Source organism: Mesoplodon mirus (assembly GCF_964341445.2).
Source record: "Mesoplodon mirus genome assembly, chromosome: 3".
Taxonomy (NCBI): domain Eukaryota; kingdom Metazoa; phylum Chordata; class Mammalia; order Artiodactyla; family Ziphiidae; genus Mesoplodon; species Mesoplodon mirus.
The window spans coordinates 124,315,161-124,459,339 of record NC_138978.1 but is presented as its reverse complement, the minus strand read 5'-3'; the positions used below and the strand labels follow the sequence as shown (position 1 = coordinate 124,459,339).

Here is a 144,179-nt window from a genome sequence, read left to right as displayed (position 1 = left end):
CCTAGTGCGTCCTGGTCTTGTGCGGGCCCTGGGAGCAGAGAGGAGGACCAAGGCACCCGGGGCGCAGAGATGTGAAAATGAATCTGGACACGTGCCAGTAGTTACACCACCGGGCAGCGGAAGTGAGAGAGCAGGCAGATACCGCAGGCCATTCGGGCAAACTTAGCCACGCTGGTGGGAGGCTGTGGAGGCAGATGTCTGACAGGGTGGGCTACGAGCCATCATCTTGTTCCAGTTGCATGACTGGAATAAGTCATGCTTATTCCTATTCAGTGCTCTCAATCCTATCACAGGGAGTCAGAATATTACCGAGAATACCTCCCTCCCCCACCCCCAACCAAACACACATATGCCTCTCACGTACATATGACTTCTAATAATTTCCCATTCCGCCTTACCATCCGTGTACCCAGGATACACCATCCTTCTCTCCACCCCATACCTGTCTTCTGATGATGCTCTCATAGTAAATCGCAGACCTCATTTTTTTTAGGCCAGATGGCTGCACCATTGTGGTAATTTCATTTGTTAAGGATACGTTCACATAACCTCCTTTTACACTCTGGCCTTGACTTTTGTTCTCCTCTTTTCCACCCGGCCTCTCTTTCCAGGACAACTCCCCACCTTTTTCACACCACTATGTCTTTTCTTTGTCACCATCCTTCCTTACCAGGAAATGGCATTCTCCTTGGTGCTGAGATTTATCTATTTATCAGTTTCCAGCTCCTGTCATTTCTGTTTAATATTTTCCTTGGCAGTTACCTTTCTATTCATGTGGAAGTTTTTGCGTTCAGTTCTTCTTCTAGACTCTTTAACTGCTATTTTTTTCCTTTTTTTTTTTTTAAATAGGACTTTGATCATCTGACTCTTGTTAAAATTTTTTAAGAAAAAAGAAAAAGAAAAAGAAGCCTCTCCACTCTGTGGACCCAGACTTTCTCTATGCCTCTTACACTTCTAGCAAAACTTGTCTATGGAATTTTTACAAAAGCCTTTTTAATCAAATCAACTTTTTCCCTGGAGGAAGTGGTGTCTTCCATTTGTATCTGCTTTACCTCCTAGCTAGGAAATGACATCGTATTATTTTTCATTTTATGAATATCATTTCTGATCTGGTTTTACACATAGCAGCATCAAAATTGTTTTCTAGAAAAACTAACCATATGATTATATAGGTAAATTAACACCCAATTAATAATTAATTGATATTAATATAATATTAATTACATTAATAGTAATATATTAAGTACTTTTTTCATTATATAATTAATTATATAATAAATGTGATAATACTAATACATTAATATTATAACACTAATGATTATTAAGTAATTAATAATCAATAAGTAGGCTTTTTCAGACCTTAAGTAAGTGTAATTGTCACTCTGGTTTTCCCAGTTGAGGAATTTCTGAATGGCAGGATCCACCAGTAGAAATGTCAGAGCGTTTGGTAAAATTGCCCAGTCTGCACAGAACTCTGAATAGTTAACTGCTTTTAGAATTCCAAAGAATCCGGGGTAACTACATTCATCACTAAAACTGATTTTCTTTTTTTTTTTGCGGTATGCAGGCCTCATCACTGTTGTGGCCTCTCCCGTTGCGGAGCACAGGCTCCGGACGCACAGGCTCAGCGGCCATGGCTCACGGGCCCAGCCGCTCCGTGGCACGTGGGATCTTCCCGGACCGGGTCAGGAACCGGTGTCCGCTGCATCGGCAGGCGGACTCTCAACCACTGCGCCACCAGGGAAGCCCTAAAACTGATTTTCTTGATTCAAAGTAACTTGCAGGTGAGTTTCATGTTTCAGAATAAAAAATTATAGTGATACTCATTAAAAGCTAGTGATTCTCTATGGCGAGCCATGGCCCATCAGCAATACTTTTGTATCACTACGTGTTAATAGGAGTAGTATTGGTGGGGGGGAGTATTCAACCTACAGTCTCTCAGGTCCCCAGATGTTGCCCTGCCTCCAGTTGGTATATTTGGTACTCCTTGAGAATCATTCAGGGAGAGCTTCGGAGCTCACTGCCATATTGAACTTATGTCTTTGAATAAACCCAGCATCTGGGTTTAAAATTCAGAAAGAGGCAATGAAACTGGGCTTCAAAGACGTTTACTGTAATTAGGACATCAGGCTGACTTCCCAGGATCATTAGTTCAAATTAGCAGCGAACTATTTGCCCAAAACCCACTCCCGCTCCATTCTCCGTTCCCTCAAGCCATTCTCACTTCCCTCAAGTAGTGAATTCAGTTTTACTCGTGTCTCTGTCTCAACTTCGGGAGAAAGAGGCAGTCGCTTCCTGCTGGAATTGGGAAGAAAGGAAGTAAGGATCCTAGTGTCACATGCAGGGATGATTTCTTGTTTTAGTTTTTAGAATCACACAAGTCAGACCTACTTGCAATGTGAAAGTGAAGAAGTGGAAATCTTAGCGGAGGAACGTGGTGTTTGATTAAAGGTCTGTGAAGATAATCTGCAAGTATGAATATGCTGCCTTGGCTTCTGTGGTGCAAGTGGTTAGTGTGTTAGGCTATTAGGTGTAAAGGTCATTGGTTCTAATCCCACTCCTGGACGTTTGTAACTTTTTAAATTTTTTGAGGTAACGTTGGTTTCTGGGAGGAGAGAGTATTAGGGAATACTTGCTTAATGGATATGGAGTTTTATTTTGGATGATGAAAATGTTTTGGACTAGATAGAGGTGGTGGTTGTGTAACCTTGAGAATGTATTAAATGCCACTGAATTGTTCACTTTAAAATGGTTAATTTTATGTTATGTGAATTTCACTTAAAAAAAATTCAATGTGGTCCCTGATGTCCAATGCTCAGCAGGTTTAACTGTAAATCAATATATTGTTGGTTCAAGCGCTTCCAGGGAAGTGTGTTTTAGCCTACTATTGCCCAGCCCTGCTGTTTCTCTGCCAGAAGGGACTTTTTCTTTCTTAATTCATCCTTCTTATGCAACCAGATGAAAGCATCTTTGCACTACATCCAGATAGGGCAGAAGCAAAAATGCTCTGAAAAAGCAGTTATCCTAAACTAAAGCCCATCCAAAGCAACTCCCTCTGTGTGCTTAGTATAATGGTGTCACCATCTGATGGTTAGTTTTATGTGTCAACTTGACTGAGCCATGGGTTGCCCAGATATTTGGTCAAATGTTATTTCAAGTGTTTCTGTGAGGATGTTTTTGCATGGGATTAACGTTTCAATCAGAAGACTGAGTAAAGCAGATTGCTCTCCCTAATGTGGGTGGGCCTCATCCAATCTGCTGGATGACCAAATAGAACAAAAAGACTGTCCTCCCCCTAGTAAGAAAGAACTCATCCTGCCTAACTGCCTTCAAACTGGGAATTGGGGTTTTCCTGCCTTCAGACTTGGACTGGAACATCAGCTCTTCCTTGGTCTGGAGCCTGCTGGCCTTGAACCAGCTCTCCTGGTTCTCAGGCCTTCAGACTCCACCTAGAACCAAACCATCAGCTTTCCTGGGTGTCTAGCTTGCCAACTCACACTGCAGATCCATAACCACATGAGCTAATTCTTTATAATCTCTCTCTCTAGATATAGATAGATAGAGATAGAGATATAAATATAGATGATATAGATATAGATAGATACAGATCCCCTAATGGTTCTGTTTCTAGGAGATCCTGACTAACACACCATCCATCCAGTCTAATATCCAAGAAACTTTACAGGCCCCCTTTTCTCCCTCCTCTCATTAACTTCTAGTAGGGAATCTGAGTGTTCCTCAAGTTAAAGGAATCTTTTTACAAAATTGGAAACATGATACTGAATACAATTTTAAGAGGGAAATGCATACCCATTAGCCCCGTACCTTCAAACTACCTGGCAACTGCTTGAGCTAGTGAGGTGAAAACACTCCCCAAAGAACTTGACATTGTTCTCACTGGAGGGGAAGCCACAGAGGATGAAACAGAAAGGACTTGATGCTTAATGGATACAGTGGGTAGGAAAGGTTCTGAGCTTATTTCCAAGGGTGCTGTGATTCACTAGGGGTGGGGCCTGGGAAAAGGTTCCTGGTGGGGGGAGTGGAGAAAGATGACTCAATTTAGGAAAGAAGGACCTTAGATCCAAGTGGTCAGGGCAAGGAGCTGATAGCTTGATACATGGGTAGGCCTGGAAAGTCAGAGAAGTCAGTGTGCCCTAATATCTGCAGCTGTGGGAATGAGTACAAATGGAGGCCCACATACCATATGTTTAAATATTTTAAACTTATAAATTAAGTTAATAAAGAGTAAAATAAAATAAGATCTTTCTTCCTACCTTGAGAAAATTACCTTCTGAAGGATCTGTGAGGCCAGTTTTACATTTAGAATCATGGGACTCCTCACACTTCTGTGCCTAAGCATGGTGGCACAGGGAGGGCCCTCTATCAACTCTAGCTCCTTTCTGCACTGAAAGGGCACCTCACCTCCCATGTCCAAGCTCTGTTCAAACCCCTGCAAACAGCCTTCCTTTGGCCACCTGTGGATCCTTGCCTGCATGCACTGGAGGCCTAATCCACCTCAGCAGTACTGATGGGAGAAGAAGCCTAATCAGAATTCAGGCATTTGTGCAGGTCATTCCCAGGTCACAAATAACAGCACAGCCAAGAAGAAGGATGCAGCTCCAGGTGGGCATTTCCCATTGGCCCTGAATGTTTCTCCCTCTGCACTGGGGAGAGGTAAATTTGGAGAAGATCAGGAATATTGTCCTTTTAGGGGAAGGGTGGGCAAAAAGGGACATGTTTTCCTCAGTCAAACATGGGGAAACTACAGAAGGGAGAGAGGCACACAAATTTTAGGAATGGAAGGAAGGAAGGTAGTACGGGAGGGAGGGAAGGAAGAAGAAAGAAAGAAAGAAGGAAGGAAAGAAGAGAAACCCTTGTGGTCAGAGAGTCAGTGACAAAAATGTTGTAGGAAAAATTATCCTCTTCCTGCCTGGCTTGACTTGTCACAATCTTTCTTCCAACTTTTCTGCCACTAAAGTTCCCTTCCACCCTTTGACCCAGGTGGCGATCACTGCACCACCACCACACACTCCGCTTCAAAACATTCTTCAGACATCTCTGAGAGTTTTCTAATACATATCGGAATCAGTCCTAAGATCTTCTTCCACAAGGTGCTGACTGCAGCCTCCTGACCCTGTTTCCTGGTAGTCTAGTGCCTAGGATTTGACCACCACAGCCCAAGTTCGATTTCCAGTCTGGGAAAGCTGTTTTTTCTTTCTGGTCACCTATATTCTATTGCTGTTGAGACTCCCACCGCCTCTGTTATAGCAAAGGCTTGCTTGCGTGAAATCTTTGAGATACACAAGTGACTGCATGGCTCCTGATTTTTGCCCACCAGTGCTGAACTTGGAGATCCTCAGATTAAGGGGTGGCAGGCGAAGTCTTCATGCCTCTCAAACTTCTCCAGGTTATCCTGAAGTCAACTTTGAGAATTGCGGAACGATGTCTCTTGAGAGCCAAGGAAGGACTGTTGTCATGTAACTTGCCATTTTAATAATATCATCCTTGATCTTTTTTTTTTTTAATTTATTTTTGGCTGCGTTGGGTCTTGGTTGCTGCACGCGGGCTTTCTCTAGTTGCAGCGAGCGGGGGCTACTCCTCATTGCAGTGTGCGGGCTTCTCACTGCGGTGGCTTCTCTTGTTGCGGAGCACGGGCTCTAGGCGCGCGGGCTTCAGTAGTTGTGCCTCGTGGGCTCAGTAGTTGTGGCTCGTGGGCTCTAGAGCACAGGCTCAGTAGTTGTGGCGCACGGGCTTTGTTGCTCCGCGGCATTGGGATCTTCCCGGACCAGGGCTTGAACCCGTGTCCTCTGCATTGGCAGGCGGATTCTTAACCACTGCACCACCAGGGAAGCCCATCCTTGATCTTTTTATTACAGTTCCTGCCTTACAGGTAAAGTTAACTAACCGATTATCATGTAGAAATGTGTTCTTATTTTTACAAAAGATCAAATGGATGAAGTGTGGTTTTCTATGACTAAAATACGTAAAGAAGCATAATAGATGGTTTCAACTTCCTAATGGGGCAACTGGGAATATCCGGCTGCAGCCACCAGCAGAAACAGCAGTGGATCTGGTAAAATTACCTGGGTTGTCTACATTTCTGAATGTAACTGCTCTTAGGGTTTCAATGAATTGGTGGGGGGGGGGGATTACATCCATTACTAAAACTGTGCCTATGCCAATCAAGCCTTAATAGATTTATAAACCATTTGCAATAACTCACTCGTTTCACGTAGAAATTACTTATATTGCACGGTGAGGGTGGGGGACGACAAGCTACAGAAATCAGTAATTCCCAGTGTGGTGAGGCACATGTAAGCAAGTTCGAATCTGCACAGAGGAATTTTTCATTTTTCACAGTCACCTTGTTCCATTCGTAAATATATACCTCAAGACCGGATGACTTGGGGTGCGGGCAAGCAAGCCTCAGTAAAGACTCAGGCATTGAAGCCGCAGCAGCCATAGCAACAATAGACTGTGGGTGATCAGAAACAAAACTAGCATCCCTGACCTGGAATCGAGTCTGGGCCGTGGCAGTAAAAGTGCCAAGTCCTAACCACTAGACCACCAGGGAAGGGCACTAAAAAGGACAGACAGCACCTTCTAGAAAAAGATCTTGGGAATGATTCAAACAAATATTAGAAACTTTTAGGGATGCCTGAAAAATGTCCCTGAAATTTTAAATAATTTTATCTTTGACTGAGCGTTTTGTAACTGGAGTCCGATGGAACAATGGAGCCTGCTGGATACACAGATACCAGCAACATTCTTATATGCCTTCCTTGTCATCCATTTGTATATAGCACTTGCTATGCTTGATGAGCACAGAATTCCGGATGGACCCACTATGCAGTGGGAATTCAAAAACCTAAGATGAGTAGTATAAGGTAAGTACATTGCCTCTATGACTGAATAAGCTGACCTGCTTGCCCCAGAGGCCACACTTTCCCTTCAAAGCAGAACTTTCTTCAGACGCAAAAAGGTAGTGACATTCTAAGAAAAACAAACGACCAGGGAATCCTATCATGTCACGTCCCTGAATTAGCCAACCACTTATGCTGAAAACGATGACCTAGAAGGAAAGAGAAAGACAGAACAACCCATAGTTCCTTTTCCTTTCAGTCCTTACTTATCAGCAAGCCAAAGATAGAAAATGTTGGTAGTATTTGTGTATCAAGAAGTAAAATAAAAGCAGCTGAGTTAGTCCTGTGCAGCATTTCCACTGTTCTGGTAGGGACAAAAATTCATGTGCACATAGGAGCTATGAAATATGGATTGTGTCATTTCAGTGATTCAGCAAATGAATTAAATGCTTTTATATTTTCATTGTCAAATAAAAACAAATCTAGACTTAGATAATGAAAGACTTTTCAAAAAGACTATTGCGATAGGGAGAATGTTCCAATCTCAGAAATCTGCAAGCATCTCAAAATCAAACAGAAAAAGGTGTTTCTTTCAGAGGGAGGGGTAAGCAGAGCTTACCCAAAACTTTTAAGGGGAAGTTGAGGAATCAATGGAAAGTGAATAGATGGCATGATCAGAGCAGTTTCCCAGGAAATGTGTCTCCCTTTGGCCAGCCGATTCTCAGGATAAGCTGGTGAAAGGGACATATTCTGCATTTTAGTGCTTGTTCAATCTCAGGGGCAATCCAAAATTTAAGGGCCTGTGGGGAGTAGAGAAGCCTGACTAAAGTTAGGTCAAGATAAAGCAGAGGATAAGAAATGGGCAATAGTGAGAACTTGGTCAACATTTAAAACTGGCATTGTACAATACAAAGATAACAAGTAAAATTCATGCTATTTAAATTCTTAATTTTTCTTTACATAGAATGACATTAAATAGCAAATAAAAAACAGCTTAACAAGTCAAGAGAGAGAGACCACAGAAAAAAGAGGGAAAAGTGTTATATTTCACTACCTTGAACAGCACTTTTCTTGCTGTTTTCTGAAGAGGGGGCTCACATTTTCATTTTACACTGGGCCCCATAATTTTGATCCTGGTACCAGAAGGTAAGATGGGTTTCCTGGTATACATTTGTATTTTAGTTATTAAGACTTTCTTTCTCAAACTTCCCAGCTGGAGTTTGTCTTGCTTTTGTTATCCATTTTGTTTCCTTCTTAATACTAAGCTTCTGATACTGTGCCATCAACATTTCCATTGTTCTGGGCCTTGATCAAGCAGCCAAAGAACTCCAGAATGCCCACGCTGCACCTCCCGTTCAAGCGTCCAGCTGGCCCCTATGCCCAATTGATTGCTTTTTTATTTTCTTTGCATTTCGGATAGAAGTCCACGGCTTCTTCCTAGTCTGTTCTTTGCGATCACCTCATATCCCTTTGCTCAGGCAGGAGCTGAACAGGGCGTGCATCTCGCCAGAGCATGTGGTTAGATTTTCCTGACCCGTTGCTTCCACTAGGCCAAACCTAGCCTCTGCTCCTCCCAGACCACAGCAGTGCAGCCTCCTCATTCTATGACCACCTACCATAACCCTGCGGGGAGCAAATGGGTTTGGGTGGGGGAGGGGTGGAGAGCCGACAGTGTTTCTGGCATTTCCACCATGTGCCACTTCTATGTTGGTCTCTCACTCTCTCCTTTCTGGAGGGGACTGGCTGCTGCTGGTAGCCTGGGAGCTAACTGGACCACGGCAATCAATGTCTGTAGCTAGCTGGACCCAGGATAGACCCAGGCAGTTGAAGGAGGTAACCAACTTTGATGAAACGCCCCATATCCTTCCTCATTAGTATAATAGTGATTATTATCACTATTAATCCTAATGGAGATTAGGATTTGATTTCCCAAATATTTAATTAATTTTGTTACCACATCACATTTGTTTATTCATTTTATTTCCTGGCCTACAAGTAAAATTAACCAGTTAGTTACTATACAGAAATACATTCTTATTTTACAAGAAATACAAATGGATGACATCCCTGATTTTGCAAGCTCAGTAAGTGTATTGAGTGGCTCTGGATTTCCCTATGAGGCACCTGGTGACAGCCACCAGTGGAAAGACCAAAAAGGTAAAATTACTGGGCTTCCTAGAACTCTAATTTTAACGATTTTTAGTATTTCAAAGTGGGAGAAAGTGTCATCATTATTAATGCTGTGCCTATGCTAATAGAACCTTTCAAGATTTAGAAGATATCTGAAATATTGTGCACGTTTCAGTGTGAAAATTAATTTTTTTTAAGTATAAATCAGGGAATTCCTTGGTGGTCCAGTGATTAGGACTCAGTGCTTTCACTGCTGGGGCTGGATTCCATCCCTGGTCTGGGAACTAAGATCCTGCAAGCTGCGAGGCAATAAATAAATAAATAAATAAATAAATAAATAAATAAATAAGTAAGTAAGTAAGTAAGTAAGTAAGTAAGTGATTCTCAATGGGGGTGGGCATTTTGGAATTACCTGAAGGATATCTTCAACCTTCACAGCCTCTGCTCGGGTGCTGATCAGCCTAGCAACTGGGTGTTCGACACTGCCCTTTGTTTCTCTTGAGAATTATGGCTGTGTGGGCCCTTTCTCCTCCCTTCCTCCAAAAGTGGGAGAAGGGGCTGGTGTCTGTCTGGCTTAATAATTAGTGCTAGGACTTGTAAAATAATGGTGCCCAGTGTTGTTATGCCACGTGTCTGAGAGACCCCCATATAGGTACTGTGATATTTTGTTATAATAAGAAATATATATATGTCTTTATTCCAGGCTCCTGGCCAGAGCTACTAAAACCTTTGTAATTTCCTAAGAGATAAAAGTGCTAGGAGCATCTTTTTTTTTTTTTTTTTTGCGATACGCGGGCCTCTCACTGTTGTGGCCTCTCCCGTTGCGGAGCATAGGCTCCGGATGCGCAGGCTCAGCAGCCATGGCTCACGGGCCCAGCCGCCCCGTGGCATGTGGGATCTTCCCGCACCAGGGCACAAACCCGTGTCCCCTGCATCGGCAGGCGGACGCTCAACCACTGCGCCACCAGGGAAGCCCTGCTAGGAGCATCTTTTGTTCTAGTATTTGGTCTTTGACCTGGTTCCTGTCACAGAGCTCCTAAATCCCTTGGAATTTCCTGGATGATAGGAGCATCTTATGTTCTATTGAGGGAACTTTTGGTGGGCTCCTGGATAGCTTCACAATGGGGCCTGGTCACCAGAAAGAACGTTATGATTAGAAGCTTGGAAATTTCAGCCCCCCAGCTACTCCCATACTTTCATCCTTTGGAGAAGTGCTGGAGATTGAGTTAATAACCAAGCATGCCTAACTATTTACAATAGCCAATACATGGAAGCAACCTAAATATCCATCAACAGATGAATGAATAAAGAAGATGCGGTGTCTGTACACAATGGAACACTTCTAAGCCATTAAAAAGAATGAAATAATGCCATATGCAGCAACATGGATGAACCTAGAGATTATCATACTAAGTGAAGTAAGTCAGAAAGAGATAAGTACCATATGATATCACTTATATATGGAATCTAAAATATGACACAAATGAACTTATTTATGAAACAGAAACAGACTCACAGACACAGAAAACAAACTTTTGGCTACCAAAGGGGAAAGGGGGTGGAGGAAGGATAAATTAGGAGTTTGGGATTAGCAGATACAAACTACTATATATAAAATAAACCACAAGTTCCTACTGTATAGCACAGGGAACTATATTCAATATTCTGTAATAAATCTTAATGGAAAAGAGTATGAAAAAGAATATGTACATATATGTATAAATTAATTACTTTGCTATACACCAGAAACTAACACAACAGAAACTATAGTAAATCAACTATACTTCAATAAAAAAAAATAACCAAACATGCCTATTAGATGAGGCCTCCATAAAAATCCCTTAACTAGGGCTTCCCTGGTGGCACAGTGGTTGAGAGTCCGCCTGCCGATGCAGGGGACACGGGTTCGTGCCCTGGTCCGGGAAGATCCCACATGCCGCAGAGCGGCTGGGCCCGTGAGCCATGGCTGCTGAGCCTGTGCGGGAGATGCCACAACAGTGAGAGGCCCGCGTACCACAAAAAACAAACAAACAAACAAAATCCCTTAACTAGGGGGTTCAGAAAGCTTTCAAGCTGGTGAACACAAGGAGGTGCTAGGAGGGTGGTCCACCTGGAGAGGACATCAAAGCTCTGAGCTCCTCCCCACATACCTTACTCTATGCACCTCTTCCATCTGGCTGTTTCTGAGTTGCATCCTTTTATAATAAACTGATAATCTAGTAAGTAATCTGTTTTCCTGAATTCAGGGAGTCATTCTAGCAAATTATCAAACCTGAGAAGGGAGTTATGGGAGCCTCCAATTTATAACTGGTTGATCAGATGCACAAGTGACAACCTGAACTTTAGATAGGTATCTGAAATGGGGGGTGACAGTCTTGTGGGACTGAGCCCTTAACCTGTGGAGTCTGTGCTAACCACAGGTAGACAGTATCAGAATTCAATTGAATTTAGGACACCCAGCTGGTATCAGAGAACTGGTCAGTGGGGAAAAACCCACACATCTCTGTGTAGAGGAATAGAGGTTTTTGTGTTCAAATACTCTTATCCCAGCAGCTCAGAAACCATCCTTGCACATTTTAAAAATTGATTACCAACTTGCATAACATATTGCCTTTTGTTCTAGGGTATTTCAATGTCCCATCCTGTAGACTTGCCATCCTGGATTAACTGATTATATAGTGCCAGACAAGATAGTTCAGTTACAGTCAAACTAAAATAATCTACAAACAGGTGTAGTTCCCATTTTATTCAGCCCTTTGGGTCTGTGAAAGATATAAATTATCAAAACAAATAAATTAAAAAGACAAATGTTGCATTGTATTAGGGCTTTAGAGAAAACAAACTATTATGAATCATTCTATTTCTATTGTAGATGACAGATGAATCTTAAATCATTCATATACATACTAAGGTTAACCAGCCTTTTAAATGAGTTGAGTAAAGTCTGCCTGTTGTCACTGTTTGCAGATGACATGATACTATACAAAGAGAATCCTAAAGATGCTACCAGAAAACTACTAGAGCTAATCAATGAATTTGGTAAAGTAGCAGGATACAAAATTAATGCACAGAAATCTCTGGCATTCCTGTACACTAATGATGAAAAATCTGAAAGTGAAATCAAGAAAACACTCCCATTTACCATTGCAACAAAAAGAATAAAATATCTAGGAATAAACCTACCTAAGGAGACAAAAGACCTGTATGCAGAAAATTATAAGACACTGATGAAAGAAATTAAAGATGATACAAATAGATGGAGAGATATACCATGCTCCTGGATTGGAAGAATCAATATTGTGAAAATGACTCTACTACCCAAAGCAATCTACAGATTCAATGCAATCCCTATCAAACTACCACTGGCATTTTTCACAGAACTAGAACAAAAAATTTCAAAATTTGTTTGGAAAAACAAAAGACCCCAAATAGCCAAAGCAATCTTGAGAACGAAAAACGGAGCTGGAGGAATCAGGCTCCCTGACTTCAGACTATACCACAAAGCTACAGTAATCAAGACAGTGTGGTACTGGCACAAAAACAGAAAGATCAATGGAACAGGATAGAAAGCCCAGAGATAAACCCACGCACATATGGTCAACTTATCTTTGATAAAGGAGGCAGGAATGTACAGTGGAGAAAGGACAACCTCTTCAATAAGTGGTGCTGGAAAAACTGGACAGGGACATGTAAAAGTATGAGATTAGATCATTCCCTAACACCATACACAAAAATAAGCTCCAAATGGATTAAAGACCTAAATGTAAGGCCAGAAACTATCAAACTCTTAGAGGAAAACATAGGCAGAACACTCTATGACATAAATCACAGCAAGATCCTTTTGGACCCACCTCCTAGAGAAATGGAAATAAAAACAAAGATAAACAAATGGGACCTAACGAAACTTCAAAGCTTTTGCACAGCAAAGGATACCATCAACAAGACCAAAAGACAACCCTCAGAATGGGAGAAAATATTTGCAAATGAAGCAACTGACAAAGGATTAATCTCCAAAATTTATAAGCAGCTCATGCAGCTCAATAGCAAAAAAACAAACAACCCAATCCAAAAATGGGCAGAAGACTTAAATAGGCATTTCTCCAAAGAAGATATACAGACTGCCAACAAACACATGAAAGAATGCTCAACATCATTAATCATTAGAGAAATGCAAATCAAAACTACAATGAGATATCATCTCACACCAGTCAGAATGGCCATCGTCAAGAAATCTAGAAACAATAAATGCTGGTGAGGGTGTGGAGAAAAGGGAACACTCTTGCACTGCTGGTGGGAATGTGAGTTGGTACAGCCACTATGGAGAACAGTATGGAGGTTCCTTAAAAAACTACAAATAGAACTACCATATGACCCAGCAATCCCACTACTGGGCATATACCCTGAGAAAACCATAATTCAAAAAGAGACATGTACCAAAATGTTCATTGCAGCTCTATTCACAATAGCCCGGAGCTGGAAGCAACCTAAGTGTCCATCATCGGATGAATGGATAAAGAAGATGTGGCACATATATACAATGGAATATTACTCAGCCATAAAAAGAAACGAAACTGAGCTATTTGTAATGAGGTGGATAGACCTAGAGTCTGTCATACAGAGTGAAGTAAGTCAGAAAGAGAAAGACAAATACCGTATGCTAACACATATATATGGAATTTAAGAAAAAAAATGTCATGAAGAACCTAGGGGTAAAACAGGAATAAAGACACAGACCTACCTGAGAACGGACTTGAGGATATGGGGAGGGGGAAGGGTAAGCTGTGACAAAGCGAAAGAGAGGCATGGACATATATACAGTACCAAGGTAGATAGATAGTGGGAAGCAGCCGCATAGCACAGGGAGATCAGCTGGGTGCTTTGTGACCGCCTGGAGGGGTGGGATAGGGAGGGTGGGAGGGAGGGAGACGCAAGAGGGAAGGGATGGGGGAACAGATGTATATGTATGACTGATTCACTTTGTTATAAAGCAGAAACTAATAAAAAAAAAAAGAAAAGCTTACAGGAGATCCTTTACCATTATCTGATACAATTGTTTCAAACATCCCACTCCCACAGAGAGGCTGCTACCTGTTCAGACTTCCCCAGACAGTGGCTTAAAAGGTCATGGTTGCACACACTGCAGATTTTGTGGCTTCACACAAAAGGAGTCAGGGGCCATGATAAGAAGTGAGGGATAATGAGAACCAACTAGGAATAGGAAAAGCCTAAACACCCCTATTCACCTAATGTCTATACTCCTCCTTTTATACAAATGATATTATACTATATATATTTTTCTACACCTGCCTTATTCATTTAAATGATCTTCCTCGTTTCTTTTTTGTGGCTGTATAGTATGCCACTGTGTAGATGTTCATAATTTATTTCACCAATCCTCTATTAATGGACATTTAGGTTGTTTCCAATCTTTTACAATTACAAAGAATGCTGCTTGAATAACCTGTACATGTATCATTTTGAAAATGTGCAGCTATATCTGGAGAATAAATTCATAGAAGAATTGCTAAGTGAAAAGAAATTGCATTTGTAATTTTTTTTAATTAATTAATTTTTTTATTTTGGCTGTGCCGGGTCTTCGTTGTGGCATGCGGACTCTTAGTTGCGGCATGCATGTGGGATCTAGTTCCCTGACCAGGGATTGAACCCAGGCCCCCTGTATTGGGAGCATGGAGTCTTACCCATTGGACCACCAGGGAAGTCCCACATTTGTAATTTTTAAGGAATTGTATTTTGTTCATTTTTCCTTTTTACTGAGATTTAAAGTGCACTAACATTAAACTTACAGTTTGATGAGTTTTTACATATGTATACACCCGTGCAATCACCACTCAAGTTAAGATATAGTACATTTCCAGCATCCTAGGTGGTTCTCTCCTACTCCTTCTCAATCTGTACTCCCCACCAGAGGGAGCCACTATTCTGACATTTATCACAATTAGTTCTTGAAATTTCATATACATGAAAACACAGGGTAAGTTCTCTTTTGTGTATAGTTTCTTTCACTCACATAATGATTATTAAATACATTCATATTGTTGAAATATCAGTATATAGTTATTTTGTTGCTGTGAGTATTCCATTATATAAATATATCACAATTTATTTACCCAGTCTCCCAATAATGGACATTTGGGTATTTTTCCCAGTTTTAGATGATATTGGCACACCAGCCTTCTTTTGGTTAATGTCTGCATGGTATATTATTTTCTGTCCTTTTGCTTTCAACCAATCTGTGTTTTAATATTTAAAGTGTATTTTGTGTATTGTAAACACCACATAGTTGTGTTGTAGGTTTATTTATCCAGTCTAACAATCTTTCTTTTCTAACTGGACTATATAGTCTATTTACATTTAACGTGATTACTCATATAGTTAAGTTTATCTTACTTTTTGCTTTCTACTTTCTCCATATGTTCTTTATTTCCTTATTATTCTTTCCTGTCTTCTCTTGTGTTAATTGTATGTTTTGTTATTCAACTTTATTTCCTCTATTAACTTTGTAGTTATATCTTTTTGTATTATTCTTTTAGTGGTTATCCTAGAGATTACAAAAGGCACCCTTGATTTCTTTTAGCCTAACTTAAATTAGTATATTTACAACTTCATGAGCAATGCAGGAGTCTTTCAACGGTTCAATTCTATTTACCTTCCTGACATTTCTGTTACTGTTGTCATATCTTTCACTTCCTCATAGGTTATAACCCCCATAAAACATGGTTATCATTGTTACTTAAAACAGGCAATATTATTTCATATTTACATGCATTAGTTTGCCAGTGCTCTTCATTTTTTCTTATATATACATGTTTCTATGTGGAGACATTTTCCTTCATCCTGAAAAACTCCCCTCAGTCAGCTGGAAATATATTGTTCAGCTTTTGTTTGTCTGAAAATGTCTTTATTTTGCTTTCATATTAAGGATATTTTCACTGTTTATATAATTCTAGTATGGTAGATGTTTCTTCTATTTTTCAGCATTTTAAACATGCTATTACATGCCTTCCATGGTTTCTGTTGGAAAAATCAGACATCATTGATATGATACCCTTTTAAAAGTAATATCTTGGAGCTTCCCTGGTGGCGCAGTGGTTGAGAGTCTGCCTGCCGATTCAGAGGACACGGGTTCATACCCGGTCTGGGAAGATCCCACATGCCACAGAGTGGCTGGGCCCATGAACCATGGCCGCTGAGCCTGTGCTCTGCAATGGGAGAGGCCACAACAATGAGAGGCCCGCGTTAAAAAAAAAAAAAAAAAAAAAAAAAGTAATATATATTTTTTCCTATCTACTTTTATGATTTTTATCTTTAACTTTTATTTTTAGTAATTTAACTTTGATTTTTTTTTTTAGAAATTTAGTAATTTAACTAAAGAAAAAACCAAGATGTGGTTTTCTTTGTATTTGTCCTGCTTGGGATTTGCTGAATTCCTTGAATCTGGAGATTGAGTCATTCATCAGTTTTGGAAAGTTCTCAGTCTCTATCTCTACAAATATCACTTCTGTCCATTATCTTTCTTCTCTCCTTCTGGAACCAATTAAATGTTTCTGGTATAGTCTCTTCTTTCCCATGTTTTGCATGGTGTGTGCTTCAATTTGGATATTTTCTACTGACCTGTCTTTGAGTTCAATAATCCCATCTTCTGTTGTGTTGTGTCCAATTTGATGTTAAAACCATCCAGAGCCATCAGTTATAGAAATCCATTTGCATCTCTGTATGGATTCTTATATCTCTATTGAAATTCTCCATCTTTTCATCTAATTTTTCATCTTTCCCTCTATTTTCTTTAAATAAACATAATTATTTTAAAGTTCTTATCTATAACCTTAAGAAATTGGCTTATCTTTTTTTTTTTTTTTTTTTTTTTTTGCGGTACACGGGCCTCTCACTGTTGCGGCCTCTCCCGTTGCGGAGCACAGGTTTTTCCAAATTATAGTTGGTGTCAGTGAAGTGGGATTTGCTAGAACCACCCTGACTCATGGAAACATGTGGTTTGGGAAGAGAAAGGATGAGAGGGTGGTGTATGAGGGACCTTTGATCCCTGGATGGCTACCTAGTCAACCATGGTATTAAACTTCAGTTGCACTTCAATCATTTACTAAAGGTAAAAGTTGCCAATGGAATTTAGAGATGGGGATAATCTGACTCCTGAAGAGCTGACTCATTGAATAAGCAAGGAAATGCATAATAATAAGAAGCACAGTAAACATACAATCCCTTGGTCACTGTTATCTGTAAAAGCTAAAATAAAGAAAGTGCTGGGTCAAAACTTGATGCTCATCCAAACTCGGAGTTGGGTTAGTCTGAACTTCAGCCACTAACCTCAAAGCTGCCCACAATGGGAAAAATTATGCCAGGACAACATAAAGTACCTCTAAAGCCTCTGGTTAACAAGAAGGTAGTCAATGTGGGGGGAGGGCAAAACAAGAAATTACTGAAACCAGAGGGTATAGTGTGAACAGGGCTGTCTCTTATCAGTATCATCAGCTTCCTGAGGAAGCTTTATTAAAATGGGTGGTGAGAAGGGTTAATTTAGGGGCTGTGTCTTTGGTTTTGAATGCTGCAGAGTGGAAAAGCATGTTTACATTGATACAGGACCCACAGTTCACTACTGAACAATCACAGGTGGCGTTACATGAGCCAGCCACACAGATTATTCCTGAGGGAACAGCAAGCCTAATGGACTGGATAAAAGCCACTGTAAAGTGTGTTTGTCCTGAGAAGGGAGACTGCCCAATTCCCCCTATAAATGCCAAATGGAGCACCCCAGATGAAGCAGTTGATATGCTTCGCATGTAAGCCATATGCAATTGGTTTTATGTTTATGGGATATTCAAATGCTGAATATGCCTGATTATGCAAGTTATGGTAAGTGCTGTAACTAAGGGTGCCCCTGTTGCATGGACACCCCATGTGACATTACTCTTACAAAACTGAATAAGAATCCAAGAAGCCTTATCAGATTTGCTGTCTCAGCTTCCTTGTGTGGGTCTTACTGAAACCAAGGGCATTAAAATAATTTAAAAGAAAATGGAGAAAGACAGTGAGGAGAGTCAAAGAACTCTCCAGCTCTCTCCAACAGGGTGGAAATCTTTAGATGGCTATTAAAAAATGGGATGAATATGGTAGACATTGGTGGTGTTGAAACAGAGGTGCTGATGCAGTACTATAGAAGGTTGGGAGGATCAAGGGAACCCCTTGCTGGTTCCCCAACATCAAAAGGCCCCAAACAACTCTGCTCCATTTACCCCAGTTTAGAGGAATTTTTAAAGCCAGAAGGCAAAGATTTTGATGAGAAACCCCACTCAGAATCGCCTGGGTCTGTGGTCAAGCAGATTAATCAAGTTAAAAACTGACAAAAAGGGCCAGGGTCCCTTGGCTCAACCCTTCACTGGGGACCCAAAGCCTTTTGCACAAAAGTGGGTAAAATGGTCAAGGGGTGGAAAAGAGAAGTTTCCAGGACCCCCTGATACAGGATCCCCACACACTATGGTACCAAAATCTATTGGTGAAACCCTGATATGGTCTACAGTTAGACTGAGAGAACATAAAAACGTGAGTGCTGATAAGACTATAAAAGTGGAAATGTTTAAATAAGATTCATGTAAAGTTGTGTCTCCTTTACGTGAATGTTTCCTGGAAATGGATATTATGTCTGGCTGGGGAACACTTCCACTACCTAGTATTATAAGACCAAAACCTGTTGATGAACTCCTACTGGAGGCTACAGTTAGGAATGTAGGGGTTAATGGAATTACAGGAAAAGTTTGTAGAATTGGCATGTTTGAACAGGTTTTATGTGAAGCGGTTGTGTGTCTTCTACCTGATTATTATTATTATTATTTTTGTGGTACACGGGCCTCTCACTGTTGTGGCCTCTCCCGTTGTGGAGCACAGGCTCCGGACGCGCAGGCTCAGTGGCCATGGCTCATGGGCGCAGCCGCTCCGCGGCATGTGGGATCTTCCCAGACCGGGGCATGAACCCGTGTCCCATGCATCGGCAGGCGGACGCTCAACCACTGCGCCACCAGGGAAGCCCTCTTCTACCTGATTGTACTATGGGGGTGGACACTGTATCTGACTGGGGAACATTTTCCCTACCTAATATTGTAAAACAGAAGGCATGTAAATCTGGGCTTCAATCAATGTTAAGTAGACACGCTAAATGGGAGTCAGAGTGTGCTTACACTCAAAATGAGAGAGACTAAAGGAGTGTCCCCCCTAGATAGATTTCTCTGTTTTACTGGTGGATCTGGGGGATGGGGGTGGGGAAGGATGGAGTATTCTTTCTTCCCCACATCATCTCAACTTTTTTGTCCCCCCTACCTGATGCAGTGGTCACAGGACCAGGGCTACAACTAGGGCTGAAAATAGGGATGATTCCTAAGCAAAAAGTGCAACTGCGTTTCTGATCCTTATGTCATAATTCCTAAGGGCCTGATGGGGCAGGATGTGCCTTCATCCCATCTGATAAAATTGGGGCTAACAGTGAATGCAGCTATATTGCCTGGTTGTTAAGATAGCCCACTAGTTCTGCAGCTATGTAACCTTACCTTATCTGAATAGAAGTGGACTGATGGGGAGGCACATGCTAGACTATTATTACTGCCTGCAATATAGACCAGCACAGGGGCTGAACCTAATCCCTTCCAAAGGTAAAAGAATTTGGGTATGAATGGAGAGAAGGAGGAATAGTAGGAGCTAACAGTAAAGTTATGAGTAAATGAATTATGTAATAAGGCAAAAATCCAATATTATATTAACACCTTGAAAGAGGCTCAGAGCAAGAAATGATATCACCTCAGCTCAATTATATCAGATGCCTGAAAGGGTGAAGCCACATGTTTGCTGAGACCACACCTGTTTTTGGAACTTGATGAGATGGAATGAAAGCCTGCAAACCTGAGTGGCCTTGTCCCAGCAGACATTCTCATACAATAGGATGATGGACAGGAATGATTATTAATGACTGCTTGGGATTCTAGTAATGTGTCAGTACCTTTGAACTTGTGTATCATTTTGCTGGAAGGGATCTGTGGCCAGAGACCCGGAGTGGTGGGATGTGAGAGAAAAGAAAATAGAAAAAAAAAATATATATATATATATATATATATATTGGTCTCTGCCCCTGACTCCTGGCACAGAATTCCTAAAACCCTTGTAATTTCCTAAGTGATAAGAGCAGTAGGAGAACCTTTTGTTCTAAGGAGGCAACTCTGGGTGGGCTCCTGCATGACTACTAAATGGGGGCTGGTCACAGGAAAGACTAACCATGATTAAAATCTTGGAATTTTCAGCCCCATCCATCAGAGAGGGAACAGAACTGAAATGGAGTTAATGATTGATCATGCCTATGTGATGAACCCTCCATAAAATTCCAAAAGCATGGGGGTCTGGAGAGCTTCCAGGTTAGTGAATATATCCACACCGAGAGGTTGATGCACCCCAACTCTACAGAGACAGAAGCTCCTGCACTAGGTGAACCTCCCAGACCTTGCCTATGTGTTTCTTTATCTGGCTGTCCATCTGTATCCTTTATCATATCCTTTAATAAATTGATGCAATTGATGCAAGTAAGTGTTTCCTTGAGTTCTGTGAGCTGCTCTAGCAAATTAATCCAACCTGATGAGGGGATCATTGGAACCCCCAATCTATAACTCGTGGGTCAGAAGACATGACACCACAAAACTCCTAGAAAGAACATAGCAAAATATTCTCTGACATAAATCGCAGCAATATTTTCTTAGGTCAGAATCCCAAAACAATAGAAATAAATGCAAAAATAAACAAATTGGACCTAATCAAACTTATAAACTTTTGCACAGCAAAGGAAACCATAAACAAAATGAAAAGAACCTATGGACTGGGAGAAAATATTTGCAAACAATGCAGATGACAAGGGCTTAATTTCCAAAATATACTAACAACTCATACAACTCAATAACAACAACAACAACAAGTAAAAAAAATGGGCAGAAGACCTAAATAAACATTTTTCCAAAGAAAACATACAGATGGCCAATAGGTACAAGAAAAGATGCTCATCATCACTAATTATTAGAGAAATGCAAATCAAAACTACAATAAGGTATCACCTCACACTGGTCAGAATGGCCATCATCAAAAAGTCTATAAATAATAAATGCTGGAGAGGGTGTGGAGAAAAGGGAACCCTCCTACACTGTTGGTGGGAATGTAAATTGGTGCAGCCACTATGAAAACAGTATGGAGTTTCCTTTAAAAATGAAAAATAGAGTTACAATATGATCCAGCAATCTCATTCCTGGGCATGTACTGGGAAAAGATGAAAGCTCTAATTCAAAAAGATACATGCACCTCCATGTTCATAGCAGCACTATTTGCAATAGCCAAGATGTGGAAAAAACCCAAGTGTCCCTTGACAGAGGTTTGACTTAAGATGTGGTATGTATGTACCATAGAATATTACTCAGCCATAACAGAATGAAATAATGCCATTTGCAGCAACATGGATAGACCTAGAGATTATCATAGTAAGTCAGAGAAAGACAAATATTATATGATATCACTTATATGTGGAATTTAAAAAATAGTACAAATGAACTTATTTACAAAACAGAAACAAACTCACAGACATTGAAAACAAACTTATGGTTACCAAAGGGGAAGGGGGTGTGGATATATTAGGAGTATGGGATTAACAGATGCACACTACCATATATAAAATAGATAAACAACTAGGATTTACCGTATAGCATAGGGACTATATTCAGTATCTTGTAATGGAAAAGAATCAGAAAAAAAATGAATATAGGTATATACATATATACGTAGAATCATATGTAGAATCACTTTGCTGTACACCTGAAATTAACACAATATTGTAAATCGACTATAATTTAAAAAGAGAGAGAGAGGGCAGAGAGCAGAAGCAAGAAGAACTACAATCCTGTGGCCTGTGGAAAAAAAACCACATTCACAGAAAGATAGACAAAATGAAAGGCAGAGGACTATGTACCAGAAGAAGGAACATGATAAAACCCCAGAAAAACAACTAAATGAAGTGGAGATAGGCAACCTTCCAGAAAAATAATTCAGAATAATGACAGTGAAGATGATCCAAGACCTCAGAAAAAGAAGGTAGGCAAAGATTGAGAAGATGAAAGAAATGTTTAACAAAGACCTAGAAGAATTAAAGAACAAACACCTAGAAGAGTTGAGGAACAAACAAACAGAGATGAACAATACAATAACTGAAATAAAAAATACACTAGAAGGAATCAATAGCAGAATAACTGAGGCAGAAGAACAGATAAGTGACCTGGAAGACAGAATGGTGGAATTCACTGCCACGGAACAGTAAAGAACAAAGAATGAGGGCTTCCCTGGTGGCACAGTGGTTAAGAATCCTCCTGCCAATGCAGGGAACATGGGTTTGAGCCCTGGTCAGGGAAGATCCCACATGCCGTGGAGCAAGTAAGCCCATGTGCCACAACTACAGAGCCTGCACTCTAAAGCCTGTGAGCCACAACTACTGAGCCTGCATTCTAGAGTCCCCGAGCCACAACTACTGAAGCCCACATACCTAGAGCCTGTGCTCCGCAACAAGAGAAGACATTGAGGTGAGAAGCCCATGCACCACAATGAAGAGTAGCCTCTGCTCGATGCAACTAAAGAAAGCCCACATGCAGCAATGAAGACCCAACGCAATCAAAATAAATAAATAAATAAATAAATAATAAATAAATTTATTTATTTAAAAAAAGAAAAGAAAAAAGAATGAAAAGAAGTGAAGACAGCCTAAGAGACCTCTGGGACAACATCAAACACAACAACATTCACATTATGGGCTCCCAGAAGGAGAATAGAGAGAAAAAGAACCCGAGAAAATATTTGAAGAGATTATAGTTGAAAACTTCCCTAACATGGGAAAGGAAATAGCCACCCAAGTCCAGGAAGCACAGAGAGTCCCATACAGGCTAAACCCAAGGTGAAACATGCTGAGACACATAGTAATCAAATTGGCAAAAATTAAAGACAAAGAAAAATTATTGGATGCAGAGAGGAAAAAACGACAAATAACATACAAGGGAGCTCTCATAATGTCAGCAGCTGATTTCTCAGTAGAAACTCTGCAAGCCAGAAAGGAGTGGCACAATATATTTAAAGTGATGAAAGGGAAGAACCTACAACCAAGATTACTCTACCCGGCAAGGATCTCATTCAGATTCGATGGAGAAATCAAAAGCTTTACAGACAAGCAAAAGCTCAGAGAATTCAGCAGCACCAAACCACCTCTACAACAAATGTTAAAGGAACTTCCCTAAGTGGGAAACACAGAAAAGAAAAGGACCTACAAAAACAAATGCAAAACAATTAAGAAAATGGTAATAGGAACATACATATTGATAATACCTTAAATGTGAATGGATTAAATGCTCCAGCCAAAAGACACAGGCTCACTGAATGTATACAAAAACAAGACCCATATATATGCTGTCTACAAGAGACCCACTTCAGACTTAGGGACACATACAGACTGAAAGTGAGGGGATGGAAAAAGATATTCCATGCAAATGGAAATCAAAAGAAAGCTGGAGTAACAATACTCATAGCAGATAAAATAGACTTTAAAATAAAGAATGTTACAAGAGACAAGGAAGGACACTACATAATGATCAAGGGATCAATCCAAGAAGAAGATATAACAATTATAAATATATATGCACCCAACATAAGAACACCTCAATACATAAGGCAAATGCTAACAGCTATAAAAGAAGAAATCAACAGTAACACAATAATAGTGGGAGACTTTAACACCTCACTTACACCAATGGACAGATCATCCAGACAGAAAATTAATAAGGAAACGCAAGCTTTAAATGACACAATAGACCAGATAGATTTAATTGATATTTATAGGATACTCCATCTGAAAACCGCGGATTACACTTTCTTCTCAAGTGCTCATGGAACAGTCTCCTGGATAGATCAAATCTTGGGTCACAGATTAAGTCTTGGTAAATTTAAGAAATTTGAAATCATATCAGGCATATTTTCTGGCTCAATGCCATGAGATTAGAAATAAATTACAGGGAAAAAAACGTAAAAAACACAAACACATGGAGGCTAAAGAATATGTTACTAACTAACCAAGAGATCATTGAAGAAATCAAAGACGAAATCAAAAAATACCTAGAGACAAATGACAATGAAAACATGATGATCCAAAATGTGCGGGAAGCAGCAAAAGCAGTTCTAAGAGGGACATTTATAGCAGTATGAGCCTACCTCAAGAAACAAGAAAAATCTCAAATAAACAATCTAACCTTAAACCTAAAGGAACTAGAGAAAGAAGAGCAAATAAACCCAAAATTAGTAGAAGGAAAGAAATCATAAAGATCAGAGCAGAAGTAAATGAAACAGAAACAAAGAAAACAATAGCAAAGATCAATAAAACTAAAAGCTGGTTCTTTGAGAAGATAAACAAAATTGATAAACCTTTAGCCAGACTCATCAGGAAAAAGAAGGAGAGGACTCAAATCAATAAAATTAGAAATGAAAAAGGAGAAGTTACAACGGACACTGCAGAAATACAAAGCAGCCTAAGAGACTACTACCATCAAATCTATGCCAATAAAATGGACAACCTGGAAGAAATGGACAAATTCTTAGAAAGGTATAATCTTCCAAGACTGAACCAGGAAGAAACAGAAAATACGAACAGACCAATCACAAGTAATGAAGTTGAAACTGTGATTAAAAATCTTCCAACAAACAAAAATCCAGGACCAGATGGCTTCACAGGTGAATTCTATCAACATTTAGAGAAGAGCTAACACCCATCCTTCTCAAACTCTTCCAAAAAATTGCAGGGAAGGAACACTCCCAAACTCATTCTACAAGGCTATCACCCTGATACCAAAACCAGCTTCTCAAACTCTGCCAAAAAATTGCAGGGAAGGAACACTCCCAAACTCATTCTACAAGGCTATCATCCTGATATCAAAACCAGACAAAGATACAGAAAAAGAAAATTACAGACCCATATCACTGATGAATATAGATGCAAAAATCCTCAACAAAATACTAGCAAACAGAATCCAACAACACGTTAAAAGGATCATACACCATGATCAAGTGGGATTTATCCCAGGGATGCAAGGATTCTTCAATATATGCAAATCAACCAATGTGATACACCATATTAACAAATTGAAGAATAAAAAGCATATGATCATCTCAATAGATGCAGAGAAAGCTTTTGACAAAATTCAATACCCATTTATGATAAAAACTCTCCAGAAAGTGGGCATAGAGGGAACCTACCTCAACATAATAAAGGCCATATATGACAAACCCACAGCAAACATCGTACTCAAGGGTGAAAACTGAAAGCATTTCCTCTAAGATCAGGAACAAGACAAGGATGTCCACTCTCACCACTATTATTCAACATAGTTTTGCAAGTCCTAGCCACGGCAGTCAGAGAAGAAAAAGAAATAAAAGGAATACAAATCGGAAAAGAAGAAGTAAAACTGTCACTCTTTGCAGGTGACATGATACTATACATAGATAATCCTAAAGATGCCACCAGAAAACTACTAGAGCTAATCAATGAATCTGGTAAAGTTGCAGGATACAAGATTAATGCACAGAAATCTCTTGCATTCCTATACACTAACAACAGAAGATCAGAAAGAGAAATCAAGGAAACAATCCCATTCACCATTGCAAAAAAAAAAAAGAATAAAATAGCTAGGAATAAACCTACCTAAGGAGGTAAAAGACCTGTACTCAGAAAACTATGACACTGATGAAAGAAATCAAAGATGACACAAACTGATGGAAAGATATACCACGTTCTTGGATTAGAAGAATCAATATTGTGAAAATGACTGTACTATCCAAAGCAATCTACAGATTCAATACAATCCGTATCAAATTACCAATGGCATTGTTTACAGAACTAGAACAAAAAGTCTTAAAATTTGTACGGAGACAAAAAAGACCCCGAATAACCAAAACAATCTTGAGGGGAAAAAAAATGGAGCTGGAGAAATCAGACGCCCTGACTTCAGACTATACTACAATGTTACAGTAATCAAGATAATATAGTACTGGCACAAAAACAGAAATATAGATCAATGGAACAGGATAGAAAGCCCAGAGATAAACCCACACACCTATGGTCAACTAATCTATGACAAAGGAGGCAAAGATATACAATCGAGAAAAGACAGTCTCTTCAATAAGTGGTGCTGGGAAAACTGGACAGCTACATGTAAAAGAATGAAATTAGAACACTCCCTAACACCATACACAAAAATAAACTCAAAATGGATTTGAGACCTAAATGTAAGACCGGACACTATTAAACTCTTAGAGGGAAACATAGGAAGAACACTCTTTGACATAAATCACAGCAAGATTTTTTTTGGACCAGCCTCCTAGAGTAAAAATAAAAAAATGAAAAAATAAAAATAAAAATAAACAAGTGGGACCTAATGAAACTTAAACACTTTTGCACAGCAAAGGAAACTATAAACAAGATAAAAAGACAACCCTCAGGATGGGAGAAAATATTTGCAAACAAATCAATGGACAAAGGATTAATCTCCAAAATATATAAACAGCTCATGCAGCTCACTATTAAAAAACAAGCAACCCAATCAAAAAATGGGCAGAAGACCTAAATAGACATTTGTCCAAAGAAGACATACAGATGGCCAAGAGGCACATGCAAAGCTGCTCAATTATTAAAGAAATGCAAATCAAACTACAATGAGGTATCACCTCACACCAGTTAGAATGGACATCATCAGAAAATCTACAAATAACAAATGCTGGAGAGGGTGTGGAGAAAAGGGAACCCTCCTGCACTGTTGGTGGAAAAGTAACTTGATACAGCCACTATGGAGAACAGTATGAAGGTTCCTTAAAAAACTAAAAATAGAATTACCATATGACCCAGCAACCCCACTACTGGGCATATACCCAGAGAAAACCATAATTCAAAGAGTCATGTACCAAAATGTTCATTGCAGCTCTATTTACAATAGCCCGGAGATGGAAACAACCTAAGTGTCCATCATCGGATGAATGGATAAAGAAGATGTGGCACATATATACAATGGAATATTACTCAGCCATAAAAAGAAACGAAATTGAGCTATTTGTAATGAGGTGGATAGACCTAGAGTCTGTCATACAGAGTGAAGTAAGTCAGAAAGAGAAAGACAAATACCGTATGCTAACACATATATATGGAATTTAAGAAAAAAAAATGTCATGAAGAACCTAGGGGTAAGACAGGAATAAAGACACAGACCTACTAGAGAATGGACTTGAGGATATGGGGAGGGGGAAGGGTAAGCTGTGACAAAGCGGGAGAGTGGCATGGACATATAGACACTACCAAACATAAGGTAGATAGCTAGTGGGAAGCAGCCGCATAGCACAGGGAGATCAGCTCAGTGCTTTGTGACCACCTAGAGGGGTGGGATAGGGAGGGTGGGAGGGAGGGAGACGCAAGAGGGAAGAGATATGGGAACATATGTATATGTATAACTGATTCAGTTTGTTATAAAGCAGAAACTAACACACCATGGTAAAGCAATTATACTCCAATAAAGATGTAAAAATAAAAAAAGAAAGAGAAAAACAAATATCGTGTGTTAACGCATATGTGTGAAATCTAGAAATATGGTACAGATGAACCAGTTTGCAAGGCAGAAATAAAGACACATGTAGAGAACAAATGTATGGAGACCAAGTGGCGGGGGCGGGGGGCGGTGTGTGTGTGAATTGGGAGATTGGCATTGACATATATTAATATGTGTAAAATAGATAATAAGAACCTGCTGTAAATAAAATAAAATTCAAAAAAAAAAAGTTCAGGTGATAACTTGGGCTTGAGACTGGCATATGAAGGGGGGGGCACTCTTGTAGGACTGAGCCTTTAATCTAATCTCCAAGTTGATAGTGTCAGAACTGAGTTAAACTGTGGAACACCTAGGTGGTGTCAGAGACGGAGAATTGCTTGGTGTGGGGCAAAAACCTCCACACACTTGGTGACCAGAAGTGAAGTGCTGGTGTGAGTAGTAAAGGGAAGAAAGACGTAAGAAGGAGAAAACAGTTTTTCCATTACAATTGCTTTCTAAAGTAAGTTCTGGGCAAACTTAAGGTGTATATTTGTTTCACATATGAGCTGGTTTTCCTTATCTTGGCCGAGTCTGTCACCTAAGTCTCTTCCTACCTGTAGTTACTGCACCATTTTTCTCCAGTCTCGGAACAGGGGACACGCGCTAAGTGCCAGAGGCTGACCTGACCCCAGGGTGGTCCGGCTCCCCGCCAAGCGTTCCTCCGGGACCTGCAGGATCCGGAAAACTGCACGACGAGCATTTGAGGAAGTCTGGAGCTTTGGCCCACAGACTCAGGCTTTCAACAGCAACGACACTGGCTGGAGCTCCACTTGTGCTGGAAGTTTCCTGATGAGGCACCATCGAGCTCACCTGGTGCTGTAACCATGATACCGGGCGCGCATCCGGGCCTTGCCTGCCACTTTCCAGGCCTCTGGGTGAGCTTAGGCTGCGGTCGACCCGCCCCGACACTTCTCTCACCGGCCGGGACACAGTGACGAGCTGCTACATTTCAAGACTAGTTTATGAAAGGATAACTGTCGGCTGTTTCCGTAGTGTAGTGGTTATCACGTTCGCCTCACACGCGAAAGGTCCCCGGTTCGAAACCGGGCGGAAACAAAACGCGTATTTTCTTTCTGTTCGTTGAGCACTGATCCCCGCGGCCGTCCTCCAGTTTTTCCTCTTATCTTTTCTGACACCAGAAAGGTAAAGCCTTTTTGGCCACTCGAATGAAGTCATCGGTTCCGATCCGGATCCCCAGAACCAAGTTCTGGTTCAGGGCGGTGTCCTGAAACTCAGGCTGGTCCCTTATTCAAACTCTGCTCAGGCTCCTTCTTCTTCAGCTGGGCCTGCAAGGGGCTGTCTCCTCCAGAGAATTTGCAAACCTGTAACAAGACCCAGCTGTGTGCCTGACATTATCTTGCTTTAAGCTGAAGGGCGGGTATCTTTATCCTGCAGTCCAGATAAATGAATGGAACATAGTTCCAGAGCCAGTGTTACAAGTCGGTCTGCTCTCCACCCCCAACAAACCTGCCTATTTCTTTTTTCGATTTAAGCTGTCCCCATGCATTCAGTTCTAAGTTCCCAGTCATGGAGATTCTTTCTCCCTCCCTCCTCTGAGTCTTTCCCCACAGGGAATGCTAAGGCCCTAAGCCCTTGGTTCTGATCAGGTGGAAACAATGTATATTTTCTTTTAATTAAGTTATTTTCGCTCACACACACACACACACAGTTTGCACAGACACTTCTCCAAAGAAGATAGACGGATAGCAAATAATCATATCTAAAGATGTTCTACATCATTAATCATTAGGGAAATGCAAAATTAAAACACGAGATATCATACACATGTACTAGAATGCCTATCATACCAGGTGTCCAGGATGTGGAAGAACTGGAACACTCATACACTGATGGGGGGTGGGGGGGATGTAAAATGTTATATCCACTTTAGAAAACAGTTTAACAGTTTCTTTGCAAGTTAAACTACTACTATAGACTCAGCCATTCTAATCCTAGGTATTTCCAAGAGAAAATTAAGTGTATGCTCATAGAAAGACTTGTACACAAATATTCATAGTAGCTTTATTTGTAACAGCCCAAAGCTGGAAACAACCCAAACATCACCCAACAGGTGAAGATAAATTATGGTTACATCCATACAGTGGAATGCTGCTCAGCAAAAAAAAAAAAAAAAAAAAAAATTATTATTACTATTATGCTGGGTGAAAGAAGCCCAGTCAAAAACAGTGTTATATGACTCCACTTATATAAAATTGTAGAAAATGAAAGCTATAATGACAGAAAGCAGATCAGTGATTGCTTGGTAAGTGGAAGGAGAATGGCAGGCAATAAGGATTAGGAAGGGAAAATTGGGGGGACAATGGATATGCTCACTATCTTAATTGTGACAGGGCTGCATTATGACTTTCATTGGCCCTAGACACTTTGACTTTCCTGGGACTCTTCATAAAAAATAATGTTTAAATGTTAAAAATCTTTTCTTTAATTTAAAATTTATATGTATTAATATAGTTCATTTATATATAACATATAATATATAAATGAATATAATATACTATTATATATATGACTTAAATATATAATTTATTAATATAAGATATTTTACAGCTGCATTGGTATAAAGATGAAGGTATTGATATTATATAAAATCATTTGTAAAATTTCATTATTTTGAATTTACATGATTTTTTTATAAAATTAAGGCATTTTGGAATTAAAATAAGTTGAAATATTTTTGTAGGCGTATGCCTACCATGCCTAATGGGCAAGTTGGCTCCCCATTGTGAGGATGATGTCATAGGGTGATACATTTGCCAAAACTTAACCTGTACATCTTGAATATGTCCAATTTACTGTATGTCAGTTATTCCCTAATACAGCTGTTAAAATTTGTTTTAATATTTCTCAGAAAAAAATAAATAAACATGTATTTGAAGTCTGTTCTGGATACTCATACAAATACATATTTTTAAGTTTCTTATTAAAATTTTTGTATGAAACTAAAATATGTATTCACAACATTAAATAATTTTGGGATGGACCTCAGGTACAGTGTTAATCTCAATTCATTGCCCTTGATCCACATGGATGGGTGCAAGACTCTTCTCTTGCTTTATTTATTTTTGTCTTAATTTATTACTTTCTTTTATCCCTATTCCCTACTTTCACCCCCTCTCTAATGTGTTTGATATGTATTTTGAATTTGTATGTATCCTTGTAGACTGCGTAGTTGTTTTGTGTGTAATTGTTTCCTAATTTTGTGTATGTTCTTCGCTTAGCATTGTGACTTTGGGTTCTACCCAAGTTTCTGTGTGTACATTTGGTCCTTTGCTTCTGACTGCTGTAAATAATTTCATAGTGGGCACCCACCCATTTTACTTTTCTTTCCCGCATGATAGATGCTAGGTTGTTACCCACTGCAAGATATGACAAACAATGCCATCATACATTTTATTAAACAAATATTTATAGAGTACCTACTAAGTTCCAGGTACTGTTCTAACCTCCAGGGATTCACTAACTACAAAAAAAGACAGAACCAAATCCCTGCCCACATGTAGTTTACATTCGAGTTGGTGAGGCAAATGATAACAAGATAAAGTATATAATAAGATATTTTGTTTGTTTGTTTGTTTTGCGGTACACGGGCCTCTCACTGTTGTGGCCTCTCCCGTTGAGCAGCACAGGCTCCGGACGCGCAGGCTCAGCGGCCATGGCTCACAGGCCTAGCCACTCCGCGGATTATGGAATGTTGCCGGACCGGGGAACGAACCCGTGTCTCCTGCATCTGCAGGCGGACTCTCAACCCTTGCGCCACCAGGGAAGCCCTATGATGAGTTTGATGATAATAAATACTAAGGAGAAATAAAGGGGGCAGCAGTATATTAAATGTCTGGTATGTGTGTGAAATTTGAGATAGTGTGGCCAAGAAAGGGCCCCTGAGAAAGTAAATTTGAGTTAAAACCTGAAAGAAGTTAGGGCACTGGCCATGTAGAAATCTGGGGAACAAGCTTCTAGGCTGAGGGGCAGCAAGTGCAAAGGTCCTACAGCAGGAGCTAGCTATTATATTCCAGAAATAGCAAGAAGACCAGTGTAGCTGGATCAGAATGAGCTAGGGGGAGGTAGAGTGCCTTGTGAGACATTGTAGGGAATTTCTTTTTCACTTCGCATAATATGGGAGCCTGGGAAATGCACTTCCCTGCATTGCAGAATAGGGCAGAGGTAGGGTAGAGAATGAATCTGAGAGCAAAAATACAAATAACCAGAACAACCTGTGGTTTCACTGGGGCTCACTGATGGTATGGAAGAGAGAAACTACAGCCAAATAGCAACATGGAAGGAATAACTACAGCTCCCTTGGTGGCCCTGCTTTCCTCTCTGTCCTGAGTCCAAAGTGGTTGATTCCTCTCCCTCACCCTTGTCCCGGACCAACTACTCTAGCACTGCTAGGTTATCCATTCCACTAGCTCCTTTCTGAGCATATGCCAGTAACCTGGGCAGCTGGAGAGGAAGAGAATGGGCAAATTCCTCAGAGCTCTCTGGACCTTGAAAAGAGTTCATCCTGGTTGGTCAGAAAATTTAGGGCTTTATGGAGGGCACAAAGAAATAGTAGGGTGATAGGTCTGCACCACCCAAACTGGCCAGGATCTTCCAGTCTGATCTTTGGTGGGACACAAAATGGAAATCCAGGGGCAGGGAGACAGGCCTTGTTTATGAGAGCAAACAAGACCATGGCTTTCCAGAGAGGTTGTGAGGTAAATTTCAGTAAGCATTGGCCCTGAGCTTAGTCAGCATTTCCCTAAGGTGGTCTTCTCACTGAACTCCCTTCTCTGCTGTCACCCCAGTTCTGAGGAAAGTATAATGAGCCTTCTGAAGAATTTCAGGATAGAATCAGTGAAGCTTATCTAAGAAATTTTAAAAAAATGGTTGGGTCACATGCACTTTGGGTCTGAAATGAGTAGTCTGCACAACTACTTCCTGTTTGGGGAGGCCCTGGGGATCTCCCATTGATATAAAAGCAGCCTTGGCTTTCAAAGAGGCCTCTGCACAGGCCAGTAGTTCTACCCAGGCTTAGGGACTTCGGGCGAATGCTACACACACTGCTGGGGAAACAGGGTCCATCTGGCTGAGTCAGGAATCTCAGGTATCACAACCTGCCGAACTTCAGTAAGAATACTGAGCAAACTTTTCCCTTTGTTTGGAAAGAAACAGCCAATGCATGTCAAGGGCCAGAAAAGTGTCCATAATTCCCATGGTTGGGCCATCTGCCTACACTGGCAAAGAGATGGAAATGATTTAGAGCCCAGCCATGGTAGGACAGTTTTTAATCACTCTTCATCTTGCATACCATCCTGCTTTTAGACTTGTTCAAAGTCTCCAAGATATATTAATTGAAAAGGACTCAGGTGCAGAGCAGTGTGTATAATATGTAGTATTGGGGTAAGGAAAAATTGAGGAAATATATTTATGCACATATAGATACATGTATACGTGTTTAGTTACCTAGGAAAGGCAGACAAGAAACTGATAGCCATTCTTGCTTCTGGGAAAAGGAATGGGGAATTGAGGGTAGAGCTGGAAAGGAAACTTACTTTTCTTTGTATATGTTGGGCTGGCCAAAAAGTTCGTTCGGTTTTTTGCATTAGATGACTCTAGTAGCACTTAGTTACCTTTAACTTCATTTGAAACAATTTTGTTAGATCGTATTGTGACAGCTGTCATATCAGCATGCATTTTTTTAAAAAGCTTATCAAAATTGGTGAATTTTTGTGTAGCCATTTTCATATTGAAGATGGAAGAAAAAAGCAACATTTTCAGCATATTATGCTTTATTATTTCAAGAAAGGTAAAAATGCAACTGAAATGCAAAAAAAGATTTGTGCAGTGTATGGAGAAGGTGCTATGACTGACCGAATGTGTCAAAAGTGGTTTGCGAAGTTTCATGCTGGAGATTTCTTGCTGGACTGTTCTCCACAGTCGGGTAGACCAGTTGAAGTTGATGGCAATCAGATCAAGACATTAATTGAGAACAATCAACGTTATAACACTCAGGAGATAGCCAACATACTCAAAATATCCAAAACAAGCACTGAAAATCATTTGCACCAGCTTGGTTATGTTCATCGCTTTGATGTTTGGGTTCCACATAAGTTAAGCGAAGAAAACCTTCTTGACCATATTTTTGCATGTGATTCTCTATTTAAATGTAATGAAAACATTCCGTTTTTAAAACAAATTGTAACAGGCGATGAAAAGTGGATACTGTACAATAACGTGGAACAGGGGACTTCCCTTGTGGTCCAGTGGTTAAGACTTCGTGCTCCCAAGGTAGGGGGCCCAGGTTCAATCCCTGAGCAGGGAACTAGATCCCACATGTCACAATGAAGATCCCGCATGCCGCAACTAAGACCTGGTGCAGCCATAATTAATTTAAAAATTTTTCTTTAAATAATGTGGAACAGAAGAGATTGTAGGGCAAGTGAAATGAGCCACCACCGACCACACCAAAGGCCGGTCTTCATCCAAAGAAAGTGATGTTGTGTATATGGTGGGATTGGAAGGGAGTACTCTATTATGAGCTCCTTCCGGAAAACCAAATGAATTAATTCCAACAAGTACTGCTCCCAATTAGACCAACTGAAAACAGCACTCGACAAAAAGTGTCCGGAATTAGTCAACAGAAAATGCATAACCTTCCATCAGGATACTGCAACACCACATTTCTTTCTTTTTCTTTTCTTTTTATACACTTTTATTGGAGTATAATTGCTTCACAATACTGTGTTAGTTTCTGTTGTACAACAAAGTGAATCAGCCATATGCATACATATATCCCCATATCCCCTCCCTCTTGAGCCTCCCTCCCACCCTCCCTATCCCACCCCTCTAGGTCACTGCAAAGCACAGAGCTGATCTCCCTGTGCTATGCTGCTGCCCCACTAGCTATCTATTTTTACATCCAGTAGTGTATATATGTCGATGCTACTTTCACTTTGCCCCAGCTTCCCCCTCCCCCGCCCCCATGTCCTCAAGTCCATTCTCTATGTCTACGTCTTTATCCCTGCCCTGCCACTAGGTTCATCAGTACCACTTATTTTTTTTTTAGATTCCATATATATGCATTAATATACGATATTTGTTTTTGTCTTTCTGACTTACTTTAGTCTGTATGACAGACTCTAGGTCCATCCACCTCACTACAAATAACTCAATTTCGTTTCTTTTTATGGCTGGGTAACATTCCATTGTATATATGTGTCACATCTTCTTTATCCATTCATCTGTCGATGGACATTTAGGTTGCTTCCATGTCCTGGCTATTGTAAATAGTGCTGCAATGTACCACATTGTGGTACATGTCTCTTTTTGAATTATGGTTATCTCAGGGTATATGCCCAGTAGTGGGATTGCTGGGTCATATGGTAGTTCTATTTTTAGTTTTTTAAGGAACCACCATACTGTTCTCCATAGTGGTTGTATCAATTTACAGTGCAGGAGGGTTCCCTTTTCATCACACCCTTTCCAGCATTTATTGTTTCTAGATTTTTTTGATAATGGCCATTTTGACTGGTGTGGGGTGATACCTCATTGGAGTTTTGAGTTGCATTTCTCTAATAATTAATGATGTTGAGCACCTTTTCATGTGCCTCTTGGCATCTGTATGTCTTCTTTGGTGAAATGTCTATTTAGGTCTTCCATCCATTTTTTAATTGGGCTGTTTGTTTTTTTGATATTGAGCTCCATGAGCTGTTTGTATATTTTGGAGATTAATCCTTTGTCTGTTGTTTCATTTGCAAATATTTTCTCCCATTCTGAGGGTTGTCTTCTTGTCTTGTTTATAGTTTCCTTTGCTGTGTAAAAGCTTTTAAGTTTCATTAGGTCCCATTTTTGTTTTTATTTTCACTACTCTAGGAGGCTGGTCTAAAAGATCTTGCTGTGATTTATGTCATAGAGTGTTCTTCCTATGTTTTCCTCTAAGAGCTTTATAGTGTCTGGTTTTACATTTAGGTCTTTAATCCATTTGCAGTTTATTTTTGTATAGTGTTAGGTAGTGTTCTAATTTCATTTTTACATGTAGCTGTCCAGATTTCCCAGCACCACTTATTAAAGAGGCTGTTTTTTCTCCATTGTTCTTGCCTCCTTTGTCATAAATTAAGACCACATGTTTCTTTGAGGACCAGGCAAAAACTGTTACAGCTTGGCTGGGAAGTTCTGATTCATGAGCCATATTCACCAGCCATTGCACCTTCGGATTTCCATTTATTTCAGTCCTTACAAAATTCTTTTAATAGGGCTTCCCTGGTGGCACAGTGGTTGAGAGTCCGCCTGCTGATGCAGGGAACACGGGTTCGTGCCCCGGTCTGGGAAGATCCCACATGCCGCAGAGCGGCTGGGCCCGTGAGCCATGGCCGCAGAGCCTGTGTGTCCGGAGACTGTGCTCCGCAACGGGAGAGGCCACAACAGTGAGAGGCCCACGTACTGCAAAAAAAAAAAAAAAAAAAAAATTCTTTTAATAGAAAAAATTTCAATTCCCTGGAAGACTGTAAAAGGCATTTGGAACAGTTCTTTGCTCAAAAAGATAAAAAATTTTGGGAAGATGAAATTATGAAGTTGCCTGAAAAATGGCAGAAGGTAGTGGAACAAAATGGTGTATACATTGATCAATAAAGTTCTTGGTAAAAATAAAAACTTTTTGGCCAACCCAATACTTCGTCAAAAGTTCAGAAACAGCAGAAGTAAAACCAATGAATCACTGAAGTAGTAAAAGTTTATTGTGCACACAACAAAAAGAAAGTTCACGAACCAGGAGCACTCCCTCCAAACATGGAGGAAAACTCAGGGGTATAGAGTCATCCCTCCATATCTGTGAGGGATTGGTTCCACAACCTCTACTCATACACCAAAATCCTTGAACACTGAAGTCCCGTATATAAAATGGTGTAGTATTTGCCTCTAACCTACTCAGGTCCTCCCATTTACTTTAAATCATCTCTAGATTACTTATGATACCTAATACAATGTAAATGCTATGTAAATAGCTGTAAATACAATATAAATTCCATGTAAATAGTTGCTGGCTTGCGAGAAATTCAAGTTTTGCTTTTTAGAAGTTTCTGGAATTTTTTTTTCCAAATATTTTTGATTATTGGCTGGTTGAGCCCAAGAATGTGGAAGCCAGGAATAGGAAGGGCCAACTGTATTGTTACAAAGCAGCTTGTATTAGTGAGGAGGCGGTGACTGCTTATTATTCACAGTGATTAGTTACAAAATTAGAATTTTCTTACATGATAGGGAATTGGTTAGTGGTTACCTCATATCGATTTTGGCGAAGAGCTTGTTGTGCCTATGATTTCCAGAGGCATGAGCAAGAAGTGACCAAGGTCAAATTAGTCTCCCTTGCTTTGCAAAATAAGCTAAATTAAGCTTTGCTGTATAACTAAACTGATTTTGTCTGTTCAGGGAATTTTCAAAGCCAGTCTTCATTTGTTTTTTGTTTTAACGATTTTTCTCCCCTTCCAGTTTTATTGAGATATAACTGACATACAGCACAGTATAAGTATAAGGGGTACAACATAATGATTTGACTTATATACATCATGAAATGATTACCGTAATTAGTTTAGTGAACATCCATTACCTCATATAGATACAAAATAAGATAACATTAAAAAAAGTTTTTCCCTTTTGATGGGAACTCTTAGAATTTAGTCTCTTAAATAACTTTGATATATAACATACAGCAGTATTAATTACATTTATCATATTGTACATTATGTCCCTAGTACTTATTTAACTTATAACTGGAAGTTTGTACCTTTTGACCACCTTCATCCAATTCTGCTTCTCCAGACCTTGCCTCTGGTAACCATAAATCTGATCTCTTTCTATTAGTATGTTTGTTTGTTTTTTAGGTATATTTGATCTATACAACACTATGTTAGTTCCTGATGCACAGCATAGTGATTCGATATTTCTATACATTTCAAAATGATTACCATCTATCACCATACAAAGATATTACATTATTATTGACTATATTCCCCATACTGTATATTTCATACTCCTAACTCATTTACTTTGTTACTGGAAGTTTGTACCACTTAACTTCCCTCACCTATTTCTCTCCTCTCCCACCCCTCCCCTCTGGCAACCACCTGTTTGTTCTCTGTATTAACTTTCTTAGTGTGTGGATTTATTTTTATTACTTTTATATATCACCTATTCAAAAACTATCGAATGTTTTTAAGATGAAAAAAATACCATTAAGACTAAATAGAAACGAGAAGTGTACGTGACCTAACTTTAAGTGAAAATGTCAGTGGACATTTTTCTGGAGTGGGCAGACGAATTCAAACACGGTAAAAAAAAAAAAGACGTAATATGAGAAAAGAGCAATCTAGTTAGGCAAAGACGAGATTATAAGTTTTCATTACAAAGACAAAGAAGATATGGACACATTAACTAAACAATAAAAACGCGAATATCTCTAAAAATTAATTCGTCGCGTGATTTCGCCTTCTTACTCCTGGGGGCGTCCAGGCTGCATCTAACCCCTCCTTCCTCGTTTTCCGCAGACTCCGAGGGCCAACAGCTGGGCAGCGCGCGAGTCAACCGAGACGCCCAGGGGTCCCCAGACACACCTGAAATCCGGGCTCCTGAGAGACCGTCTCCGGGACACGAACCCTACACAAAGGCCACCTTCGGCTTAACGGTACAACCCGAGAAACCTATTTCAAGGCCGGAAATCCGAGGCCTAGAGAAAAGGCGCGCCAGGGTTTCCCGGAAGTCTGAGAAGGCCGATTGGCCGCAGCCCTCGGACGTCCCCGCCCCCTGCCCGCCGTCACGCCCGCGGGCGGCCCCGCCCCCGCTCCTGCCAGTGCAACCGCGGTGGGGAGCCTTCCCGCAAGTCGGGCCTGAGTCAGGACCGGAAACCTGGGAAGTGTTGATCGGTTCCCGACAGTGGGAGCAACGTGACACGATCCCGGCCACACATCGGTGGAAGGGACGTGGAGCACAGCGCAGGCAGCCTCCTGTTGGCGTCCCCACTTCGGCCCCAGGAGCTGGAAATGACCGGGCCTCGTCATTGCTACGAGGAGAGTGGCGGTCCCATAGATCTGAACACTTCATAGTCACGTGCGTGTTCCAGCCGGGTCCCGTTCACTCCAGCTCCTCCATCTCCACCTAATCCCAATTATAGGTGTGCTATTTAAAAGTGTTCCTGTGGACGTATTAACCAGGAAAATTCTGGTTCAACAGAGTTCAGCAGTTCTCTAATTAAATAGCTTTCGGAGTTTTTAACATGCTAATATACACTTTCTAATCATAATGATTAACGTTTGTTTTACATTTACTTTGTATCACAGTAGTTTACAATGTCATTTAATCATTTTAACAATCTTATGAGATAATCATCAAAATGTTGAGGATGAGGAAATAAAGTTGTAAAGAGATATGCCTGAGTTCCCATTCTAGTGATGGAGTTAGACCCAAACGCAGGTCATTTGTACTGATTGTCCACAAATCCCTTTTAAAATCAGAGCATCACTTGAGACCAGGCCTATAAAGAGTGTACTTTGTCTTGGAGTCCTTGGAGGGAGCAGCTGTGAGGTCCAAGTCAAACAAGAGAATGTGAGCCCCGGCCCTACCATGGAAGAGGTGAATTGACTGGTTTCTGACAACAAGGTGAGGAGGCAGTGGGGAAACTGCAGGAAACTGAGTTTGGGGTGCCAGCAGTACTTCTTGCTACCTTAAACACAGCTGCTCCTGCCTACACCCCTTGCAGAACACTCCCAAATATTCTAATGAAACCCTGAAGGTGGGGCTAGTGCTGGAAGGGACTCTGAGCCTCCCACTCCTGAGGAATGGATTAAAAAAACAAAATAAACAAAAAACCCCTAAGAGTAGGAGGTGAGAACCTGACCCACCATCTGGTCTAATACAGTCACACTGGGAGTTGCTGGTGGGGGGTGGAGGAGAGAGGAATATATTCTGAATAGATTTAACTCCCATCTCCTTCCAAGGGAAGACACCTAGACTAGAACAAATGTCTTTTGTAGAAGTCTGGGAATGAGACAAAACAGCTTACTGGGCAGAGAATTTGCAGCTAGAAGCAAATGAATGGGATGGGTCAATGGACTTGAGCAATTAATGTCAGGATGGCAAAAGGCCCAACAGAAATAGCTGCAACTTAGAACATGGCACCCAGGGACAAGGCCAGCCCAACACATCTGAGAGCAGTAAGGTGCCAGCTGCCAGCCACAGGGTTGCCTCCCTTTTCTGCTACCTCTAGGTCATGGTAGGTCCACCTTCACCTAGATGCCACCTTGAGGAGAATAAGAGAGTGTTCTGGTTATCTACTGCTGTGTCACAAACGACTCCAGAGTCAAGAATTTGGAAAGGGTACGTTGGGGACAGTTTGTTTCTCCTTAAAATCTCTGGGACTTCAGCTGGGAAGACTTGGAGGCCAGAGGTGACTTGATGGCTGGGGGCTGGAATCATCTGGAGCTGCTCATTCAAATGTCTGGATGTTATGCTGACTGTCGGCTGGGATCTCAGCTGAGGCTGTCAGCAGCAGCACCTACAAGTGGACTCTCCATGAGGTCTCTCTGCTTCCTCAGATCCAAGGTGGCTGGACTCCAAGATGTGGCATCCCAAGAGGACCAAGCAGAAGCTGTTACCTTTGACTTTGCATCACTTTCACCTTAGTCATAGGCCCACCCAAATTCAAGAGGAGAGAATATAGACTCCTCAGTGGGAGGAGTGTCAGCATCACATTTAAGAGCATGTGGTATGGAATATCTAGCTGCAACCCTGTTGAAAAATTAAAAGGAATGATGAAAGACCAAGCATATTCCTATAGGGACTGAGTTAACCCCCAAATACCATGTTTTGTTATCTATTTCTGTATAACCACCTCAAAATTTAGTGCCTTAAAATAACAATTTATTATTTCTATGGTTCTGTTGGTTGGCAGGGGCTTAGATGGGAATTTGGCTGGAACTAGAATGATCAAGATAGCCTTAGGCCTTTCTCCACATGGCCTTTATCTCTGGCAAAGTAACTGGTCTTACATGGCACGGACTAGCAAGAGGGAATGTTCCAACCAAGGCAGGCAGAAGCTACAGATCTGTTAAGGCTCTACCCTGGAACTTACATATCAGCAGTTCCCAGATTCGTAGAGAGGGGAAATAGACTCTACCTCTTGAAGGGTAATTGTCCAGGTCACATTTCAAAAGAGCTTATGGGGTGGGACATATTGTTGTCATCTTTGGAAACACAATCACCACCACAATTTAAGCAAGAAAAAACTTAGAGATCTTTAACTGGGCAGTTAAATTTTCCCCCATTTCTCCACATCTTGTAGGATAGAGGCTTAAGAACAGGTTAGATCAATTATAAAATAGGCTACATTTTTTCCCATGCATATCTGAATGTAATGAGTAAATTGTGAGCCACTACTTATGTCAAAATATTGGTCTGCACTAGAAACAGTCTTAGTCCTAAGACATAAAACTGGAGAACAAATGTGAATCGGAATGGGAAATAGGAAGATTAATTTTGGTTTTGGGCCTACATCTGTCCATCATCTGAGTGCGTGCTGTGACTTAACAAACACCCAAGATGGGCCAAATGATCAACTGAGACTTTTAAGGCTAGCTCACTTGTTCTACATTTTCCTTTGCTCTCACCCTGGTTCAATCTACCATCACCCCTCACCTAAACAACTGCAGAAGGCTCCTAATCAGTTTCAGTGCATCCATAGTTGTCATCTTCCAATCCATTCTCCATTTATGTATCTTCAAGATACATATTTAAACACTTAATCCTAAGAATATCCTTTAATACCAAAAAAATTACATAACTTTCTTGTTAGGGATTTCGCTATAATATATTTAGATCCTTAAAGCTGGAAAGAAACTTAGAGACCAACACTTTCATTTTAAGGATGAGGAAACTGAATCTCATAGAAGCTAAACAAGTTGTGCAAAGGCATACTGGTTAGTAACTGGCATAAGATGGAACATGACTTCCTAATCTAGTGATCTCTTTACTCATCACATGACCTTTCAAGTAAAGAGGGAAAACATATAATAATAATAATACCTTATATTTTTATAACTCATATTTATACTTTTAAAAAATCTGATTTATCTTTACAACAACCCTGTGAAGTGGCAGGGTAGATGTTATTACCTTTCATTTGTAAAATTAAGACAATGAAATAGCAACTTGGTGACTTGTCCAAGGCCATATCTAGTTGGTAATAGAATTGGACCTAAGAATAAAAGTCTTCAGGCTACTCTTTCAAGGTTTTAAACTTCTTTTCCTTTTTTAAAAAATATTTTTATTACAAAAGAAATATGTGCTTATTATAACCAATCAACACATAAATGTACAATGAAAACTTCTTAAGCAAGAATAACCAAACAAATGGAGAAGCCATACAGGAAAAGACATATTTAACTATCTTTTAAAGGAAATTAAAACAAAAGACACCCTAAATAAAGTAAAAAAAAAGAAAAACAAAAACTAGAAACATGCTCTGAGAAATAATTCCAACACATATGACTGAAAAAGTGTATCTCTAACACACAAAGAGTGCCTACAAATTGATAAGAAAAAGAAACAAACTAATAGAAAAGTGAGTAAAGGATATGAATAGGCAATTCATAAAAATGAAATTCATTGTAGCCAATAAACATATGGAAAGGTGCTGGTAGTCAAAAAACCAAAAATTAAAAGAATAATATATCATTTTCACTCATCAGATTGATAAAAAGAAAAAGAGTAATAATATTCAGGGACTAAAAGGATGGGAGAAAACAGCACTTTTGTATCTTGCTGGTGGGAATATAAATTACTATATTTTTAAAAAAGTAACCTGGCAATATATACTAAAAATAAGAATACATGTTCACTTTTGTCCAGCAACTCTACTTTTAAGAATCTAGCCTACTGAAATAAAACCATCAGTATAGAAGGGCAAATGTATAAAGATGTTTATTACAATATTGTGGTAGCAAAAAGTGGAAATATCTTGAATGCCCATTAACAGGGGAATGACTGAATAAATGTCTCCACTATGGAATATTAGGCAACTGTTTAAGAAAATGAGATAAATTTATATATACTTTGTGGTTCTATTTTATTGATTCCTTTTGACTACTGAGCCGCTGAACCTACTTCCTATGTTTGGGGGATCCCTACCCAACCACCGCTGCCTCTGCCTTGTAAGATACAGCTTTCCTCCCACCATAAAATGCCAGCTATTCACTTTTCTAGCCTCCGTTGCAGCTAGAAAATCTGCAGATTAGACCACCAGTCCCACATCTTGAATTGGAAACAGGTGAGGGGAAGAAGCAGGGAAGGCAGTGAACGCAGCCTGGTGAGGGGTATGGCAACAGGGGCAGCTTCAGCCAGTTTCTAGAGGTGGTAGTCACAGTGATTCAAATAGTAGCACCCAATGTCCAGAACGCAGGACTGGCTACATGATTTGTGGGAGCAAGTGCAAAATAAAAATGTGGGGCCGCTTTTTCAAAAATTATTAAGAATTTCAAGATGGGAGCAACAGACAAACCGAGGGCACAGCCTTTCTCAGTGCAGGGCCCTATGGGACTGCATAGGTCGTATGCCCATGGAGCCAGGGCAGAGGGCAGAGTAAGTCAGATATGCAAGCCGCAGTGTTCGTGCCCAGTGGCAGTGGCAGCTCAGGGTACTAATTCGTCAGGACTAACAGGAATAACTTAAAATCCAAGTCTAATTTTCTATCTCCCTAGAAATCGTATGAACTACCCAATATCCTTTAATAAGTTATTTTTCCGCTGAATTAGCCAGAGTTGATGTGTGTTTCTTTTAGCTGAGGACTCTGATACCTCGGTGATATATTAAATGAAAAAGGCAAGTTGCAGAGTAATGTTATAGTACAAGAAAACAATCTGAAAGGATGCATAACAAGTGCTGACGATTATTTAGTTTCAGAAACAGTTCCCTGACATAATTTCTCCCATTTCATCTAGTAACGTAATTTTTAGTTGGACATATAACCTCTCAGAATAAAAACTGTATATTTCCTACCCTGCTATATTTGCAGCTAACTATGGTCAGTGACTAAGTTCAGGCCAATGAGATGAAAATGGAAATATCTTTGTGTGACAGCTTCAAGTATCATTCCTTAAAAGACAGCTTCTGTGGGCTTCCCTGGTGGCGCGGTGGTTGGGAGTCCGCCTGCCGATGCAGGGGATACGGGTTTGTGCCCCGGTCCGGGAAGATCCCACATGCCGTGGAGCGGCTGGGCCCGTGAGCCATGGTCGCTGAGCCTGGGCGTCCGGAGCCTGTGCTCCGCAACGGGAGAGGCCACAACAGTGAGGGGCCCGCGTACCGCAACTGCGTGCCCTTTGGAACTACTGCCATCTTGGATTATGAGAATCAGGGTTCCACCCGTGGGATGGAGAAATAATGAGCTGGAAGGAATCTAAGACCCTGAGGTCCTCAAGCAGCAGAGCTCCCCTAACAACCCAGGACTGCATACCTCTGGACATTTTCATGGGAGCAAAATAAACCTCTATATTTTTAAGCTACTCATTTAAAATTTTCTGTCACTTGCAGCCAAATCTACTTTAACGAGAATAGTTTTTTCCGCAAGGAAGATGAGGTTGGAATGCTGGGGGGTGGCGGAGGGGGAGTCTTTGCATATCTCTGTTTGATTTGTTTGATTTTCTACAATGTGAGTATATTCCTTCTATAATTAAAAAAAAAAAAAATCCCTGAAATTGTGGCCAGAAGACCTAGAGTCTAATTACAGCTCCAATATTAACTGGTTATGGCCTTAGGCAAATCATTAAGTTTCTCAATATCTCAATTAAAAAAATTTTCCAAATGAGAGAAAGTAATTCAAATATTCTCTTAAAGTAGTTGAAAAAGACAAAAGCAATATTCTGTATTACATGTAAAGTTTTGCAAAAGTTCAGCTAAGAAAATTCCTTGAGATGCTCCATGAAAAATAAGTCCAGTGGTCAAATAAGTTGAGGAAATGGTCTATATTATATCCCCTTTCCACTATTGAAGAGTTTTAATGTACGCTTGGAAGTTAAACATCTGAGACTTCCCACAGGAGAAACGTTTTGTTTCACTTACCCAATCAGATTAAATGAGGGCTCGAGATTTCAGATTTTAGGGTCTGGACTTTCAGGAACAGGTCAGTTTGGGAGTTTGAAAACTGGTTCTGCAACTTACTGGCTGTGCATCTTGGACAAATTATTTAACCTTCCTATGTTTCAGTTTTCTCATATATAAAATGCACTAATATTATTCTCATTTTACAAGGGGCTATTGCAAAAATAAGTTTAAAAACTTTGGCTTTACTTTAATTGCTCAAAAATTTTTGATAATTGTGAGAATAAAAACTCTGATCTAGAATTTTTAGGAAATTACTGACTCTGTGCCTTATTTCCGACAAACAAAGAAGGAGAGGGTAAAATTTGGGAGTGGTCTGAGGCGATATGTTCTCAGAGAAGAGGTATGAATGATGACTGAGTGATTTATGTATGTAACAAGGAGGGACACAGAACTCTGGAGAGCTCTGGTGTTCCTCTTGGTACTTGTTAAAATGAGACATGAGATCTTATCCTAGCATCATTCATTGGTACCTATTTTCATTACTTGGCAGTCTTCAGTGAAGTTCACATTACACAGTACGTAAAAAAATTTTTTTTCTTATTGTGGTAAAATACATACAAAATTTACCATCTTAACCCTTTTTAAGTGTACAGTTCAGTCGTATTAAGTACATTCATATTGTTGTATGACCAACACCCTTACCCATTTCCAGAATTTTTTTCATCTTGCAAAACTGAAACTCTGTACCTATTAAACAATAACTCCCCATCTCCCCCCCCAGTAGAATTCTACTTTCTGCCTTATGATGTTTGATCACTCTAAGTACAGGTACCTTATATAAATAAATCATTCAGTATTTGTCTTTTTGTGACAGGCTTATTTAGCATAATGTCTTCAAGGTTCATCCAAATGTTGTAGCATGTCAGAATTTCATGCTTTTTTAAGGCTGATAATATTTCATTGTGTAACATTCACATTACTTCTTGTTATATTAAGAACTTTGGCCTTTAGCAACATGTTTCTTATATTTTGCCCACAGGAAGTGTCACCACACCTAGTTAGGACAATTTTTTCCATCTAGGATTTCAATTCACCTTTTAAAGGGAGGAAGTGAAGGCAGAACAAAGAAAGGTGTGGGAATTGGCTGAAATAATCATTCAAATGAGTAATTTCCTGGACAGTATTCTTAGGCTAGATATGTAGAAGAGCAGGCCCCCAGAACTGAATTAAGGAGTTAGATTTGGTGGGGGTAGGGGGGGACATTTACTTATTTATTTGGTAAAAGATTTATTGAGATATAATTTATAGACCATACAATTCACTCATTTCAAGGGCACACTTCATTGACTTTTAGTATATTCACAGAGTTGTGCAAATATCACGACAACCTTAGAAAATTTTCCTTGTCCCTGAAAGAAATCCCGTAGCAAGTTGCCATCACCCTCAGGTCCCTCCTCAGCCTTATGCAACCACTAACCTACTTTCTGTCCATACAGAGTTGCCTATTCTGGAAATGTCATATAAATGGAATCATATAATATGTGGTCCTTTGTGACTGGCATCTTTCACTTAGTGTAATGTTTTCAAGGTTCATCCATGTTGTAGCGTGTACTGGTAATTCATTTCTTTGTTTGTTTACTAGATGAGAGAAATAATAGCATGAGTTCATTCTTTTTATTACTGAATAAAATTCCATTGTGTGATTATACCACATTTTATCTACTCATCAGTTTTTGGACATTAGAGTTGTGTCTATTTTTTGGCTATTATGAGTATTGCTGCTTTGAATACTCATGTATACGTTTTTGTGTGGACATATGATTTCATTTCTCTTGGGTATATACCAAGAAGTGGATTTTTAAAACATTTTTATTTTATATTGGAGTATAGTTGATTTACAATGTGTGTTAGTTTCAGGTACACAGCTATGTGATTCAGTTATACATATATCCATTCTTTTTCAGATTCTTTCCCATATAGGTTATTATAGAATATTGAGTAGAGTTCCCTGTGCTATACAGTAGGTCCTTGTTAATTATCTATTTTATCTATAGTAGTGTGTGTGTATTAACCCCAAACTCCTAATTTATCCCTCCCTACCAAGGAGTTAGATACTATAGGACCAGAAAATGAACTTAGGAAACTAGACTTTTTTTTTTTTTTTTTTTTGCAGTACGCGGGCCTCTCACTGCTGTGGCCTCTCCCGTTGCAGAGCACAGGCTCCGGACGCTCAGGCTCAGCGGCCATGGCTCATGGGCCCAGCCGCTCCGCGGCACGTGGGATCCTCCCGGACCGGGACACGAACCCGTGTCCCCTGCATAGGCAGGCGGACTCTCAACCACTGCGCCACCAGGGAAGCCCCTAGACTGTTTTAGGTGTTCATTTCTTTTTGTATTCTTATTTAAAACTGTAAAGGAGATTGGAGATACATGCTGAGGTGGCAAGCCTCAAACGTTCTCTACAGATGGTAAGACCACACTGTGACAGAGAGAGAGGGGAAGAATGGCATATACTTAAAACTAGAGTAGATGTTAGGAGAGGTTCTACTCTGAAGGAGTTTTCCTCTGAGTAGTTTTCATTGTGTGAGGTCAGATGAGACCTAGGACAGCCCAGAACACAAGGACCCTCCTCCCATCATATCCCCAGAGGCCATTGTCAATGTGGGCTAGTCTCTGACTCTCCTCTCCCTACCAGGAACTGAAGAGACCGTGCCAGTACCTTTCCCCCGATCAGTTTCCAAGGAGGCAAAGCTTTCATGCATCTGACCTCAAGGGTCAGTGGGACTCTGGGAGAGTCCTGAGGGATGGGAGAGATGCCTGGAATTGACTCCCATCACTCTTTACCTGGCTCAAGAGAATCACTCTTCATCTACTCATCACTATTTCTCACCCAGGTTTCTCCCTAAAGCAATGCCTTAGGGGGAGCTATTTCCCTGAGTACACAGCGACACTGACATATTAATCAAATCTTTCTGCGCAGAGGTGGTGGCAATCCTCCAACAACAGGAAGTTGAAGTTCCTTCCCCATTCTGGGTTGAATAACCAAATTTTCTTGGCTCTTAGAGTCTCTCCTCCCCCCCCACTTCTTTTTAAAACTTGACTCTGTCCCTGACTCTTTGCTATCCCATTGCTCAATATCTTCCAGCACATCCTCCTCCTCATGACTTTAACACTTATGTAATTTAAGGATTCGGTGGCAGGAGACAATGGGCAAAAGATTTCTTCCTTTGTAGTGTAGCGGGTAGGGGACTGGTTGTAAAACTGATCTCCACTAGAGGGAGACTTAGTCTTAAGAAAGAAAACTGGTTACAAAATTTGTGACGTGTAGAGGAAGTAGAGGTATTAACTCATTTATATAGCTGTTGTATTTAGCCAATTATCTCTGTAAAAAAAAAAACTGTTGTGAAAATAATGAGAATTCATTTGTTTTTTATTTTAGGAATTACTTTTTTATCTTAATTTTATAATTATATAAAATATTTACATGGTTCTAAAATCAATTCTGCAAACAAGGTATATTCAAAGAAGTTTATCTTCTACCCCTGTCTTTTCTGAATTATTTCTCCTCTCTACCTAAAGGTAATCATACCACTTATTTTTCCATCATTTTTCTATTAGAAACATATATAATTTATATCTCCTTTTTAATATAAACAATAGCACACTATTCACATGTCCTACACCTTGCTTTATTCACTTTAAAGTATTTCCTGGAGATCATTCCACAGCAGCATCTTCCTCACTGCTTTTCACAGCTGTGTAGTACTCCACTGTGTGGAGATACCGTATTACTGACAGTTGAGCTGTTTCCAGTCTGCAGTTATTACACATAATACTGCATATAATAGTTGACACTTTTCATATTTTTGCTAGAGTATCTTTGGGATAGATTTCTAAAAATGGAATTGCTTAATCAAAAGGCATTAATTGTGCTAGCTAGATACTGCCAAAGTCTCCATCGTGGAGGTTGTACTATTTTACATTTCCATACTCAACATATTAGAATGCCTGTTTCCTCATAGACTGACCAACAGAGTACGTTATCAAACTTTTGGATTTATTCAGTCTCGTGGGTAAAATGTGGTATCTCCATGCAGTTTTAATTGCAATATTTCTAAAATTATGAGCAATACTGAACAATTTTCATATGATTAACAGCAATTTGTATGTCTTTCTCTGTGACATGCCTCATTATAACCAGTTTTCTATAGGCTTATTAGTCTTTTTGTTCTGTATTTTTAGAAGTTTTGTTGTTGTTTGTTTGTTTTAATATTTATTTATTTTGTCTGTGCTGGGTCTTAGTTGTGGCATGCAGGATCTTCGTTGCAGTGTTTGGGCTTCTTAGTTGTGGCATGTGGGATCTAGTTCCCTGACCAGGGATCAAACCTGGGCCCCCTGCATTGGGAGCGTGGAGTCTTATGCACTGGACCACCAGGGAAGTCCCTGTTGTTGTTTTTATCTAAGATGCTAACTCTTTGCCTGTGGTATAACTTTTTCCTCCAGTTGTCTTTTTGGTGGTGTTGTTATGTATTAAAATACATAACAACATAACCACTTTTTGGTGGTGTTGTTATGTATTAAAATTTATCAACGCATCTGTGGAGAGGGGCATTTTTTTTTTACCTTGGATCAATTATTATGATAAACTATATTAATGGATTTCCTTTGCCTCGCCATCTTTGCATCCATAGAGTATTATCCACTTGGTCATGATACAATTTTTTTTAACATACTATTGGATTCTGCTTACTAATATTTTATATAAGATTTTTGTATCAATATTAATAAGTGAAGTTGATCTATAGTGTTTTTTGTTTAGTCTTTGTCATGGTTCCAAAATTCAAGTTTGGGAATCAATGTTACACCCACTTCATAAAGTGAATTTGTGAATTTTCCTTCTTTTGCCATGCTCTTAAAGAGCTTAAAAAGTTAAGGATTTATTTTTTAAAATTTGATAATATCTTCTGTGAAACTATCTGGATCTGTTTTGTTTTGTGGGGTAACTCTAACCAGTTTCTCTAATTCTTTTATATTAAATGGTATGTTTTTACTCTGTCTCCACAGGGGTCAATTCTGTTAAATTGAGGTTTTATACAACATTATACATTTAATGTAGATTTTCAAACATATTTACATAGAATATTTAAAATTTTTTCTTTTCTGTGTCTCTTTCTTTCTAACATTATCTGTTTGTGCTGCCACAGGGGTCAATTCTGTTAAATTGAGGTTTTATACAACATTATACATTTAATGTAGATTTTCAAACATATTTACATAGAATATTTTAAAATTTTTCTTTTCTGTGTCTCTTTCTTTCTAACATTATCTATTTGTGCTGTCTTCCCCCACCCCGTTTGAGTAGTTTAGTTAAGAAGTTATCAATTTAATTTTTTCAAAGAAACAGTTTTGGATTTATTTATTTTAAAAGAGAATTTTAATTTCCAGTTTTAAAAGTTCTACTTTTTGTTGTCGTAGTTTTCAAACCCATTACCACTGCCTTTCTTTTTACTAACTTCTTTCCTTTGCTGACATTGGTTTGCCTATTTTTTTTCATTTAAAAAAACACTTTATTATGAAAATTTTCAAACATACATAGAAGTTGAATAGTGTAAATGAATTTGTATATATCCCTGTCCAGATTGAATATTTATCAATATATTGCCACAGTTGCTTCATCTATCCTTTTAAAAAAATTTTCCTGAAGTACTTTAAAGCAAACCTCAGACATCACAATCCTGAACTCTTCACTGTACATCTCTAAAAATAAGATCATTATCCACCTGTATCATCCATCATTATCCATCAGTACCATCCAATAGCCACTCCATATTCAGATTTCCCTAAATGTCTTTATACATTTAGTTAGAATCAGGATCCAGCAATATTCATACTGTGGTTAGTTGTTATATCTCTTTTAATTAAAAACAGTCCTCCTTTTTTTCCCCATGCCATTGTCTTGCTGAAGAGACAATCATTTCTCTGTTATTTTCTAGTTCCTTCCTTTGGCCACGTTCAGTTTGATATGATTGATGTCTTTTTTTTTTTTTAACATCTTGATTGGAGTATAATTGCTTTACAATGCTGTGTTAGTTTGCCTTGTTTTTTTTTCTCCCTAGTTTTTTGAGTCATAATGTTCATTTATATTTGCTTTTTAACTTCTATTCATTTAATATTAAATCTCTGATAGCTGTTTTAACTATTTTCCATAGACTCTTGTTTTCATTATTAATATTTTCGATTTGTTTTGCATTTCTCCTTTGACCCAGTAGTGGTTAACAGCAAGTTTTTAAATTTCCCATTTGGAAATTTAAATTGGAATTTATTGAGATTTTTTCTGTGGCCTAAGATGTGAATGTGCCACATTTTTGTGATATTTGTGAATCCTTTATATGCATTTGGGGGGGAAGAAAGCCATATCTCTATTATCAAGGTTCAGAGTTTAAAATATATTAAATCTATCTTATTTATTATGTTGTTTAGGTTGTCTATATCTGTACTAATTTCTTGTTCACTTTATCTCTCTAGATCTGATTTGTTAAAGTCTCCTATTATTAATGTGCTTCTATTTCTCCCATATTAGGTGTAATTCTTTCTCTTTTTTTAATTGTGGTAAAAATTTCTTTATCTCAAATCCTACAGCCTGTGGAACAAAAACCACATTCACAGAAAGATAAACAAGATGAAAAGGCAGAGGGCTGTGTACCAGATGAAGGAACAAGATAAAACCCCAGAAAAACAACTAAATGAAGTGGAGATAGGCAACCTTCCAGAAAAAGAATTCAGAATAATGATAGTGAGGATGATCCAGAACCTCGGAAAAAGAATGGAGGCAAAGATAGAGAAGATGCAAGAAATGTTTAACAAAGACCTAGAAGAATTAAAGAACAAACAGACAGAAATGAACAATACAATAACTGAAATGAAAAATAAACTACAAGTAATCAATAGCAGAATAACTGAGGCAGAAGAAGGGATAAGTGACCTGGAAGACAGAGTGGTGGAATTCACTGCTGCGGAACAGAATAAAGAAAAAAGAATGAAAAGAAATGAAGACAGCCTAAGAGACCTCTGGGACAACATTAAACACAACACCATTCACATTATGGGCTCCCAGAAGGAGAATAGAGAGAAAAAGGACCAGAGAAAATATTTGAAGAGATTATATTCAAAAACTTCCCTAACATGGGAAAGTAAATAGCCACCCAAGTCCAGGAAGCACAGAGAGTGCCATACAGGCTAAACCCAAGGAGAAACATGCTGAGACACATAGTAATCAAATTGGCAAAAATTAAAGACACAGAAAAATTATTGAATGCAGCGAGGAAAAAACAACAAATAACATACAAGGGAACTCCCATAAGGTTAACAGCTGATTTCTCAGCAGAAACTCTACAAGCCAGAAGGGAGTGGCATGACATATTTAAAGTGATGAAAGGGAAGAACCTACAACAAAGATTACTCTACCCAGCAAGGATCTCATTCAGAGCCGATGGAGAAATCTAAAGCTTTACAGACAAGCAAAAGCTCAGAGAATTCAGCACCACCAAACCAGCTCTACAACAAATGCTAAAGGAACTTTTCTAAGTGAGAAACACAAGAGAAGAAAAGGACCTACAAAAACAAACCCATAACAATTAAGAAAATGGTAATAGTAACATACATATCGATAATTACCTTAAACATGAATGGATTAAATGCTCCAACCAAAAGGCACAGGCTCGCTGAATGGATACAAAAACAAGACCCATATATATGCTGTCTACAAGAGACCCACTTCAGACTTAGGGACACATACAGACTGAAAATGAGGGGATGGAAAAAGATATTCCATGCAAATGGAAATCAAAAGAAAGCTGGAGTAACGATACTCATAGCAAATAAAATAGACTTTAAAATAAAGAATGTTACAAGAGACAAGAAAGGACAGTACATAATGATCAAGGGATCAATCCAAGAAGAAGACATAACAATTATAAATATATATGCACCCAACATAGGAGCACCTCAAAACATAAGGCAACTGCTAACAGCTATAAAAGAGGAAATCGACAGTAACACAATAATAGTGGGAGACTTTAACACCTCACTTACACTAATGGACAAATCATCCAAACAGAAAATTAATAAGGAAACACAAGCTTTAAATGACACAATAGACCAGATAGATTTAATTGATATTTATAGGACATTCCATCCAAAAACAGCAGATTACACTTTCTTCTCAAGTGCGCATGGAACATTCTCCAGGTTGGGTCACATCATGGGTCGCAAATCCAGCCTCAGTAAATTTAAGAAAATTGAAATCATATCAAGCATCTTTTCTGACCACAATGCTGTAAGATTAGAAATCAATTACAGGGAAAAGACTGTAAAAAACACAAACACATAGAGGCTAAACAATACATTACTAAATAACCAAGAGATCACTGAAGAAATCAGAGGAAATCAAAAAATACCTAGAGACAAATGACAATGAAAACACAACGATCCAAAACCAATGGAATGCAGCAAAAGCAGTTCCAAGAGGGAAGTTTATAGCAATACAAGCCTACCTCAAGAAACAAGAAAAATCCCAAATAAACAATCTAACCTTACACCTAAAGGGACTAGAGGAAGAAGAACAAACAAAACCCAAAGTTAGCAGAAGGAAAGAAATCATAAGGATCAGAGCAGAGGGCTTCACTGGTGGTGCAGTGGTTGGGAGTCCGCCTGCCAGTGCAGGAGGTGTGGGTTCGAGCCTTGGTCTGGGAGGATGCCACATGCTGTGGAGCAACTAGGCCTGTGCACCATGGCTGCTGGGCCTGCACTCTGGAGCCTGCAGTCCACAACTACTGAGCCCATGTGCCACAACTGCTAAAGCCTGTGAGCCTGGAGCCCATGCTCTGCAGTTGGAGGGGCCACTGCAGTGAGAAGCCCGCACACCATCACAAAGAGTGGGCCCTGCTCAGAGCAGCGAGAGAGGGACTGCCTGCAGCAATGAAGACCTAACACAGCCAAAAATAAATAAATAAGTTAATTAATTAATTAATTAATTAATTAATTATTTTTAAAAAAGATCAGAGCAGAAATAAATGAAATAGAAACAAAGAAAACAATAGCAAAGATCAATAAAACTAAAAGCTGGTTCTTTGAAAAGATAAACAAAATTGATAAACCTTTAGCCAGACTCATCAGGAAAAAGAGGGAGAGGACTCAAATCAATAAAATTAGAAATGAAAAAGGAGAAGTTACAACAGACACTGCAGAAATTCAAAGCATCCTAAGAGACTACTACAAGCAACTCTATGCCAATAAAATGGACAACCTGGAAGAAATGGACAAATTCTTAGAAAAGTATAACCTTCCAAGACTGAACCAGGAAGAAATAGAAAATATGAACAATCACAAGTAACGAAATTGAAACTGTGATTAAAAATCTTCCAACAAACAAAAGTCCATGACCAGATGGATTCACAGGTGAATTCTATCAAACATTTAGAGAAGAGCTAACACCCATCCTTCTCAAACTCTTCCAAAAAATTGTAGAGGAAGGAACACTCCTAAACTCATTCTATGAGGCCACCATCACCCTGATACCAAAAACCAGACAAAGATACTACAAAAAGAGAAAATTACAGACCAATATCACTGATGAACATAGATGCAAAAATCCTCAACAAAATAGTAGCAAACAGAATCCAACAACACATTAAAAGGATCATACACCATGATCAAGTGGGATTTATCCCAGGGATGCAAGGATTCTTCAATATAGGCAAATCAATCAATGTGATACACCATATTAACAAATTGAAGAAAAAAAACATATGATCATCTCAATAGATGCGTAAAAAGCTTTTGACAAAATTCAACATCCGTTTATGATAAAAACTCTCCAGAAAGTGGGCATAGAGGGAACCTACCTCAACAAAATAAAGGCCATATATGACAAAACCCACAGCAAACATCATTCTCAATGGTGAAAAACTGAAAGCATTTCCTCTAAGATCAGGAACAAGACAAGGATGTCCACTCTCACCACTATTATTCAACACAGTTCTGCAAGTCCTAGCCACGGCAATCAGAGAAAAAAAAGAAATGAAAGGATTACAAATTGGAAAAGAAGAAGTAAAACTGTCACTCTTTGCAGATGACATGATACTATACATAGAGAATCCTAAAGATGCCACCAGAAAACCACTAGAGCTAATCAATGAATCTGGTAAAGTTGCAGGATACAAAATTAATGCACAGAAATCTCTTGCATTCCTATACACTAATGATGAAAAATCTGAAAGAAAAATTAAGGAAACACTCCCATTTACCGTTTCAACAAAAAGAATAAAATACCTAGGAATAAACCTACCTAGGGAGACAAAAGACCTGTATGCAGAATACTGTAAGACACTGATGAAAGAAATTAAAGATTATACAAACAGATGGAGAGATATACCACGTTCTTGGATTGGAAGAAGCAATATTGTGAAAATGACTATACTACCCAAAGCAATCTACAGATTCAATGCAATCCCTATCAAATTACCAATGGCATTTTTTACAGAACTAGAACAAAAAGTCTTAAAATTTGTATGGAAACACAAAAGACCCCGAATAGCCAAAGCAGTTTTGAGGGAAAAAAAGTTGGAACTGGAGGAATCAGACTCCCTGACTTCAGACTATACTACAAATCTACAGTAACCAAGACAATATGGTACTGGCACAAAAACAGAAATATAGATCAATGGAACAGGATAGAAAGCCCAGAGATAAACCCACACACTTATGGTCAACTAATCTATGACAAAGGAGGCAAGGATATACAATGGAGAAAAGACGGTCTCTTCAATAAGTGGTTCTGGGAAAACTGGACAGCTACATGTAAAAGAATGAAATTAGAACACTCCCTAACACCATACACAAAAATAAACTCAAAATGGATTAGAGACCTAAATGTTAAGACTGGACACTATAAAACTCTTGGAGGAAAATATAGGAAGAAAATTCTTTGACATAAATCACAGCAATATCTTTTTTGACCAGCCTCCTAGAGTAAAAACAAAAATAAACAAGTGACAAAATAAAAATAAACAAGTGGGACCTAATGAAAATTAAAAGCTTTTGCACAGCAAAGGAAACTATAAACAAGATAAAAAGACAACCCTCAGAATGGGAGAAAATATTTGCAAACGAATCAATGGACAAAGGATTAATCTCCAAAATATATAAACAGCTCACGCAGCTCAATATTAAAAAACAAACAACCCAATCCAAAAATGAGCAGAAGACCTAAACAGACATTTCTCGAAAGAAGACATACAGATGGACAAGAAGCACATGAAAAGCTGCTCAACATCACTAATTATTAGAGAAATGCAAATCAAAACTACAATGTGGCATCACCTCACACCTGTTAGAATGGGCTTCATCAGAAAATCTACAAACAACAAATGCTGGAGAGGGTGTGGAGAAAAGGGAACCCTCTTGCACTGTTGGTGGGAAGGTAAATTGATACAGCCACTATGGAGAACAGTATGGAGGTTCCTTAAAAAACTAAAAATAGAATTACCATATGATCCAGCAATCCCACTACTGGGCATATACCCAGAGAAAACCATAATTCAAAAAGACACATGCACCCCAATATTCATTGCAGCACTATTTACAATAGCCAGGACACGGAAGCAACCTAAATGCCCATTGACAGATGAATGGATAAAGAAGATGTGGTACAGATATACAACGGAGTATTACTCAGCCATAAAAAGGAACGAAATTGGGTCATTTGTAGAGACGTGGATGAATCTAGAGACTGTCATACAGAGTGAAGTAAGTCAGAAAGAAAAAAACAAATATCGTATATTAACGCATATCTGTGCAACCTAGAAAAATCGTACAGATGAACGGGTTTGCAGGGCAGAAACTGAGAACACAGACGTAAAGAACAAACATATGGACACCAAGAGAGGCAAGCTGCCAGGGGGAGGGGATGGTGGAATGAATTGGGAGATTGGGATTGACATATATACACTAATATGTTTAAAATGGATAACTAATAAGAACTTTCTGTATAAATAAATTAATTTTAAAAATTCTTTATCTCTTTTAAACCATTTTAGTCAGAATTCTACTTTCTTGGATAATTACAATTGCAACCCCTGCTTTAATTTAAGAAAATAATTCTGGTACTTTTTTAGTCATTTATTATTAGGCTTCCTGAATCTCTTCAATTTAGATATATTTCTTTTATACAGCATAGTGTTGGAATTTGCTTTTGTAGTCAATGTGAAAATCATTTTAACACGTGTGGTAAGCCCATTTATATATTTGTTGATTCAATCAATATTTCTGGCCTTAGAGCTGCCTTACTGATTTTTTTTTTTTTTTTTTTTTATTGCGCGGTATGCGGGCCTCTCACTGTTGTGGCCTCTCCCGTTGCGGAGCACAGGCTCCGGACGCGCAGGCTCACCGGCCATGGCTCACGGGCCTAGCCGCTCCGCGACATGTGGGATCTTTCCGGACCGGGGCATGAACCCGCGTCCCCTGCATCGGCAGGCGGACTCTCAACCACTGCGCCACCAGGGAAGCCCTGCCTTACTGTTTTAAGTTACATATTTTTTTAATATATGTAGGTCTCTTACCATGTGATCTATTTCATATGCTTCCTCCTCTCCCCACCCCCCACTTTTTTTAACATACCTTCTGGTACTTAAAAGAGTTTGTATTTTTGTTCTAATGGTTAACTTTATCCTAATACTTTTATACAATACATAAGTTCTGTCTCTTTTTTGCTATTGTCTATATGAGCACGTGAGATGATAGAAAATACATATATTGGTCTCTGCCCCTTGTTCCTGGCACAGAGCTCCTGAAACTCTTGTAAATACCTAAGTGATAAAAGCACTAGGAACATCTTTTGTGCTAACATTTGGTCTTTGACCCTGGTTCCTGACACAGTGCTTGGAATTTCCTGGGTGATAGGGGTGGGGGTGTCTTTTGTTCTAGTGAGGTGATTATTGTGGGCTCCTGGGTGGAAGCTGGTCACCAGAAAGACCAAGTCATGATTAGAAGCTTAGACTTCAACCCCATCCCCCATTCTCTGGAGAGGGGAGAGGGGCTAGAAATGGAATTAACAATCAATCAGGCCTATGTGATGAAGCCTCCAGAAAAATCCCAGTAAGATAGGGTTTGGAGAGCGTCCAGGGAGAGTGGCAGACCCAGAGAGGACATGGGAGCTCCACGCCCCTTCCCACATACCTTCCCTAAACATCTCTTCTATCTGGATGTTCATCAGTATTCTTTATCATACCCTCACAGATATCCTCAAGTATTTTGTTGAGTTCTGTGAGGCATTCTAGCCATTCTAGCAAATTAATTAAACTCAAGGAGGGGGTCATGGGAACCTCTGACTTACAGCTGATTGATCAGAAGCACAAGTAACAACCTGGACATGTAATTGGCATCTGAAGGGAAGGAAGGCAGGCGGTCTTGTGGGACTGAGCCCTTAACCTGTGGGATCTGATGCTACTCCAGGTAGATAGAATTGAGCTAAATTATTGAGCTAAATTGAGCTAAATTATAGAACACCCAGCTGGTGTCATGGAATTCCTTGATGTGGGGAAAACCCCCTTGTCTGGTGTCAGAAGTTTGTTAATGAGATAGTAGTGTGAGAGTAAAGGAGAAACACAGGACTGGAGTTTTTCCTAATATAGAGCAACACTGAAACTATCTAGGAATCTCTTAATCAGTCACTCCCCCCACCAGCCCCCATTGCTTTCCCCTAGCACCTAACTATGATAATCAGGGCTTATTCTATTGATACTTCTCTATTGATACTTCTCACATACTACCTAATCTACCTCACATATTTAATCTCTCATTGTTAGCTGTACTATATTTACAGGGTTGCCAAGAAATCTGGAAACATAAATGAATACATATTAATGGTTTGTTGGTATTATATTTCAATACAGAACAAAATAGTATCTTTTCCCAGACTTTATGGCCACTGTGTATATCGTCAAAGCACATAGCTATCACATAACTACACTATTTCCATTAGAACCATCCTTTATTCTTGGTTATTCAAGTAATCATAAATTTAATTCTCTCCACTAGTGAGAGATACTGATGTCTCCTCAGTCATTGTGGTTGTCTACAGCTTGTTCTCTAGATTCCTCAGGAAGTGTTCTTATCCACAATATTCTTCTTTTATGGGGTATGGGAGGGGAGACGTAATAGCAGTCTCCAATAGAGGGAGCCTTAGGTTCCTCAAAGGAAAGAAAATATGACAAAAAATGTGTAATATATAGAGAAATTTTGAAATAGTGTCTATATTTGCAGCCATCCATTTCTTCAGTGCTTACTGTGTACAGAACTGTCTTCAGTTCCTATAAAGGAATATATAGAAAACAGGGGGGTGTAAATAGTTCAAAGTTGGTCCAGTAGCTTGGTTGGATAAGATCCTGTTAGCTCAGGAAAACAGGCAAAAGCCAGGTCTCCAATCCAAGACCCACTACCACCTGCCAGAGTGAACTAGCATGCAGGGTACTTTGGAACTATCTGGAAGAAAACTTGGAGAGCTGTTGGTCAAACTATGTAATAGATGAGATGCTCAAGTTTTTACTAATGAGGTTACTAATGATTTTTCTGGTTTTAAAATTGCCATGGGGGGGGTGAATTCCCTGGCGGTCAAGTGGTTAGGACTCTGCGCTTTCACTGCCGAGGGCCTGGGTTCATTCCCTGGTCGGGGAACTAAGATCCTGCAAGCTGTGTGGTGAAAAAGAAAAGAAAAGCTGCCATGGGAAGAAAAGTACATTGAAAGTTCAGGTTGCTAACTTTTGGCTATTATAAATTAGAAATCACTAAATGAGGTAGTTTACCTAACAACGCAAATTTTTGAGGGAGAAGTTGCTGTGAATCTCTTTAATGTATGGGAAGAGATGTGGGATAAAAGCTAACTTGGAGATCTCATCAATCTATCAAGGCTTCAAGTTCTGCCAGAGAACTCTTGATACGTGGCTGGAGGGGATATAACCTCTAGAAGGCAATTTGTTAGTATCTATCAAACTGCACATATCCTTTGACTTCACAATTTCATTTCTATAAATTTATCTTACAAATATACTCACACAATGCAAAACAACACATGTAGAAAGTTATTCATTGCTGCACTGTGATAGCAAAAGTTTAAAAACAAACTAAATGTTCAACAATAGGGAACTGATTATAATACATCATTAATGTATACTATGCAGCTATAAAAAAAAGCAAGGAAGCTCTTTATGCACTAATATTTAATGATTTTCAAAATATATTTTTTAATCTTAAAATGATAGTAGTATGTTATGCTATAATTTGTGTAAAATGTAATGGTGATGAATAAAATATATATTTCTATTTATTATATCTATTCTTAAATATGCACAAAACCTTGGAAAACTACAGAAAAAAACTGATAACTGATTGTGGGAATGTTATTACCTATTTTTTAAAAGAAGATCCACTGGTTCAAAGCAAAAGCTTTACCTTCTATGGTCTCTCTCCACTTAAACTGACCAGCACTCTTTTTGTTCTTCCCATTCCCTCCTATTGTATTAGTAAGACTCTTACTAGGTTGCAAGAAAGGCACAAGCCCAAGTAATCTCACGATGGTGGCTGTCAGTGAGGAAGCAATCATACTGGCTGACTTGCAGAGAAATAAGAACAAGGCATTGCAGAGAACAATGAGATGGAGAAAAAAAAAATCCCTCTTCTTGATCATGTTCTATCTTCCAGATTCTAGTACCCTTTAAGGCCCAAACTATACTTCCTACTTTTGGAATCCGTTATAAATATCCCGTAACTTTAAAATAAATTTCCCCCTTTTCTGTTTCAGGTAAACTGAATAGGTACTTCTTTTTACTGGGCAGTCTTGAGCTAATACTAATGCTAAAATTATTGAACACTCACTATGCATCACGTACCCTACTAGGCATGTTACATATGTTTAATTCTCAAAATTCAGATTATCCTCATTTCACACCATAAGGGTTCTCAGACCCAGAAAGACCAAGTAACTTGTCCAAGGTCACACATTTAGGCAGAGCCAGAATTTAATCCAGGCAATCTGACTCCAGTGCTCAGGTTGGTAGTTGCCCTCAGGTAGTTTATACACTTCCTATAGACACAAAGTAAACTTGTAGTCCAATGGCAGATGATCTCAACCCAAATAAAAGATTTCCTAATGGTCTAATTTCAGGTATCAAAGAACCGAATCAAATGATGAAAATATAGTGAGGCATATTTTTTGAGTGGGGCCTTTATGAGCCCTTCCAACTTTGAAAGAGTTAAATCTGGTTCAATGAACGAACAACAGCTATACCTAAAGTCAACCAGTCAATCTGAAGAAAGGCTAAAATTCAATACAATTTTATTAGAAGCTTGAAATTGCCTGTTACTATTTATATTACAATTTCCTAGTGTCTGTGAAATTCTAATTGGAGAATTCACACAGGACCCAGCCAGGATTAAACCATGGATTTTAAAAAGACACAAATAACCTAAAATGGTCACCTCTCCCTGCAGAACAATGGGTTAGAGGATCCAGAAACAGACCCAAATATATTAGGGAATACAATAAAGGTGGCAATTCAAATCAGTAGGGAAAAGATGGCTTATTCAACAAATGATGCCAAGACAACTAGTTAGGTATCTGGAGATTGACCTCAGTTTAGTCACCAAAATAAATTCCAACAGAATAAAAATTTAAATATAAAAACTGAAACCAGGGGTGAATTATTTTTTAAATATTGGAATTTACAAAAAGCCTTCAAAGCATAAGATCCAGAAGTACAGAAAGAAAGAGTGATAAGTTTGACTACATAAATTTAAATGACAAACTGGGGGAAAATGTTTGCAACATAACTGACAAAAGGGCTGATTTCCTTAATACATAAAGTTCAAATAGATTAATAAAAGTGATCAACAGCTCAATAACAAATGGTAAAAAACATGAAAGGCTATTTTCAGGGGAAAAAAGAAATAAAACATATAAACATAAGGAAAAAACCTTGTAATTAAAGAAAGTTTAAAACAAGGATACACCATGTTTCACCTACAGCTTAAGAAGCAATACAGTGTAATGGTTAAAACTGATCACTCTAGAGTCAGAATACTTGGGATTAAATTCTGGTTCTACTCCTTACTGTGCATGCCCCAGTTTCCTAGGCTGGGGTTCTTGTGAGAACCAAATGAGAAAATATAATAAAAAGCAATTAGGACTGTGCCTGGCATATAGTAACTACATTAGTTTTTATTATTATATTGACAAAAACAGGAAAAACATTGGTAAGGGAGTGGAGAACTAAGCACTCTCATACACTGTTGGCAGATGTATAAACTGGTACAATGTCTTTAAGTGGCAATTTGACATTGTCTACTAATGTTTAAATTCATAAACTCTTTGACTTTACACTTCACTTTTAGAAATGTATCCCACTAATCACATATGTTCCTAAAGATATATATATTTCTCTCTATATATCTTTATGTTCATAAAGATATATATGTACATACAGATTTTCATTGCAGCAATGTATGTAACAGCAAAAGACTGGAAATAACCTAAATGGTCATCCAAATGAGACTAAATAAATGCATGATGGTACACCCTAAAATGAAATAATATACTATCATGAAAAAAAAAATCCCCAAGATAGTCAAAAAAGCAAATCACAAAACAGTGTGAACGGCTTGCTCCCATTAATCTTAGAATGTATAGAATATTTCTGGAAGGAGACACAAGAAAATAATAACAGTAGTTGCCTCTGAGGAGCAAGACTGGGAGTTGAAGTCAAATGGAGATTTGCTTTTCATTAAATACCTTTGCGTAAAAGTGAAATTTTTTTTCCCATGTACACTTTTTTCAATTAAACAAAAACTAGTTAATTAAAAAAAATAAGATTGAAGCCATCATATAACATCATATCTCTATCAGAAAAGCAAACCAGCTAAAGACAGAAGTTCCAAGAGAAATGATGCTTGCTTAAATATCACTGTGGCTTTAGGAACCAAAATGTTATCACTCTAGAGAGTAATGAGAACCACAGGGACTAAGCACATGAGTCCCCTTTCCAGACCTCACATAAGCACATCTGTTAACTGCCAGAGTCTGTAAAACAAAAGCTGTTTTTACCTCCATCTCTAGAAGTGTAGGAGTGTTCTTGTACTTGGTGTGTTGGTTGGGATGAGGACTTTGGAAGAAGGAAGGGAGAAGGGATTGACAATCATCCGTTAAAATGCTCTCCTGGTTCTCAATGAGCTATTTCTTTGGACAACTTATTTCTTAGTTTTTTCCTTTCATTTTAATACCTTATGTATAAACTTTATAATTCAGAAAACACAATTCCACTTTCTCCCTAACAACCCAGTAGATGGTTCTGATAATACCATTTTAGATTAGTCTCAGAGAGGTATCCTAGTCCAACAAATATTAGGTTTGTGTCATAGCACCACCACTTAATTTTCTAAATCTGATGCTTTCCACACTACAGCTTTCTTTCATCATCCCTGCTCAATCTCCTGGCACCAGCTCCTGATTTCACCTCATCCCAGCCAACATCAAGCACCTTTGTTTATAGGCTCTGTGATTCTAGAGAGCGATGGAAGAGACAGGAGTCATTTAAGGACTAAGGATATGTTTTTCTTTCTGGGGACAAATCTGAATCAGCTGCTTTAAAAAACATCATTCCTGGATTTCCCTAGTGGTGCAGTGGTTAAGAATCCGCCTGCTAATGCAGGGGACACGGGTTCGAGCCCTGGTCTGGGAAGATCCCACATGCCGCAGAGCAACTAAGCTCGTGCGCCACAACTACTGAGCCTGTGCTCTAAGAGAGCCCATGAGCCACAACTACTAAATCCCACACGCCTAGAGCCCGTGCTCTGCAACAAGAGAAGCCATCACAGTGAGAAGCCCACGCACTGCAACGAAGAGTAGCCCCCGCTCGCCGCAACTAGAGAAAGCCCGCACGCAGCAACAAAGACCCAACGCAGCCAAAAATAAATAAATTAATTAATTTTTTAAATAAATAAATAAATAAATAAATAAAAACATCATTCCTTTGTTATTCTGAGAAAATGAAGTAGTGGACCCTGTAAACAGGGTCTTGGCAGTACTGAGTACCTACCATGGTATGACATTATCTAGATACTTTATTCACCTCACCTCATTTATGCTGTAATTGTTCTATTATTTCCACAATACAAATGATTATAGAAATTCAGTGAAGGGATGTCAGTTGTTTAATGCCATACAGCTCCTATGTTCCTGTGTTGAGTAAGGACTCAAACCCCAGTGTCTGGCTCTAAAGTCTATGGTACATTACACCACACTGCCCAATGAACAGAGCTCTTGGGGCTCCATGGTTTGTTATGGTGGTTAAAGACCCCAGTCAAAGACAACCTGGAAGTTCTTAAGCAGGGGAAGTTATGCTAGAAAAAAGTCTGGGCCACTATTCAACCAATTTTCTCACATTTATTTACTCTGTCCCTCACATCTCTAAGATGAAAATGAACCTAAGTTTCAGGGGAAAAGATTGGGGGCAGTGTCAGCCAAGAAAGTGATTAACAAGAAGGAAAAGGCAGCCCCTGCTAATTGAGAGGTAGTCGAGATGGTCTGCCTTCTTGCAGTTGCCAGGCAACACAGGTAAACAGAGGAAGTGGCAGGATCATGGCCACTAACTACAGTGCCAACCAAGTAAGTACTCTTTTCCATTTCTTTAACGTTTAATTTTGCCTTCCTGATTCCACCTTTGGTCTGACCCCTCCCGTAGGATTCTGATGACTGAATATATAGCTGAGAATGGGGTGAGATAGTATTTTTTTACCTCCTCAGCTCCTCAGGGGAGGGAGAGCCCAAGGACAAATAATAGGTATCTCTGGGTTAAGTTTGTAGGCCCTAACCCAGAGGTCAGCAAACTTTTTCTGAAAAGGGCCAGAGAGTAAATATTTTAGGCTTTGTGGGTCAAGTGACAAAATCAGAGATATTATATAGGTATGAGAGAAAACACTTTTCCATAAAATTTTGACAAAATTCAAAATACAATAACTGAGTGCAATTTTTTGTAATATTAATGAAAAGCATGAAATTCTTATAGGATGAGAAAATATTTCACTTAATTGGGGTACAAAGTTAAGTGTTCCCCTTTATCAAATCAAGTGCAAATGTTCATCTATAAAAACGATTCTTAGCTTTCTCAGGCCATCCCAAAACAGACAGGAGGATGGATTTGGCCCAGGCCAGAGTTTGCTGACCGCTGGTCTAGACCAGCACTGCAATAAAAAGATAATGTGAGTCACAAATGTAACTAAATTTTCTAGTAGCTACATGAAAAAAATTAAAAAGAAATAAAATTAATTTTAATAATATAATTTAGCCCAGTTACGTCCAAAATATTATTTCCAACACTTAATCAATATTTTAAGTTATAATCAGATGTTTCATTCATTTTTGTACTAAGTCTTCAAAATCCATTGTATTTTATATAGTTGACCCTTGAACAAGGCAGGGATTAGGGTACAGATCCCCACACAGTTGAAAATCTACATATAACTTTACAGTCGGCCCTCCATAACCAAGGTTCCACATCCACAGATTCAACCAACTATTGATCATGTAGTACTGTAATACATATTTATTGAAAAGTACGTATTTATTTATTTATTGTAAGTTAACCTGCACAGTTCAAACCCATGTTGTTCAAGGGTTAACTGTACTTACAAAGCACCTCAATTTGGACTAGTCACATTTCCAACGCTCAATAGCCACATGTGGCTAGTGGCTCCATGTTGGACAGCACACAGATGAAACAAATCACATCCTCTCTAAAGTGAGTTAAAGCTTACTTAGCATGGTTGTTCATGCCTTCGGTCTTCAAATCTAAAGAACTGTGCCTAGCTATCATTTCCTGGGCTTGGGGCGTTTGAGTCTCATAGGCATTCTCCTCTTTTTCTCCACAGTATGAAAAAGCTTTCTCACCCAAGTATCTGCAGAACTGGTCTCTCCCCAAGCCAACAAAAGAGGTATTCCACGTTCAGCACACCACAATGCGTTTCTGGTTCTTCACGTCACACTCTATGTATTTCACTGGTACCTAAATTCTTTCAGCCTTCTTTGAATTCCCATATCCTCCTCTCCTTCAGTCCTTAATTCAAGCCCTTCAGATACTTTCTTCCACTTTTCCAGTCCATGTTCACAAGCACTTCTCTCCCCACCTCTACCCCAGAGGATTTCTTCCCATGAAGGCTACACTCAGATTATCGCCAATGATCGTGGTCATCTGTTGCCTTCAGTGCCCCATTCCAAGGTGAGATACTCATCTCCATTCTCTTCTTGAAAGGTAAAGAACTGAGGCACAGAACTGGAGGAACAGAGCAGGGAGACTTGCAATCTCCTGCAGCTACTATTTGGAAAATTAAAGTGCAATCTAATTCACATTGTAACTCGAATGCCCCCAAACTTCCAGCCAGCTTATCCAACAGAACAGGGTTGTGTTTAACACCCAGAATTCCTTAACCGATGAATGATCTGTATAAAATGAACACCTTCAGGTGATAACATTTATGCAGTGGGTACACTGTCAAACTTAACCTAAGGATGTGGAATTTAATTTAAGAGATAAGCGGATAAGAAAATTAGTGTAGCCTAAATGAGAGAGGGGGAAAAGGAAGAGTGGGGAAATTATGCTTTCATTCTTGTTTCATGACGATGCATTCCCAAAGGTAAAGGATGGAAATAAGACAAACGGCCCACCAATAGGTCAGTTACTGGGAGTGAGAAGCCCTGTTGAGGAATCTCATTTTTCCTTTCAGGCAAGTCCTTGGGGTTCCTTCATGGGCACCTGGCAAATGCCTCTGAAGGTACCTCCTGCTCGGGTGACCCTGACCTCCCGTACAGCTGCTGGTGCTGCCTCCCTTACCAAATGGATACAGAAAAATCCTGATTTACTCAAGGCCTCCAATGGGCTACATCCTGAAATCTTAGGCAAGGTATCTGTTCCTCCCATCTAACCTCAGTCCTGTTGTCTTCACTTCTTTTCAACCTCAAAAATGCCTAATGTTATACTACCACAATCCCAGCAGGGGGAACCTCTAACCAATTCTGTCTTACCCTTCTAGTCCTTAAACAACCTCTGCGGCCTGAAGGGATAAGCTAAGGGCATCTTATCCACACCCTCCCACTCACACCCCCTCCACACAGTACAAAATGAGCTGATCTCAAGGGGAAGTTAACAGTATCAAATTTAACTCTTCTTATTTGAAACCTGACCTTTTGTTCATGGAATGGGGAGAAAGGGATCTAGAATTCTGAGATGGATTGGGAATGATCTAGGCCTAACCTGAAACATAACTGTCTCTTCTATTCCACCCCTGACAGCCCCATGATCCAGATAGTCAGAAGAAACTTGGGAAGTCTATCACAAAGACTGTACAGCAAGCACCAAGTCCAACCATAATCCCAAGCTCCCCAGCATCAAATCTCAATTCCCCAGATCAACTCCAAAGTTCACACCCCTCTGAAGGTCACACTCCAGGTCCCCAAAGCCCACCCAACTCTCCAAAGAGTCTACCTGGAAGCCCATGTATGCTAGAACACTGTGCAGGTCCTAATTTAGCTGAGGTCCAGAAATGCAAACCTGGAACTCCATAAGGGACTAAGGGACCACACTGAGAAAACCTGTCTAGAGATTGAGTGATGTAAGCAAGACCCCCCAGTCAGGGAAATTATGGATGGGAATAAAGGCAAATTTGGAAAATAAACATTGTTTTTTGAATCTTTTACTGATTTGGATTTTTCCCTCCTGCTATGTTTGCCTCTTTTAACCCATAACTAGGAGAAGGGTTGGAGGAAATAGAGCAGGGAAAAGAACATGACAGTGGCTTGGGGGCAGAACACATTTTTACAAGGATTGAGTCATTTCCAGAAATGACCAACCAGGAGGAAGTTGGTCTGAATCACAGCAAAAGAAACCTCAAATATCCAGTCTGTCACCCCTACTCGCTCACTTTTCATCCTGAGCATGAACTACAACTTCAAAGTCAGAAGTACAATCATTTAGAGTAGAGTGTGTGTATGTGCATTTGGAGAAGGTGGGGAAGAAAAGGTACAGGAAGCCAGAGTAGAAGATACAATCCTTGTCTAACACTTCATTATCTGATGACAGAACACACAGGGACAACAAATTAGAAAGAGTTATAAAAGCAAAATTCAAGCAAAAATACAAATATAATTTGAAAACTGAAGATAAAGAAGTGATTAGGGACTTCCCTGGTGGTCCAGCGGATAAGACTCCGCACTCCCAATGCAGGGGACACGGGTTTGATCCCTGGTCAGGGAACTAAGATCTCACATTGCAATGCCGCATGCCACACAGCGCAGGCAAAAAAAAAAAAAAAGAAGTGATTAGAAGACAGAGAAGAGAAATAAAGGGAGACAACAAGTAGAAATTTAGGACAGAATAACATACATGATGACCACACTGCCACTCCCCCCACCCCAATCACCTGAATGATAAGAAGCCACCAGAAAAGTCCCGTATCTATTTCCCAGCCTCCAATTTCTGTTTATCATTATCCCCATTCTGCATCTTCCTGGAACTGGCTGTTAAATTTAATGCCCTTGCCAAACCTTTCCCAGTTCCAGTGCCCAATTGTTCCCTCATGAACACGTATGCCTAACTCCAAGGCCAAGTACAGAGGACATATGTATATGCTGGAGGAAGGCTACAAAGACTTCCCAGGTCCAGTGTAGCAAAAAGGGAGAAGTGATCATCACTTAAAGCCAAAGACTACTTGGGAGCTGGGATGAAGACTCTTGAGGCAACTAAGTAAGGTCTTCCTCTCCAACTGACACCAATTACAGCCACTGTTACTTCTCTCCAACCCACAGCTTTAACTGGTTGGCTAAAAACTCAGAGTGGGGCTTCCCTGGTGGCGCAGTGGTTGAGAGTCCGCCTGCCGATGCAGGGGACATGGGTTCGTGTCCCGTTCTGGGAAGATCCCACAAGCTGCGGAGCGGCTGGGCCCGTGAGCCATGGCCACTGAGCCTGCACGTCTGGAGCCTGTGCTCCACAACGGGAGAGGCCACAACAGTGAGAGGCCTGCATACCGCAAAAAAAAAACAAAACTCAGAGTGACAGACAAGATAGATCTGTCACCCCAGAGTTTCCAAAGACTATCAAAACAGCACTCCTGTCAAGGCAGTTAGGGACCAAAAAGCCTGGCCTACATGGATTATAAAAAGTAGCATGTTTTCCCATTAAACTATAAATGTTTGCCAGGTTTCCAACAATCTCTCCTTTCTTACCTCTACTCTCCTTTCTCCCCAAATGGACATACTTAGTTCATATTCATAGTCCCTTGGCTGTCCCTTCCATTGTTCCACTGGATCATAATTTGCTGAACTGTACCTTAAGGCTTATAATAATCAGTTCTCAGTGGGATTTTGGAGCCTGTAATAACCAAAAAGCTCTCCACATGCTTAACTTCCTCTCTCTTGCTCCCTCCTTCTCTGAGGTTCCAGCAAGATGTTAAATCCCTGGCTACTTGCATTTGATTCCCTGACAATTTTTTCAGTGGTCACTTGTAGGACAAACTGTTTCCCTCCTGAGAAAGGTCAGATTGGGGGATGTAATCGCCTGAGACCAGAGGGAGGGGGAGGAAATTGGCTCCTCCCCAACCACCATTGTCTTGGTTTCTCAAGATATCAAGGAGAGTCAAAGACAATATAATAATTTTAATTCTGTTTCAGAAAAAGCTGTCACATGAATTTGGATTAGAAAACATGACAATAAGAGGCTTGGTTTTTCTGGAAATGCAAGGAAGAGAAATAATCCTTAATAGGTTCAATGATAGTTTTCTGGATCTTCCTCTTGCATCAAAAGCTATATATCTTCTTCTCCCCAAAGCATGTGCTCCAAGAGCCAACTTACTCTCTGCATCTCCCTCTAGCCAGGACAGGCTAATTGCCCTCCACCCCCACCCCTCTTCTTTCAGTCACACTGTGTGGGTGTTAAAGACCCTGGGCTGACCAATTAACAGAATTGTCCTTTAAGCCAGCAACCCACAGGCAGTGGCAACCCAAGCCCCACTCCCAGTCCCCATGGCAGAGGCCACAGAGTGGCATTGTTTCCACTGTCTTAGGAAGAAGAAGCCAAAAGCTGACCCTCAGCACAAATCAAGGCCTAATATGGAGAGAGAATGAGGGCTCCCAGGCCCAGAGTAGGCTGCAAGCTGGGGGCAGGAAAGGGGAGTTTTTACAGTCATTCCATCTTTAGAAATAAGGAGAAAACTGGATCCTTTTCCACTACTCTGGTTCTATAAGGTACTCTTACTGCTGAGCTCCAAGGGGATCTGCAAGCACAAAAGGGTCTAAACAAATCAAGATAACTTTGCCCTGGCTTAAGATAAGAGTAACAAACAGGAAGATGGGTCAATGCAATAACTGGTAGGAAGATGATGCTGGGAACGTCGGCTCTTCACATGGCTGCCAGCCCTACAGAGGACAACACGGTAAGAACCAAGACAATCACTCCAGACTGGTATAGCTGGGAAATCGTCAGGCCTTTTCCTAGGTCCCACATCTGTAGAAATAAGAAAAAAAAATTTTTTTTCAGCAATCAGGGTCCTGGTCACTCTCACAACTCCTTTCTCAGAAAGGAACTCCACCTAGGAACAGGCAATTCCTCTCAGCATGATTCTAGAGAAAACCTCTTCTCCCCTTATTCCTGACCTTCACTTTCCTCAAAACCCACAATACAGTAACGACCACCCACTTATCCCAATGACAGTAAAGGGATCCATCCTCAGCTCATAAGATCTTCCAGAATGAATAGATAAAAACGTTCTCTTGTGACAAAAAAACTGATCAGTGTTTCCCAAAGTGTGTTTCTTCAAAAACTAGTTCCTCAGAATGTTAAAAGGCATTACATGGGGGAAAAAAGTTCTGTGGTCAAATTAATTTGGTAAAAGTTTAACTACAAGACTTCTCAAACAATTTATTAACGCACACTGTTAACCTCCAAAATGGGGATATAATATACATGATTTCCTAGGTATAGCCAACCAGGTATGGAATCCCCTTTGAGAAGGAACATTTGTCCAGCAGAGGACTAGTATTTTTTTTTAAAATAAATTTATTTATTTATTTATTTTTGGCTGCATTGGGTCTTCATTGCTGCACACAAGCTTTTCTCTAGTTGCAGCAAGTGGGGGTTTCTCTTGTTGTGGAGCATGGGCTCTAGGCCCGTAGCTGTGGCACAAGGGCTCAGTAGTTGTGGCTCATGGGCTCTAGAGCACAGGGTCAGTAGTTGTGGCACTTGGGCTTAGTTGCTCTGCAGCATGTGGGATCTTCCCGGACCAGGGTTCAAACCTGTGTCTCCTGCATTGGCAGGCGGATTCTTAACCACTGTGCCACCAGGGAAGTCCAGGACTAATATTTTTTTAAAATACTCTTTGGGGTCTAGAACACTATTTCTCAATTTTGTTTTGACTGTGACCCCCACCCCCAACTAAGAAATATCTTTTTAATCAGTACCCAGTGTGTGTGTGCATATGTATGTGTGCGTGTGTGTGTGTGTATGTATATATATAAAATATATAATATATAAAAGTTCATGAAACAATAAGCAATATTTATCATTACCATGTGTGTTATATTCTATATGTTGTATTCTATTTAAATTTCTTTTTTTTGTTGGTAGCAACCCACTAAATTGATTTTCTACCCATTGAGTCAAAAAAACACAATTTAAAAAATACTGATCTAGACTCTCTTGTGCCCTAGGGACATTAACATATTGTACTCTAAAAGATTCCCTAGGGCAAAAGTAGAGTCTTCAGGTTTCACGTTTCCCACATATGACTGTCTCAACACACACATATACCTATACCCTGAATGTAAAACTGAACAAATTAGGATTGCCTCAGAGAAAAATTAGAGAGCCCCCAAAATAATCAAGATGAGAAGATGCCCCTACCTCAGCTGCCAAAGAGCTTCTACCTAGATAAGATTAGGAGTCAAACAGATTCCACAAAAAGCTGTTTTGCTTATAAAGGCACAGTGTTTTACCAAAAAATCGAGTCCTACTGGGTGGTGGTGATGGGGCAATATTCTCTAGCATACCAGAGACCTTGTCACTTCCTACTCTCTTAATATCAATTCCACCCTCCACTCCCCCACTAGATCTTCTGGCAAGGCAATTATCAAGCTCAGAGTGCAAGAACTATGGACTGTCACAGAGAACAGATAAAATCCTGTCCCACACTCAGAGCCAGGACTTGCTAAAAGAACAAACAAAAGCAGATTTAAGGGATTAAGAAAAGCCTTGACTGAGTTCTGACATTTTATAAAATCTCTTCCCCTTCCCTCCCCCCATACTGAGACAAAAGCAAATATATGGCAAGTCCCTGCCTGAGCCAGGATGCCAACAAAGGAAGCTGATCAGCTGATTCCATTGGAAAGCTTTGTTCTGTGGAATAAGAAGTCATTAATGGAAATGCCCTCCCTCTCCATCCCCTCTTCCTGAGGGAAGTGAAGTCATTTTGAATCAAACTGAACACTGCCTCAGGGAACAGTTGATAGATACACTTAATTTAATAGATCATTTAGTCTCTCACTCTTCTGATTCCATTAAACTGTCTATTGGACCAGACTACAATTCAGAAAGTGCTTATCTCTAGGCTCTGATGTGGAAGTTATGAAAGGTCAAATTAAGGCAAGAGCATCCAACTGACAGATGGCTTAGGTTGAGAAATAATGGAAAACCAGAAAGAATGAAGCTGTAATTATCTTCCTGGGAAAGGAAGCAAGACTAGGGGTAGGGAGACCACAATATATAAATCTTAAAATGCTATAGGAGAGATTCATCTCTGACCTGGGGCAGGTTTCATTAAGCTTTAATTCCTTAATAAAGAGAAGGAGACACCAGTTTGAACTGACCCCAAGGTCATGTAGGAGGCAACATGGTCAGATTTCAGGCTATCAAAAGATTCCTAAACTCAATATTGGGATCCTAGCACCCAGTTGCTTGTTAAAGTTGGCCCCATTCTCTCTAATAGTTCAAAACAAACAAAAAACAAAAGCAGTTAACACAATTCAATATCAAGATAATAAACATCAGTATATTTGAATCCAGCCAAATTTGTCACTCTATGTTGACAGGAAGTTTAGACTGAAAGCAGTAACTATTATTTGTCTGATAAATATGCCTTCTATGCCAGATGTATGGCTTGGCTTCATGGGTCTCTTTTAGTAACATCCCTCTTGAAACTAAAAGAATTCACTGAGACCCTGCAAGTATCTGCCAGGCCTACATCCAGTCTAAGCTACATCACCAGCTGGGCTACCTGGCAATGCACAGGGCATCTAGTTTAGCTTTCCTCAAGAGGCCCCTGAACAAAGGTCCAGCACAACTAACTTTAAGAACAGCACACTAAACCCAGACCAGGAAAGAGAAAATCCTTCCAGGCTCCCCATTCCTTTCACCCAGAAAATGTACAGCTTACCAAGTGTCGGATCCCATTCCAGGTATGATACGTGAGAGGGAAGACGAGTGCAAATTTGGCTGTGTGGATCAGCGCTGGCCCCAAACACAGGGACTTTACAAGTTCCAAATGAGACTCAAAGCTCCCAGGGACCAAGAGGGCTGACAAGCCAAAAAGAGAGACCCCTGAGGAGAAACAAAGTAAGCCCATCACACCAGCTACAACCAATTTAACACATAAAACTGGGTTCTATGACAGCCCTAGGACTTCACACAATTCTAAACCATTTTAAAATGGGAAAGATTTAAACTAATGTTCACATTCGCAGTGGAAGATATGCTACTTGGAATCCGACCCTAATCTCTTAAATTTGCCATATATTTTAGCATGTTGCTCCTTCTTTCAACATCTCTCTCTATAAAAACTTCACCCATCATTTTAGAAGCCACCTCTGGCTGCATCTATGTCATCATCTCAGTAAGCAAAAATAATAGTACATTCAGTCCAAGGAAAAGAATGAAAAAAATTTTTAAATCACTCAAATCTCTACCATACAAAAATTTAACTCAATATGGATCAGAGACCTAAATGTAAGAACTAAAACCATTAAACCAAGAAAACATAGGAGTAAATCTTTATGACCTTGGATTAGCAGTGGTTTCTTAGATATGACACCAAACCAGAAGCAACAAAATAATAAATTGGACTTCATCAAAATTAAAAACTTTTGGGTGCCATCCATTTCTCCATCAGTCTGGAAGAATGCTGGTGCTGAGAATAACTACCATGGCTTGCAGCTCTTTGACGAAACGTCAGATGCGTCAGAATTTTATAGCATTCATAGGAGAAGCAAAGGCTGAAGGAAGACATGCTGTTCACACCCTAGGATAAGGCAGCCACATCAGAGCCTGGTCTCCTAGAGGCTAGTGTTGCTGAGTGGCTGTTCCGAGGACTCAGTCAGTAGACTGCTGTCACAGTTGGTGCACAGATCAGAGCTGAGCCTGGTATCTGAGGCACATGTGTGGCTGTCGAGGTTTTGGAACTTCAGGTTTGCACTGAAATTCAGAGGATAGTGGGGAGCTCCTGTGATCGTCTAGCTTCCTATCTATGCAGGCTGTCAAAGATCCTTGAATGCTCTTGGGTCATATCTTCCTCCCAAACCTTCTCAAACGATATCTCAGTTCCATGTTACCTCAGTGTTTTCAGGAATTTTTTTCATGATGCCCCTAAGCCAAAAGAAAAACCTAACAGTTCTGTTTATTAAGTAGATAGATTCAAACAACTTAAATATTTATGTCCTAACAATTTAGTAGCTATGTGAAAAAAATGATCCTTGTAAATGGAAAGAAAAAACTTTTATTCTTAAATAACCAGTTACTTACTAACATGTTGTTGGATATTATACATCTCAAACCTCAGAAATTAAATTGGACATTACCATGCTCATTTCCTGTTCCACACTGACCTTCACACAAGTTGGATTAGAGAATCAGAACTTCAGTGAGAGACCAGGCAAACCTAGTGCTCAGGCAGTCAGCTTTGTTTCTAGAAAAGCCAAAGGACTTACAGATTTATAAAGTAATTAACGGAACTCTGAAATTACTGTTTTATTCTCTTGGGCTTTCTGTAAGATGGGACATGAATTATTGATTCTCAAATGTGATATGTCATATGTTAGGAATCCCAGTCATTCCAGACAGAGGCACTGTAGAGAGAGTGAGAAGTGCACAAACTTTGGTTAAGACAGATCTGAGTTCAGTTCTGTCACTAACTAGCTACTATATCATCACTTCCTTCTCTGCTTATAATAATGCCTACTTAGGACTGTGAGAATTAAATTAAATACATATATATAAAGTTCCTAATACAGGCCTGGTAGTGATTATTACTTACATTAATAGTTGGAATATTTCATCTTTTACCTCTCAGAAAATGTCTGATCATTTGTAGCTAAAAATCTCATTCTCAGCCCTTCCTACTCCATATCTTAGTCCTTGAATTGTCAAGAGGGGATGACCTGGAAAAACTGATTGTCACCAGAAGAGAAAATGCTTCTCAGAAATGCTCTGTTTTCCCTCAATGCATGAATACTCCTGCCCACCACGCGCCCCCCCGCCCCACAAGGCTGCAGGGAAGCAGACAGGCAGAGTATATGATGAGATTAGTTTGACAACACTTTAGTTAAGACAGCAATCAGGTACTGCCAACCTGAGTTTTAATCATCATTTGGACAGGTCCACCAAGTCCCTTTTAGATGTTTTCATTTTCTTTGGCAGTGACATCTGCAGAGGCTTGCTGGGAAGAAGTGTCTGAAAGAACTTATGATGGCTTCTGGAAGTGGCAACAGGACTTACTGACAATCCGCACAGTTCCGTATGTAGCACTTAACTGCAGAAGAACAGGCTGAAGTTGGTCTTGGCAGCCAAGTGAAAGCACCATTTAATTTTTCTTAGTGATTAGATGGGACAGCTTCAGTGGCTTTGTTTTCATAAATTAAATTGTTTGGCTGTTAGAGGAGTCCCTCCTTAGGCACTCAGGTTCTAGGAGGAGAGGCTATTTCCTGCCTTCCAGTACACTAGACATCAGAGGAGGATTTAGGAAATTTCATATTTAATTTCTTCTCATATACTTTTCATTTGTAAAGAGGAAAGCTTTGGCCAAAATCGCTTCTGATTAACTTACTGATACTGATATTCCTTGTTTGAAGATGTGATACAATAAGAAATACGTATTTGGTCTTTTTCCCCCAATTCCTGGCACACAGCTCCTAAAACCCTTGTAATCTCTGGAGTGAAAGGAAAGTTTTTTTGTATGCTAATGAGATAATTAGTAGCTGGGGGGAGGGGGAGCGGGCGGCTAGACAGCTTCAGGATGGGGTCTAGCTGCCAGAAAAAGCAAGGCATGATTTGAGGATTGGGACTTTTAGTCCCATACCTCCCTCCCCTTCCCTGTCCACATCCCTCCCCCAACCCCACCACACCTGGGAGTGGCTGGTGATTGAGCTAATCACCAATGGCCAATGATTTAATCAACCTTGCCTAGGCAATGAAGCCACCATAAAACCCCCTAAACTACAGGACTTGTACAGCTTCCAGGTCACTGAACACAAAGATGTACTGGGAGAGTAGTGTGCCCACAGAGGGCATGGAAGCTCCATACACACTCCCCTCTCTGCTCCCCCATACCTTGCCCTGTGTATCTCCTCCGTTTGGTTTTTTTTTTGTTTTTTTTGTTTTGTTTTGTTTTATTTTGTTTGCGGTATGCAGGCCTCTCACTGCTGTGGCCTCTCCCATTTCGGAGCACAGGCTCCGGACGCGCAGGCTCAGCGGCCATGGCTCAGGGGCCTAGCCGCTCCGCTGCATGTGGGATCTTCCTGGACCAGGGCACGAACCCGTGTCCCCTGCATTGGCAGGCGGACTCTCAACCACTGCGACACCAGGGAAGCCCCGTTTGGTTTTTTAAATAGAGGAGTTGAGGACTTCCCTGGTGGCGCAGTGGTTGAGAATCCGCCTGCCAATGCAGGGGACACGGGTTCGACTCCTGGTCCAGGAAGATCCCACATGCCATGGAGCAGCTAAGCCCGTGTGCCACAACTACTGAGCCTGCACTCCTAGAGCCTGAGCTCCGCAACAAGAAAAGCCACCGCGATGAGAAGCACGTGCACTGCAACGAAGAGCAGCCCCCACTCGCCGCAACTAGAGAAAGCCTGAGTGCAGCAATGAAGACCCAATGTAGCCGAAAAAAAAAAGTTCTGAAGCAAATTTTAAAAAAATAATAAAATAAAGAAGTTGATCCTTTATTTTAAAACCCAGTACATCTTGGGACTTCCCTGGCGGTCCAGTGGTTAGGACTCCACACTTCCAATGCAGGGGGCACAGGTTCAATCCCTGGTCATGGAACTAAGGTCCCACTAGCCACATGGCAAAAAAAAAAAAAAAAAAAACAGTATGTCTAAATAAAGTGTCTTCCTGAGTTATGGTGAGCTCTTCTAGCAAATTATCAAACCTGAGGAAGGGGTCATGGGAACCCTGATTTACAGCTCGAATTTTATATATTTAATTTAATTCTCACAGTCCTAACTAGGCATTATTATAACCAGAAAAGGAAGTGATGATACAGTAGCTAGTTAGTGACAGAGTTGGAATTGAACTCAGATCTAACTCCAAAGTTTATGCTCTTTTCTCTTTCTCTAAACTGCCTCAGTCAGGAATGACGAGGGTATAACACATCACATTGGAGAATCAATAACTCTGGTCCCATCTCATGAAAAGCCCAGACGAAAAAAACAGTCATTTCAGAGTTCCATTAGTTACTTTATATACATATAAGTCCTTTGGCTTTTCTAGAAAAGAAACGACTGCCTAAGCAGTAGGTTTGCCTATACAGTCAAGTGACCTTTCACTGAAGTTCTGATTCTCCAATCTAACCTGTTTTTAAAGACTATCCAAAACATTCGGGACCATTCTTCTACCCATTCAAGTTAGTTGTACAATTTATTTATAGCTGTATTCCTCTAAAATATCTGTTGTTTGGCACTCATATTTTCTTTTTTGAATCTCATTCTTTTTACTGTTGTATGTTGCATCTTGATTACCCTTTCCCAGTCTCATTCACATTGCAGCTTCAGGTACCTGTCATTCTCAAGCAATTTACCTAATTTCACCTAGATTTTTATACTGTCTGTCACTATGAAAAATCATGAGTATTTTAATCCCTACAGAATCTAAGCAATGAAAGAGTGTTACTGGCCTTCTCTCTCCATCTTTTAAAGGACTGCTTGTAAAGGTCTTCCTCAATAAATTCTATATAAAGTCAAACTAGTGTCATCATGCTTTTTTAGTTCAACATGCTTTTCAGAATTTATATATTGGCCATAAAATCTCTACTGTCTGAATAAATACCTAATCATGGATTTGTCTAGGCCAAATGAGAACATGAACCTTTTATGACTTCCCATGGTCAACGGGATCAAGTTCCAACTTCTCAGCACAGCAGTCAAAGTCCTTTATTGTCTGGTGCGCTTTCCAGTCTTATCTTTTGCTGCTTCTCCCATAACACAACGCTTAAACAAGCAGATCTAGTTATCATTATCCAGGACTCTGGATTCCTTCCAAACCCTGTGCCTTTGCATAAGGTAGTCTGTCCATTGGGAAGTCCTCCTCTACCTCCTTTCCATGAATTCTCCTACTCATCCTTCTTTCAAGTTCTCCAATTCCTGAAGAGTTGTTCTCTCCTCTGGGATCTCATATCTCTATTAAAAAGTTATCACAGTGCATTATAAATATTTATTTGTCTTACTCCTTAGATTCTTTCACCCTTGAGGGTAGAGGCTATTATTATCACTATCCAATTTCTAATGCATCACAGGAGATTAATTAGAAGTTAGAAGGAACGAACATATCTGAAATGACCACTATGAGCAAAGTGATTTACACGGTTGTACTCATTTAGTAAATAAAGATTAACTAAGCACCTACTGAGTGCTAGAGGATATGAAAGGTAAATAAGATAGATGCAGTTCCTACTCTATAAAGAGTTTACAGCCTAATAAAAGAGACAGACTTATAAAAACTAAGCAAATAAAATAATTACAAGTTATATAATAACCTAAGGAATGGTAACATAGGAATGATAACATCGGATCTTAGATAGGAATTCTTATCTTTACTTGCTTACCAACAAAACTAATCTAATTGTGAATAGCAGAGACTTAGTTTTGGATAATCTCTCCAGTGTCTCAGCAGCTGCTCCCTAAATACAGGATCCCTATATTTGAGCCACTCGTCCTGTTGATGACCACTTCAGTGAAAACATACTCTACGGAAGCCTAGGAGGGGCCCCAAAGGATACTATGAAAAACAAAAATATGTCCATGTCTCCAGCACCAGCCAGAGAAAACTTTTAAAATACAGCTGATCCTCTTATAAAGTACCTCCCTACTGTGGAAAGATCCATCAGACTCCAGAAACCTGACTATAATCTGTACATCCTACCTGTAATAAACCTTACTACCTGAAAAGGATGCACTAAGACCAGCATACGACTCACTCTGCAGCTGTATTTCATATTATATAAATAAATAAATAGACATTCTGATTTGTAACCAAGAATTTTTGAGACTGGAGAATGAGTTAGTGTTTTTGCACCTGATCAATTCTAGGTGATGAAAACTGGGTGCTAAAACTGAGTTTCTGAAAGAATAAGGTTGATGATTAATCTTGGACTGTGTTTGGTCAGTCAGCCAGTCTATCTCCATTATATTTCTATATCTGTTCTCTGTAATGACAATAAACATACTATCAGGACATGCTAGGGATGATTTAAAAATTGGCTAAGAAAAAATAAGAAAAAGAATTCAAAAAAGAAAAAAAATTGGCTAAGAAAAGAACCTGAGCATTGTGTGAACTCATAATTAATTGTTAAAGAAATGAACAACAATAAGCTTAAATGACTTATCATTTTCTCTAAATCAAGTTTCTGAGGAGGCATTGCCAAGGAGGCATTGCCAAGAGCCAAAGAAAGAGCAAAGTTTTTCAAAGCAGTATGTGTGTGTGTGTTTGTGTGTTCACGTGCGCATAAAAACACATACATACCTGCACTCAAGGCAATACCAGTGCCACGGTGGCAAATGGACATCACCATGGGAAGAGACCATCTGAAAAGAAACACACAAAAGCAATTTAAAAAAAGGAATAGGGCTTCCCTGGTGGCGCAGTGGTTGACAGTCCGCCTGCCGATGCAGGGGACGCGGGCTCGTGCCCCGGTCTGGGAAGATCCCACATGCCGCAGAGCGGCTGGGCCCATGAGCCATGGCCAGTGGGCCTGCGCGTCCGGAGCCTGTGCTCCGCAACGGGAGAGGCCACAGCAGTGAGAGGCCCGCGTACCGCAAAAAAAAAAAAAAAAAAAAAGGAATAGACGACACCATAGTAGAGAGTCCGTCTTGGCAAAAAGAATATAAACCACTTCAGAAATAGGCAACCATTTATCGCAAAACAAAAACAAACAGCTTTCACATTCCTGTGTTTCCACTCTCTAATTTGAAAATAAGAACAGTGATTTATTTAAGGAGAAGCATTACTCCCTTTTCCAGACTGCATCACTAACAGAGCTGAGAGGAGGAATCAATTAAAACTCAAACTCCTCCTTTCATAAGAAGAAGGAACATGGGTCAAAAACATCAATTAAAGTTGCATACAGTTAGAAAATAAACACTAGATTACAACCACCTGGGTCCTTCCATTTCTCCAGTCGTAAGACAGAAGTAGAAGAAAACCTGAGTTTTATTTATCCAGTTTCATATAACATTCAGTCATCCATGATCTTTCTTATTATATACCCCCAAAATATCCAAACTGAGCATATCAGTCATTCCCTAATAAATTACCTATCCCAAATTTAAAATCCCATTTTGCTGGATTTAGTATATGTTCTTAATCCACAGTAGTTTTAAAATACTTTGTCATCAAACCACTTTTTAAAGCATGTTCTGGGACTTCCCTGGTGGCACAGTGGTTTAGAATCCGCCTGCCAATGCAGGGGACACGAGTTCAATCCCTGGTCCAGGAAGATTCCCACATACCGCAGAGCAACTAAGTCCATGGGCCACAACTACTGAGCCTGTGCTCTAGAGCCCACAAGCCACAACTACTGAAGCCCGTGCACCCAGAGCCCGTGCTCCACAACAAGAGAAGCTACCACAACGAGAAGGCCACGCACCACAACAAAGAGTAGTCCCCACTCGCTGCAGCTAGAGAAAGCCCGCGTGTAGCAAAGAGGACCCAACACAGTCAAAAATAAATTAATTAATATAAATAAATAAATCATGTTCTGATTTTTCTATCTGCCAAAGTATTTCCATGGAAGGACAACCAACACTGCTACATTCTGGACCTAGTGCTCATGCTCAAGAGGGAACTGGTTAGTGAAATGGAAAGAACAGGCATCTTTGGATAAAGTTAACATTCATCCTGGAAAGTCAGCTTAGACAGAGAATGCTGAGCATAATCAGACCACATACTCCATACTCTAAAGGGAAGCAACTCAAGTAGGTTGAAAGGACCACAAAAGGAAATTCTATGTATTAAAAATGGTCACAGTAAGAAAGGAGTAATGTCTAAAGAAACCAAAAAAACTGGCTAGACGCCACTCTCATTAACTCAGACTAACAAGATAAATATAAAAGGCAGAAGAAGAGCCTCATAACAAAGGACAAGCGGAGAACAATGGCATAATTTGATTAGAAGAATCAGGAGACTAAAACCCAGAATGAGCTGAGGCTTACAAAACTGTCAAGGACAACAACAAGGGGCTTTTAAAATTGTATTCAGGGAAAGACAGCCTCCTAACTGGGGTTGACAATTTTATGTTAATGGATGGCAGAGTGCAAAGCAGATTGCTCAACTATTTTATTTGTCAAAGAGAATGATTATCAGACTGAAAAGGACAGAACAAATATTGATTTGAAAGAAAAAAAAAGTGGGGAAATTATAAGACATTGCTTAGCATTCCAAGTGCACTTAGGGCTCCTGGCAAGATGAATTAAATCACAAGAGCTAACACATGGAACATATGCACTGTTCTAGTAATCTTTTAGACATATTGAAATGGAAAACGGGAGTGATAAAGTCAAATGTTACCCTAACTTTAAAACAATGGTTAGGCTTCCCTGGTGGCGCAGTGGTTAGGAATCCGCCTGCCAGTGCAGGGGACAGTCTCACATGATCTTCCAGAATCTTGTCACTCCTCATCAGGCAGTATTTATATTTAGCGCCTTGACTCTGGGCAGGACTTCATGACTGACTGCCTCAAGATATAGAATGCAGCAGAACTGACACTGCACGAGTTCCAAATCACTTGCCCTCCTTCTATCCCTCAATCCCTTCGTCCATCCCTCTCTTATGCAATATGGAAGCCCAAAATAGCCTCAGCAGAAAGATCATGTAACAAGACCCATGTAGAAGGAAAAACGAAATCCCCTCTAAGAGCCACAATCAACCCAAAACATGTGAGTAAACGGATCTTCAAATTATTTCAGTCCCAGCCTTGTGTTCTCTAGTTGAGGCCTCAGACATCATGGAGCAGAGACAGATCATCCCCACTATTTCCTTTCAAACATTAGATAAGAGTCAAGCACAGAAAATCAAGATTGTTTAAATTCACTTACAGAAAAGATGATCACTAGGAGCCAGTATGATTTCCCTTTGGAAAATTTTTTTTCAGGAAATACTGTGATCCTTTTGAGCACAGATTTTATCTTATTCATCTTTGTATTTCCAACTCCTAAAAAAGTACCAAGCACACTGTGAGCAATTAACAAATATCTACTGATTTGAAGTGTGTTAAATTTTTTTCCTTTTTTGACTTTTAGTAGAATGTTAACCAAGGACAAGCTAGAGACATAAGATATATGATTTTCAGCAAGTGACCTAACATCACGCTGCAAACAATACCACCAAAAAAGTAAAAAGCAAAGAAGATACATAAATGGCCAGTAAGTATATGAAAAGATGCTCAGCATCACTAATCATTAGAGAAATGCAAATCAAAACCGTAATGAAATACCTCTTCATATCCATTAGGATGGCTATTATTAAAACAACTACAACAAAAACAGCAAATCACAAATGTTGGCAAGGATGTGGAGAAACTGGAACCCTTGTGCACTGCTGGTGGAAATGTAAACAGTGCAGCCCTTGTGGAAAACAGTATGTTACTTCCTCAAAATATTAAATATAGGGACTTCCCTGGTGGTGTAGTGGTTAAGAATCTGCCTGCCAATGCAGACGACACAGGTTTGAGCCCTGGTCTGGGAAGATCCCACATGCTGCAGAGCAACTAAGCCCATGCGCCACAACTACTGAGCCTGTGCTCTAGAGCCCAAAAGCCACAACTACTGAGCCCATGCACCTAGAGTCCATGCTCTGCAACAAGGGAAGCCACCACAATGAGAAGCTACGCACCGCAATGAAGAGCAGCCCCCGCTCGCCTCAACTAGAGAAAGCCCGCGCACAGCAAAGACCCAACACAGCCAAAAATAAATAAATTTATAATTAAAAAAATTAAATATAGAATTACCATATGATCTGGCAATTCCACTTCAAGGATATACCCAAAAGAATTGAAATCAGAGATTCAAAGAGATATTCGTACACCCATGTTCGTAGCAGCATTATTCACAAGAGCCAAAAGATAGAAACAACACAAAAATCCATGGACGAATTAATGGATAAGGAAAATGTGGTATATATGTAAAATGGGATATTATTCAGCTTTAAAAAGGAATTAAATTCTGACACATTCTTTAACATGAATGAACCTTGAAGACGTTATGCCAGATGAAATAAGCCAGATACAAAAGGACAAACATTATATGATTCTACCTTATGAGGTACCTAGAGTAGTCAAATTTATACAGACAGAAACTTGAATGGTGGTTGCCAGGGGCTGGGGGCAGAGGGGAATGGTAATTATTGTATAGTTTCAGTGTGGGAAGATGAGAGGATTCTGGAGATCAACAGTGGTGATGGTTGTACAACAATGTGAATGTACTTAATGCCACTGAACTATACACTTAAAAATGGCTGAACTGGCAAATTTTATGTTATATACATTTTACCACAATTTAAAAAAAGTAAAAAGACAACCCAACTTAAAAATGAGCATAGGACTTGAATATACATTTCTCCAAAGAAGATATACGAATGGCCAATAAACACATAAAAAGATACTCGGCATCAATAAAGGTTGTCAGAAAAAAAATGGACTTAGATCTATTTTATATGGTTCAGGGTAGAACTAGAACCACTGTACAGAAGATATGTTGTAGTAAGTTCAATAAAATGAGGGTCTTTCTGATAATAAGAGAAATTCCCAAATTGGAAAAGGGTGATAGTGAGTTCCTTTTCTCTGGAGGTGTGCAAGCATAGGTAGACATCCATTTATGAAAATACTGCAGAGGAAATTCACTCATTAGGTACAATAGTGGCTTTTAAACTTTTTTTATTTTTATTTTTTTATTATTATTATTTTTTAAGCAGCACCCTTTCTTCAAATGCAAAATCCTTGAAGTCAAGTTGCTTTGGTTATCCAGGACTAAGGGCCTACAGTGCAATCTGCATGTTGGCCAGCCCCACACGACTATCCACAGAAGCTTAATGGAATATCCAAAGCCCCAAGTAGCAGTCTTAAAACCAATGAGGTTGAAGAATAAATTAAAATTTAAGAACGTTTCTAACTCTAAGTTTTTAAACTATTTTTCGAACGTCCTTTAGAATGACTTGTTTTCCTAATAATGTAATCCCTATACACACTTTTGCTTTGATAAACTGACTTAATTTATTAAGAGATAAAGAGTACTTCAGGGACTTCCCTGGTGGCACAGTCGTTAAGAATCCGCCTGCCAATGCAGGGGACACGGGTTCGAGCCCTGGTCCCAGAAGATCCCACATGCCACAGCATAGTTAAGCCCATGCGCCAAAACTACTGAGCCTGCACCCTAGAGCCCATGAGCCACAACCACTGAAGCCCGCACGCCTACAGCCCGTGCTCCACAATGGAGAGTAGCCCCTGCTCACCACAACTAGAGAAAGCCTGCGTGCAGCAACGAAGCCCCAATGCAGCCAAAAATAGATAAATAAATAATTTATTTTTTTAAAAGTTTAAAAAAAAGAGTACTTCAGAAAGGGCTATAACTTAACCATATACTTCCATGCTACCTCCAAAAATCTATAAAAGTTAGCAACAGAAAATATATGATTCCAGATATCTCAGACATCTTTCCCAGACATTTCACCTTGGAAACAGCTCTATGTTTCCTGCTATTTTTTTCCCCATAAATATGTCTAGAGTTTCATAACCAAAGAGCAAACAAGGTAGTTTAAGTCTCATCTCATCAGCTTATTACTGTTTGTTATATGACCTGTGAAAAAAGGCCAGGGCTTTAAATATAGACTCAAAATAATTTGAGAAGTTCTTCATCATTATAATCCTCCCCCATATCTTTCATCTCTTAAAAATAAGTTTTACCATAAAGTAGCAAGGATTGAAATCACTTATTAATCTTCTGTTTTAGTAGAATGTCCAATTTCTACTGTTCAATCAGAATTATTTCTGGAATCTGGCTTGGAAAAAATCTGAAGGGTTGTGGTATTTGTGGAGGTGGTTAAAAAATGACCAGCCTCCCTGGCAGGAACCCAAGTAAAGACGGTAACTGAGCTCAAGATGATTTGCTGAGTTAGCTAGAAAGGAGCAGATCTACAGGGATTTTTTGGGAAGACACCAGCATAACAGCCATCAGTGCTACTTCTGAAGACAAATTAACAGAAATAGATGTACGTATGCATATGTATATACTCACATATACACATGTACATGTGTATATTCATACATATATCTCATAGCTCTAATCTACTGAAACAGCCTAGAAGCAATGATATCCTGGTAGCAATGAGCACATCTAGCACCCAGACCTTGATTTCACAGGAGCCATCTTGAAAGAACTCCCACTAGCTAAGTCTGGGACAATCTGAACAACAAAATAAATCAGAGTAACAGTATAACTCTTTGGGCAAAATAGGAATTGTGCAATAATAGGAAAAAATATATATAAACATATTTTTAAAATTAATTAATTAATTAATTTTTGGCTGCTTTGGGTCCTCGGTGCTGCTCACGGGCTTTCTCCAGTTGCGGCGAGCAGGGGCTACTCTTCGTTGTGGTGCGCGGGCCTCTCATTGCGGTGGCTTCTCTTGTTGCGGAGCACGGGCTCTAGGGGTGTGGGCTTCAGTAGTTGTGGCATGCGGGCTCAGTAGTTGTGGCTCATGGGCCCCAGAGCGCAGGCTCAGTAGTCATGGCTAATGGGCTTAGTTGCTCCGTGGCATGTGGGATCTTGCCGGATCAGGGCTCGAACCTGTGTCCCCTGCATTGGCAGGCACCACGAGGGAAGTCCATATATACATAAATATATATATATATATAATATCTGTTCCTAGTTTCTGAGACAGCATTCCTAAAACCCTTATTAATCTCCTGAGTGATAGGGGTGCTAGGAGTATCTTTTTATTTGATCTTTGACTCTGGTTCCTGACACACAGTTCCTAAATCCCTTGGAATTTCCTGGGTGGTAAGAGCGATCTTTGTTCTAATGAGGTGACTCTGGATGGGGGTTGGTCCCCAGAAAGACCAAACCATGACCAGAAGCTTGGAACTTTCAGCCCCACCCCCACCTCCTTCTGGGAAGGGAAGGGCTAGAGATTAAGTTAATAATTGATCATGCCTATGTGTTGAAGCCTCCATAAAAATCCCCAAAGTACAGGGTTTGGGAAGTTTTCAGGCTGGTAAATACATCCACAACAGGAAGGTAGTGCACCACAACTCCATGGGGACAGAAGCTCCTGTGCTCAGGATCCTTCCAGACATAGAACTAACTAAAAGGGCACCTTGCTATTCATCTGTATCATTTGTAATATCCGTTATAATAAACTAGTAAAGTTAAGTAAATGTTTCTGAGTTCTTTGAGACATTCTAACAAATTATTGAATCCACAGAGGGTGTTGTGAAAACTCTTGATTTATAGTTGATTAGTCAGAAGTACAGGTGACAACCTGGGACTTGCAATTGGCATCCGAACTGGCAGGCAGTCTTGTGGGACTGAGCCCCTAACCTGGGGGGCCTGTGTTAACTCCAAGTAGTAAGTGTCATAACTGAATTGTCGGACACCCAATTGGTGCTGGAGAGTTGAAAAATTGGTTGTGGGAAAACATTTGGTATCAGAAGTACTGAGAGTAGAGAGGAAACATTAGTGTCTTTCCTTTAGTTGCTGTCGTAAGAGTAGAGGAGAAGAGTTTTTCCTGTTAGAAATACTGGAGAAAGAAAGGAAGAAAGAGAGAGAGAGAGAGAGAGAGAGAGAGAGAGAGAGAGAGAGAGAGAGAGAGAAAGCAAGCAAGCTTTACCCTATAGTAATAAACAAGGTATGATGGAATTAGAAAAATCACAATTTGGCAACCATCACAGTAATAATTGATTCAGGCAACTACCATCGAAAGATGCTAATGGGTAAACATCTGACGAGAAGTAGAATATTATACTCTCAAAGTACCTCCCCACAAAATAAGAATTAATAAATACAACATCTTTTTCCATTAACTTTATAGTGGAGAAACCTAGCAGACACACCTTAACCAGTGATAAAAAGTTACATCACCAACCAGGGACTTCCCTGGTGGTCCAGTGGTAAAGAATCCACCTTACAATGCAGGGACGCGGGTTCGATCCCTGGTCAGAGAACTAAGATCCCACATGCCATGGGGCAACTAAGCCAGCGCACCACAACTACTGAGCTCGAGTGCCTCAACTAGAGCCTGTGTGCCACAAACGACAGAGCCCATGTGCTTTGGAACCCATGCATCACAACTACAGAGCCCACGCACCCTGGAGCCTGTGCACCACAACTAGAGAAGAGAAAACTCGCACGCCACAACTAGAGAGAAGCCTGTGCACCACAATGAAGATCCCGCGTGCCGCCATTAAAACCCGATGCAGCCAAAGATAAATAAAATAAATAAATAAATAAATAAATTATAAATACATCTTTAAAAAAAAAAGTTACATCACCACCAATGGGATATATCACCATCATGTGTCACCCTCTGACAGGATGCACTAAGAAGAACATGGCATCACTTCAGAGGTATTCCTGCCAAAAATGCATAAACACAAGAATACATCAGATAAACCCCAAACTGGGAAACATCTTAAAAATGTCAAGATCGGGGCCTCCCTGGTGGCGCAGTGGTTGAGAGTCCGCCTGCCGATGCAGGGGATACGGGTTCGTGCCCCGGTCCGGGAGGATCCCATATGCCGCGGAGCGGCTGGGCCCGTGAGCCATGGCCGCTGAGCCTGCGCATCCGGAGCCTGTGCTCCGCAACGGGAGAGGCCACAACAGTGAGAGGCCCGCGTACCGCAAAAAAAAAAAAAAAAAATGTCAAGATCATAAAAGATACAGAAAGGCTAAAAAATTGTTCCATACTGAAGGAGATTAAAGAGACAACTAAATGTAATACATGATCCTGAGTTGGCTCTTGGACCTATAAAAGACATTACTGGGACAACTGGCAAAATCTGAATGGGATCTGAGGATTAGTTGGTAACACTAGATCAATGTTAATTTTGACTGTGATGGTTGTAGTATGGAGAGTTTCCTTGAATTTAGGAAACACACACTCAAGTATTAAGGGATTGTGGTAGGCAGAAAGATGTCCACATTCTAATCCCTGAAACCTGTATTTATCTTAAATGGCAAAGGGGAATTAAGGTTGCAGGTGAAATTAAGGTTGCTATAAGCTCACCTTAAGATAAGGAGACTATCTTGGATTAGCTGGATGGGCCCAATATAATCCTCTTAAAGTCCTTAAAAGTGGAAGGGTCTGGCAGAAGGAGGGAGTTAGAGAAGAAATGTGACAATGAAGCAGGTTCAAAGTGACAGGATGGAAGAACTTGACCCACCATTGCTGGTTTTGAAGATGGAGGAAGACCACAAACCAAAGAATTCAGAACAGCCTTCAGAAGCTGGAAAAGGCCAAGGAAACACCCCTAGAGCCTCCAGAAAGGAATGCAACCCTGCTAACACCTTAATTTTAGCCCTGTAAGACATGAGCCAGAGTTTGACCTACAGGACTGTAAGATGATAAATGTGCTGTTTTAAGCCACCAAGTTTGTACTTAACTTGTGACAGCAGCAATAGAAAACTAATACAGGAATAATGGGGTATCATCATCACTGCACTTGTTCTTAAATCATTCAGACATGTTATAACACATTGGGAATCTGCATAAAGGTATAGAGGAACACAGTGCACTACTTCTGCAACATTTATGTAAATTTAAAATTGTTTCAAAATAAATTTTTTTAATTAACAGGAATTACATTTTGACTTACCAGAATCTTCCAAGTAGTAGTTTTGCAGGCTAGATTACCCTTCTAAGGCCAGAAGAGGGAATTTAGTCATCTTGTTATAAAAAAGGCCTAAGGGAAATAATCAGGGACGCTATGCGCCAACCTCCAGAACTTTTATCCATTACTACTAAATTCCCTGGTTCTAGAGCCCTTACCTGTAGATAGTGACATGGGGAGACAAAGGACGGTTTGAACCAGTGTTCTTATTCCAGAACCTCTCCATCTCTTCTTTGGCTGTGGTTCCCAAAGGGACAGCACTAAAATAAAACCAAAAGGTTTTAAAATGATTAAAAGTAAACTTGGTTTAAATTTTCACATAACAAAAAATTAAAATATAAAAAGGTAAGCTGGGCTAGATGAACCTATGTATTAGGAAAACATGTTTGTCCACTCACCTTATCTTTCTGCCAAGTTTGACTCAGTTATTAATAACCTCAATCACCCAATGAGGTCATATCAGAGGATAACTCTTCTTTCCAATCCCCCAACACACAGGTCCAGTAATGGAGGCTAAACTTCTTTCTTGTTGGGTGGCAGGGCAAATATAATATTTCAAAACCATTTACATAAATGGGTTACCCTTTTCCCAGGCCATGAGTGATATCTCATACATTACCACCTGCTCTCATCTGGCTCTTCAAGACTCCTTTTTAGGTTCTCAAAAATCAAGAACTGGATTCAACTCAGTACCTCTGAAGAGCTTCTTGGTTTTCCTTGTCACTGGGCTAGGCTGAAACCAACTGTTGTTTTCTTTTTCTTTTCTTTTTCCTTTTTTTTTTTTTTGGCCGCACTGTGGGGCATATGGGATCTTAGTTCCCCCACCAGGATCGAACCTGCACCCCCTGCAGTGGAAGTGCAGAGTCTTAACCACTGGACCACCAGGGAAGTCCCTGAAGCCAATTGTTAAACAGCTATGTTCAACAATTTAACTTTCTATGTGCCTATATTAAACATGATCTATCCCCCTCAAGAAAATATTTCCCCATAGATTACTTATTAATTGCAAAGGTTAAAACAGTAACTCCATACTGGGAAAAAACTTAGCAGACATTTCTGTGTTCAAATGATCAAAGTTAAAGTCACTAATGGGACAAATGACATCATATGCCCCTGATGTGATGTACTGAGGATACATCATTTATGTATTACACTTGCCAAAAATGGATAACCTGAATTTAGTCATTAGAAAACAATCAGACAAACCTAACTTAAGAGACACTCTACAAAATAACTGACCTGTATTCTTCAAAAATGTCAATGTCATAAAAGACACAGGAAGGCTAAGAAATAGTTCCAGGTTAAAGGATACTACAGAAATATGACAACTAAATATAATATGTGAACCTAATTAGATCCTGGATGGGGGACAGGTAGACTATATTTCTATAAAGTACATTATTTGGGACAAATGGAAAATCTGAAAAACAACTATATCAGATAAGATTACATCAATGTTAAATTTGCCTAATTTGATAATTGCATTTGTATAATTATACTGTATTTTATAAGATAATGCTCTTGTTCTTAGGAGAAGTTTGTTGTTTTTTTTTTTTTGGCCGCATCACACGGCATGTGGGATCTTAGTTCCCCTACCAGGAATAGAACTGGTAGCCCCTGCAGTAGAAGCTCAGAGTCCCAACCACTGGACCGCCAGGGAATTCCCTTAGGAGAAGTATTTAGAAGTAAAAGGTCATGATGTCTGCAACTTAATCTCAAAGAATTCAGAGAAAATAATCACAATAATTAAATTGTGCTGAACCACACTAAATTGTCAATACTAGGCCAGTTTTGACCCACAAAAATGGCAATTTCATAGAGCACAACTTAAAATATATAGAGTGATAGGTAAACACAGCAAAATGTTAACAACTGATGAATGTAGGTGAAAGGTATACAGAACCTCCTTGTACTATTCTTCCAACTTTTCTGAAAGTACAAATTATCAAAATATTTTTACTATCTCTTTTTTTTTTTCCGGCAGTACCACACAGCTTGCGGGACCTCAGTTCCCCAAACAGAGATTGAGCCCGGGCCGTGGCAGTGAAAGCACTGAATCCTAACCACTGGACCACTAGGGAACTCCCTGGAAGTACAAAATATTTCTAAAACTAAATGTTAAAAAAAAAAAAGAACCACAAAGAGACAATTGTTGAAGTCAGTAGACTAGAAATGAATATAGCACAAAGAAAGAGATATAAAGACTAAGGCCTGGGAGCGGCCCAAAATGCAAATCAATAAAGTTAGATATAGCAGAAAAGCTTAAAGTGAGGAAAATTAAGAAAAAACACAGATATATTCTTATCCTTCCTTCTTCTATTACCAGATGAGAAAAATAGGGACCACAATCATTAAATTTTCAGCCAACCATCTACAATTACCTGCTTTCATACATATCCCCAAAATATCAGTCAACAACCTACTGCTTTTCCCTGATGAAAAAAAGGTTAAATAATAATAATCTCCATATTTAGAAACTTACTTTCTGATACAGAGCAGAGGACTAAGGTGGGCACGGAGGCAATGATGGCCAACACGTCTGAAAGATAAGAGAACCAACAGTCAATACACATTTAGAGACATACTTCAGTATATCAACTTCTCTATTTTTGTACTGTATTAGACTCCGGGTGGAGGGGAAAACTAGGAATAAGATAAAAACAATGACAGTATCAGGATCTTTGAGAATTTTTCTAGTTGAAAAGCTACAACTTTAAATAACTTGAGAATAATCACAAATATTACTCACAAATGCAAAATAAGGTTTTAGCTGAACACAAATAATACAAGGTAAAAGAATAATCAGAGTTGGTAATGTTCAACAAAGAAATACAGAAAGCAAATTTTTTCAAGCTAGATCTTAAAGGAGGTGATGTTTAAAAGACAGGGGTTTAGGGCTTCCCTGGTGGCGCAGTGGTTGAGAGTCCGCCTGCCGATGCAGGGGACACGGGTTTGTGCCCTGGTCCGGGAAATCCCACATGCCGCGGAGCGGCTAGGCCCGTGAGCCATAGCTGCTGAGCCTGCGTGTCCGGAGCCTGTGCTCCGCAACGGGAGAGGCCACAACAGCGAGAGGCCCGCGTACCACAAAAAAAAATAATTAAAATAAAAGACGGGTTTAAAAAAAAGAGAGGGGGACTTCCTTGGTGGTCCAGTGGTTAGCACTCCTCGCTTGCACTGCAGGGGGCAAGTGTTCGATCCCTGGTCAGGGAACTAAGATCCTGCATGCCATGAGGCATGGCCAAAAATAAAATAAAAAATAAAATAAAATTTTAAAAGGGGGGTGGGTACAGAATAAGCCAGTGGCAACACCAAGTACTATACAACTTAGCCAAAGCAGACACCTGATGCAAATGGATGAATTTAAAAGGTTTAAAGAACAAGGGGTTTGAGGAGGCAGGGTCCTAAGTGTTAAGCTGTCATTTTAGGAACTACCAACAAGTTCCAGACAACCGGATGAACTTTAAGTGAAAAAGGCTGTCATATAATAGTGCAAAAAATATGAGAATGTAGATTTCTTTACTATCCACATGAAAAGGTACTTGAAGAAGGTAACACAAGTTTTCTACTAAAAAGGTGCTATTTTTGAAATGTATATATCAATACCGGAACTGCTTTTCAAGTCTGAGACTAAAATGTACCCAGGCATTCTATCTAAAGAGAATTTAACTGATTTTAACTAATTTAACATGGTATTATGAAAAACACATGATCACTACACCCCTTTAACTCACGTTATATCGAATCTTTCCAAAGGTATTTGAGAAAGTTATCAGAGTGAAGCTCTGGGACCAAATACATTGAGATTCTACAGAAGTTTACTGTATATACACTATGTGCAAGGCACTGGGGGGATACAAGATCACATTAAGATCCAATGATCTTCTAAAAAAGCTCATGATGTCCCTCATACCATTGATATTAGATGCATAAACATTTCAAGAACCTTACACTCTACACTAGAACACTAGAAGGGCCCACTATTTGAAGGAAAAATAATCCAACCAACACTTCCTTCAGCTCTTCCCTCTTTCCAGCTTTGGAGGCAAGAGGTGAATACAGACATTGTGTACCCAAGGCTCCCAGAAAGAAAGAAGTGGGAACAAATCTCTTTAAATCAATTGAAGTAATTGTGACTCTGAAGTTGCAGGGCATGCATTCCTCACACCAGGCTACATCCAGTCACTCGGCTGCCCAGCAAGAGTTTGCAGATGTGGGTTGGAATCTACAGCACTCTCTGCCTAGTGCTATTGTCTCCCAGACAAATACCAATGTAAGCTTTCCACAAGGCCCTAACAGAAACTAGCTGCACAACTGCATAACCTTATTTGAAATATGATAAGAGTAGATATCTCATTTATCCTTGCCTTTCATGTGAAACCAGGAACCCTGAAAAGATTTTTTTTTCCACCCAGGAAGAGTGCTTTATATGTTATAGCTAGAAAGTAATAGTACTTTCTTTATTTTATTTTTAATTAACAAGCCAGAACTGATTTCTAGTTAGTGCCTGTCCCTTTCTAAATGCATTATACATGTCTCCCCCAAAATGTAATCATGGCTCAAATTGTTTTTGAAACTCTTCTCTGTACTGAGTCAACAACAGTAATGTAAAAAGAACACTGGACAAAGTAAAAAAGCCAGACTGGAGGTCTAGATCTGCATAAGTTGTGTAACTTAGTGAGTCACTGAGTTTCAGCTTTTTCATTTATAAAATAGGATTGATAATACCTACATTATTGGTTGTTGGGAGGACTGCATGAGAACATGTAGAGCAAAGCACTCTCTAAACTGCAATATACCACATACATGTCATTTAGTAATATTTCACTGGTCTCCCAAAGGTCTTTAGAATTCATAACACATTCTTTTTAAAACTCTGCAGTGTAAAAATATTCATCTGCTGAAAATGGATTTCACTTTTGGAAAAAACCAAAAGTTATTCAAAGTCAAGTCTATGTGATCAAATTGAATAAGATCCATTTTTGGTCCAAAACAAGATGTGACTATAATGAGTTTCTCTTGTATGCCCTCTAAACTTGATCTGATGGCATGTCAAAATTTAGTTTCATAAATGTCTGAGGTAACAGCAACATTAAAATGTTTACATAACCTTGAAGGACACAATGAACAGCAATCATTTATATACAAAATTTCTGATTAATTGTATGAGCACCCAACTGACTCCAAAGATACAATGTAAGTCATTCTTGATTTCTTTTCTCTTACATCCCCCCATATATATGCAAGGCATCACCCAATCCTACCAATACTATCTAGAACACTTCAGTCCATTGTTTTAGTCTGTATCCTCTTCATTTCTCACTAGGACTATAACAGGAGCTCCTGAATTGATCTCCTAGCACCAATCTCTTCCCTATCATTCAATATGACCAGAGTTAAATTACTGAAAAATAAAGCTGACTTCATCAATCATCTGCCTGAAAGTCTTTAACAGCTCCCCACTACTTATAAGGTTCACACTGCAGTCAAACAAGGCCCTTCGCAACATGACCTAATCCAATTCTCCAGAGCTATTCTCCCACAAGTTCGCTTCAGCCCTTTATACATCTACCACACTGAATGTTACATTACCCGCCGACAGAGCAGTTTCTTTTGACCACATGCCTTTGCTCAGGCTATTCTCTGAGTGGACCTCCCTCGCAGCCTGATAAACTCATCCTTCAAGATCCAACAACTCCCAAATGGCAACTTCACCACTCCTTTAGCCTTACCTGCTGCACCTGTCATGCTCCCACATCACTTGTTCATATCTCTAAATCAACATTATGTTGCTTATTAATTAATCCATTTATCTCCTTTGCTAAACTTTGATCTCCTTAAGAATAGAACTGGAATACTGTGCATCTATAGCACCTATAATAATATGTCAGAAGAGGCTCAAAAAAATGATTTGTGAATTAGTATGCTTATTTTAAAAGGCAGTCTTAAGAATTTAGACTTTAAATAAATTAAACCTTGTTTTTGGAGGTGCTTCACATGTAGCATTTAATATGATGAGCAACGTTTGGAGGGTTAATGACTTGGGGGCTTTGTGCTTAAGCTGCATGAACATTACTAGATAGAAGGCTAGCTGTTCTTAGCTTAGTTCTCTATCTCGGTCTTGGCTTTGGCAAGTCATTCCCTGACTGACTGCCAATGGAGTTTGTGCTACTTAGCTGGTTATTCCTCCCTAGCTAGTCCATGAACTTTAGGGAGTATACAAAACATAGAGCACTACTCAAAAGCCATGACATACAATACTGTGATAACTAATAATTCTTAGTTAACCAAGCATTAAAAATGTTTAGCCAATATTTCTCTTAAGTGAGTTCAAGTTATCACTATTTTCATTCACAAATGAAGAAACCACAATCATGCAATCAATGACCTTGACTTGTCCAAAATAAATGGAATTAGTGACACTACTAGAACTAGAAACTAGCTCCTAGAATTTAAGGTGCCCTTTCCATAAGAGTTTTGTACTACCACTAATGAACCCTAGTGATGACAGTCCTACACAGCTCAAAGTGACACAGATTGGACATACTCAATGTGTACAGTGATCCTTGGTTTCTAAGCGCTAATCATGAAACTCCTAAAATGAACTGTTTAGACCCAATATGATCATTACAAGCTAAACGTTAATTCCACCAAAAAGCCTGTGACATCTTCTAAAATATGATATATCAAAGAATTCAAAAGCATTCAATTATGGTCAAACTACTTGTAATAAAGGATGCAATCTGGAAAGACTGGCCCTGACACGTTTTAGAAAAAAGACACAATTGTAAATAAGAGTCAGGGAGAAAAAAAGAAGGATTAAGATAAACCATTCCTGATCTCAGCTCCAAGAGGAATCATTTTGACACAGAGAAAAACTAAATAAAGTCCGTCTATTTTTACACTGGGTGACTGAAGTGGAAAGAGAAATGAAAAGACATTTGGGGAAATCAGGAATTAAATCTCAACTGCATTAAAACTAACTTTCCATAACAAATAGTTTCCAAAAATAGGGCTGGCACGAAACTATGCTGGGATTTGTACCAAGAGTGTCTAAAATCGCTATGGCTAGAAAGGCTCTGAGCAGAGAACGAGGCCTTGTCGACAATGGACAGTTCAGAATGGAAGACAATCTAGGGTATTTCTCTGGACAAGGAGTTGACACTACAGAGAAAAACTGGGGCATCTATTCCCCTCACCCACCAAGTAAAAAAATAAACAAATTGAAGTTCCTGGCTGCTCTGGGGCAGCAGAGCAACCACTATGGGCGCTATTGCTAATCGTCACCCCGATAGGGGTCTAGGCCTCCTGCACTCTGCCAGGGGCCCGTTAGGAACTGGGACAGTGCCCACTCATTGCCAGCAGCTGGTGTTTGCAGGAGTAAAACGCAAAGGTAAAGTACACCAAGATCCTTCTCCTCGAGGCCCAAGCCTTAAATAAGAGAAGTTAGACCTACTTATTTTCTTGGAGCTCGGCTCTCGCTGCAGCCCCGAGAGCAATCTGGGGAAGAACTATTTTAGAAGTGGGGAAAAACTATTTTAAAAGTGGGAAAGCTGGGCTTCCCTGGTGGCGCAGTGGTTGAGTCCGCCTGCCGATGCAGGGGAACACAGATTCGTGCCCCGGTCCGGGAAGATCCCACATGCCGCGGAGCGGCTGGGCCTGTGAGCCATGGCCGCTGAGCCTGCGCCCGGAGCCTGTGCTCCGCAACGGGAGAGGCCACAACAGTGAGAGGCCCGCGTACCGCAAAAAAAAAAAAAAAAAAAAAAAAAAAAAGTGGGAAAGCAGAAGCGGCGAGAGCCCCGCGACCCATCCGCAAGGAGTAAGGAAAAGATAATCGGCCAGGGACCCCGAAGCTCTACAGGGTGCACAGGAGCCGCTAGGGGAGGGGAAGGGTCTCTAGGTTTCCAAAGCGCATGGCCTCCACCCACAGGTCCTTTCCCTGCCGAGGCACGAGGTAAACAGCTGTTAGCAAGACGTGAAGGGCCAGTGCAGCTCTCCCGAGAGCCACCGGCACCGACTCCCACCCCCAACTAAAGTCACCTCAGACAGAGTGCAGCCATCTTGGGTTCCGGCCTGGACGGAAGTGACGCCAACGGCCCCGCCACCTCTGGGCGAGGGGAGGGGAGGGGCTTCTGTCATGTGACGACACCAGCTCTTTCAGAGGATTGGGAGCTTGCTTCCCCGGCTCAGCCCTAGTTCCGACTCTTCGCAGGTCTCCTGTGCGCAGTTAGTCTCTGACCCCGCCTCTCTCAGCGGACTTGTAAAAAGTGACAAGTTTTTCGCAGAGCTGCCGCTGGCTCAAATTCTGCAGTCTACGTTTTACCTTTTTGTTTTTAGAGGTGCTTCACAGGTAGCACCTCTAAAAACACACTCATTTTTGTTTAGCACCACAAAGCAGAGGACTTACCCAGATTCTTCACTGAGGACTTCTCAGTCTAGTTTCACGCCTTCCTCCTCCCAGGTGGGACTAAAAAGTATTATAGGGTGACTGAGACATGCAGGGAAAAAGATACTTTCGGCTTGCAGCAACATGAATGAACCAAAAGATTATCATACTAAAGTAAGTCAGAAAGAAAAAGACAAATAACATGATATCACATATATGTGGACTCTAAAATATGGTACAACTGAATTTATTTACAGAACAGAAACAGACATAGAAAACAAACAAACATAGGTACCAAAGGGGAAAGGAGGAGGGATAAATTAGGAGTTTGGGATTAGCAGATACAAACTACTATGTATAAAATAGGAACCAACAAGGTCTTACTGTATGGCACGGGAAACTTATTCAATATCCTGTAATAAACCATAATGGAAAAGAATATGAAAAAGAATATATATATGACTGAATCACTTTGCTGTATACCAGAAATTAACACAACCTCGTAAATCAACTATACTTCAATTAAAAAAAATTTTTTTGTAAAGGTACTTTGGGCTCCTTCCCATTCTTGTGTGACCGTCTTCACCAATACAGAGACAGTGCACTAGTTGAGATCCGTGGGGGAGAGAACCTCTCAGAGCACCATTTCCGAGGATGCGGAGCGTCCTCTAACCACCTCGATTAGCTTTATGTCTCACAATTCCTGGGCTTGAGCTGCTGCATGAGCTAGATGCCCACTAACCAAAGACAACGCTCCCTTGTTCCTTGTTTCAGGGCTATGTGGGTGACACCCACTGCCAGAAGAACCTGGGGTAGGGGTGGGGGAGAACTCGCTTTGATTTATACACATAAAAACAGTTTTGAGGAACCCAAGCACAGCAATCACTTCCAGAGCACTTATAACATAAGGGAGAAAACAAGCAAGTGGAAAGGAACGGAAAAGCGCAAAAGTTCTTGAGCCTCTTTTGAGGAGGAAGGGTGAGGAGAAGTGAAGCAGACAGCCCAGAGCAACTCCTGTTCAGCAATAAAAACATATTCGTTACATTAATATTCAGATCTTATTTATATTTAGCGCTTATGTACTTTTCCTTTCAGGACTTAAATAGCACAGATTCATTTATTTCTGCATCAAATGAATATACTATTTTGCATTTCTATAATGCTGGCAAAGAAAGCACTTTAATAAACTTCTGGACTGGAAGGGACCTTACAGGCTCTCCAACCCGATTTTCTCTCCAGTGCAGGAATCTCCTCTGTAGTGCTGCTGACAGCTGATTTTCAAAAGTGTGTTCTAACACATTCGATAATGGGTACCTCAAAAAACAAGTTTCATTTAGTAAACAATTTAGTCATTAGGCAGTTGTTATGTTAAAATACAGTTTTCTGCTATTGATCTTCCAGTCATTGATCTTGCTTTGGCTCTTGGAAGCTTCACATTAAAAAATCCAATGAATGCCTCTTTCACTTAGTTCTTCAAATGTTTCACTAACGTATTTGTCTTAAAACTCATCTCTGACCATGTAGACACTCCCATTCCTAACCCCTAATACCATCCCCAAACCATCAGCAAAATTCTTCTGATGTACAAAATTAAATCCACCCCCTTTAGTCTGTCATTTAAGGCCCTCCACAAACTGGCTTCAGCTTTCCTGTACAGACTCCTTTCCTCTCATGCTTGCTCAAGATGCCCCAAATCGAGTAAAAATGGAGGACACCAGATATGCCCTGAATATTCCCAAAACTTCACAAACCTACCCATCACACACACACACACACACACACACACACACACACACACACACACACTTTCTTATCTCTTTGTCTTTGCTTTTGTTGTTCTATATGCCTAGATACCCTCACTGCCAATTTCTCCTTTTCAAAATGGCATGCATCCTTAAAGGTTTGTCCACATCTAATATTGCCTTCTAGACATGACTCCCCCTTCCTCTGAACTTCATTTATTAAATGAAAGTTATTGATATTTTTGTGTTTAATCTCTGTTACATAACTTAATTTTCCTAATGTAGCTCTATGTGCCCTCACTTATACTCTCAGCACTTTGTTCCTCAGTCTGCTATACCAAGCATCATGGTTTATTATATTTCATTGTTAATGGATTTGTCCTCTGATTCTCCCCAAACTAAAATTTGAACTCCTTGAAGGAGGATCTTAATTTTTATTCCTCTTTCTATTACTCACATACCCACATATTCACATACTCATATATGTAGCTGGCTGGCACTCAATATAATTTTGTTGCCTTGCTCTTAACTGAAATGGACTTAAACTGCAGCATGAGGCAGTGAAGGACTTCCTGAAAAAAAGGGAAAGATCAAGGTATTCTTCCCTGGGTATTTTCCCACGGAAAAAAAGTTTTTTATCTGGAAAGAATCACCCAAGATGCAGAGAGATAGGAAAAAAAAAAAAAAGACACCCAAAGGACTTGGTCATCTCAAGAAGCCTGTAATGCAGCCCATAGTAGTGAAGATAACAGGGATATCCTGTTTTGAAAGTTCTCTGGGGGAAACCTGCCTCTAACTCCTAGAGCTCTAGGGGAGCCACTCTCAGGCATGGAGGCTAGGGAGGAATCCCTTTTCATAGCCTTAGGATTCAGGTTCCTCCGCCCATCTGTCCCTCAGAGAAATGTGTTTGTGTCCCTTTTTCTGTCCCTCTCCCTCACCCCCAACCCCGACATTCCAGCCTGGGGCAGGGGGAGGCCAGCAGACACAAAGCCCTCAGTGTATGGGGTGGTATGTGTCCCCCCCACCCCTCCACCCAGAGGACACAATGCCCCTTCTGCTCCCTGCGTTCTGCCCCCCTCCTCACCACCTCTCAACTGCACATGCCAGGCTGCAATTGGCTACTGGCTCAGGACAGCCCCCTCATACTGGGGCCCTGGGGGATTTTAAGCAGGTTCCAGGAACCCCCGCTCAGTTCCTTGTCCCCCACTCTCCCAACCCCGCAGACGCTCCGGGCCCTAGCCCTGCCCCAGCTATGGCTCCTGGGGCTCCCTCTTCCAACCCCAGTCCTGTCCTGGCTGCGCTACTCTTCTCCTCTTTGGGTAAGTTGAGCCACCCCAGTCTGGGGGCCCCGGGGCTCAGGTTGTCTCTCAGCAACCTTCCCCCAGCCTTCGCTGTGCTCCTCACTGCAATCAAAGAAAGAGTGAGCAAGAGCAGGAAGGTGATATTCTATGCAGAGAAAAATATATATATATAGTTTGGAGGGAGGCTGTAACGGTAAAGGTGTTCTGTGAAGGGAAAAGGGGAAAGAGTGTAGAGAGCTTCCCTGAAGTGGACCTGACTGCACCCGGGTTGGAAACCAGTAACATGCCCCCAAAGCGGTGGTGAAGGCCTAGTAGGAAGCAATGTTAGAGCTGGGTAAGGAACATGTTCAGACATCTGGGTTCTTGTCCCTACTCATTCCCTAGTCGTGCAGAAGGTACCTTAACCTTAGTTTCCCTGAAGAGAAAAGTCAGGGAATGTGATCTAAGGAAGGAGCCCAAGGTCTGTGATCCCAACTCCTCTGATCCTTTGTCTCTTGGTGCCTCAGTTTCTCTCTGTGGATCTGTTGTCCGTTATGTGGGTGAACAGAGTAGAAGGGAGGTTCTATGAGATTCTAGGGTCTTGTCTCATCTAAAGCTATCTTCCACATAAGTTGACCACCCCCTTCCTTGCCCCACGGCAGATGTTGGGTGAGGAAGAGAAGTTCAAAGCAGAGTTATCTGAATGGATTGTTCCCTTCTCCAAACTGCCCTGAAGCCTAGTGCAGTGGGTGAGAAGTAGGGCAAATGGGGGGAGGGGAGGAAGGGCTGGTTAGAATGTCTGAGATTCTCTGCTGTCAGCTCCTTGAGTCCTAAACCTAGAAGCTAGACTCTTCTGGACTGTACTGGACTATTCAGAGGTATCCTGAGAAAATGTTAAGGATAGGGAGTTGGAGAAGGGCGTGGTGAGGGAAATGGGGAGAGGGGATCTTGAAGTATAAGACGGAGAGAGAGTTCTGTCCCACTCATAGCACCACTGAACAGAGCTGAAGGGCAGTGGTTGATATTTGAACAGGAGGAATAGAAGTTAGATCCAATGAATAACCTTCCTTGTTACATTTGGGATACCCAAGAAGGCTCAAAGGCTGAGTCCCAGGAGGTGAGTCACTGGTATTGCATGCTGAGGTGGGAGATTTGGGACTATGGACCACGGGCAGGGGTGTGGGGGGCAGTGAGGGGAGGGGAGGCATGAGCCCCCAACATTGGTCAGTGGTCAGACAATGGGTCTCTATTTATTTGGTTGCTTCCTCCCCCTCCCATAGAACAAAAGGGTCTACAGTTGCCCCCAGCCAGGGCCAGCCCACACACATAATCTCCCTGGAATGGCCTTGTGTGGGTGAGCCTTGGGAGTGGCACTGGGCCGAAATGGCCAAGAGGAGGGTGAGGAGGGTCAAACCAGAACCACAAGGGGCTCAAATGCAGAGTCATCTGAGCTTTGGGCTTGGGGGTCCTGCTCTGAATCAAGCTTCCCCCTGAGAGGGATATGAGGTCTTTCCCTCCGTGACCCCCCGCCCCCAGTCAAGAGCAGCTGTATGGCAGTCAGGGATTCAGCAATGAAAACAGCTGGGTCAGGGAAGAAGACTTACATTCTCTAGTTATCTTCAATTTTTCTGCAAGACATTTGAGTTTGTTGTACTGTGAAATACTATGTAGCTGTTAAAAATAATATTGATCTGTACGCATCCAAGTGGAACACTCCCAACAGATACATATATTCTTTTTATACATATGTTCTTAAGCAAAAAAAAAGTAGATTATAATGCAATGTATGTTAAAAAAAAAAAAGAAAGAAAAGAAAGCCCAGAGAAAGAAGCTATTTCTTATAAGTATATGTGTATCTTGAGTTTATATTGAGTCTGACACATAGAAAATGGTTACACATTAAACTGATAACATTGGTAATATCTGGGAGGGGACTACAGGAAAGGAATTGGTCAAGAGAGACTTTATCTCTCTTTATCTCTATTGCTTGAATAGTTACAAGAAGAATGCACTATGTGTTACCTGTATAATTTATAATAAGTTTTAAAAATTGTAAAGCCTGCATCTAAGGGATAGCTTAAGAATTAGATACTGACCCAAAGGGAAAGTTAGACTTGGAGACAGAATTCAACTTCTGGAAGTCCTCAGGAGAATTCTGGTACTGCTGATTTCATTTCCTCTATGAACATGCTGAAGAGCTTGAACCAACACAGCATTTCCACTCATCTATTCAATTAGGCGAGACAGACCTGGACCTCAGAATTCGTCATTTCTGTCCCAGTCTTTTCTATGGCCTCTGACTCAGGCTTGACTTCCTATTGATCTCACTTCCTCTATATCTCTTTTTGGGCCCACATGTGCATCTGATTCCCCCTCTATGTTTGCAGTGCTCTCCCCAGCCCAGGCCATTGTGGTTTACACGGACAAGGAGGTCCACGGTGCTGTGGGCTCCCAGGTGACCCTGCACTGCTCCTTCTGGTCCAGTGAGTGGGTCTCAGATGACATCTCCTTCACCTGGCGCTACCAGCCAGAAGGAGGCCGCGATGCCATCTCGGTGAGTGCCTGGGGGGAATCGTGAGATTGTATAACAGAAAGGGTGCTTCAAAGAACCACAGAAAAGAGAACTTGGGCTAAGGAAGGGGAAATCCTTTATGAGCCATAACCCCATCGTTGGCAAGGTAAGTGGCAATCTTTGTCACACTGACTAGGGCTGAACCCCTTCCCAGCATTACCCTCACCAGCCCAGAATCCCTCACCTTGAAGCTAGAAATACATGCTTCCCCTCATTCCTCATAGATCTTCCACTATGCCAAGGGACAACCCTACATCGATGAGGTGGGGACCTTCAAAGAGCGCATTCAGTGGGTAGGGGACCCTCTCTGGAAGGATGGCTCCATTGTCATACACAACCTGGACTATAGTGACAACGGCACTTTCACCTGTGACGTCAAAAACCCACCAGACATAGTGGGCAAGACCTCTCAGGTCACGCTCTATGTCTTTGAAAAAGGTGTGAGAGGATGTGGGATGTGGGTATGGGAGGGAGTTCAGAGAGGGGATCGGGCCTCCCTGAGAGGCTGGGGGAAGGGGCAAAATGCCGGGGCTAATGCCCCTCAGGCTCTGGGAGAGTGGGCAGAAGGCAGCCTTGGTTGGGATGTCTTACAACCCAAACCGTAGGGAATAGGTGTGGGGCTAGGAACCAAAGATACTTGTCCCTGCTCATTCCCCCACTTCTTTTCCTTCCCCTTTTAGTGCCTACTAGGTACGGGGTGGTGCTGGGAGCCGTGATCGGGGGTGTTTTGGGGGGTGTTCTATTGCTGCTGCTGCTTTTCTACCTGATTCGGTACTGCTGGCTACGCAGGCAGGCGGCCCTACAGAGGAGACTCAGGTAAGGGGCGGAGCCGACTCCCCTTCCCCAACCCACTACTCCCCATCTGGGCGGAGACTAACCCAATGGGTGGGAGGGCCAAAGGGAAAAGGAAGCCTTGACCCCTCCGTGAGGGGCTCCAACAGGGCCAAATCCATAGCACCCCCTTTCCCTGCAGTGCCATGGAGAAGGGGAAATTGCACAAGTCTGTGAAGGACTCGTCGAAGCGCGGCCGGCAGGTTAGCGGGACTTGGGGTGCCTCCGGGCAGCAGTCAGGGGCAGGATGGGAACAGTCAAGCCCCACCAGACCGGTGACTGATGCGTGCACTCCTCCCCACAGACGCCAGTGCTGTATGCCATGCTGGACCACAGCAGAAGCACCAAAGCTGCCAGTGAGAAGAAGACTAAAGGGTTGGGGGAGTCTCGCAAGGATAAGAAATAGCGGTTAGCGGGCCGGGCGGGGGGTAAGGGGTCAGGGGCGGAGGTTTCCAAAGGCTCTCAGATGGTGGTCATAGAGATGGAGCTACGAAAGGATGAGCAGAGCTCGGAGCTCCGGCCTGCTGTCAAGTCCCCCAGCAGAACCAGCCTCAAGAACGCTCTCAAGAACATGATGGGCCTGGACTCAGAAAAGTGATCACCCCCCCCCCACCAAGGCCCTTCCAGAAAAGGGGGACCTAGGCTCCTCTATCCTCCGTCTAGGTGCTTTCCTCCTTAGCTCCCCAGCCCTGCCCTGCCCTCACTTCCCTTTGAGATGTAAGTTTCATTCCAAAATTCATTCCCCAGGCACTTCATATTCTCCCCCACCTTCACCCCCTGGCTTTCTGGAAACCCAGGGCTCCATCCTATGCTTCACCTGCCCCAGGGACTGTGTGTTTGGTGCCCGTTCCTCTGGCGCTGAGAAGAAAGGGACCTTGCTACCCCCTGCCTCAACTCCAAGCCACCTGATATTCCCATCCCCTGCACCACCTAGCCTGTCCCTCTGACCTTCTTCTCTCTGACCCTCCCTCCCCTCCATCAGGTGGCCCAGCTCCAGACTCTGCCCTCCCAGCTAACACCCAGGTCACCCAGATCAGATTCTCCTTCAGGTTTTATTTAGGTTGTTAGTTATTTTTTATTTTTTAATCCATTCTTGTTTGTTTGTTTATCTGATCTGTGCCCATGCTCTACCCTCCCCCCATGACTGAGTACCAATGACGTCATGTGGCTTTGGCAATTCCCCACCCCCCATTAAATCCTTAACGGAGAGCCAGCCCAAGCAGAGGGACCCCTGATCCTCAAACCTCAGCTACAGGAATGGTGCCCGCTGACCACTTTGGAGCACTGTTCTGGGACTCAAGGCCACGGGAAAGGAGAGGGAGAGACAAAGGATCTTCATAGGTGAGGGGGTTGAGGAGGGGACAAATGAGCCTTAAGAAATAGCTTTTAAATAACCAAAGAAAAAGCAGGAAAAACAAATAGGAAACAGGGGGGAAAGGGGAGAGGCTGCACTCCTAGCCACAGGGGATTCTTAGGATTTTTCTACATTCTGTATATTTCTTCTCAAGCCCCCAAATCTCCTTAAATGTTTAATAAACACTGACATTTCCAGAAGCTGCTGCCTCCATCTCCAATTTCCTCATTCTTCTGGGAATAATCCCTGCCCCTTTTCCCATCCCCAACCTCCCACCTTCCCCAATCCCTCTCCTCCCCAACTCCTTCTTCTCCCCAACCGGTTTCAGTTGTTAAGAATTTGATTTCATGGCATGGGGTTACATAGTATCATGGAAAGAACTCTGAAATAGGCTCATAAGACACATTCATACATTCAACAAATATTCAGTGAGTTTGTACTATAGTACACAGAGTTCGTACTATGTGCTAAACTGTGTGTCAGGCTCTGCGTTTACATGGGTTATAACAGATTCCCTCTTCACCAAGATCTATATTTTTAAAATATCACAGCCACTCACAAGCTGACCCAGGGCAAGTCACTTGGCTTAGGTAAGCCTGTTTCTGCATTTGTAAACAACTGAGATAATGATACCTGCCCTACTGAATTCCCAGGACTTTTGTAAGAATCATATGATTCCATCCTGTGTATGGAAACCTTTGTAAACTATAAATTGATATACAACTAAGATATTGAGGATCAGTCCTTTAAAGATGTTTCTCAATCTTGCCTAAAGGATTACTTTACAAACTAGCACTAATCTCATTCACCCCTACAAACTCATGCACACACAACTTTGTTTTGTTGGTGCATTTTAGGTATAATATTAATAGCTCATTAGCTGGTTTGTTGGTTTGCTAATGGTACACCATTAATATCCTGGAATCCTTAAATAATTATGGAAAAACATATATATCTTTTTCCCTTGGCGGTTACTGATAGCAAAAACCCAAGATTCTCACAAGTCAATTCTTCACCTTGTTAAGAGGTTAAAGATAAGATTTTTAACAGCAGCTTTGCCAAAACCCAGAGTGCTTCCATTTATTTCAAGGACTGTCTTCCATTTCTCTTAAAAGAAAAATTAACCCAAATTCATTTTAATAGAAAAGCTAATAGATTCCATTAGGTAAATACAAATGAAATCTACAATGACATACCACCTCATACCCATTAGGATAGCTACTATCAAAAACAAAACAGGGCTTCCCTGGTGGCGCAGGGGTTGAGAGTCCGCCTGCCGATGCAGGGGACACGGGTTCGTGCCCCGGTCCGGGAAGATCCCACGTGCCGCAGAGCGGCTGGGCCCATGAGCCATGGCCGCTGGGCCTGCGCGTCCAGAGACTGTGCTCTGCAACGGGAGAGGCCACAACAGTGAGAGGCCTGCATATCGCAAAAAAAAAAAAAAAAAAAACTGTTGACAAGGGTGTGGAGAAGTTGGAACCCTTGTGCACTGTTGGTGGAAATGTAAAATGATACAGCCCCTATGGAAAGTATGGAGGTTCCTCAAAAAAAGTAAATACAAAACTACCATATGATACAGCAGTTCCATTTCTGGGTATATATCCAAAAAAAATTAAAAGCAGGGTCTTGAAAATATATTAGTACACTCATGTTCATAGCAGCATTATTCACAATAGGTGGAAGCAACCCAAAGGTTCCTGGACAACTGATGACTGGATAAGAAAATGTGGTATATCTATACATACAATGGGGTATTATTCAGCTATAAAAAGAAAGAAAATTGTAACATATGCTACAACATGAATGAACTGAGAACATTATGCTAAGAGAAATAAGCCAGGCATAAAAAGACAAGTACTGGGATTCCCTGGTGGCGCAGTGGTTGAGAGTCCGCCTGCCGATGCAGGGGACACGGGTTCGTGCCCCAGTCCAGGAAGATCCCACATGCTGCGGAGAGGCTGGGCCCGTGAGCCATGGCCGCTGAGCCTGCGCGTCTGGAGCCTGTGCTCCGCAACGGGAGAGGCCACAACAGTGAGAGGCCCGCGTACCGCAAAAAAAAAATAATAATAAAATAAAATAAAATCTAAATATTAAGCAATAAAATACAAGTATCTGAAGGAAATAAGCATATTCATTTAATCCTCCAATGGAAAAGACCTTTAAATAAGACAGGAAGTCCAGAAATCTTAAAGGAAGTACATAAAATCTTGAACCTCTTTAATGGCAGAATATATTATAAATGAAACCAAAAGACACTTGGTAATTGTGGAGAAAAATACAACACAAATGAAATATCTTCCTACACATAACAATCTAATACCTCCCTTATTCGCATCTTCAGCTAGTGTCCCATTTCTCTGCTTCCCTCTATAGCAAAACTTCTTGAACAAGTCTAAGGCACTATCTCCTACCTCCCATTCTCCCTTCAACACACTGTTCCCATCACTCTACTGAAACTGCTCCTGTCCAAGGGCATTAATGATGTCCATTTCGCCAAATCCGATGGTCTTTTTTCAGTCGTCCTCACCCTTTCAGCAGCATTTAACATTAATGGCCACTTCCTCTTTCTGATAACACTTTATCTCTTGGCTTCCTTGAAACACACTAATGGTTTTTCTCCTACATATTTGAAAACTCCATGACTTTTTTTTTTTTTTTTTTTTGCAGTACGCGGGCCTCTCACTGTTGTGGCCTCTCCCTTTGGGGAGCACAGGCTCCGGACGTGCAGGCTCAGCGGCCATGGCTCACAGGCCTAGCTGCTCCGTGGCATGTGGGATCTTCCCGGACCGGGGCACGAACCCGCGTCCCCTGCATCGGCAGGCAGACTCCCAACCACTGCACCACCAGGGAAGCCCTGCATGACTTTTTTAAAGTAGAGATTGAAACAACCAGGAAGACATCTTTTGTTTATCTCACACGAAGTGTGTTTGTTTATTTAAATTAAGGCTACATTTGAGCGTCACAGGGCAACAATCATCTTGAACTGAATATAGTTTTTTTCCTCTAGATAGGGCCTGAATTCTCACTACTCTCATTTCCTTACCTGCCCAACCACCCTTAACATGAATTTGCTGCTCTGCCTTAAAACATCTAAGAAATTGGACAAATATTTATGTTTGGGAGTGAAGTTGGAGAAGGGAGGTAAAGTCAGACTACAACACAGAGCTTTTCACAGTTCCTCAAACAGGCCACCAGTCATCATGTCCATCTCTGGCTATATTAGTTACTCCTTAAACCCAGAGTTCCACTGAATTTTTTGTTACCTAAAGATTAAATTGTGAAGTTCACTTCCAGCAACTAGTATAATAACAAAAATGGGAAGAAAGGGAGAGATGAATAAAATGGTTAATTTAGACAAACACATATCTAAAACAAGCAAACAGAAAATATTCCAAGTTACCACAGTCCTCATTTCTGTAATTGGTCAAGAAGCCATAATTAATATCTATGAACTGCTTCAACTACTCATTCCATATTTCCTATGTCTTCAGCCAGAACTTCAGATAATCAGGGTTCTTTACCTGGTAGAGTGATCCAAACTTCCATTTCTGACTCAAGGTCTGTCCTATCTGTTTTTTTTTTTTTTTGGTTGCTATATTAACATTTACTCTTAGGCAAGGAAGTACTAAGTGGTGCCCCAGAGAATCTCCTGGGTTCCAGAAATAGCTCTCCTTGCTCCCATTGTGTAGCAGCATCCCAACTTCCCCTAGGTCATCAGGATATATCACACCAGCCAGCCAAGTAATTTTTTTTTTTTTTTTGCCTCTTGGTTCAGTGATGTATAGAGCCCAAAATGACCAGGTGGCAGTATCCTCTTCTAATTCAATGGAACCATTGTGTCTAATGGTAGAAGCATTCTCCTTCTGGAGACTAAGTCCTCCAAACCAGTAGAGCCCAGAGTTGCCACTAGAAACAAAAATTCTATGAGTTGGTTATTAGGTGTAATAGTGAAAAAGCCACCCGCACTTTTACCGCTTGGCTCTGGAACCCTTGTATTCTGGTCATGGAGGAGAAAACACCATGTAATGGTCTCTGATTCAAAGCATATATTGCATCTTGTAAGCCAGAACTTCATTCTTTCAGGGTATTTTCTCCCAATTGCTGCTGTGAATCTTCAGTAAACCATTCCACGTTTCAAATAAGCTTCTGCTTTCAGATGATGGGGTACATGGTAAGACCACTTAATTCCATGAGCACAAGCCCATTACTAAACTTCCTTTGCTATGAAATAAGTTCCTTGATTAGACATAATACTATGGGGAATGTCATAACTATGAATAGGCATTCTGTGAATTCCCCCAGTGTTGGTGCTGGCAGCAGCATTATGAGCAAAGAAGGCAAATTCATGTCCAAAACATCTATTCCAGTGAAGACAAATCTATGCCCCCTCCATGATGAAAGAAATCCAATGTAATTAACTTGACATCAAGTGTCTGGCTGGTCCCCCCAGGGAGCAGTACATATTAGGGACTCAGGGTTGGTCTCTGCTGTTGACATATTAGGCGCTCAGCTTTGGAGTCATCTAGAAGATTTGTTTGTTTGTTTGTTTAAAGCATTTTTAAATTTTATTTATTTATTTATGGCTGCGTCGGGTCTTTGTTGCTGAGCGCAGGCTTTCTCTAGTTGGGGCGAGCTGGGGCTACTCCTCATTGTGGTGCGCAGGGTTCTCATTGTGGTGGCTTCTCTTGTTGCGGAGCACGGGCTCTAGGCGCGCGGGCTCAGTAGTTGTGGTGCTCGGGCTTAGTTGCTCCACAGCACGTGGGATCTTCCCGGACCAGGGCTCAAACCTGTGTCCCCTGCACTGGCAGGTGGATTCTTAACCACTGCGCCACCAGGGAAGTCTCTCTTTGCTTATTCTAAAAGAACCAAAAATTAGGAATGGTCTAAAGGAGGAACTCACCCCTGTTTTTGGCAACCTAAAACACGGATCAAACCAGTCCTGCTTTAATTCCTGTTGAAGCTCTCTGTGACCTGGGACAAATAACGTGACTGTGGAACCTTGAGCTCTGTTAAGTCGATATCTATCCTATGGTGCAATTAAAAGAAGAAATTGAGAATATATGTAAACCTTGTCACTAAGTACTTGGCATAGAGTAGAAGCCCCATCCATGTTAGTTCCTAGTCATCCTCTTCCTCCCTTTTTTTCTTCTGTTCAGTTGAAGCAAGTGGGGAACCTCTCCCCCAGTACACACTCAGGCAGGAGGGCCTAACTTGCCCACAGGTCAGATCTCCGTCTACTACTGTCTGCTTCACAATTCAGACATCATCACAACACAGACATGATCCTTTTGTCCTGCAAAGGCTTTCCTTTCTAGGCATTAAGTGTGGCTTCCAGCTGAGTCCCCATTGTTTATCCTGTGGTCCCTCTCTGAGTGTTCAGCTCATGGTAAAGACTTACAGCTTGGCAGTAAGGTTTGGGGGCCTCTTTTAGAGAAAAAAAGGGTGGAGGCAGGGGAAAGATGAATTCCTGAATCTTCAGGCTAGTGCTGGGCATGGCTTTCCAAAAGCTTAGGGCAACAGTTCCCAAACCCCTCAGACACAGTGCCCATTTTACTATCCAGGAACGATATTCATATGTAAATATAAACTATAAACATAATTTCAAAAAGTAAATATAATACTCTAACCGTATTACAAAGGTGAAAAAAAGATTAATTTATAATAAAATTGTATTTTAATATGTAATGTTCAGGCATAACTACACTGGAAGCATATAACATAGTAGAGACTTGAACCTACACATAGAATCACTGTAAATACAACAGCAACTAATGCAAACTGATAGGGGCATATGTATCAGTGACTCAAATACCATAAGCAGTATTGTCATTGATGACGTGGATTTCTGAAACGGTAAGCAACTCATGATAAAGTTCTGAACAAAACACATTATAAGTTCCTTCAATCTACATGTTAGTTGCATTTCTGAAAATCCAGTGTTTAAAAAGGTGCAAAAAGTACTTTGTGTTCGTATGTAAAATGAAGCTGTGATTATAACAGGTTTTTCACATTAATACACAATGGTATTTTTAAAAGACATGTGGGATGTGGGACAATTTTATTTTGTGCAGCACTATTCTGGTCATTGCAGTATGGTTAGCATCTTTCACCCCTGAATGCTCAATACCAGGAAACCCTCCCCCATCCCCACCCCACCCCCCTACATATCATGACAACCAAAAAAATACTCCCATGGACTTCCAAAACATCCCCTAGAGGGCAGTACATCCTCCTGTTGAGAACTGGCTTGGGGAATAAGTGAGACCTGGAGCCCTCCCAGGAGTTAGAGAAGAGTTTGGTTTCATTTCATGATGCCCACATCTCTTCACCTTTATACCCTAACGTGAGTCTGTTGACTCTTCTTCCTTTTCTGGGCATGTGTATCAGCCCTACCCGCCAAGTTCTGTGCCCCATTTCTCTAGCCATTTCACTTCAAACCACCTTTAATTCCAGAGGGCCTGCCCCTATGTTCCTTGGAGCACCAGGGGAGGCAGCTGGATGCGATCAAGCCACTGACAGAATTCTGGGAGGAGTCTAGCAGTACAATCAGGTAAAGCCAGAGCTGGTGGTCCCCTAGAAATATGGGGGACCACAGAGGGTCTAGGTCTTACTTGTGTGGGCTATGAGGGACCAAGTAGATATGCCTGGGCTCAGCTAAGGGAAGCTTGGCCCTCTCTGCCCTCTAAACTAGTCTGAAGGACGTCCTCGACAACAAAGCTCTCTACTCTTCAGTCATCCAGTCCCTCATCAAGGTGGTACAAAGAGCCCAGATTCTGGAGGCAGACTACCTGAGCTCTGATACTAACTCACCTATTCACTTGCTTTGGGAAGGTTATTTAATCTCTCTGTGCCTCAGTTTCTTCATATGTAAAAGGGAAATAATATGTCATAGGGTTGTAAGAATTAAATGAGTTTACATATGTAAAACTGCTTGGAACGTGGTCTGGCACACAGTACTTTACAAATCTAGATATTACCATTGTCATCACCATTCATGCCCTGCAGGTAGCATAAGGCTAGGGTGTTACCCCAACTTGGGGGACGAACATGATGAAACCTATGTCAACGGAACATTACGTGCAGGTAATACTCAAGTGATCTGGGGGATATGGCCCTCTTGCTTCATTCTTGAAGATCTAGGTGATTAGGGAATAAGAAAGGCCTATTAGTAGTAGCAGTAGTGTTATACCAAGGGGAGACTAGAATCCTGAGAGCAGGAGGGAGAGCTGTCAATGCCACCCTAACCCAATGGCTGGAGGAGGGAAGTAGTCAAGGAGGGAATGAAGAAGCCTCTCCTGAAGGCTTGGGAACAGGCTGACTTTCTGAACATCCGTGGATTGTGAGTTTCTGCCTTTGCAGATCTGGACTCGGGGCTACCACCCAAAAAACCAGAACAGTAGGCACCAGTGATGTCCATCTTAACAAACCACCTGACCCATAAACCCTCAGTTTTCAGATGCACAGATAGCAGATAATTAAAACTGGAAGACATCAGCTCACTGGAGAGTGATTCCAGTGAGAACTTGTTCTCAGGGATGAGTACAGCCCCTGCTCAAAGAAGCTGCCACTCCCACTGAAAACAACTCCAGAAATAAGGGAAACACAGCAAGGGTAGACAGAGAGAGGCAGAGGTGGACAGGAAGGGAAGCTCCCAAAAAGGACATTAGGACAGGGGTTAAGTGTAAGAGTAAAAGATGGAAGAGATCAAAGTGGAAAAAGATGGCTCTATATTGGGGCAAGTTCAAGGAGAGGTCAAGAGCCCTACCCAGCAATGACACCAAGTCCCTGAAAGTAGGTTCTCCAGGGAAGCAGGATCCTTGTCCTTTTCGCTGCCTGAATTTCTCCCAAGACTTTCACCTCCAAGTTTGGGCTTTGGGAACATATTTCAAGTATCCCCCGCTCAGATCTCCAGACCTCTTTCTCTTTTGACAAGACTCTACTCCCAGCTCTGCCACTCCTACACAGAGAAAAAGTACCAAAAGAGTTATCAGTGATATAGATGTGACAACTGCATTTGCTTTCTTCCTCGGCTGTTTCTAATGCGTGTGTCTTCTGCTAAACCACTTATTATGAGTATTCACCAGTCCCTCAAAGACTTGTGGGTTTTGCTCCACAGAACAAAGCACTCAGGAATAATTTCTCAGTGATCAGTACTCAAGGATCGTGTCTCTGGCAGGGAGACAGAATTCTAGGGCCCCAAGGAGGAGTTACACATATGCCAGAGATGAAAGGCTCAATTTGAGTGCCCTATGGTAGAAGTAGCCTGGGCAGAGAGAAACCATCTTTCAGAACTTTTACTGAGAACTACTACTGGTCCAGCAAAAGATGCCTAAACCTTTCTTTCCCGTTCAAACTCTTTCCCAAAGCAACAGACTATGTTTTTGCTACCATGCTCTTTCTTTAAAATACACATGAGTGGGCTTCCCTGGTGGCGCAGTGGTTGAGAGTCTGCCTGCCGATGCAGGGGACACGGGTTCGTGCCCCGGTCCGGGAAGATCCCACATGCCGTGGAGCGGTTGGGCCCGTGAGCCATGGCCGCTGAGCCTGCGCGTCCGGGGCCTGTGCTCCGCAACCGGAGAGGCCACAGCAGTGAGAGGCCCGCGTACCGCAAAAAAATAAATAAATAAATAAAAAATAAAAAAAAATAAAATACACATGAGGACAAGAATAATACCCTGGAGCTAGTGGTAGTGAAGGGAAAAAAAACCATGCTCCAGATCAGTGTGGCAAAAAACAAATCAGCAGGTATCCTCCAAGCAGCAGAGTCTATAGGAGAGGGCTGGTGACAGAGAATGCCACTATTGCCCTAGCATCAGCCAACTCTCAGAAGCTCATATCACCAGGAACGGGAAGGACCTGTTTTACTTTAGTGTTAATAGGGGCAGACCAAGGTGCAGTACAGTTAATCCCCATCTTGTGTCCACGGAACCAGAGAACAGGGAATCCTCCTGTTTTACCAGGACATCCTGGACACACACCTGGTGTGGCAATGAGGCTATCCTTTTAGTTGCCCCTGAGTCCAGGACTAAAAGCCACCATCATTACTATACTGCACTCAGAACAGATTTCAAATGTAAAATTTCCTTCTCGTCTCTGGCAACAGAAGAGGGCCTTCCCATGAATTACTGTTTAATCCTCCTGATAGTCTATAGCCATGGCTTGTTAGGCATGGATGAACTTTGTAATTTGGTTGCTTTCAGGGATATTGTTCCTTGCTTCGTATTCAGAGCTGCTGCATGGTTCCAGCTTCTGTATTCTTAAATCAGTACTAAGAAGTGAGGAGAGGGCTTCCCTGGTGGCACAGTGGTTGAGAGTCCGCCTTCTTATGCAGGGGACATGGGTTCGTGCCCCGGTCTGGGAAGATCCCACATGCCGCGGAGCGGCTAGGCCCGTGAGCCATGGCCGCGAAGCCTGTGCGTCTAGAGCCTGTGTGTCTGGAGCCTGTGCTCCGCAACGGGAGAGGCCACAACAGTGAGAGGGCCGCAAAAAAAAAAAAAGAAGTGAGGAGAATGGGGGAGAGAAAGAATTCCTTGTTCGGCCTTCCAGCATTTGGCTTCTGGTTTCAATGTATAGAAATCATTTCTCAGCAATGTAAGCCATCATTTTATTCATGGCTTAAAATCTTCAGCGTGACAGCGGTGCTCACTATTGACCCAGAGTCATCTGCTTCTTATCCTAAGTTTGATAAAACAGTGGGAGGGGAGGAGGGTCGTGGGAGGAAGACAAAGCAGGAGGGACAGCTAGCACAGGTCATTCGGGGAGAGGGAGGAAGGGAAGATCAGGTGTGTTTTCAGAGGCAGATCCACCAAGCGTGTGCTCGCTGGAAGGGGAAAGGGAAGGGGATGAGCACCCTTGTAGGGGAGCACCGGGGATGGAAATAGCAGCAGATAGAGACAATGTGGGTGGTGAATCAAGGTGAGGACAAGGTCAGGGAAGGAAGGTGGAGAGGGCTTCGGTCTGTGTTAGTTTCCTGAGCCATCATGTAATCCGTGCAGTTGCTCTACCACCCTCCCTGAGGCCAGCTCAAGCTTATATTCATATTCCTCCCAAGAAAGAACAGAAGTACAGGTCAAATGGCCCCACTTGAGGATTTTGTTTATTGTTTTCATAAGTATTAAACATGCTAAAATCACATAGAGTGGCTGTTCCACTTCTGCTCTGACTCCACAGTGGGGCAGGTGGGAACTACAAGGGTCACTTGGTTTTTGTGGCTTCTGGGGGTGGCTAGGCATGAGGGGTTAGAGGTAGGCAGGTTAACAAAGCCCCAAGAATTCTTCATATAGTTACCAGCAGTAACTTGTGTACTTAGAGATCTCCTCCTCCTTCATTTTTCTTTTCTTCCCAAATCAACTGGCGATTTCCTTCCCAAATCTTCCCATTTCCCTGCCTGTGGCCCCTTGAACCTCTTCCACTTCTGCCCCTTACGGTTCTAGACTAGACAATGAAGGAAACTTTTCCTTGTCTCTACCAGTCCCAGTCTCCCTTCCTTGGAACTAATCTACTGAGCATGCACTAACATGGGAACAGTTTGATTTAGGTCTGCCCAGGGGAAAGGGAGGCTCCAGTCCCCACTGTGGCTTAGCTCATAGGAGGGAAGTTGAGGTCCTGATGAGAAGGATGTGAAGGTAAAAAATGCTACCTGAAGTGTGAATGTTGTAACCAGTGGAACAGGGCATATGCCCCACCCTCGGGCACCGTACTCTGAAGGCTTTTCCCTCCCTCCCACATTGTCAGGGGTCCCTCTCTCAACCTCAAATCCTCTTGCTCTTCAACCTCATAGGGCAGGCACAGGTACTGATCAAGGAGCTGTATCCCAAGGAGAAAACGTTCCACCCTTAAGCAAGTGGCTGCCTGTTTCTTAATCTTCCCTGTGTTCCTTGTGCCTCTGCAGCTGCGATGGCTTGAGGGGCCAGAGAAAATAATGTATAAGTGTTGAACTTGCCTCAACGAGAAGCTTGAGGGACAAAGAGACAAAGATACATGGGAGTCAGAGCTGTAGAGAAGGGGAGGGAAGGGAGCAAGGTGAAGGGTAAGGCTGGTTATTCAGGAACTGGGATCCTTTTTCTTTTTCTGGAATCGCCGGAACTTGCCCTGAATAGCAAGGGCAGCCTTCTCTGTTTCTGGTGCTGTCAGATCAATGTCAATCTCCTCCTCCTCCTCAGCCTTCTTGGCATTGCCAGCTCTCCCTGCAGATAGTTGAGAGATTCATTAATGAGTAAACCTGAATTGACCCAGCCCCTTTCCCCAGGCCCCAAATACAGTGGTTAAAGTCCACTTTCCACTGGACTCCGTGAGGTCCCCCAATCTTTGCTAGGACCAGGAATGCCTGATAACTCTCCCAGAAGCTTGAGTCAGGGTACCTAGGCTGAGAATTAGTTATAGTAGATACTCAGGAGCTTTGCAAATCTTGAACCAAGATGACAAATGTCTTCTATCACCACTTATTCCTAAATCCTACAGTTCAGAGTCACAGAGCACACTCACTTTCCCCTGTTTTCTCTAAAGTTCTGATTGAGACAGAGGCTGGGATTATTTGATGAGTTTCTTCCTATCACTGTACCTGCTTCCAAACATTCCAGAGCCAGTTTCTAAAATCAAAGAGTAAATTCTAGTTGGTTTACTTCTTAGGAAAAAGTGGAGGGAAGTTTACAGATATAGTAGTCCTAACCTAGTGCTTTGTTTCACTTATCACATTCTTATTCCTGTTACATCTGACTTTAGGAGCTTCCAGGCTTACAGCCCTACTTGTCTTCATGTCCCTATATTTACCTGTTCTACAAACTGCTTAGCCCACCCCCACTCACCCTTTTCCTCTGGGCCAGCTGCCTGGTTGGTTGCTGGGGATGTTTTGGTGTTAAGCTGGAAAAGAAAAATCACAATATTAGATATTCACAGAAGTATTAAGGTGCCATCCCCGTAGACTCACCATCATCATTTTCAAGCCCTCCTACTACCAGGTACATCCCTTAGTCTTTTGAAGAAGTGGGTCTTGAGATCAGAGAGAGGGAGAAAAGTCATCAAAATTTATTCAACAAGTATTGATTGGTGTTAGGGAAATTGTAGAGGACAAAACAGAAAAAACCCTGCCCTCATGGAGTTTACATTCTAGGATATAGAGAGACAAATGAATAAACAAAATTATTATTATGTTAAGTGATGATAAGTGCTATAGAGAAAGGACAGGGAAGGGAGGTAGTGACTGCCAGGTGGGAATGGAGAAATACAGTTTTATACAGAGTGGTCAGGAAAAGCCTCTCTGAAAGGTGGCATCTGAGCCAAGAGCTGAAGGAGATAAGGGAGTAAGGGCTGTAGGTGGTGGGCAAGACATTTCAAGAGCCCTGGGGTGGAAGCGTGACTAGCGTGTTTGAGGAAAAGCATGAATCCAATGTAGCTGGAGTGGAGAGGAGGAGGAAGGAGGAACGACAGATGGAGATGAGATCAGAGATAACTGGGAGTGGGGGCAGACTCTGTCGGACCTTGGGAGTCTTTTTAAAGAGCTTGACTTTTATCATAAGGGTAATGATAAGCCATTAGAGACTTTCAATTTGCACATAAGGGGCATTAGGGAGGAAGATGAAAAATCTGTTAGGCGATTATTGCAGAAAACTAGACAGGAGATAATTGTTGCTGGATCAAAAGGTGTCAGTGGAGGTGGTGAGAAGTGGTTTGATTCTAGTTATACAATTGTCCCTCAGATTCCCCAGGAGATTGGTTCCAGGACCCCCGAGGATACCAAAATCCACAGACACTCAAGTACCTTATATAAAATGACATTTATTTGTATATTGGCAAGTATTTGCATATAACCTATGCACATCCTCCCACATACTTTAAAATCTCTAGATTACTTATAATGCCTAATACAGTGTAAAGGCTATGTAAATAGTTGTCAATACAATGTAAATGCTATGCAAATAGTTGCTGGCTTGCAGCAAATTCAAGTTTTGCTTTTTGAAACTTTCTGGAATTAAAAAATATATATTTTTTCAGTCTTTGGTTGGTTGAATCCACAGATGCAGAACCCTCAGACACAGAGGGCCAACTGTATTTTCAAGCTATGACTATTGGTTAAGTGGCATAGTGAGACAACTCAAGGACAGCTCCAAAGTTTTTGGGCTGAGGAAATGAAAACAAATGAAATTGCCATTTCCTGAAATGAAGAAGACAGCAGGAGGAGCAGGTATTAGGGAAAGGATCAGAAGCTTGTTTTTGGACAAGTTTGAGATTGCCTACCTAATTATCCAGGAGGAAGTTTGTTTTTTTTTTACATCTTTATTGGAGTATAATTGCTTTACAATGTTGTGTTAATTTCTGCTGTATAACAAAGTGAATCAGCTATATGTATACATATATCCCCATATCCCCTCCATGTTGAGCCTCCAGCCCACCCTCCCTATCCCACCCCCTTAGGAGGTCACAAAGCACCTGATCTCCCTGTGATATACAGCTGCTTCCTACTAGCTATTTTACATTTGGTAGTGTATATATGTCAATGCTACTCTCTCACTTTGTCCCAGCTTCCCCCCCCACCCCCCCTCCTCAAGTCCACTGTCTACCAGGAGGAGATGTTTTTATAAGCTGTTGGATATTCAAGATGAGTTAAAGAGAAGGCTCTTGCCTAGAGATATAAATTAGACATTTATTAAGATGTGATTGGCATTTCAGCCATGAGACTGGGTGAGATCACCAGGGGAGTGAGTTCAGATAAAAAGGAGAAAATGGTCAAATCCTGGGGCATTCCGGTGATTAGAGGTTGTAGAAATGCGGAAAAATCAATAAGAAAAGTTGAAAAGAAGCCAGGAGAAAAGTCAAGAGATTATAGTACTTTAGAAGCCATATGAAGAAAATATTTCAAGGAGACAAGAGTGATTAATTGTGTCAAATTCTGCAGGTAAGGGACTTCCCTGGTGGCCCAGTGATTAACAATCCGGCTTGCAATGCAGGAGATGCCCATTTGATCCCTGGTCAGGGAACTAAGATCCCACATGCCATGGGGCAACTAAGCCCACACACCACAACTGCTGAGCCCGCATGCCACAAGTACTGAAGCCTGCACGCCTAGAGCCCATGCTCCGCAATGAGAGATGCCACCACAACGAGAAGCCCGAGCACTGCAACAAAGAGTAGCCCCTGATCGCCGCAACTAGAGAAAGCCCACGCACAGCAACGAAGACCCAACGCAGCCAAAAATTAAAAAAAAATAAAGTAAAACCAGTCAAGATATTGTCCCTATCTTCCAGGCTGAGTGAGGAGATAAACAAGTACCCAAATGACACTTCCTGAGCATTTATTACGTGCCAAACCCTATCCCATTTAATCCTCTGAAATCTCTGAAATGTCATCCTATATCATAGTTGAGGAAACAGGCTTAGAGATGTTAAAGATATTGCTCAAGGTCAAGCCACACTACTAGAAAACAGTGGAACTGGCTCTGGGACCCAGGCAGACAAACTCCACACTCTTAGCCACTGTGCTATGTCCACAAGATTGAATACCGTCACATGCTGACACAAATATGCTAATATATTAACAATTACTGAATCTAGCTGGAAAAGATATGGATGTGCATTGAACAACTCTTTCAACTCTGATAAATTTTTCTAACAGAAAGTTAGGGGGAAATAAAAAATAATAATAATTTAAAGTAAAATAAAAATTATTAAGATAAAAAACGCTGGGACTTCCCTGGTGGCACAGCGGTTAAGAATCCATCTGCCAAGGCAGGGGACACGGGCTTGAGCCCTGGTCCGGGAAGATCTCACATGCCGCAGAGCAACTAAGCCCCTGTGCCACAACTACTGAGCCTGTGCTCTAGAGTCCGCGAGCCACAACTACTGAGCCCATGTGCTACAACTGTTGAAGCCCGCGCGCCTACAGCCTGTGCTCTGCAATGAGAGAAGCCACTGCAATGAGAAGCCTGCGCACCGCAACGAAGGGTAGCCCCTGCTCGCTGCCACTAGAGAAAGCCCACGTGCAGCAGCGAAAGACCCAACGCAGCCATAAATGAATAAATAAAGATGAAAAACGCTGATGCAGTGCTATATTTGATATGGAAGTGCATTTTAAAATAAATTACAAATTTAAAAATTGTTAGGTAGATGGACAATTCCATCTTTTTGGATGTTAAAATTTGGGGCCAAACAAAGATGGCTTTATTGATCATGTGTGATTTTCAAAGGATATATTGGTCACATTTACACTGCCTTTTCAAATCTTGTGATTTGTGTATTCCTAGCATCTTGCAAAGTACTGGAGAGAGCAGACAGTTATAAAATAACTATCTAATCTTTTTTATTATTTTTAAAATTTTTATTATAGTATAGTTGATTTACAATGTTCTGTTAATTTCTGCTCTAATGTTTTTTTGTTTGTTTGTTTATAATTTTATTTATTTATTTTTTGGCATGTTGGGTCTTCGTTGCTGTGTGCTGGCTTTCTCTAATTGCAGTGACCGGGGGTTACTCTTCGTTGCAGTGCACGGGCTTCTCATTGTCGTGGCTTCTCTTGTGGAGCATGGGCTCTAGGAGCAGGCTTCAGTAGGTGTGGCACATGGGCTCAGTAGTTGTGGCTTGCGGGCTCTAGAGTGCAGGCTCAGTAGTTGTGGCACACGGGCTTAGTTGCTCCATGGCATGTGGGATCTTCCCGGGCCAGGGCTCAAACCTGTGTCCCTTGCATTGGCAGGCAGATTCTTAAGCACTGCTCCACCAGGGAAGCCCTGCTGTAATGTTTTTAAAAGTTGATATGGTCCAGGGACTTCCCTGGTAGTGCAGTGGTTAGGAATATGCCCACCAATACAGGGGACATGGGTTCGATCCCTGGTCCGGGAAGATCCCACATGCCACGGAACAACTAAGCCCGTGCGCCACAACTACTCAGCCTATGCTCTAGAGTCTGCGAGCCACAACTACTGAAGCCCGCACGCGTTAGAGCCCGTGTTCCACAACAAGAGAAGCCACTGCAATGAGAAGCCTGCACACTGCAATGAAGAGTAACCCCCACTCACCACAACTAGAGAAAGACCACGCGCAGCAACGAAGACCCAGCGCAGCCAAAAAGAATTAAATTTAAAAAGAAAAGTTGATATGGTCCAATTTTTGTAAAATATATTGATTGCTTATCTATGTATATGTACATTTTTATTTAAAAATCTGAAAGAACATGCACAAGGGTGTTCCCCAAACCCTATGGAATTCCTGCTAGTCCCCCTTTGACCAAAAAAAAAAAAAAACCAAAAAGTTTCCATGAGAGGAAGGGTTGTTCCTGAGACTCTTGGGAGATGGGCCACTCATTACTCTTTCTTTTCCCATGATCTTCCTGTAGTCTATATATATATATTTTGGGCACATGATCAATGTAATAACCCAGTAGTTAGCTAGGTGACACTTTCCACACTGGCATGCTGTCATCACAAGAGGTCTGTCCACACTGCAAAAGCATGAGATAGATGGGGTGTTTAGTAATAGGATAATAGTCAATAGTCCAGACAAGAGGGTCACGGGTCAAGAGGCAAGTTCTATAGTTCCATGATCTCTGACTTCAAATCCTACTTTCTTTATTGCCAGCAAATCCCTGAATCTGATCCTTGCTTTAACCATTATCCCCCCCTCTCTCTCTAAGCCTGTTCCCTTAATCCACCAATTCTTTTCTTTCATCTCTCCCCTTTGGAGGAAAATCTGGACCCCAGTTCTAAATATCTCCCCTCGAGTAGCTGTCCCTTCCTCTACCTTCCTTCTCATATCAGCTAACCTTGAGAATCCTCGAAGCAGGAATATTTGTCAGGGCTGAACCACACCCGCCACCCCTTTCCCTCTGCCCTGCCAGCTGTCACATTCCTGAGTCTCTCCTGAGATTACTGACCCTGGAATGGAGCCATGGCTCAGCTGCTGTCTAGCCACCCAGGGGCTCTCCACTCCATTTGGCTTAACTTTATGGGAGGTCACTACGGAGACTAGAAAAGGGCTCTGTAAAGGAGAAGAAAACCCCTATTACTCACAATGCCCCTTGAAATCTCTCTCACACCTTCTGCTAAAAAGTAATACGCTGGGGCTTCAACCTGTCCCTCCTCTCTGTACCCTCTCCAGCCAGTTCTCAAATAGCTACTCTGAACACTGTGGATTTCTGGATTTAGTGGTTAGTGATTTGCTGAGGTGGGAGGTGGGGCAGTTAGATCACAGGTTGTTAGCTCCCACCCTCTACATCATACTCAGCCCTTTACTGGTCCCTGGTCTCTGCCCCAAGCCTCCTGTGTATCTTGCAGAAACTCAGCAATTTTAGATGAATCAAGGTCCTCTGGTGCATCCATCTGACAGCCATCAGGTTAACCATATTTCTGGTAAACCAAGGAGGCACGGAGGTCCACTCTGGATGAACCAGAAACCACATGTGCTGTAAGAGTGTCTCTTACAAAAACTCACAACTCCAGAGGATCAGTGCTCACCCACAAGAGCTGTGACAGGTGAACATCTCTCAGCCGCTCTCTCTCAGCCTCTCATTCTAGCCAGGTATGGATTATTGGAAACTCTCAGGTGCTCGTCTACTTCTTTCAATACTGAGCTCTTCTGACCAGAAATAACAACAGTGAAATGGTTTAGCAAATCCTTCCTTTTCCTTATGGGACCCACCTAGGGGAACTGGAAGAAAACAAGGACTTTAGAATGCCACCCCGCCTCATCTTATTAATAATCATATATATTGATATAATACTTACTTTGTGCCAGTCACTTTTCTAAGTACTTTAACACGTTGAATTCTTACAACAGCCCTATAAGATAGGTATTGTTACTAGTCTCACTTTACAGATAAGAAAACTAAGGGCCAGAAGAGGTTAATTAACTTGCCTAAGGTCATATAGCTAAGACGTAGCAAAGCCAGGATTTGAACCAAGGTGGTCTGACTCCAGAGTCCACCCTCTTGAACATTATGCTATGCTGTATTCCAGTCTCCAGCCAAAGGCATAAGCATGTGTATGCATGTGGTACATACATACCATATGAGAAGGATGTCCAGTGTGAAACTGATTTAAATAGACAAGTGCTCCCACACAGCAAAGCAATCCCTAGGTAAGAAGGAAAGTCCTAGAGATCATGATTTCCTTCCATTCCCACAGTTAGACAGCTGTATTCAAGGACCAGTCTCTCAATCCATAGTCCCCAACACTTGCTTGATATGCACTCTAGAGGGTCCTGTCCTCCCAATATGGGGAAAGCTTACTTGTAATTTGAGAACCTGATCCCAGACCTTACCTACTGACTCAGATTCCTGCTCTGCTAGTTGAGCTAGCCTTGCTGATTCTGGCTTTCATCTTGATGTTTGCCCAGTGGGCCTCCTGACACATAACCGGCTGACTCCTGGGGGTTAGCCATAGCCTGTGTGTGTGTTTTTCACTCCCAGGGCCAGATGCTAGCCTTTCAGATTCTGAGAATTCCATGTGCAGGATCATCCTATTGGTTTCCATTTCAAATGACTCTCTTGCTTACATTTAAGCCTGTTATTCCAAATTTCTAGTGAGTTGAAGCTTGGTTCAGTTCAGCCTCACTGTCTACACAGGACTAAATGTTTCTTACTTCTCAGCATGTAATTAGCAACTATGAGGCCCATCAACTCTTGCCTTTCCCTAGAGGGCCCTAGTTTCTTTCCCTGCCTACCTTCCTGTATTCCTTTTCTCCTCACCTCTGGGCCTGATGTGCTCCAAAGTTCCATTACACCATCTTGGCAGTAGCTGCCAATTCCCCATGAGTATACTTTTGTTTCCTCTGCAGTTCAAAGTTGTGGACTCTCCCTTCCAGTGTGGAAGGAGGAAAAGGAGAGGTCTGCTGGCTTAGGGGTCTTCTGTCTTCAAACTTTGAGAGACTGCAGAGAGGGATATGACACAGCAATATCCTCCCTTTCCTGACCCTATACCTCCTTCCAGGGCATTTATCAGCATTCAGATGATGTCTTGTCCTTCCATTTGAGCTTTAGATCCCATTCCCTTTTTCTCCTCCTCAGGAATCTTCACAATCAATTCTCTTGACTTGCTTACAAATAAAACCTCTTCCTTTCTTTAAAACCAAAAAAACAAACAAAAAAAGCCTTCCTCAATCTGAATTCCTTCTTCACCCACAACTAGAGTGAAAAGAAGCAGGTCTAGGACCAAGCCTTGAGGAACCCAATATTAAAAGGTTAGGGTGAACAGATGGAGAAATATACCATGTTCTTGGACTGGAAGAATCAATATTGTGAAAATGACTATACTACCCAAAGCAATCTACAGATTCAATGCAATCCCTATCAAACTACCAACAGGGCTTCCCTGGTGGCGCAGTGGCTGAGAGTCCGCCTGCCAATGCAGGGGACACAGGTTTGTGCCTGGTCTGGGAAGATCCCACATGCCGTGGAGCGGCTGGGCCCATGAGCCATGGCCACTGAGCCTGCATGTCCGGAGCCTGTGCTCTGCAACGGGAGAGGCCACAACAGTGAGAGGCCCACGTACTGCAAAAAAAAAAAAAAAAAAACCAAAAACCCTACCAATGGCATTCTTCACAAAATCAGAACAAAAAATTTTACAGTTTGTATGGAAACACAAAAAACCCAGAATAGTCAAAGCAATCTTGAGAAAGAAAAACAGAGCTGGAGGAATCAGGCTCCACAACTTCAAACTATACTACAAAGCTATGGTAATCAAGACAGTATGGTACTGGCACAAAAACAGAAATATAGATTAATGGTTCAGGATAGAAAGCCCAGAGATAGACCCATGTGCATATGGTCACCTAATTTATGACAAAAGAGGCAAGAACATACAATGGAGGAAAGACAGCCTCTTCAATAAGTGGTGCTGGGAAAACTGGACAGTTACATGTAAAAGAATGATATTAGAACACTCCCTAACACCATACACAAAAATAAACTCCAAATGGATTAAAGAGCTAAATGTAAGATCAGACACTATAAAACTCTTAGAGGAAAATATAGGAAGAACACTCTTTGACGTAATCCACAACAAGATCTTTTTTGACCCACCTCCTAGAGTAATGAAAATAAAAACAGAAAAAAACAAATGGGATCTAATTAAACTTAAAATCTTTTGCACAGCCAAGGAAACCATAAATAAGACAAAAAGACAACCCTCAGAATGGGAGAAAACATTTGCAAATGAAACAACAGACAAAGGATTAATCTCCAAAATATACAAAGAGCTCATGGAGCTCAACATCAAAAAAACAAACAATCCAATTAAAAAATGGGTGGAAGACCTAAATAGACATTTCACCAAAGTAGACATACAGATGGCCAAGAGGCCCATGAAAAGATGCTCAACCTCACTAATTATTAGAGAAATGGAAATCAAAACTACAATGAGGTATCACCTCACACCTGTCAGAATGGCCATTATCAAAAAATCTACAAACAGTAAATGCTGGAAAGGGTGTGGTGAAAAGGGAACCCTCCTGCACTATTCGTGGGAATATACATTGATACAATCACTATGGAGAACAGTATGGAGGTTCCTTAAAAACTAAAAATAGAACTACCATACGACCCAGCAATCTCACTACTGGGCATGTACCCTGAGAAAACCATAATTCAAAAAGAGACATGTACCACAATGTTCATTGCAGCTCTATTTACAATAGCCAGGACATGGAAGCAACCTAAATGTCCACTAATAGATGAATGGATAAAGATGTGGCACATATATGCAATAGAATATTACTCAGCCATAAAGAGAAATGAAATTGAGTTATTTGTAGTGAGGTGGATGGACCTAGAGTCTGTCATACAGACTGAAGTAAGTCAGAAAGACAAAAACAAATACTGTATGTTAATGCATATATTATGGAATCTAAAAAAAAATGATACTGATGAACCTAGTGGCAGGGCAGGAATAAAGACGTAGACATAGAGAGTGGACTTGAGGACATGGGGGGAGGGGAAGAGGGAAGCTGGGGCGAAGTGAGAGTAGCATCGACGTATATACAGTACCAAATGTAAAATAGATAGCTAGTGGGAAGCAGCAGCATAGCACAGGGAGATCAGCTCAGTGCTTTGTGACGACCTAGAGGGGTGGGATAGGGAGGGTGGGAGGGAGGCTCAAGAGGGAGGGGATATGGGGATATATGCATGCATATGGCTGATTCACTTTGTTGTACAACAGAAATTAACACAGTATTGTGAAGCAATTATACTCCAATAAAGATCTATAAAAATAAATAAATAAATAAAATGTTAGGGTGGTCCTTTCAAAATAGTGCTGGAACAATTGGATAGTCAATTGCAAAAAAACCTCAATCTATATCTTGCACCCTATACAAAAATTAACTTGAAATGTATATAAAACCGAAAACTATAAAACTTCTAGAAGAAAATACAGGGGAAAAGTATCTTTGCAACCTTAGGGTAGGCAAAGATTTCTTAGATACACCAAAAGCACAATCCATAAAAGAAAAAAATTATAAATTGGACTTCATCAAAATTAAAAACTGCTCTTTGAAAGACACTCCTAAGGGAATGAAGAGACAAACTACAGACTGGAAGAAAATATTTGCAAATCACAAATATGATAAAGGACTTGTATCCAGTATATATAAAGAACTTTCAAATCTCAATAGTATGAATACAGTTTGTAAAAAGGAGCAAGATATTTGGACACTTCACCAAAGAAGATACATGGATGGCAAATAAGCACATGAAAAAATATATATCATTAGTCATTTGGGAAATTTGAATTAAAACCACAATTAGATATCATTATACAGCTATTAGAATGTTTTTTGTTGTTGTTGTTTTGGGGGGGTTGTGTGTGTGTGTGTGTGTGCGTTCGTGCACGCATGCACTTGTGCATGCGCACACGTTTTTGTTGGTTTTTTTTTTAATGACTATACCATGTGCTGGCAAAGATACAGAGTATCTGGAGTTCTCAGACATTGCTGGTGGGAACGTAAGATGGAACAGCTAGTGTGGAAGTGTACATTTTTCATACAACCCAGCAATCCTACTCCTAGGTATTTACTCAAGTGAAATTAAAACATACGTCTACACGTAAACTTGCAAGTGAATGTTTATAATGGCTTTACCTGCAATCACCAAAAACTGGAAACAACCAAATGTCCCTCAACTGAGGAATGGGTATACAAATTGTAATACATCCATAAAATGTAATACTACTCAACAATTAAAGAAGGAATGAACTACTGATACATACAACAACATGGATGAACTTTAAAGACATTATGCTAAGTGAAAGAAGCCAGACCCGAAAGGATACACGTATACTGTATGATTCCAATTATATGACATTTCTTGTAAAGGCAAAACTATAGGTACAGCAGACAGATCAGTGGCTGCTAAGGGCTGAGGTCATGGGAGGGGTGACTATAAAGGAAAATGAGGGAATTTGGGGGATGATGGAACTGCTGTATATCTTGATTGTGCTGGCAGTTACACGATGTATACGTTTGTCAAAATTCACAGAACTATATCCGGATAAAAGTACATTTTACTGCATGTAAGTTATACCTTATTAACTTATTAAGTTATACAAGTAACATAATAAGTTATTAAATAATAAGTTATTTTTTTAAGGGGAAAGAAGGTTAAGAGAGGTCAAGAAGCTAGCAAAGACTGAGAAGGAGCAGTTAGAAAGGTAGAGTAGAAAGGTGACTGGGGAAGGGGTGGGGGCCAGTGTCTCTCACGTCTCTTTTCTTTTCATAGCTGGACTTCTCAGAGCACTTACTGTCTCCATTTCCTCACCTCCCACACACTCTCCAACCCACTTCAACCTAGCTTCTATGCCTATTCCACTGAAATGCCTCTTTAGAAAACCAATGTGCTCTATGATAAGAAATCAAATGCAAAAGTTTCACCTCCACTTGGCTTGACCTCTTGAAGCGTTCAATACTCATTTCACCTTTCTTGACACATATTCTTTCCTTGGCTCCTGGGACATCACAGTTTTTCCTGTTTTTTCTCTTATCTTTCTGGACACTTCTGTCAACATTTAAGTATTGGGGGCTCTCGAGGTTTAGGGCTAGGCTCCCTTCTGTTCTCTTTTCCTAGATGATCTTATCTGCACCTATGACTTCAGTTATCATTTATACAGCACCATCCAATAGAACAGTGGTCAGTTATCTACTACTCACTGCCAAATCTGGTCTACGGCCTGTTTTCCTAAATTAAGTTTTACTGGAACACAGCCATGCCCATTGTTTGCATATTGTCTGTGGCTGCTTTTGCACCACAATAGCAGAGTTGAGTAACTGCAGCAGAGGCCACAGGGCCCACAAAGCCAAAAATACTTGCTACCCAGCCCATTACAGAAAAAGTCTGCAGACCCCTGCAAAAGAACTTTTTGCAATGATGGAAATGTTTTATATCTGTGCTGTCCAATATATGGCATCCCCTAGGCACATGGGGCTATTGAGCATTTTGAAATGTGGCTAGTGCAACTGAGGAATAAAATTTATAAATGTATTTAATAAGTTAATAATTTATTAGTAACTAATAAGCTAAATAGCTACATGTGGTTAGTGGCTACCATATTGAACAGAACAGAATGCCATTGATGGCTCAAATGTACAGCTTTCCCTTGGTATCCAAGAGGGATTGGTTTTAGGATCCCCAGGGATACCAAAATCCACAGATGCTCAAGTCCCTTACATAAAATGGCACAGTACAGTCTGCCCTCCAGTACCCATGGGTTCTGCATCCTCAGATTCAGAAATTCAATCCGCTGTTGGTGGAACCTGTGGATGCAGAGGGCAGACTGCGTACCTCTATCCCAGAAATCGCCTCTGAGCTTTAAAACATCTCCACTTGGATGTTCTATGGAAACTCCAAACTCTTTGTGTCTCAAACTAAATTCATAATCCTACCTACCCAACCTAGTCCTCTACAAGTATTCCCCATTTCATCCAGTTGTACAAGCCACAAACCTAGAAATTGTTCTTGACACCTTTCTTTCCTTCACATTGCATATCCAATTCAATATTAAGTCCTATTAACTTTATCTCCCAAATGTCTCTTAATCCATTCACTTCCACCATCCTAACACAGTTGTTTCTTATGTGGACCACGGTGGTAGCCCAAGTGGTTACTGATGCTCTTAGGATAAAGAAGAAAATTCTTGTTTTTAGAAGAAAATTCTTAACACAGTCTAAAAGGCTTTACATTATGCAGCCTCTGATTACCTCGGTAACCTCATCTCTGTTTCTTCTCACCTCAGGACCGTGGCACATGGTTCCCTTACCCCTGCTCCCCTTTTACCTAGTTAATTCCTATTTATCCTTCAGAGCTCTCCTTAAGGGTTCCTTCTTCCAGGAAGCCCTTCTTAGCTCCCCAGACTAGGCTAGGACCCTCATAAGTTTTCACAGCACCTGGTATTTCTCCTTAGTAGTACTTTTTACTAATGTAATTAAATAATAATTTACTGATTAGATATTTAATGCCTGTCTCCTCCATTTCTGTGCGAGTTCCTATGAGGAACTCGCTATGAGGGTAGGGGCAGTGTCTATCTTACTCACTCCTGTAGTCCCAGGGTCTAGCACGATATACACTCAGTATATGTTGAACAAATGAAGGGAGCTCCTACTCTGCTTTATTTGCCACCTCACCACAATTTCTGAAGTCTAATTTGTTTTCAGATAGCTGAGGGCCTCATTCTGTAGCTGGTTGAGAGATTGTGAAGCCAGGTCATTGTTTTTCCTCACTTCAGTAGATATGCCTGAAAAACAGCTGAGGATGAAGTGGAAGAACTTCTCTAGGAGTGTATTTCATGTTACCTGTATTATAGTTATTGTGTATTTGTCTTACTTCCCCTTCCCCAACTTCACCACCCCACCAGAGTCCATTTCCTTGAAAGCACATTTAATTGTGTATCACTTGTAGTAACTGCAACCTATGTCTTGCACATAGTAGGTACTCAGTAGATATTTGTTTATGTGAATTAAAATTTTATCAAGCCTCAAATTCCTGGTGGAAGCAATATGTCATGTTAGGTAGAGTTAGACAGATCCGAGTTCATATCCTGGATCTGCATTGACTATCCCAGCTCTCCCATTCCTAGCTGTGTGACATTGGGTAAATCAGTTAGCCTTGCTGTGCTCAGACATCTCATCTGCAGAAGAGAAAACATATCTATCCTGAAAGGTGAAAAGAACTAGAAAAAATGTATGCAAAATACCTAGCATATATCAAAATAAATAGTTATTATTTTGAAGTAATGTAACTCTGGATTGAATATAAGAATAGGTCAAGTTACTGAGGTGTTGCCTGGCTCAAGGCCTGGAATCAAAGAGTAGAGCTGCCACAGAGTATATCTTCACTAAGTGGGACTGAAGGAGGAAGGGAATACCTGGGATGGCTCTAAGGGCCCTTGAGGCTTATTCTGCTACCAAAGGATTTCATAACTGTTCTCTTTTTACTCTAAACCAACCCTGGAAATCACAATCTCCCTGTATGCCCAATGTCTGTCCCCAAAAATGCTGACAATAGCTCTAAACCTTTGGTAAAGGGCCCAACAAGAGTCTGCTTGGGCAGAAATTGTATTCTGTAAAGCAGCTGCCCATGTCTGTAACCCTGGAGCCTCCTGAAACTACTCCCAGGTCAGAGGTGTACCAGAGGGGACCTCCGATGCAGCACCTCCATTAATGTTCATGTTTCATTGCAAAGAACCCGTAGACACAAACACACCCTATTTTTTTATTTTTATTTTTATTTTTATTTTTATTTTTGTAGACTATGGGGAGAAGATGATTAGTGCTCAGGAGCAAATAGACCATATCTCCTCAATCAATCCTTTGTATCTGAAAGATGACTGTGTAAATCCATCCCTTGCCTCAGAAAGATAGTTTGTTAGTATTGGCAAAGCACCTGAAAATAGTCAAAGTGGTAGCGACTTAGGTTCTTTTTCCCTATAGCTGTCACTATTGGGGAATAGGTACCCTATAACTCTAGGCCCTACTCGCCCTGCCCCCTTCTTGGGCTGCATTTCTTCCTTTCTTTGTCTCTTTCATCCTTAATGGTGTTGCCACAGCAACCATTGTCATGCGAAGAGGCAAGATAGTGTCACCCCCTCTGTTCCAAGCAGCAATTTAGAACTAACCATGGAAAAGGTAAACTACCCAGATTTCCCCATACTCCTCATCCCACTGGGGTCTTTAAAGAGGTATCACAGGTTGTTAGCAGCAGCAACAGACAGGAACAAAGGAGCACCTCATTGTATCTGTATCACATATACTCTGCTTTTGCATGATATAGCTTGGATGCTGGGCAAAAGAAAACACATCATATACACCTAATAGTACTGTTAGAATCACTTAGCTCAGATGAATAAGCACAAGGACTCAGAATCCTGTCCTATAGTCCAGGGCAGGGAAATCTAAAAAGGGCCTGAATCCTAAATATGAGCCCCAAAGACCCCTTTCTGGCCTTAGTATTGAAATAAATCCTAGGCCTTGTAAGCTCCCTGCTTGCTTTAGAGATATGCAGAAAGTGAAGGGAGACAGGAGTTAGTGCATCTGCTTTCAAGTAGTGACAAAGAGGCTTCAGCCCCCCAGGGACCCTTTTATCCCTGCTGACATGTTCTCCCCCAATGATAAATGAAGTTCACTGCTAAAGATCCTTAGAGAGGCCTTTGGGATCCCCTGGTGCCCCTGAAAGACCCCGGACTGCTGTTTTTGGAGCACTGTTGGAACTGTTTCAATTCTTTCAGTGCAGCAACCAGCTGCAGTCCTCAAACAGCTTCAGAAAGACTAGCTCAAGGTCACCCTCAAGATAATAACAGAAAAAGAACTAGGCATCCTTACTCCAGGTTCTACAGACACACATTCTTTTCCTAATGTTTCCTAATGCATGGAATATAACCCAAATACCTTACAGACAGGAATAGAACCTAAGCAGTCAGAGCTCCCGAGCCCCCTGGTCTGTCCTTCCCCTCTCAGCCATCCCACCCCTGTTTCCTGAAATAGCAGTACCCCTCACTGGAGTCAGGCAGAATTCTTTGGCTATGCCAGCTCATGGTATGCGGAGAGTCAACAGCGCCCGCCCGGTTCCCCCCAGCATGGGCTGCCACAATGTAATGAGCAGTTATTTGTGGTGCTCTGCACACAGCTTGGAACTGTGCCTTCACCCCATACTGAGGGTAGGGGGTGGGGGAGAGAGAGTAGTGCCAAAGCATCATTTATTACTGTAATCTCCAGTGTGCATCCCACCCATGGCGTTATTGTCCCAAAATAAACGTATTCATCCCACCACAGTCTACAAAGCAAACACTCAGCTGGAGGGCTTTGTGTGGGAGGGAGGCAGCACCAAGGACAACAGAAGGGTAAATGGCACCTCTTTTCCCTGGATGGGGGGTTGGGAAACCTAGGTGGGCCTGCCTTCTGGCATCAGCCTGGAATTAAACAATCATCAGGCTTCAGGGAGGAGAATGTGATAAGGTCTAGGCACCTGCAGGGGTGCAGATTTCTTAGAAAAAGTGGTTTGGGATCTGCTTCTGACTTGGCTTACTCTTGCAGGCAAAATAATTCTGGGGCAAGTCACTTTGAGCAGTAGGTCTGGAGTACGGATTTAGAAAATCATGCACTTAGTATTCACCACTCACTTTGCCAGCGTAATGTGTTCTTCTTTCCCTCTTCTAGATTTCTCCTCCCAAAGCCTTTGTACTCTCTTTGGAAGTCAAGTGGCCAAATGAAGGAGGAGTAAATGTTCAGCGCCTGTTTGATTATCGGGTACAGCAATTTTACTTAGATACCTGTTTTCTGCACTGGATCCTCCAAGTCAAATACTTTAGAGTTAAGAGAATTGCTCATTCCTTTCTTTTCTGAAAGAAAACCTCTCCTTCTGGTCCTTGTTGCTTTACAGTTATGGAAATCAGTGATGGACACCAGAAACTAAGAATGCATGAAAAGGGGACCTCCAGACTTCCCCCTTCCTACACTCCTATTAACTTACCGACTCCACTTCAGCACATTCATTGCACCCACTTTTAAGGAGACTAGGCATCTTGCATTAGGAAGAATAGTGCTTCCCCTGTCTAGTATTCTACCAAAATTTACCCCGTTGGTACATATCATCCTACGTTGGTCTCTCCTCTTTCTCTATCCTCTTGCTCAGGATTTATTAAATCACACTGCTTAGATCTCCTATAGAAACTATTTGTAATATATTCCTTCAAAGTTGCATGTAAATTAAACCATTCTATCACTGGAGTCACATGTTAAAAGAGTCTTAAGGAAAGTTCTTTGGGGATAAGAAGGCAGCAGTTCTATGCCCCAGTGTTGGTTCTAATACTGTGTAAACTTAGATAAGGTTTGGGCCTCAGTTTCCTCATCTGTAAAATGAGAAGTTTGGACCAGATGATCTTTAGGGTTCCTTGACAAATCTGAAATTATATCGCTAAAATGTTTTGATGTATTATTTGAGATTTTTTTGGTAAAAAAACCCTGTATTTCTTATAGATAGAAGGATTTTTGCAAAACTAAGCTTATTTTTTTCCATGATAACATAGACTCATGAAAGACAATTTGGAACTATAGAAAAACAGAAAGAAAACAGGGGGAAGCATTCATAGAACCATTACCTTGAAAAGACAAGGTAGTGACTTGCCTTGATTGACCTGATCCTACTTCTTCCTCTGCCTTTGCAGCCCTATCTCCATCACTGTCATCAGTTAAGATTCTCCATGGACAGACATGAAAGCCACATCAGGTTTGCATATTCGGACTCTAGCCACAATACTTATGGTGCCTGTCCCTACAGAGACTTGACATTCTAAGGTGTTACTGATAACAGCTGCAGCTTAGGAAGAAGACTCGTCTATATTCCCAGGTCACAGGATGACAAAGTCATCCACTTTTATCAGCCAGAGTCTCCTGCTCAAGCAGCTAAGGCCAACAACCTGGATTGGGGACTAAGAAAGGTATGAGCAAGTTCTAGAACCAAATTCTGGTTTCTCTTACTTCAGAAGACAGATATTTCTAGAGGTGGAAGGCTTTCCAATATCAAGCTCTTCTGTTTTATACGTCCAACATAATCATCATAATAATAAAATAACAGTGAGTGAGAAAGAAAGAAACTTGGATTTCCTCCAAGTCCCTACCAGGTTCCCTAACAAATGGTTCACAGAAGACATAACAGAATGATGTCACCCTGACCAAACTTCCATTGTGGAGGAGTTTGTAGATTCAGGCAGATATGCACAGGAAGGAGAATGTGATCCCCAAAGTGTGATATCCCATTCCTATTACCTAGGAGGACAGCAAACAGAATAATAAAGGAGGGAGTACTGGTTCTAGTGAGGTTTCTAGTTGATCTGTCCCTTGCTCTATCCCCTGCCAGCTTGGGGACAGACACTATGGGGCAGAGACACCATGGAACTAGTTACCAGCCATCCATAACCCCCATTTCAGCAGAATGACTGCTGGACCAAGGGATTCCTCCAGCTGGGTTTTTTACAGTTGAGAAGTGCAACAGGATCACAGAAGAACTTGCAAGTGTGCTTTAAGCCGCCAGATACACCATATGACAAGGGATTATAGGAAAGAGCCCTCATGGACTGAATGTATCTCCCATCCCCATTCTTCACTGAAACTAGCAAAAAGTTATTAAACTATAAGAGATAGACTGTGATTCACAGCAATCAAGTCCTGCCTGCAGCTGTGAATGCAGACAAGCTGGAGATGAGCCCCTGCAGCTCCTCTGCACACGAACACGCACACTCACAGGGAAATGCTCTGCTGCAGTACTGAGTGACAGCAGAGCCAGGAAGGGAAAGTATAACCAGAGACCTTCCCCAGCAGTGTCACCAGGACCCTACACTTTTCCTCTAGGTCTGGAGACCCCCTCCCCAATTTTTGTTCTTCATTTGAAATGGGAATCTCTTAAAGAGATCCCAAATTCTCTCATTTCATGCAGTTTCACTGAAGCAAGACAATAAGCAGGTGGGGGAGGTGAAGCTTACATAAGATTCAGAGTGCACAGGGCTTTCCTGGGCTAGGGCTCCAGCCTGAAAGAGGAGACCCCTGGGGCTGGGCTGAGAGAAATAAGAAGTTTGGAGTCCCCCTAGAGCTTCAGAGCTCTGGGCAACACTTCCACTTTTCTTCATAGCTTGTACAAGAGGAAGAAAACAGGCTGGGTCTTGGCCTCTGGGGAAGCAGAGGCCCTTTGGGGATCTGGTTCAGAGACAGCTGATCTCTGTGTAAGCCCAGGTGGCTGCTTCTGGATTTTATAAATACTCATCCCTGAAACCAGGCTCAGCTGTGTATTAGGAGGCAGCTTCGACAGCTAAACTGCTAGTTAGGACCAGTTCACTCTGACAGCCTGGGAGGCCAGGCAGCCCTGCAGACACTGTCCATTACTTCCCATCCAAGGATCCCACTCTCATCATTCTACTGAGTTCCTGATTGAGGCTAGTCAAGTACAGCTGCTAAGTCAAGACTTGACTTTCCCCTTAAACACCAAATTATTTTTCTTGACGCTGCTTTGTGACAGCTTTGTCACCCCACCAAATATCACCCTAAATCCCAGTCCCTGTAGTGTATCCTACAGAGAGGCTGTGCACTTCCCCTAAAAAGCACAGGCTAACCACACATCTTCATGTTGGCATAGACTTCAGATCACAAACCTCCAGGGGATGGCTTGAATTGCAACTTTCAGATTTAGAAACACTAGGGGGGCGTTGAACTCTAGACCTCAGTGAAAAGAGGGCAAAGAAAACCTCTCTTCTCATATTAGGGCTGAAAGAAGCAAAAGGAAAGAAGATTGAATTTTTTTTTTCCTTTTCTTTCTTTCTGAAAGGCTGCTGTGGTCACAGTCACAACTATCTGAGGGACAGGAAACCACTTTAGTTCATCTGCAGCCCCCAGAGTAGCTGAATTTTCCAGGATAAACTTAGTGGACATGGCAAACAAAACATAGTAGTTGGCACTAATTGGCTCCCTGGGCGAGAGCTTTTGGTAGGAGCCAGCAGAGCTCCAACTAAAGATGAAGATCTAAACTGAGATCTCGGCTACAGGGTCCTACCCTTTCACTAACCTTGTATCCTTGACACTTCTCATGCTAATTTTCTGAAATACTCTAAAATTTAAAAAAAAAAATTTAAATTTTAAAAGAGAGAGGGAGATAATAACAATATCTAACATACAATGAGTGCCTACTCTCTGTCAGGTACTGTTCTCAGTACTTGGCATATATTATCTCGTTTAATCATTAGAACGACCAGTATTGCCCCCATTTTGCAGATAAAACACTGAAGCAGAGAAAGGTTTAGTAAACTTGCCTAAGGCCGCATGGCTAGTAAGCAGTAGAGCTGGGATCTGGCATATAGCTGAGATGTTGGATTTAACACAAGATCCTGGGCACTAGGAAAGGGGTTGCAGACAGCAAGCCTGTGATGTCACTGCCCATACTGACTTCACTTAGAAAGGAAGATCCTTGTCTCTGGATGCCTACAAATGCAGTCAAACAATGGAAGAGGTCTTTCCCAGTCTGCTTTGACCCCCACGGATGCACAGCGTTCTTTGAATAGAGGAAATCACAGTTAATGGACTGGGTCTGGCTCGGATGACCACGGACCCTGTGGAGACTCGGGGTGTAACAAGCACTGCAGAAGGAGGTCTACTCTTGAAGGGGACGTCTCTCCAGGAGCCAGACAGGCCCCCACTACAAGCCTTCTGAATATCAGAATGGTCCCTCCAACGGTTGGTTCTTGATTGAATGAGTGGAGGGTAGGATGCCACCTTCCTAAAAGGGGCGAAGTGGCCACCCCAGGGGACGAGGGCTGGAGTTCTCCGTTGAATGCTACATAAGGAGTGTAAAAGCAATACAGCCCTAGGAGTGGGAAGACAGAAGCTAATGTTTTTCTCAGAAGTCTGGGGAGTGAAGGGAAGCCCAAGTAACCTCGGAGCAGTAAGACCTATGCAGAGGGCAGTATCCTGAGGATAAAACTTACGACCTGAGATCTCAGCCCTCCTATTCTACAGTCGATTCCAGTCCCCCAAAATCTCTACCGACAGTCAGGGAACTTAAAGCCTCCCTCTTCCGCTCCCCAGCACTCCAATGTGGGAGCTTTCCCAGAGAGGCAGGGGGCGTCCCGGGAGGATTCTCAGCGGCACTGGGCTGCAGCACCCTCCCTCGCAGCCCTGGGACCCCGAGCCGCGGCCTCCCCGCGCCGCAGCCCTAGTCCGCAGCGGCGGGGCCGGGCAGCGCCTCTCACCTCGCTCATCGCGGCGGCCAGACGGGACGCGCGGGGCGCGACACGTGCAGGGGAGACAAGGGGCACTCAGGCTGCTCGGGCGACGGCCGCGAGTTGCCGGGCTCTGAGGCAGGGGCCCCGCTGACGAGGCGAGGAGAGTTAGTGCGGAGAGCCGCTGCTCCAGTGCCCCTACCCCAGCTCCAGGCGCTCAGCTCCCTGCCAGGAGTCCCCGTCCGACCCTGTCCTGTCAGAGCCGCTCCGCGAGCCTCCGCCGGCCCCACCTTTTATAGTCGGCTCCCTACCAGCCTCCAGCCCGACCAATAGGAGCTCTTCCTGCCGCAGAGTGACAGCCCCTGACATCCAATGGTGGCAGGCTCAGAGGTCTGCTGCATTTCCAAACTAGGGTAAGACAGAGAGCGGGAAGGAGGGGGAGACCGTCGGGGGATGAGAAGATGGAAAATGAAGCAGGGGGAGCAAAGAAGGAAGGAGAGGAAGGAGTAGTACACGAAGGAAGGAGTAGTACACGAAGGAAGGAGAGAGAGAGGGAGGGAAGGAGTGTGTGAGTTTGAGAAAGTGAAGAAAGAAGAGCTGGAAGGAGATCAAGAGGGTGCATTGTGAAGCAGGAAACTGAATGAAAGGGTAAAAGCCAAGAGATGTTACAGATTAAGATTTAGTAATAGGATGGCAGTCTGAATAAGAGAAGGACAGAAAGGAGGAAGGGAAGGAGAGGGAGAGATAGAGACAGAGAGGGACAGAGAGAGCAAAAGAGAGACAGAGAGATGCAAGGGGACGGTATTCTGTGGCAAAGAACAGGGAAATTTAGAAATGCCTGTTTGATTTGGAAGATCATAGATCTAAGGAGTTGAAAGACATTTTAGGTTTCATCAATTCTACCTCCCACATAATGCGAAAAATCCTTCTCCAACAAAATGATGGTCCCCTAGCGTCTACTTGAATAGGTAATGAGCTCCCCCCAAAAGTTAATTTACAACTGTTTACTCATTCAATCTCAGTCTGACAATTTGCCCTCCACTGTGCTCCACTGTGGTGGTGAAGCTATTAAAAAAATGAGAGAGAGAGAGAGAGAGAGAGAGAGACACACACACACACACACACACACGCACATTATGACCTTGCACCTATTGTTGCCATTAAAATAGATTTCAATATGCAAGTCCTATCTCCTAGAGTCTAGGACTTTTCTTCCTGCAATTCAAGTAGGAACCCATTTGATGGTATATGTTTGAGTACCAAAACTAGCAAGTGAATTCTGCCCAGATGTAGGGAGCTGATGTGTAAGATGAAGCCCACAGTCCAATCTATATAGATTACTTTTCAATAAGATGGAACGTTACTAAATAATCACTATGTTGTATAAGTTTTAAGAAAAAAATATGATTAGAGCAAGATGAAAAGAAATAGAACACCTAGGTAAAAGTCAGGAACTTTCTGATAACTTCAACTGCTATTTCTAAATATCTAGCTTTCATTTCTACTTTAAAGAAATCCTTTAAATGCTCTTGCCTGTGATACTTCTAGGCATTGTAAAACCTTTTAGCCTACTTAAAGCTTCAGTCAGCCAAAGCCAAACACTTTCAGCTTTAGCTGTTACACCCTTTTGATAGTTTCTTTCATGGCCTGTAATAACTGAGTCATTAATAGCTGAGCTTCTCTCAGCCAGCAACCACTGATTCCTTCTCAACAACCAGATTCAGATAAGACCTCAAATACCCTTTCTCTAGCTAGACCTTCTGTGTGTTTACATTTTCTCTGCCACTTCGGAAACAGAGAAGATGGAAAAGAAGATCACATCTTTTCCCCCATCTACCTGGGATCTTCTGACTCTCACTTTCCAATGGGAATCTGGTTGCCTAAGTTACTAAATTCTAAGTAGGCTAGCTCCTACTTACTCTATGCAGCCTACTCTCTGGCTTCCCCCACCTGTCTAAGGAACAGCTAATTAGCCTTGAAAAGATTGTCTTTAGTGAAGCAGACCTCTCCAAAGTTCTTGAACAGTGATGCAAAGATTATACAGAGAATTCAAGATCCTAGATCAGAGGTTAGCAAGCTTTTTCTGTAACAGCCAGAGAGTAAATATTTTAGGCTTTGTAGGCCCTATAGTTAAACTACGTGAGCCTCCCATTATAGCTTGAAAGCAGTCATAGACAATATCTAAACAAAATAGGTGTGGCTATATTCTAATAAAACTTTATTTATGGACACTAACATGTGAATTTCATATAATTTCCATGTGCTGTGAAATATTCTTTTTCTTCTTTTACTTTTTTTATTTTTTTGCGGTACGCGGGCCTCTCACTGCTGTGGCCTCTCCTGTTGCGGAGCACAGGCTCCAGAAGCGCAGGCTCAACGGCCATGGCTCATGGGCCCAGCCGCTCCGCGGCATGTGGGATCTTCCCGGACCGGGGCATGAACCCATGTCCCCTGCATCGGCAGGCGGCCCTCAACCACTGCGCCACCAGAGAAGCCCTTCTTTTTCATTTTTAATGTAAAAACCATTCTTAGTTCACAGACTGTGCAAAAACAGGCAGCAGGCCAGATTTGGCTTACAGGTCATAAACTGCTGATCCCTGCCATAGATGATTAAATGCCCAAGTATGCTACAACAATAAGTTGTATAACAGTAAATAGTATAGGTCTAAGAAGAAAGACATTGTCTAAGACTGAAAGAGTCAAAAGCTTCCTGGAGAAAATGGGATTTGGGTTGGATAAAGGAAGGGTAAAATTTAGACAAATGTTAGAAGGAAGGGGGGAAGGAGGAAAAGGTGTCGATCTGACATCTGGGTGATAACAAGAAAAAGATGGTGAAAGAAGACTGAGGTTTATGATAGGGAAGTGGCAGGAGATGTGTGAGGGCCTTGAATGTCAGAATAAGGAATTTAAACCTTACCCTTGTACAAATGGCATTTTTAGATTATCCTTGCAAGGAAAACATAGGACTGATTTGACAATAGAAAGACCAAGAGCAGGGAGAAAAAGATGGGGATGTCATAATTGTACAAAGTGCAATAGTCTGGGTGACTATAGTGACAGTAACAGAAGAAAAGGGACAACATCAAGAAACATAAGGCATAAGGAATCAATAACAAGATTTAGGAGAGGATTCAAAGTGACTCTTGGAATCGGGACCAGAAAATTGGGAGTTATTCAATTATTCACTGGCTATTAAACACACATTATGGCCAGGACTTATGCTAGGTGTTGGGAAAAGAAGACCCACATGACATAGAACCTACTACAGTCTAGAAGGGGAGAGATGGGGAGATATGGTCATGTGAACATGAAGGTGCAATATTATTATGGGTGCTGTGGTGGAAGTCTGGGCAAGTGCAGTGAGAGTCCAGAAAAAAGAATAGAATGAGAATAATAATCTGAACAGGCATCATAAGAAGCTACTAAGAATAGCAAGATCCCATGCATGGAACTGGAATTAATTTGTGAAGACATTCACGTACTAGAATGAGGATAAATGAAATCAGGTATGTAAAGGCACTCTGTAAACTGTGATGCTAAAATGTGAGCTCTTTTTACATTTTAACAGAGCCTTGTGACTAGATGAACTATTAGGGAAGAACATAGAAGAAGAAAGGTGAGGAGGTTGAAACTGAGCCTTAGAGAAAAACCCATAGTTTTCCATAACCAACAGCCTTAGGAAAAATGAGAATCCAATAGAGGAGAAAGAAAAAAGAGCTACTAGAAGTACAGGTTGAGAATCAGGAACGCATAACATCATGGAGGCTAGGGAGAAAGACATTTCAAAGAAGATAATGTGGTTGTCAGGGAGTCAAAGCAATAGGGAGGTTGATTGGGAAAAACATAAGAGAAAGCCCATTGAATTCAACAGGTCACCGGAGATCTTTAGTGAATTTAAAGATCAAAACCAGATTATAAGGTACAAAGGAAAGGAGGTAGCCTGAACCCTTCCTATTCAAAGAAGTGTTTGTGCCAAAACTTGGGAGGCCAAATAAGATAAAGCAGGCCCAGACTGGAAATTTGGCTCAGTGAACAGCTGAGTGAGGTTGACCATATGTCAACTGCAAACATGTCAGGTAAGAACAACAGGCAGCAATTTTTCAGAAGTCAGAAACGAGTCAGGAATCAGACTAAAAGACTAATGAGTATCCTGTCAGAAACTCAGAACAGCAAAAGATAATCAGCTATGAAAGACAGCAGCTAAGAGGGAAACAGGAAATGTACTCAGATGACATGAAATGTACCTTACTAAAAAATGCCTGGAAAAATAGATACCCATTAAGTATTTGTTTAATGAATGAATGCATTCTCAAATAATAACATGATGCCACATAGAATGAGCATGAGTTTGGAATCAGACCTTAATTCATATCCCAGCCCATTTATTCACTCTGTAAACATTTATTATCTGTGCTTGGAGTATTCAAGACCCTAAGGATCCAAAAATAAAAGATGCAGCTCTTGACTTCAACTCACAGGTGATTGACAGTCAGAAAGTGACAGTTGCTCTGCAATGTGATAAGTGCTTTGACAAATGTGTGAGCAGATGTGTAGCTCTAACCCACAGGCTCCCAGAGGTGATCTGCTGTACTCAGGCCCGAAGGGCCAAAAGGATCAAGGGGACCTGGTGGGGGCGATGTGTGGTGGTTTGGAAGTGGGGTGTGTGTGGCAATTCCAATCAGGTTGAATAATAAGGGCAGATGTTCAGAGGTGTGTTAGCATAGCTTGTTCAGGGAACTTTGAGTGCTTAAGCACAAAGTATGATGTGTTAGGTCAGGGGAGGGAAGTGGGATAGATGAAGGCAGAGTGATAAATAGGGGCCAGATCACAAAGCACTTTGTGTGGCCTGCCAAAGAGCTTGGATTTTATCCCAAAGGTGATGAGAAGCAAATGAAGAATTTTAAGCAGGGGAGAGACATGATCAAATTTGCATTTTAGAAATAGCAACAGCATGGAGGATGGGTTGGAAATAGATGAAGCTGGTCTTAGGGAGAATAATTTAATTTAATTATTTAATTCTACTACTTGCATTGATACGTGGAAAATGATGAGGGCCTGAATTCAGCTAAGAGGTAGTGGACATGTAGATGCCAGGAGACAGGAATGACAGGGCATGGCATCTGATCTTTTTTAGGGAGGGAGAGAAAAGGGGCTAGGTGACTCCCTGGCTTCTGGCTTGACATCAGGGAGAGGGTAGCAGTGGAAAAGAAGGAAAGGAAGAGTGTAAGAGAATGAATATGTATTGACTTCTTTCCACATTCCAAGCACTGTGTAAGGAAGTTTACATATATCACTTTATTTAATCTTCACAACAAACCCAGCTAGTGGGTATCATTAAACCCTTTTTTCCAGATAAGAAAACCAAAGTTCAGAGAGTTTAACCTACCAGGCTACGACCAACACAGTTGTTTTTCAAAGCCTGACCTAGGACATGTATGTTGGAAGAGGGTAAGGACATCAGTTAACCCTGAAAATCTGTTCATCATGAATGCCAGGGGCATCCTGCAGCACATCCCCCAGTCTCAGTCTGCTCAGTGGGAGAGACCATGAAGCCTGGGGAGCATTTCTGTACATAAGAAGAGCAAGGTCAGAGAGGTGTGTTCCTAAGACAGCCCCATCTCAAAGAACTGCAAGGTGGACTTCTCCAAGAACAAGAAGGCTCAGGGCCAGGGAATTCCCTGGCAGTCCAGCGTTTAGGTCTCTGCACTTTCACTGCCGAGGGCACAGGTTCAATCCCTGGTCAGGAAAAAACAACAACAAAAAAAGAAGGCTCAGGGCAATCCCTGGGCCCCAAGTGAAGGGGCAGCCCTGGGCCAGAGCATCTCTCCTCTAGCCTGAACTTCTCCCTAATTCAGTACTGAGCTAGGAAAAGGAAGTCAGCCTCCCTTCGCCAGTCTGGGAATGGCCCAGCCTGATGATATCTGACTCCCATGGAGCTGGGTCTCAGTGACTTCAAATAATTAGGAAAGGAACCAAAAAAAAAAAAAAAAAAAGTAATTCAGCTAGCAAGAGCTGGAGTCAAAATCTGAACTTAAGTCTGTATGACTCCAAGCCACACACGCTTTCTATTGCTTGGCCAAAAAGTTCATTCGGGTTTTTCCATAACATCTTACAGGAAAACCCAAACGAACTTTTTGGCCAACCCAATACTTCCTCATGTTGGGATAGTCACCAAGTTAGGTTGTGTAGGAGAAATTAGTTTGTGGGAGGTGACAATGATTTCCATTTTGTTTTTATTTTTTCCAGTTTTATTGAGGTACGATTGACATGTAACATTGCGTAAGTTTAAGGTGTACATCATAATGACTTAATATGTATATATTGTCAAATGATTCACCTCACAGCTACAATTTTTTTCCTTGTAATGAGAACTTTTAAGGTCTGCTCCCTTAGCAACCTTCAAATATACAATATAGTATTGTTAACTATAGTCATCATGTTGTGTACTACAACCTCAGAATTTATTTACATTATAACTAGGAGACTGTGACTTTCGACCAGCTTCACCTTTCCCCCCACCTCTGCCAACCACCAATCTGATTTAATCTGATCTTTATTTCTATGAGCTTGTTTTTTTTTTTTTCTTGGCTGCCCTGCGTGGTATGCGGGATCTTAGTTCCCCCAGGGTTCAAACTGGTG

At 41.2% G+C, this 144,179-nt stretch overlaps 4 protein-coding genes across 4 annotated transcripts; 2 read left to right on the top strand and 2 right to left on the bottom strand.

Moving 5' to 3' along the window:
• The first annotated feature begins 63,852 nt into the window (after positions 1-63,852).
• Positions 63,853-68,798, top strand: CFAP126 (cilia and flagella associated protein 126). Its single transcript, XM_082613755.1, has 5 exons — positions 63,853-64,483; positions 65,746-65,808; positions 66,012-66,092; positions 66,598-66,774; positions 67,163-68,798. Exons 1-5 carry the CDS (start codon positions 64,457-64,459, stop codon positions 67,433-67,435), a joined length of 621 nt encoding a protein of 206 aa, XP_082469881.1. The 5' UTR covers positions 63,853-64,456; the 3' UTR covers positions 67,436-68,798.
• A 707-nt stretch (positions 68,799-69,505) lies between these two features.
• On the bottom strand, positions 69,506-97,339 carry SDHC (succinate dehydrogenase complex subunit C). The gene is made up of 6 exons (XM_082613756.1): positions 97,255-97,339; positions 91,700-91,756; positions 89,376-89,477; positions 79,863-79,924; positions 73,291-73,454; positions 69,506-70,367 (listed from the first exon to the last, which is right to left on the bottom strand). The coding sequence occupies exons 1-6, from the start codon at positions 97,272-97,274 to the stop codon at positions 70,263-70,265; spliced, it is 510 nt and encodes a 169-aa protein (XP_082469882.1). The 5' UTR covers positions 97,275-97,339; the 3' UTR covers positions 69,506-70,262.
• Positions 97,340-100,548: 3,209 nt separating this feature from the next.
• On the top strand, positions 100,549-104,623 carry MPZ (myelin protein zero; the record flags this gene model as incomplete). Its single annotated transcript, XM_082614779.1, is given in 7 exon segments — positions 100,549-100,661; positions 103,010-103,176; positions 103,419-103,632; positions 103,875-104,010; positions 104,168-104,228; positions 104,330-104,428; positions 104,432-104,623. Coding segments are annotated over 7 exon segments (936 nt in total). The 5' UTR covers positions 100,549-100,594.
• An 11,799-nt stretch (positions 104,624-116,422) lies between these two features.
• Positions 116,423-137,700, bottom strand: PCP4L1 (Purkinje cell protein 4 like 1; the record flags this gene model as incomplete). Its single annotated transcript, XM_082616618.1, has 3 exons — positions 137,571-137,700; positions 117,184-117,238; positions 116,423-116,565 (listed from the first exon to the last, which is right to left on the bottom strand). The coding sequence occupies exons 1-3, from the start codon at positions 137,577-137,579 to the stop codon at positions 116,423-116,425; spliced, it is 207 nt and encodes a 68-aa protein (XP_082472744.1). The 5' UTR covers positions 137,580-137,700.
• Between the last annotated feature and the right edge of the window lie 6,479 nt (positions 137,701-144,179).

Coding starts and splice junctions, on each gene's coding strand:
- CFAP126 (XM_082613755.1), top strand. CDS start 64,457: ATGGCCACTAACTACAGTGCCAACCAA. Junction 65,809..66,011: donor TCCCCAAGCCAACAAAAGAG/GTATTCCACGTT, acceptor CCTCTACCCCAG/AGGATTTCTTCCCATGAAGG. Junction 66,093..66,597: donor CTTCAGTGCCCCATTCCAAG/GTGAGATACTCA, acceptor TTTTCCTTTCAG/GCAAGTCCTTGGGGTTCCTT.
- SDHC (XM_082613756.1), bottom strand. CDS start 97,274: ATGGCTGCACTCTGTCTGAG. Junction 89,478..91,699: donor CCTCTGCTCTGTATCAGAAA/GTAAGTTTCTAA, acceptor GTTTTATTTTAG/TGCTGTCCCTTTGGGAACCA. Junction 70,368..73,290: donor GGAATGGGATCCGACACTTG/GTAAGCTGTACA, acceptor TTATTTCTACAG/ATGTGGGACCTAGGAAAAGG.